Source organism: Equus przewalskii, chromosome X (genome assembly GCF_037783145.1).
Source record: "Equus przewalskii isolate Varuska chromosome X, EquPr2, whole genome shotgun sequence".
Classification (NCBI taxonomy): Eukaryota; Metazoa; Chordata; class Mammalia; order Perissodactyla; family Equidae; genus Equus; species Equus przewalskii.
This window is the reverse complement of record NC_091863.1, coordinates 122,912,137-123,047,891: the sequence shown is the minus strand read 5'-3', so window position 1 is coordinate 123,047,891 and position 135,755 is coordinate 122,912,137. Positions and strand designations below refer to the sequence as shown.

At 55.2% G+C, this 135,755-nt stretch overlaps 6 protein-coding genes across 31 annotated transcripts in view; 3 read left to right on the top strand and 3 right to left on the bottom strand.

Moving 5' to 3' along the window:
• The window catches only part of L1CAM (L1 cell adhesion molecule), a 25,674-nt gene extending 1,884 nt beyond the window's left edge, over positions 1-23,790 (top strand). For 2 of the 8 annotated variants that reach the window (XM_070606629.1, XM_070606630.1), the window contains 27 exons: positions 8,333-8,522; positions 11,961-12,066; positions 12,308-12,510; positions 13,557-13,679; positions 13,783-13,953; positions 14,260-14,371; positions 14,501-14,685; positions 14,860-14,991; positions 15,130-15,273; positions 15,940-16,051; positions 16,172-16,338; positions 16,450-16,606; positions 16,822-16,946; positions 17,108-17,218; positions 17,452-17,649; positions 17,884-17,954; positions 18,145-18,367; positions 18,778-18,893; positions 19,121-19,322; positions 19,417-19,539; positions 19,653-19,826; positions 19,925-20,044; positions 20,173-20,328; positions 20,858-20,992; positions 21,374-21,446; positions 21,556-21,567; positions 22,365-23,790. In XM_070606629.1, the coding sequence (XP_070462730.1) occupies positions 8,447-8,522; positions 11,961-12,066; positions 12,308-12,510; positions 13,557-13,679; positions 13,783-13,953; positions 14,260-14,371; positions 14,501-14,685; positions 14,860-14,991; positions 15,130-15,273; positions 15,940-16,051; positions 16,172-16,338; positions 16,450-16,606; positions 16,822-16,946; positions 17,108-17,218; positions 17,452-17,649; positions 17,884-17,954; positions 18,145-18,367; positions 18,778-18,893; positions 19,121-19,322; positions 19,417-19,539; positions 19,653-19,826; positions 19,925-20,044; positions 20,173-20,328; positions 20,858-20,992; positions 21,374-21,446; positions 21,556-21,567; positions 22,365-22,596 (3,759 nt within the window). In that variant the 5' untranslated portion in view covers positions 8,333-8,446 and the 3' untranslated portion in view covers positions 22,597-23,790. Of the gene's footprint in view, positions 1-126; positions 217-8,332; positions 8,523-11,324; positions 11,340-11,960; positions 12,067-12,307; positions 12,511-13,556; positions 13,680-13,782; positions 13,954-14,259; positions 14,372-14,500; positions 14,686-14,859; positions 14,992-15,129; positions 15,274-15,939; positions 16,052-16,171; positions 16,339-16,449; positions 16,607-16,821; positions 16,947-17,107; positions 17,219-17,451; positions 17,650-17,883; positions 17,955-18,144; positions 18,368-18,777; positions 18,894-19,120; positions 19,323-19,416; positions 19,540-19,652; positions 19,827-19,924; positions 20,045-20,172; positions 20,329-20,857; positions 20,993-21,373; positions 21,458-21,555; positions 21,568-22,364 lie in introns of all 8 variants that reach the window. The other 6 variants (XM_070606627.1, XM_070606628.1, XM_070606632.1 and 3 more) reach the window with 6 other exon arrangements.
• Positions 23,791-55,315: 31,525 nt separating this feature from the next.
• Positions 55,316-87,920, top strand: PDZD4 (PDZ domain containing 4). Of its 7 annotated transcripts, none has more exons than XM_070604562.1 (9): positions 55,316-55,744; positions 80,824-81,077; positions 81,364-81,609; positions 82,168-82,258; positions 82,738-82,836; positions 83,671-83,733; positions 84,149-84,250; positions 84,838-84,948; positions 85,116-87,920. In XM_070604562.1, the coding sequence occupies exons 3-9, from the start codon at positions 81,602-81,604 to the stop codon at positions 86,658-86,660; spliced, it is 2,019 nt and encodes a 672-aa protein (XP_070460663.1). In that variant the 5' UTR covers positions 55,316-55,744; positions 80,824-81,077; positions 81,364-81,601; the 3' UTR covers positions 86,661-87,920. The 7 variants fall into 7 exon arrangements, with proteins under 7 accessions (XP_070460663.1, XP_070460666.1, XP_070460660.1 ...); XM_070604563.1 differs by having other exon boundaries at positions 55,546-55,744; positions 80,824-81,059; XM_070604564.1 differs by lacking the exon at positions 55,316-55,744 and adding an exon at positions 55,967-56,558.
• Positions 87,921-91,012: 3,092 nt separating this feature from the next.
• On the bottom strand, positions 91,013-95,263 carry SSR4 (signal sequence receptor subunit 4). The gene is made up of 6 exons (XM_070604558.1): positions 94,895-95,263; positions 92,939-93,057; positions 92,000-92,074; positions 91,738-91,827; positions 91,370-91,435; positions 91,013-91,169 (listed from the first exon to the last, which is right to left on the bottom strand). Exons 1-6 carry the CDS (start codon positions 94,959-94,961, stop codon positions 91,065-91,067), a joined length of 522 nt encoding a protein of 173 aa, XP_070460659.1. The 5' UTR covers positions 94,962-95,263; the 3' UTR covers positions 91,013-91,064.
• IDH3G (isocitrate dehydrogenase (NAD(+)) 3 non-catalytic subunit gamma) lies at positions 95,243-103,620 on the top strand. 4 transcript variants are annotated; one of them, XM_070604554.1, is made up of 13 exons: positions 95,243-95,399; positions 98,778-98,816; positions 99,170-99,181; positions 99,445-99,542; positions 99,951-100,063; positions 101,339-101,399; positions 101,501-101,633; positions 101,795-101,928; positions 102,253-102,355; positions 102,447-102,593; positions 102,923-103,017; positions 103,096-103,156; positions 103,449-103,620. In XM_070604554.1, the coding sequence occupies exons 1-13, from the start codon at positions 95,319-95,321 to the stop codon at positions 103,548-103,550; spliced, it is 1,179 nt and encodes a 392-aa protein (XP_070460655.1). In that variant the 5' UTR covers positions 95,243-95,318; the 3' UTR covers positions 103,551-103,620. The 4 variants fall into 4 exon arrangements, with proteins under 4 accessions (XP_070460655.1, XP_070460656.1, XP_070460657.1 ...); XM_070604556.1 differs by having other exon boundaries at positions 95,255-95,399; positions 99,170-99,300; XM_070604555.1 differs by lacking the exon at positions 99,170-99,181.
• A 16-nt stretch (positions 103,621-103,636) lies between these two features.
• Positions 103,637-108,458, bottom strand: SRPK3 (SRSF protein kinase 3). Its single transcript, XM_070604553.1, has 15 exons — positions 108,303-108,458; positions 108,101-108,231; positions 107,812-107,920; positions 107,594-107,681; positions 107,211-107,298; positions 106,538-106,644; positions 106,290-106,455; positions 106,164-106,189; positions 105,554-105,683; positions 105,223-105,462; positions 105,032-105,132; positions 104,559-104,666; positions 104,421-104,490; positions 104,250-104,342; positions 103,637-104,124 (listed from the first exon to the last, which is right to left on the bottom strand). The coding sequence occupies exons 1-15, from the start codon at positions 108,419-108,421 to the stop codon at positions 103,940-103,942; spliced, it is 1,761 nt and encodes a 586-aa protein (XP_070460654.1). The 5' UTR covers positions 108,422-108,458; the 3' UTR covers positions 103,637-103,939.
• Positions 108,459-109,896: 1,438 nt separating this feature from the next.
• Positions 109,897-126,512, bottom strand: PLXNB3 (plexin B3). Of its 10 annotated transcripts, none has more exons than XR_011535959.1 (36): positions 126,394-126,512; positions 124,841-124,964; positions 122,059-123,525; positions 121,362-121,541; positions 120,715-120,843; positions 120,533-120,633; positions 119,926-120,058; positions 119,614-119,770; positions 119,417-119,525; positions 119,223-119,337; positions 118,951-119,076; positions 118,752-118,868; positions 118,414-118,507; positions 118,161-118,330; positions 117,842-117,993; positions 117,199-117,304; positions 116,283-116,413; positions 115,874-116,050; positions 115,572-115,767; positions 115,193-115,432; positions 114,949-115,110; positions 114,718-114,869; positions 114,457-114,557; positions 114,154-114,377; positions 113,845-114,023; positions 113,502-113,568; positions 112,909-113,236; positions 112,677-112,780; positions 112,452-112,592; positions 111,941-112,119; positions 111,578-111,738; positions 111,193-111,340; positions 110,904-110,968; positions 110,763-110,838; positions 110,573-110,647; positions 109,897-110,330 (listed from the first exon to the last, which is right to left on the bottom strand). XR_011535959.1 is itself a non-coding variant. In XM_070604543.1 (36 exons), the coding sequence occupies exons 2-36, from the start codon at positions 124,898-124,900 to the stop codon at positions 110,226-110,228; spliced, it is 6,180 nt and encodes a 2,059-aa protein (XP_070460644.1). In that variant the 5' UTR covers positions 124,901-124,964; positions 126,394-126,512; the 3' UTR covers positions 109,897-110,225. The 10 variants fall into 10 exon arrangements, 9 of the variants coding, with proteins under 9 accessions (XP_070460644.1, XP_070460645.1, XP_070460651.1 ...); XM_070604543.1 differs by having other exon boundaries at positions 112,499-112,592; XM_070604544.1 differs by having other exon boundaries at positions 111,578-111,702; positions 112,499-112,592.
• Positions 126,513-135,755: the final 9,243 nt, after the last annotated feature.

The following is a 135,755-nucleotide window of genomic DNA, read 5'->3' as shown; positions in this document are numbered from 1 at the left end:
CCCCCCTCCCTGGTTCCTGGCCATTTCTCATTACTGCATCTTAGTCTCTCTTTCTCCGTACTCATTTATGTCTATGTTTGTGCCATCCCCAAAGTAATACATCTTATTGTGGTACACTTGAAATAGATGGAAAAGAACAAAAGAAATTAAGGCTCGCTCGTGATCTGATCACCACGGGAGAAACGCGCTCAGCACACCCCAGCCTCAGTCTCCCAGGTTTGCAACAGCCTCTCCCAAGAAGCTCTGCCCCGGTGCCCAGCCCCAGGCCCCTGCAGAGCTCTGAGTGGGTGCGAAGCACCCTGAAGTGGCAGGGTCCCTCCCTGCGCAGTACTGAGCTGCTCCCTGCCCCGGAGCCCGGGCTTGCGGGCGGGTGGTTATTCACTGGGCAGCTGCTCCCTGCCAGGGGCCTGCTTTGGCCAGGCTCAGGGCTGCCCCTGGAAAAGCCAGTGACAAACCGGACCAATGCTGTCTTTGTCCTCAGGGGGTGCGGATTGGTTTTCTTTTTTCCTTTGTGACTATCTGAAGGGAAAAGGGAGGCAAGGAGTGAGGAAGGGCCTTGTCTGAGGCCAACTCCGGCGGGCAGGGGTGCTCCAGCTGCACCCCATCAGCCTCTTTCGGCCGCAGGCACAGGTGCCTTCCATGGCACGCACTTGAGCCAGACCAGCTGTGATGGAGGAAGCAGCACCGTGTGCCATACCTGCTATTCCCCAGCCCAGTGACTTGAGACCCTCAGTCTCTCCCCTGCTTTGAGTCTCAGCCCTCTTGGCTATCACATGAGGGCACGGATTCCTTCATCTCCAAGGTCCCTTTCAAGGCAAACAGTCCGTGGTGCCACTCTAAATGGCCGCAACTGGAAAGAATGTCTCAGGGCACTCTTCGGGGCAGTGAGAGCCATGTGGCCTTGCAGAGTGGCCCAGCCAGGCCACGCCAGTAATGGCCTGCAGCTCCTGGCCAGCCTCCAGGAGAGCCAGGGTGAAGGTGTGATGGAAGCTTTTCCCGGACCCCCTTTGTGGGCAAAAGGTTTCAAGGGCTCTGGGGTGAGGAGGGGAATGGGTTCCCAGGGTGCCCTGGGGGAGAATGGAGTAGAGGTGGGGTCCTATGCATACGTTGGCCAAGATGGGCACCCCAGCCAACACCCTGCTCCCCTGGCCCCTCTGTGATTCAGACAATGGGGGAGGCGGGGGGCTGAATTCCCTTTCTAGAGTCCCAAGCCACCTGTTGTCTTTGCCCTGCTCCTTCCTCCCATGATGAGAAGGCTGGGTGTAGGTCCCTGGGTGGGGCCATCTGGAATGGGCCCTCAGCAGGCCCTGCCCCCTAGTTTTTCTCTCTCTTGCTTCCTCTGCCCTGCTCCTTGTCAGCCGTCCACCTCTCCGTGCCCCTCCATGCCATTACCTTTCCCCTCTCTGCTCACTTGGAGTCTCACTGTGGGGATGCCCCACTCCCTTCCTGCCTCTACCTGCCCCACCCCTCCCTGTAGGTGCCCTGGGGTCCGTCTCTCTGCTTTTGTCTATCTTCTCTCCCTGCTCCTCTCCCCTCCCATCCTCCCACCTCTCCCCTGCCCCAATCTTCACTGCCCTGAGCTTGGCCCTGAGCTCAGCATGGGGGCGACCACTCTGCTGCCCTGAGTGGCAGCCACCCAGCACATGTCCACTGGGTTCCACCCAGACCTCCTGTGGGGGCCTTGTCTGACCTGGGGGGTGGACAGGGGGCACCTAGTGGCCACCAGCCAGAGGACTGGGAGGCGGGCAGTTAGCAAGGCCAGCTGCCTTCTTCCTAGATATCCACAGGCTCTTTCTGGCTCCCTAAGGCTGTGGGCACTGTGGGCTGAGAGGGAGGAGCGAGGCGGGGTGGGGAGTTCCTCTGCAGGGGGAGGGGCTGGGCTGCTGGGCTTTCCAGAAGCTTTTCTTTGTCCAGTGCCCCCCAAGGCCTCAGGAGCTTGCCTTTGCAACCCCAGGTCACGAAGCTGCAGAGGGAGCACCCAGCCAGTCCTGCCACTTGGCAGCTCATGCCCATCTCTGGCCCTAAACCCGCAGGGACAGCTGTGTTGGCCTCGGATTGGGTGGAGCAGGAGGGCGGCCTTCCGAGCCTGTCCATCTTGATGTCAGTCTGAGGATGGAGCTTGAAGAGAGGGGATGGTCCCCAAAAGCTCCCTCCCCTCAGCTCTCCATCTAGAGCATTCAGAGCTAGGCAGATTGGGAGAGGGCAGCTAGGTCTGGAGGTTTGCATGGGGCGGCTTTGGGCCTGTGGGTGTGCGTGGCTTCCAGTATGCCTCTTTGCATGTGTGGGGACCATATATCTGGTTGTGTGTGTGCATCTGTGTGTGTGTGTGTGTGTGTGTGTGTGCGCGCGTGTGCGCACGCGCACATGAGAGAGCATGCACACACATCCTCCTGTGCCCACCTGGGTCCCCTCGTATGCCCCGACTGGGCTTGTGCTGGGAAAGGGCGGGGCTGATGGTGGTGGCCTCAGAGGCTGGCACTCTTCGCTGCGTGACCTGGGGCTTCCCGTTGAGGGGGTGCCCTCTGGCCCCTCCCCTGGCCGCCTGTGTTCATGCCTTAGGAATGCTGAGGTCCTGGGGACGACAGAGCCTCCATTGTCTGCCCCCGGGCTTCCTGTGCCCCCTCTGCCCTTTAACCTTTTGGGAGTGGAGAGCTCCAAGGGGACTGGAGGGGCCTGGCAGTGTCTGAGCCGTTTCCAGGCGCCCTTGCCCACCCCCGCCTTGGGCCAGGTGTCCCGGGCCTGAGGGGTCTGAGCAGCAAGCTCCGAGGCGTGGAGCCAGCACCTCTTGCTGCAGGCCAGGCCCCTCTCACCTCTCCCTTTGCTTGGTACCTTCCCTGCACTGCCTGCCTGCTTTGCAGCCTCCTCTCGCCTCGGGGCCCGGAGGCAGGCCCTGCTAGCCCATAAGAACAGGATGTATGTTGCCCCCTCTGGCCTGGCCCCGAAATCCCCCTCTAACACCGGGTTCATTTCTCAGGTCGGGGGTTTCTGAGAATCCTGTCCAGAGCTGGAGGGAGGACTCTGAGGGCGTGGAGGGGGATGTAGCCTTTAGACCATGGCCATCGGTTTCCCCCACTGTGTGTGGGAAACTTGGCTGTAGCACTGGCATTTTAGTGGGCTGGGAGGCCTGAGTCTTGGCCCCTGCTCCACTGTACCTCAGTTTCCCCTTCTGCACGGGAAGGGAGGCAGCACTGTCCCTGAGCCTTGACTGGAGAGAGGGACCCTCCAGGTAGCAGAGGCCTCTTTGTGAGGCGCCCTGGGGCCTTTGGCTTCAAGAAGGGGGTCAGAGCAGCCCGAGGCTCTGGATAGCAGAGGAGGTGACCAAGAAACCCAGGTTGTCCATCAGCTGAACAGGGAAAGGAACATACCTTTTCTTGGATGGAGGCCTTGGATGGGGGTTTGTGTAAAGCCCAGGGCTGAGGGAGGGGATCGCTCCTGCTCTCTGCTGAGGTGTCATATGGGTCACACCCTACTTCCGTGTGGCCTCCTCCCAAGATTGCCCTCCCTGCTCCCTGCATTTGCCTGCCATCTGCCTAGCAAATAGGCCCTTCTCCAGGGGGAGGACGGCTTGGAAACCATCTTTGTCCAGGACCCTGGCCCCAGGAACACGAACAGGCATGTATGTTGGGGTGCCTGAGTCCCTGAGAGGTGAGCTGACCCGTAGAATAATCTTTGGAGGCTTTGGGAGCCTCCGCCCCATCTAGAACCCCACCCCTGCTGAGCGTCAGTGCCAGCTCTGTGACCTTGGACATGGTGCTGTGGTTCTCTGAGCCTCAGTTTCCTCATCTGTAAAATGAGGATAATGATAGTGCCTCCTTCCCCGGGGTTATTTTAAGGATTAAATAAGTGATGTGTGTAAAACTGCTTAGAAGAGCCCCTGGCATGTGCTAAGTGCTATCCGTGAATTTATTTAATAACGTGGGGAAGCTGACTGAGACGGGGGAGAGGGGGAGATGGGGGTGGGGGAGAAAGACTGTCTGTCCCGGCTGGTGAGAGCCCCCTTTCGTCCCTGGTGGAGACCGTTCTCCCACAAAGGGTAAACCTCTGTCCCACCCCTTCCTCCTCCTCTAAGGAGAATGGTCTATTACAGGTGAGCTGTCGTTGCCGTGGAGACCGCAGCCTTGAGGGGGCTGAGGGCGCACTCTTAGGGGGGCCCTTAGGGAGGGGTGAGGTGGGGATGAAGCGGCAGTCCTTTAAGACTTCCCGGCCCCCAGGTCCCTGTGGGGGCTCCCACCCAGCAGCCTCCTTTATGTATTATCTAAATAACCCATTAGGCTGCGGCAAGCTTTCCTCTTGGCTTCCCCCATCTCTGCCAGCGGAGGGAGCCGGGCTCCATCTCCATGGAAACCCGCCAGCCACAGCCTGCGGGGGAGGGCCACGAGGAGCCTTAAAGAACACAGTGCATGGGATGTAGGTGACACCCATACCCTCATATACACACCGACAGGCCCAAAGGCCCCCACCAGCCCTGCTGAGGAGGCAGCCCAGGCATGGGAGCCCCTATGTACCCCCTAGGACTATAAGTCCGCGCACCCGGCACCCACAATGACCATCTCACACAGCTGGGGCACTGAGCTGCCATCCTTGCCCCTGCTTGGGCCTCCCAGGGCATGGGGCGCTGCCCTGCTGTTACTTCTCCCTCTGGCAGGTGCATCTCTATCAGACAGTAGGGGCAGAGACGACCCCAGGCAGGACCTGAGAGCTGGCCTGGCATGTGTGCCATGAACAAATTCAGGGCACCCTTGGAGGTTCCCAGAGTGTGCATGTGTGTCTGTATGTGTGTATGTGTTCAGAGAGGAAAGCAGCCACCCCAGGACTCAGCCTGACTCCATGACCACCCAAGCCCCAGAGAGCAGAAGGGAGGACTCCCCAGGGGACTCGGGCACAGTGGGGCCAGGGTGTGCTCGGAGGCGGGGCTCCTCTGGGGTCCCATGGAGCCCCTCCCCGCAGGCTCCAGTGGGCCTTACCTGGTCCACCTTGGTGCCTGCCACACCCTTTCTCCCTGCCTGCCCAGCGTGCTGTGTGAGGCCCCAGGGGAGGAGCAGCCTGCCTTTGTTGTGCACACCCCCAGCACAGCGGTGGGTGTGCTCAGTCAGTGCCCGTGTGCCCGTGCACACAGACATTCACTGTTGTTCCTGTGGATGCATGGGCACCTCCCCGCAGCCAGCCGGCTGCTCACTCCACGGTACCAGCAATCTTGGAAGGATCTACTGGGGTCTTCTAGGTGCTTCTCCTTCCCCTGCCCGTGGGGGCTCCCACCTGCTCCCTGAGGGCCAGCTAGCGGTGGCTCATTCATCTTGTCTTACAACTACCCCCTTGGCCCCATGCCACAAGTGGCCAGAGACCTGCCGCTCTGTCTCTTGTCACTGTCCTGTGTTTTGTTTGTCTTTCTGGTCCTGTCGCACAGCTTCTCCTCTCTCTGTGTTTCTCTCTGCCCCGCCTCTCAGTCCAGCCTGACCTCCGAGCCCAAGAAGCCCCCTCCTCTGACTCAGGCCCATCTCCCCTCCTCCTTCCCCGCCTCTTGCCTGGCACACCCCCAAGGGACAAGGACTCTGCAGAGGCACTGCTAGGCCTGTACGCATGCCTGTGCATGTGCACACACACACCCTCACTCTTTTCGCTTTTTTGGCCATTTCTTATCGGTGCTCTCTGCGGCTGTGTCTCACCCTTTGTACTCCTCTTTCCTCTCCTCTTCCTTTCCCCACTGCCTGAGTCTCTGTTTCTAGATTTCTCTGTCTTGGTTACCGTGGCGGTCCAGTGTCTGTCTTTGTCTCCCGTTCCCTGCCCCACTTCTCAGCCTCTCCTGCTCCCTCCTACCTCTTTCTCACCCTGTCTGTCACCCTTCACTCTTTCCCAGCCTGCCCCGCCTTCGCAGACGTGGCCTTGGCTCCATCTGTACACCAGCTTGTGGAGCACTCCCCCCTTCCCCTGCCCCTGGAGGTGCTGATGGGCCGGGGCGGGGTGGGGGGGGGGCTGGGGGGTGCCTGCTGCGCTGACAACCTGAGCTGCTTGCTCTGTAATTGCCTGAGGAACGGTGAGAGATCAGAGACTCAGCGGCACTGGGAGAGGGGGAGGCAGAGCCCCCTCCCAGCTGTCAGGGGCCTCTCAACCTTCTGGCTCCTGCCTGTCTCTAAGTGCCCGGGAAAGTGGTGAGCTGGGTGGCAAATACCCAGGAGACTAAACGAGGCCGGATGTGAGACTGTGGGGCATTGAGATGGGCCAGAGTGTGGGAACCAGTGGGCTGGAGCTATCGTAGTTCCCCTGCGTTTACACGTGGGGTACACATGCCAAACCCCATTCTGGGAGCCTAGATTTGGAGGACAAATGGAGGAGCTGGCATGACAGCCGTCACCGTTCCGGCAAATGGAGCACTCGGGCTTCCTGGCATACAGGAAGGTTCTTTGAGCTTCTCCTTGCTCGTTTCTCTCCCCTCCCCCTCCTAAGACCAGAGCTCTCAAAGCTCCCAAGGCTGCTGTTTGATTGCCTGCCCTCTGATCTGAGTCTCATACTGCTTCCTACAGGCCTTGAAGTTGAGGCCAAGGCCACCTAGAGCCCACCCCGCTTGCGCTGGCTTTGTAGGGGAAGGTGGGGGTGGGACAGGTCTGCTGTTGCTCCTCCCTTCTGGGCCCCAGCTCAGCTCTTGCAAGTTGGAGGTTGGCCATGTGTTCTCCACTTCCTACCCTATGGGTCGTTCTCTTGGCCTTCAGCCCATCCACATTGACCCACTTTGGTGCTTCTCCACCTCCCCCTCCAGCTTTGAGTGAGGGAGTTTGAGAGCTCCAAGCTGACTGCTATTTGCTTGTCACTTGCCGTCCATTTTCCCTGCCCAGTCCCCAGGCAATCTGCCACATTCACCACTCTTCTCAGGTCACCTTACACAAAACCACTTTGTGGCTCCTGGTTGCCTCCTGACAGAGTCGAGATGCCTTAGCACGGCCTTCCAGGCCTCCCCAACCACCCCTCCAGCATTCTCGATGAGGCTTAGTCCCTTCTGATAAGGTCCTGTCTGGGCCCAGGATGCCCGGTACAGACTTGGTGAGGGCATCCTGACCAGGACTCCAGCCTCTAAGCTCAGTCACCCAGCAGCCTGCTCTTGCCTCTCCTGCACTTTCACCACTAGCCTCTTTCTCACACCCCTTCCTGTTTGGAGTCAAAGCTGTCTGTCTTCTTCAGAGTCTGTTTCCTCTTCTAGTCATTGGCAGAGAAGCCTCCAGTCTTCAGGGCTCCTTGCATACAGGTGGAATATGGGCATGGCTGGTGTCGCTTGAGCTTGGGGTGGACACATCTAGCAGTTAAGCCCTGAAGACTTAAAAAAAGACCCAGAAGCCGGGTCTGCCAGACACTCGAGAGGTGTCAGAAACACTGTCCCAGAGCTTTCCCTGACCCTGGCCTGGAGCATCTGGAAGGGGGAAGGCCACAGTTGCCACTATTGCCCCCTGGGGGCCTGAGAGACAGCAGAAAGGTGCTTTCCTCCTTCCCTCCCGCCAGCCACTTCTTGAGGACAGGCTTCCTTCCCCCTTCTTTCTTCTTTTTCCTCAACCTGTTCTGTGAAATGTAGCCTTCTTGGGCCCTTTTCCTCCCATCCCTGTTCCCACTTCCCAAGGCCCCATGCCCTCCGCCAGCATTTTAGGCCTGAACAGCACCCAGGGATCAGTGTTGGCTCTGAAACTCACAGCAGCAAGACTGCAACAAGAGTTCTCTACATATGTGTGTATGCCTGCTTGTGTGTGCACACAGACAGCAAACATGAGGATTCATCCCCCACAGATACAGACAGACACACAAGAAGAGGCACAGAGTCCTGTGTGCATACACGGCCAGCAGACCCATGTATTGATTCCCCAGACACACCCACGCATGAGTGCACGTCCCTCGCAGAGAAGACACACAAATGAGCTGCATGCACACACAGAGTCATATAAATACTGATGTGCTTATTTGGCTACATGCAGATCTAAATCCACATTCATGCCCACAGGCACCTGCTTGTTGGCACATCAAATCACACATGGGGATGGCATGCACGGAGCGGCCTGTAGCATGCCCAGGGGAGCTGATTGGGGCAACAAGTTGATGCTGGAGAGGCAGCTGGTGGGGAAGGCACAGACAGAGTAGGAAGGGAATGAAAGCATCCTGGAGGCCCAGCTAGTGCAAAGTGTCTTCCAGGTTTCTCCCTCCAAGGTGGGGGGAGGGAAGGATGGGGGAGCGGGCCAGCTGGGGGTGCGGCTGGGGGCGGGGCCAGGAGCCCGGGCTCTCCCAGATGTTAGTCACTAACATCGGTCCGTTCTCTATTCTCTCTTCCCACACCCTTCCCTTCCCTCCTCCCCTCTCCTAGTGCCCCCACCCCTGACTCCTGCCCCAAGCAGCCCACCAGCCCCCTTCCCTCCGGTGATAGCCTGAGCCAACCCGGCCGGCTGTGCCGCGCCGAGCTGCCGGCACCGCCGGGAAGATGGCCATGGCGCTACGGTACTTGTGGCCTCTCCTCCTGTGCAGCCCCTGCCTGCTCATCCAGATCCCCGAGGAATGTGAGTAGCTGGAAGGAGCCTCAGCACCTCCCTCCACCGCCGCGCTGGGCTCCTCTTTATCTTCTGCCTTCTCATCTCCCGGTTCCGGACACTCACCCCTTCACGCCTCCTTCCCTGGGTGCAGAGTGAGCAGGAGGTACCCAGGACGTTGGGTACCTCTGAAGAGAAAGACGGGGTGGAAGAGATGGGGTGTGTCAGCACCACGGACAGGGAAAAGAGGCGTGGGCGGGCTCGTGCGATTTCAGCACCACGGACAGTGGGCGTGACGCTGGTCCGACCTCTGTCCTCTCCCTCGGCCCGCCCCCGCCCCCTTCCTCCCGCAGGGGTGTGGCGAGCAGGAGAATGGGGCAGTCCCCAGTCCTCAGCTAGCTTGTGCAAAGGCCTGGACTCAATTCTTTCTCCCACTTTTGACCTGCATAATCCCACCTTAGGCCCTTGGTAGTCCTATCTGTGAACTGAGACAGGAAAAGACACCTTGCAGAGACCTAGCAGCCTTCTGGATCCTTATGATTTGATGTGTAGTTATTTGGTGGGGCTGGAGGGGTGGAGCTGCTGGAGCATTATGTTTGTAGGGGGTCACGGGTAGGTGTGTGGGTGTTGGGGAGTGTGGCTGGAGGGTTGTGACTGAACATGAGCATTTGTGTTTGCTTGTGAGTTGGACAAACTGTATATTTGTGTGTGTGGTTGTGATTGACTGAGTGGGTATTCCTGAGTGATTTTGATTTCCCGTGTGGATAAGTTTGTGAGTCACTGTAGTTGTTACTTAGTGGTCAGGTTTGTGGAGGTCCCCGACTGAGTATTTGGTTATAATGAGTAGTGTGTGCATATGAGTGGGGCCACATGTGAGTACCTGTTTGTGTGGGGGTGGGGGTGTTACTGTGATAGTGTTTTCTCCTGAGTGTGAGCAGGAGATATAAACACACTACTGTAAGTGGCTGTTGAGCTTGTGTCCGGGACATTTCATAGGGTAGCATTTGTGTATCTTGAGCCTGCTCCTTGGTAGCTCCAATCTCTTCCCCCCTCACCTTGCCACCATTGTCCCTGAGCCTAGATCTGGAAGAAGCCAGTGTCATTGAGAGACCAGCTGGGGGCTGGGGATGGGGAAGACTGTTCATGCCAGGAATGGGACAGGGACTGAGGGAGGCGGGCTTGGAAGGCACCTGGCATTGGGAGGGCAGTGAGCGTTTGGAGGAGGCGGAGAGGGGCTGATGGGACAAAAGTTGGGGTCGCCCTGTAGATGTGCACACTGAGGTCCATGCAGTCATGCCTACACAGACTCCCTCAACTACAGATGTACGTGGATGTGCGTATGGGTAGATGCAGATAAGCCACCTGTATCCATCCAAGCACAGAAATACATAAGGGGCAGAGATCCCAAGGGGACATACAGGAGGCACACAGACACACACAAGTGAGGGGTTTAGACACAAAGGAACACAGTGAGCCACACAGATACGGAGGTGGGTATACAATACAAAATTATACACTGAATGCAAGCATGCACACATACAGCCTTCAGATGTATTCTGGCAAGGCATACCCGTATGCAGACATGCTGGCAGACACTCACAGGCATACTCCAGTGTCCCCCGTGGCACCCACACACATGCCCGGACTCACACACGTGTGCTTGTCCTCCTTCCCCCTCTGTCTCCTCTCAGTTGCTTTTCAGGTCTCACCCTGGGCATCAGCCTGCCCTGATACCACACAGGCTGGGCCGTCTGGCCAGGTGTGTCTGTGTGGAGGGCCAGGGAGACTAGGAGAAAGGCAGGAGTGAGGAGAAAGGAGCTGGCTGCCCTGGGCACTGGCTGACCCTTTTATCAATCCAGTACAACATGGCGGGTGGCCTAGTGCCTCCCTGGTGCAACCTGTCCTCCTGCTCGGGCTCTCTCCCTTTCTGGCCACTCCAGGCCCCTTTGTCTCTTTTGCTTTCTCTACCCAGTCGATTTTCCCCATCCTGTCATCCCTGTCGCTGTCTCTTGCTCTTGGGCTGCCTGTACTGGCCCCTCCCCAGCTCAGGGCTCCCTCTGCAGTGTCCCCAGGGAGCCCCCTCCTCTCTCCTGGGGACCCTTACACTGAGGTCTTCTGCAGAGGCAGAGCTTTCAGAGGCAATCCACTGCTCGCCTCCCCTTCTTCTCTCCCCTCCTCACGGCCACCCTGGCCGGTGCCAGGCTGAGTCCTGCGGCAGGGGCAGTGGCTCTGGGAGGAAGGAAGGGGAGAAAATGAAGGCTGGCGCCAGCCCTGCAAGCAATGAGAACGCAGATGCAGTGAGGCCTTTGGGAGGGTTTTGCAGGGAGGGGGCAGCTGGGCTCTGAAGGCTGGGCCTAGGTAATTGAAAACACTGAGCTCTGCTAATTGGATTAGGAGGGAAGCAGGCTGAAGCAGGGGAGGGTGCCCTGGCTGCGGGCTGTCTGCCTCCTAGCCTTCTGAGGCATCCTGGGTGAGGTGGGGGGCAGTTCTGCAGGCCCTGCCAGGTGGGTGCCAGAGTGTGTCCAAAAGGCACTCCTTGTTAAAGGCATGGATTTCTCTCTCCCTGCCAACTAGAGCCGTGGCCTGGCTCCCCTGGACATTGCCCCAGCCTGGGATGGGTGATCCAGGCTCTGTCTTGTCCTTCTGGGTCTTGACCTGCCACAACTCCAGCCTGGCATGTGCCCCCGTGTTACCCGGCCATAGCCTCCTCTCCCGCATTCCCCTTTCCCAGGGGTCTGCACACGCTTACTTCTTCCCATGCATCAGGCCCCCTGCTGGGGCTTCGTGTCAGCATTTCTCTCCACTCTCTCCCTTGCTGCCTGGATTTCTCAGATGAAGGACACCATGGTAAGTTAGGGGGCGAAGGGAGTGTTTCCCAGAAGGCCCGAGGGAGAGGGAAAGAGGGGTGCTCAGCTTCCCTGTGTGCCGTGTGCCCTACGTGGGTTGTCGTCTTTTCTGGCTCTTGGGTCCTTGTCCCGCCGTCACAGCCTGTCCCTCTCTCACGCCTGTGTGGGCCATCTTTGTTCTATCTCTGCCCTGGCCTGGCTTGTCTCACTCTTTTCGCCGTTTCTCTCTGATGCTCTGTCCTCTCTGGGCCCCTCTCCCTCTGAGGAGTTTGTTGTTCCTGGTTTCCGTGCCTTTGGCTTTTGTTGTCTCTCATTTCTTTGTCTCTCTCTTTGGCTTCATTTCTCTCTGGTAGGCATCTTTCTTGGTAACTTTTGTTGCTGTCTTCTCTCTGTTCTCTTTCTACATTTGTGCCATGTCCCTCTCTCTCCCTCTTTTCACGTCCCACATGCCTGTGGCTGAGCTAGTTGGTCTTTCCAGCTTGTTCTTCCTCTTCCCCCATCCCCATGGCCAGGGGACCTCTAAGGGCTCTAGACCCTGCTTCCTTCATGATGGGACAGGGGTTGAGGCCATAAGACCAGCTAGACACCATCCTTACCACCACTCTCCCCATCCTGTCCCCAGTGATGGAGCCACCTGTCATCACGGAACAGTCTCCACGGCGCCTGGTTGTCTTCCCCACAGACGACATCAGCCTCAAGTGTGAGGCCAGTGGCAAACCCGAAGTGGAGTGAGTGACCTTCACCCTCTAAGCCCTGTTGTTGACAGCTGACCTCGGCCACCAGCCCTCATGCCTCCTAGGGCCTCCCAACTTCTGAACCCAGATGCCCCAGATCCCCCCCATCACCCTTGGTCCTGGCCCTGTCCCAGCCTGTCCCAGCCTGTCCCCGGGGGCCCCTTGTCTCCGGCCTGTTCCAGCCCCTGTCCCGAGTTCCAGGGACTCCGGCCTCTGAGCCCTTTCCTGCCCACAGGTTCCGCTGGACTCATGATGGCGTTCACTTCAAACCCAAGGAGGAACTGGGTGTGACCGTGCACCAGGAGCCCCACTCTGGCTCCTTCACCATCACGGGCAACAACAGCAACTTTGCCCAGAGGTTCCAGGGCACCTATCGCTGCTTTGCCAGCAATAAGCTTGGCACCGCCATGTCCCACGAGATCCAGCTCATGGCCGAGGGTGCGAGGCACTGCAGGGACCAGGGAGGGCCTGGGGCACATGAGAGGGTCCCTGAAGAGGTCTCAGGGAGCTCATGTGGGAGTTCAGGCTGGGAGCCACGCTCTCTCAGCTGGTTGTTTAGAGTGCCGAGGGGACAGGGTGCCCTGCCAGCCTTCAGCCACCTTCCCCCTACCCTGTTTCTTTCCCCACTGTGTTTCTGCTCGTCTTATCTCCCCTTCTGTGTCTTCTTCTCTGTGCTTTGCGCCCCCTTGGCCTCGGAGCCTGCCACATGGTGGATGCTTGTGGGCTCCGGCATGTTGACCAACAAGGCTGGAGGATTGATTCTCTGCCTGCTTTGCCTCTCCCTCTGGCCTGCCCTGTCTCTGTCTGAGTCATTGCCTGGGCTTGGGCTTCTATCTCCTCTCCATCTCCGCATTGCCATTTCCTTCTCCACCACTTTTGGGGCATCTCTCTCCACCTCCCCCATGGCTGTGTTTCCTCTTCCCTCTGCTTTCTCCTCTTCCCTCCTGCTTCCATACCTCCACCTCTGACCTGGCCTCTCCAGCTCCCTCCTTCCTGCTCTCCAGCTCTGTCTCTGTTTTTATCTGTGTCGCCCTTTCCCTGGGGTTTTCCCTCTGCATTCCATCCTCCCTGAGCTTTCTGCCTCCCGAGCACGCTCCTCTCCCCTCTCCGCCCCTCCGGTTACCTTGGGAACCGTTGCCATGGTTTCTGTGTCAGGATGATGGAAGGGTCTGTGACTCCCGCATCCCTCTACAGCTCCCCTCCCCCACTGCTGCACCTCAGCCTTCCCCCCACCCTTCTTCATCCCGTCCTCAGGGGTGGGAGCTGAGAATTGTGGTGGATTAACCCTCCACAGTCATCTCACCTCCTCCCCGTCCTCTCCTCTGTGTGGAGTGCCCGTCTCCACCTTGAGCCCAGAAAGGACCCAGAGTCTCTTCCTCCCTTTATGTGAACTACCTCATGGCCTGGACATCCCTCCTCCTTTTCCCTGCCTTGGCCTGTAGGAGACTTGGGACTCACTGTGCCAGCCTCTCTGTCCGTTCTAGGTGCCCCAAAGTGGCCAAAGGAAACAGTGAAACCTGTTGAGGTGGAGGAAGGGGAGTCGGTGATTCTGCCTTGCCACCCTCCACCCAGTGCAGAGCCTCTTCGGATCTACTGGATGAACAGCAGTGGGTGCCCGCGCGGGGCTGCTGCCTGGTGTAGGGGTGTCAGTGGGTGTGTCTTCCTGGATGGGGGTCCTGACCTCTGCCTCCTTGCACCCCACCCCCACAGAGATCTTGCACATCAAACAGGATGAGCGGGTAACAATGGGCCAGAACGGCAACCTCTACTTTGCCAATGTGCTCACCTCGGACAACCACTCAGACTACATCTGCAATGCCCACTTCCCTGGCACCCGGACCATCATTCAAAAGGAACCCATTGACCTCCGAGTCAAGGCCAGTGAGTCCCAAAGGCTCTGATACACCCCGCCAAACACACACACACTCCTCTCTCACCCTCAGGCATCACACATGGCCCATCTCATAGCTCAGACAACCTTGGTCTTCCTCGAGGACAGCTTGGCTCCCACATCAACCCTGCCCAGATCCTTTCCCAGGTGTCAAGAGCAGAGATGGGGCCCTCCCTTTGACAGAGAAGGAAACTGAGGCCCCAGGGGCTCTCTGGTGTGTCCAGAGTCGCCCAGCCTGGTAGCGTCCTGGGTGGAGGGAGGAGTGGACCGCGCACCCACCCCCATTCTCCTCACAGCCAACAGCATGATCAGCAGGAAGCCGCGCCTGCTCTTCCCCACCAACTCCAGCAGCCACCTGGTGGCCTTGCAGGGACAGCCACTGATCCTGGAGTGCATTGCCGAGGGCTTGTGAGTCTGGGCGCCCTAGGTGGGGCCGGGATGGGGCGGGGCCTCTGCCGTGGAGCAGGGCTGAGCGGCCTTGTCCTCTCTCCCCTCTTCTCTCCTCCCTTATCCTTCCTGCACCGTGGCCCCGGGCAGTCCCACGCCCACCATCAAGTGGCTGCGCCCAAGTGGCCCCATGCCATCCGACCGAGTCACCTACCAGAACCACAACAAGACCCTGCAGCTGCTGAATGTGGGAGAGGAGGATGACGGCGAGTATCGCTGCCTGGCTGAGAACTCGCTGGGCAGTGACCGGCATGCCTACTATGTCACTGTGGAGGGTATGGTGCCCCTGCCTGGCATGACCCCCCCATGCCATTGCCTCAGCTCCCCAGAATGACCTCTGGGGATGGTGGTCTGTGATGCCCACTGTCACAGGGGCGGGTGGGCTCTGGCCCAGGGACAAGAGCTGGCTGCAGGCTGCGGGCTCAGGGCAGCTCTCCCCTTCCTTGCAGCTGCCCCGTACTGGCTGCAAAAGCCCCAGAGCCATTTGTATGGGCCAGGAGAGACCGTCCGCCTGGACTGCCAGGTGCAGGGCAGGCCCCAACCAGAGGTCACCTGGAGAATCAATGGGATCCCCGTGGAGGGTGAGAGGGCCTTGGGCAGGGGCAGGGAGCATGGGGGGCCCTGGAGACTGTGGGAGATGGAGAGAAGTATGAGGAGGGGCCTTGGCGAGCCTCACTGCCCTGCCCCGGGCCCGTGGGGCCCACCTGCTGCACACACAGAGCTGGCCAAGGACCAGAAGTACCGGATCCAGCGTGGAGCCCTGATCCTGAGCAACGTACAGCCCAGTGACACGATGGTGACCCAGTGTGAAGCCCGCAACCGGCACGGGGTCCTGCTGGCCAATGCCTACATCTATGTCGTCCGTGAGTGCCAGCCAGCTTGGCCTGCCTGCCATCCCCTTCTTGCCTCGTAGCCCCGGGTCTGTCCCTGTAGTCCTTCAGGCAAGGCCACCAGACCAACTCAGCCAGCAGCTGGTTTGTCTGCCGCGGCTGTCCTTCTCCTTGCTGGGGCCCTGCACCCAACTCTCGCCTATCCTCACAACAGTGGGGCTCAGGGGTGGGCGTGGAGGAAGGGCAGGGTCTTGTCACCACTTACAGATGAAGAAGCAGCCTCAGAGAGTGGTCGGGCCCAGCACATGTCACTGAATGGAGGCTCACCCTGGAGCCTTGGGAAAGACGGGCTGGGCCAGAAGGGCTTCTGGGAAGAGGTAGACTGTCAGTGGGGCCTCGAATAATTAGTAAAACTTGAGTGGCTGGGACGGGAGGCACATTGGAGGCAGAGGGGACACTGTGGCTGAAGGCAGAGAGAGGCTCAGCCTGGGCGGGGCCAGAGCTGGTCACGAGGAAGCAAGATGGACAGGGCTCTTGGGGGCCTGAAAATGCCCGGTGCAGTCAGTGGCAGCTTCCAAAGTCTGTGCGCCCTCCTGGGAGAGGCTGCTCTGCCGAGCCCTGCGTCTGCCCCCCAATGCCCCATGGGCTCTCTCCTGGCCCTGAGTCCTGCCCTGTCGCCCATGACTACTCCTCCCCCAGAGCTACCAGCCAAGATCCTGACCCCAGACAACGAGACGTACATGGCAGTTGAGGGCAGCACTGCCTACCTTCTGTGCAAGGCCTTTGGAGCACCTGTGCCCAGCGTCCAGTGGTGAGTGCCCCCTGCCCCAGCAGGGGGCAACCTGTAAGCCATCTTCTGGCCCAGGGAGCTGGGGAGGGCAGGGGAGCCCAGCCTGCGGGGATCTGAGGCAGGCCACCCTGCTCGCACTAGGCTGGACAAGGAAGGGAAGACCGTGCTGCAGGACGAGCGCTTCTTCCCTTACACCGACGGGACCCTGGGCATCCGAGACCTCCAAGCCAACGACACTGGACACTACTTCTGCCAGGCTGCCAATGACCAAAATAACGTGACCATTGTGGCTAACCTGCAGGTCAAAGGTCAGATGAATCCCTTACTCCCACTGATGTAATCAGCAGTGCCTCCAGGCTGGGGAGTCAGGGTCTCTGGAGGACACCAGAGTGACCCTCCCTTCCCATCGTTGCCCTCAGATGCCACTCAGATCACGCAGGGGCCCCGGAGTGCAATCGAGAAGAAAGGTTCAAGAGTGACATTCACGTGCCAGGCCTCCTTTGACCCCTCCTTGGAGCACAGCATCACCTGGCGTGGGGATGGTCACAACCTCCAGGAGCTTGGTGACAGTGACAAGTGCGGCCCCAGCCCCAACCTGGGTTTGGTGGAAGGGGGCAGAGTGGGAAAAGCAGAATGTCCAGACCTCCTAGCCTCATCCATGGAGGAGCCCCCCTACTTTGAGAGGGAATGTTCTGGCAGGAGAGGAAAAGGAGGAGAGCAGAGCGCAGATGGCAGGAAGTGGTGCATGTGCTGGGAGCAGAAGGACAAACATGCCCCCCCGCCCCCTCCAGGTACATCATAGAGGATGGGCGCCTGGTCATCCACAGCCTGGACTACAGTGACCAGGGCAACTACAGCTGTGTGGCTGGCACCAAGCTGGATGTGGTGGAGAGCAGGGCAGAGCTCCTGGTGGTGGGTGAGTCCTAGGATGGTATCGGGCTCAAGGCCTGAAGGTATGGGCGGCACAGGCCTCCGGGCACAGGAGCCCAGGCTCACGCTGCAGGGTCCTTTCGAGCTGGAGGTGGGGGGTGGCCAGCTCGAGAGTGGGCCAGAGAATCCCCCCTCCATGGCCCTCAGGGAGCCCCGGGCCGGTGCCGCAGCTGGAGCTGTCTGATCATCACTTGCTGAAGCAGAGCCAGGTGCGCCTGTCTTGGAGCCCCGCCGATGACCACAACGCCCCCATCGAGAGTAAGAGGCCTGAACGTGGCACACCCACCTCCTCCACCGCCACCCCTGCTAGTCCTCCCTCCCGCGGGTCTGCCTCTGCCCAGGGCCGGGGCTCCGTGGCCGCCCACCTCACCTGGGCATGCACCTGTGTTCTTGGGCTCACGGTTCCTCCAGGAGAGCAGACCTGTACCCCCATTGCCCCTCCCTGACATGCCACACACTGGTGACTCCATTGCCGGTGCACTCCTTTGCAGAGTATGACATTGAATTTGAGGACAAGGAGATGGCGCCTGAGAAATGGTACAGTCTGGGCAAGGTGCCAGGGAACCAGACCTCCACCACCCTCAAGCTGTCACCCTATGTCCACTACACCTTTAGAGTCACTGCCATCAACAAATACGGCCCTGGGGAGCCCAGCCCGGCCTCTGAGACTGTGGTCACACCTGAGGCAGGTGAGCCACCTGGGAGGGGGCCTCAGACACCAGGGCCCCAGGCTGTGCAAGGAGGGCCTGAAGGGGTGACCGTGCCCAGCTCCTCTGCTTCCAGGTTATAGCAGAAGAGAGTTCCCTCAGGGCTGCTGGCTCCTGGCTTCCAGGGCCAGAATGGGCCATTCCTTCCTTGGTGCTCAGCCTTCATCGCCTCAGCAGGAGCCCACAGTGTTGATGTGTTGACACATTACTTTCCAGCCCCGGAAAAGAACCCTGTGGACGTGAAGGGGGAAGGGAACGAGACCAACAACATGGTCGTCACTTGGAAGGTGAGGGGCCCAGGGCTGAGCTTGCCCCTGGACATCAGGCCAGGAACCAGGGGCTCACTGCTCCCCCTGGCTGTGCTAGGGACCAGAGGGTGACTGGGGACGTAAGGCTGGTCGGGGCTGGGCTAGGCAGCTGGTCACAGGAGGGGGGTGCTCTTGGCTGACCAGTGTCTCTTCTGCTCACCCCCTCCAGCCGCTCAAGTGGATGGACTGGAATGCCCCCCAGGTTCAGTACCGCGTGCAGTGGCGCCCTCAGGGGACGCGGGGGACCTGGCAGGAACAGATCGTGAGCGACCCCTTCCTGGTAGTGTCCAACACGTCCACTTTTGTGCCCTATGAGATCAAGGTCCAGGCCGTCAACAGCCAGGGCAAGGGCCCTGAGCCTCCGATCACCATTGGCTACTCTGGGGAAGACTGTGAGTGTGTGGAGCCCCTGAACGCCCAGCCCCGCCCTCTCAGTGCATTTCCTTACATAACCAAAGTGCCATTATGAAAGTCCAGAAACTTACCATTGAAACAATACATTTATCTAGTCGGCAGCCAATATTCAGTTATATCAAAGGAAAGAAGCGGGACAATAAGACCCATGCCAGGTCTTTCCTTTCCTTGAATCTGGAACGTTAGCAGATGTTAATTTTGATCACCTGGTCAAGGTCTTTGCCGGTTCCTCCTCCGTGTAGTTACTATTTTCTCCCTTGCAACTAATAAACAGTCTGCAGGGAGAGACCCTGAGACCAGGCAGCCGCCCTGCTCATCAGACTGCCTGCCCCCATCTGGGCTGGCCTGAGTGCCGCAGGCCCTCACCCATGTCACCTGCTATTTGCAGACCCCCAGGCAAGCCCTGAGCTGGAAGGCATCAAGATCCTCAACTCAAGCACTGTGCTGGTCAGGTGGTGGCCTGTGGACCCAGCCCTGGTCAAGGGCCACCTCCGAGGATACAATGTAAGGGTCCAAGGCATAGGGGCTGGGTGGGAGGGTGTCGCTGAAGTGAGGTGTGAGGTCACCAGGAGTGACAGGATTGGGAGTGGGCCTCTGCCACCTGCTAGCCGCTCTCCCAGAAGTCCTTGGGTTGGGAGGAAAGGGTCGCCGTTGAGGGCAGTGGGGAACATGCACCCAGGGGTCACTGCTGGACGCCTTCTGCCCCTACTGGGTCTCCTGTACCCCTGCAGGTGACGTACTGGTGGGAGGGCAGTCAGAGGAAGCACAGCAAGAGGCACGTCCACAAAGGCCACATGGTGGTGCCCGCCAACGCCACCAGTGCCATCCTGGGGGGCCTGCGGCCTTACAGCTTCTACCATCTGGAGGTCCAGGCCTTTAATGGCCGAGGTCTGGGGCCTGCGAGCGAGATGACCTTCCACACCCCAGAAGGAGGTGAGCCTTGCATCCCGTGCTGCTTTCCTCTGCCTTCCTCCCCACCCCAGGGGTGGGCCAGGGCGAGGACCTGCTGCTCGTCTCTGCCCCACAGTGCCCGGCCACCCTGAAGCGCTGCACCTGGAGTGCCAGTCAAACACCAGCCTGCTGCTGCACTGGCAGCCCCCACTCAGCCACAACGGCGTGCTCACTGGCTACGTGCTCTCCTACCACCCTCGTACGTGTATCCTGGGCCCAGAGTGCCAGCCCAGCCCAGCCAGGAGGTGGAGGGGAGCAGGGTGGGGTGGGCAGAGCCGGCGACCAAAGCCAACTCCCCACCTGCCCTCGCAGTGGACAATGGGGGCAAGGAGCAGTTGTCCTTTGACCTTCCGGACCCTGAGCTGCGTTCGCACAACCTGAGCAACCTCAGCCCCCAACTGCGGTACCGCTTCCAGCTGCAGGCCACCACGAAGGAGGGCCCTGGCGAGGCCATCGTGCGGGAAGGAGGCACCATGGCCCTAGCTGGTGAGCTGGGGGATGTTAGAGGCCTCGTCAGGCAGGCAGGCCCAGGAGGGTAGGCCTCGGGCTGCCTCGAGGTCCCACACCCTCCTCTTGCTCCCCAGGAAACCGAAGTTTTGGCAACATCTCGGCCATGGCTGGCGAGAATTATAGCGTGGTCTCCTGGGTGCCCAGGGAGGGCCGATGCAACTTCGGGTTCCAGATCTGGTTCAAAGCCTTGGGGGGTGAGCACAAAAGAGGCCCCTGGGGCAGGGGGAAGGGGGGCTCTGGGCCCAGAGGGGCTGGGGGTGGCGTGGAACCAGGGTGCTTCCTGGCACCCCCCGCTCAGGCCTGCTGCCCCTCACGCCCACAGATGAGAAGATGGGCGCTCGTCTCACACCGCAGTCCGTCAGCTACAACCAGAGCTCCTACACACAGTGGGACCTGCAGCCCGACACCCACTACGAGATCCACCTGCTCAAGGAGACAGTGCTCCTGCACCAGATGGCTGTGAAGACCAATGGCACCAGTGAGGCCCTGGGGGCCCACTCTTGGCTACCAGGGAGCCATAAGCACCGCCCAGTTAGCTGCCCCTGGTCCCCGGCATGGCCACCACCGCCCCAGGCCCTATGCCACAGCTCCTCTCTCCACTTCCCAGAATTTGGGTGCCCTTCGGCCCATGATGGGGAAGTCCAGGCCCTAGAAATGGCCCCTTCCGGTATCCTTCTGTTTTAACTGTTTCCAGTCCAGTCATTTTCGCACGAGGCCCTTCTTCCTGCCCCTGCCCCCCAGGGGGTCCCCCCGTGTCAATTACAAGCATTGCCTCAGCCCCAGATCATTACTCCCCCCGGGCCCTCTAGTGTCTGCGGGGCTGGCCCTCACCCTGCCCCTGCCCAGTCTCAGGGGACAGAGGGCTTGTGAAAGGATGAAGCCAGCGGCTCTGAGTGAGGCCCGTACACAAGGCCGTGAGCCTGGGGCATGGGCTTTGGTTGGGTGCTGTGGCCCCCAGGGGCCCTTGAGTCTCACCCAGGCTCTGTCTTCTCTGGTCTCCCGCTCAGGCCATGTGAGACTCCCTCCTGCCGGCTTCACCACCGAGGGCTGGTTCATCGGCTTCGTGAGCGCTGCTGTCCTCCTGCTCCTCGTCTTGCTCATCCTCTGCTTCATCAAGCGCAGCAAGGGTGGCAAGTATTCAGGTAACCCCAACCCCAGGGCTCAGGTGCAGGGGCAGAACTGAGGGGAGAGGGGAGCCCAGGGCCACTCTTCATCCCTTCTACGTGTCCTCCTCAGTACCCGAGCCCCTGGCAGGATGGCATGGGCATGTTGGGGACAGGCAGGGGGCCCAGAGGGAGCTTCTGTGCAGACCGGCGGCAAACGGCAGCCAGGCCCATGTTGGGGGAATGGTATACCCTTGAAGGCATCTTGGCTTCTGAGAGCTGCCGAGGCCGAGAGCTAGGGGCGCTTGGAGCACAGAGGGAGAGCCACCCCCAGGTCCCCCACCTGGGGATGGGCCCAAGTGTCCAGGGACAGGCTGAGGGGGCAGGAGAGGAAGCTGGGCCCTCTTTGTGTGTCTCCAGTGAAGGATAAAGAGGACACCCAGGTGGACTCTGAAGCCCGGCCAATGAAGGACGAGACCTTTGGCGAGTACAGGTGAGCTGGGGGTAGGAGCGGTGCAGGCGGCCGCCTAGCACCAGCCTCGCTGTCTGTCATGTCTGACCCTGTCTCTCTCTCTCTCCTCTGTGCTGCCGGTTGATATCAGGTCCTTGGAGAGGTAAGGCAGGGTTGGTGGGAAGATAGTATCAGACCCCAATGGCCGGGACCCTCCTGTGGACAGTGTGTGCCTGGGAGTGCCATAGGTCCCCACTTACCAGGGCTCCTTGCTTCCCCAGCTCCCTGGCCTGACAGCTCCCTGTTTTACTTATTCATTACTTTTTTTTTTCTGGTGAGGAAGATTGGTCCTGAGCCAACATCTGTGCCAATCTTCCTCTATTTTGTATGTGGGACGCCACCACAGCATGGCATGATGAGTGGTGTGTAGGTCCACGCTTGGGATCTGAACCTGCAAACCCTGGGCCGCTGAAGTGGAGTGCATGAACTTAACCACTACACCACTGGGTGGCCCCATCAGCTCCCTGTTTTAGGGAGAAGCTAACACACCCCAACTCGCCCTTCCTTCATTGACACTCACCTTCTGGGCCTGCCTGTCACCTTCTCAGCTCCTCCCCTCTGGGCTCTGCTCTTGTCCAGCTCACCTATAAGCGAGGAGCCAGGCCCCTTGAGCCCCCCCAGGCTGAGTGCCCACTTGCTCCCTCACATCCCCCAGGATCCTAGGCATGCCCAAGCCTTTCTCCCCAGTGGTATGCCTGCTCCCTGCCCTCCCAGGTGTGTGTCAAGGATGAGGACCTCTTCCCCAAAGCATTCAGAGCACATGGAAGGCAGGTGGAACTTGGTGCTGGGGCTCTGCCCTGCCCCACCCCCCAGCCACGCCTCCTCCTTCAGGCCAGCACCTCCCAGCTCCTGGGCTCTGCTGGGCAGCCTCCCACTCCCTCCCACCCTCTGTCCCTGCAGTGACAATGAGGAAAAGGCCTTTGGCAGCAGCCAGCCATCCCTCAACGGAGACATCAAGCCGCTGGGTAGTGACGACAGCCTAGCCGACTACGGGGGCAGCGTGGATGTCCAGTTCAATGAGGACGGCTCCTTTATTGGCCAGTACAGCGGCAAGAAGGAGAAGGAGGCGACAGGAGGCAATGACAGCTCAGGGGCCGCCTCCCCCATCAACCCCGCAGGGACCTTGGAGTAGCAGGATCCAGCCAGGCAAGGCCAGGCAGGGTGCAGCCCGGGCCGGGCCGCAGGGCAGTCAGGCCAAGACCCCCAAGGCTGAAGCCTGTGCTGGGTCCCTGACCTTGGGACTGAGGCTCCCCTCTCTCTCCACCAGGCCACAGCCTTGTCCTCTGGTCCTGGGCCCATGGGAAGCTTGAGTCGGGGGCCAGAGGAAAGGAGCTCACTGCCTCAGATTCCCTTCTGATTCCCCTGTCCTCACTTTATTGCCAAAACCCAGCTGCACCCCTTCTTGGGCACACACTGCTTTGCTCCAGCTCGGGGGCCAATCACCTACACATCAGGAGCCTTCAGGTGCTGCCTTGCCAGCCTTTGGGCAGAGAGAGGCCATGGTCAGGGGAGAGGAAATGCAGATGGCCCTAGAGGGGTCTCCCAGGTGCTGCCTGGTCAGGCTCCTCAGAACCAGGGTTGGCACCTCCATCCGCAGCCTGGCTGGGACTGGGGACAGAACTCGGTGTCCCCACCATCTGCTCCCTTTTCTTTGCCATCTCTGCTCCAACTGGGTGCAGAGGAGGCCATCTGGAGAGCCCAGAGTCCCCACCCGCCAGTATCACCCTCCATCAGCGCCACTCCTCCCGCTGGCCACCCTACCCTGCGGCCACCTTTCAGGAGCTCCATACACATGCTGCCTTCGGTACCCGCCAGACAACATCCAGGTGGCCTCTGTCACTGCCGAGTGTAGGGCAGGCACATTTCCTCCCCACCGCGCGGGCCAGCCTCTCTCCTGGCCGCCACCATACCCCAGGACCCCTTAGCAACCCGCCCACCCCCAGTCTCACCAGTTCCCTTCCTCAGCCTCCCCTGCCCCCACCTAGGAATGTAAATACACCTTGACTTTGAGAGTTTGTCCCCGTGCCCTCTCCCTGTGTGCCGCTAGCGTGTAGGCAGATGTCTGAGTCTCTAGGTGGTTTCTAGGTTTTATAGCAATTAGCTTTGATGATCCCATCCCAGGAAAAATAAAAACAGACGAAAAAAAAAAGGAAAAAGGAAAGATTGGTTTTCCCATCTCTGCTGTGCTCCTGCCTGGCAGCCCCGGTCTCCCTGTACACCTTTGCTTGGTCTGTGGATGAGCCCTTTACAAAAAACAAAAATATATATATATGTACATAAATATCAGATTATAACAGGCAAATAAAAACCTGGAAACGAAGAGAAACTTGTCATTTTCCCGAACATGACTTCCCTGGCCATGTCCCACACTGCAGTAGGTGCCGGGGCCAACTTTCGAGGGAAGCCTTGGACCTCTCACTGGCCCTTCGCAGGCCTGCTTCCCGGCACCCGAATCAGGAGTTGCACTCACCCTGCCAGGCCTCGCCCTCCACCCCCGTGCGCCTCGCTGCCCGCCCCTCTTGGAGACAGCTCTGGGCTCTCACCCTGGCTGGGCCCCTCATTCCCACAGCGGGGCACATGAGAGGGCGTTGTGTGGCCGGGACCTACAAGTCCCAGAGCCCTTGGCCCAAAGTTTACTGGCCAGCACCCAGGAGCCTCTTCCCTGTCCCATGTGGCAAGCGGCCCGCAAGAGCCCGCCGGGCCCCCTGCTTCCATGCGCTGGTGGACTCATCTTCCCTGGGGTGCTCAGCCCTCGAAACCAGGAAAGCACACTTTACATGAATGACCACAAACCTCAAGTGGACCCCCAGGGATAGCCGCCCTGCCTTGGGAATTTCCCTGGTGAGGGTCCCGCACCCTTCCCCAGCCCCTGGCCATCACTGTCAGTGTGGCCTTTATTTCATCTTTGTGCCAGTAGAAAGCAGTAGAAGAGAATTTCTTCCCTGAGTTCCTGCCGTCAAATCCCTGCCGCCAGCCCCAGCCCCGAGCCCTCTGCCTGGCCCCGACCCCTGGGGGTGAGCCGCGGTCCATTGAAGTCAGCCCCTTTCCCCAGGCACCGGGTCCCGCTCCTATGAGCCATGTGAGCCGTTCTGCTGCGTCTTCTTTCTCTTTTCTGTAGCTCTGATTTTCCTGTCCCTGTTGACGGGTCCTGTCAGCAGGCAAACGTGCTGTAACAGCTTCCATCCTTAAAACACTCACTCCTAACGCCACACACCCCTCCAGCTCTTGCCCCATTTATTTCTCTGCTCCGATTGACAATAACCCCCTCAAGACTTGTCTACACTGGTCTTCCTCGCTTAACCACCTATAGCGGTGGCTGCTTATTGTCCCCAGTAGCTGTCTTGTTCTTACATAACAATAGAATTTTGCTCCGCTGAAGATACATTTCCCATCCTTTGCACCTACATGGGGCCAGTGGACTGTGAGTGAAGGGGCAATGTCTGGGCTGTGCCCTTAAAGAAGCAGAGTGTGCCTTTCTCTGCCCTGCTCTATCTGCTCACCAGCAGGAACACAAGTGCCACGCTGGCCCGGGAGGGGCCATCATGGAATGGAATGGAAGCTGGCTGTTGAGGTTGGTAGAGCTGCAACACAAAAGGAGCCTGGAGTCCTGATGATATGGAGCTGCCACATCTGCCCTGGGCTACCTCCCTGGATGTTAAGAAAATTAATAGACTGTGGTTTTTTTAGAGTAATTATAGGTTTACTGAAAAATTGAGCAGGGAGTAGAGTTCCCATATAGAGTCGCTCACTCAGTGCCCTCAGCAGTTTTCCCTGTTAACATCTTGCATTGCTGTGTGACATTTGTTACAACAGATAAGCCAATAGTGATGCATTATCATTACCTAGAGTCCACAGCTTACATCACGGTTCACTCTTAGTGTATGTTCTATGGATTTGGACAAATGCGTAATGGTGCGGATCCACCTGCACAGCATCATACCAAGTAATTTCACTGCCCTAAAAATCCCCTAAAAAGGTCTTTGTTGAGGGTTGGCGTAAACCCAGGTGTGGAGTAAAATGCACACCTGAATTGTTTACCTGCGAATCCACCACTCAGATCCAGCTCTGGAACGTCTGCATCACTGCGGAAAGACACTGCTGCGCTGCTCCGGAGACGACTCCTCTTGGGACGCCCCCACAAGGCTGTCTGTGCCACTTCTTCCCGCCTGCTCGTTGCTGAGGGGTATCCGTTGTCTGGCTGCACCACCATTTACTTAGCCATTTTCCTGTTGGTGGACATTTGGGTTGTTTCCAGTTCAGGCTATTGTGAGTGAAGGGGGCCTATGCCATTCTCCCTCGGGGCTGTGTGCCCCAGAGGGGAGCTGCTGGGCTACCAGGTGGTGCACCAGCAAAGGAGTGAAGTTGTAGGGCCCTCGTGGAAGCTCTCTGATGCCTCACAACGGGACACCCACTCTCCCCAACACCCACTGCAAGCACCCCCTGTTGCCAACCCCTAACTAGAGTCCAGTCTCAGGGGGCCAGGCACACACTAAGGCCCAGGAGGAAACAGCTTATACACCAAAAGAATAACAGATTTTTGCTAGTGAATACTGGCAGAAACCTGAGAGAATATGTGTGGGAGTGGATTCTAAAGATGTTATACCAAGGAGGATGGAAAGTAACGTTGAGTGGGACCTAATTTATTGAGCTGGTGCATTTACCAGAGATTCGATACTTAATGTTAGCCCATGCAGCTGGAAGGGACTCTAAGAGTCTGCTTGGTTGGTTGACTTCAACTTGAACTTGACTGTGGCCTGAATTCAATGGTATCAGGAAGCCAGAACAACCCTGGCTTGATGTGGGGGAAGGAGCCCAAAGGAGTAATTCCCAGGGGAACTGCAGAGGCTAGTACCTCCAACTCGAAAGTCGTAGTTGTGACACCAGCTCCTGCAGCACGGCCTCCGCTCCCTCCACCTGTCCGCGCCTCCTGGAATGTCTGAGGCCCAGCTGACTGACAAGGAAGTGACAGGAGCCTGATTTACGGATGGCTTTGGGCACAGGGGCAAAGGAAAATTCTCCAACCAAGCAGAACCTGAGTAGCACAGCTAATTGTCCACTCTTTTGTCACAAATGTTCACCAACTTTTATTGAGATATAATTGATAGGGGCCGGCCCCGTGGCCGAGTGGTTAAGTTCGCGTGCTCCGCTTCGGCGGCCCAGGGTTTCGCTGGTTCAGATCCTGGGCACGGACATGGCACCGCTCATCAGGCCATGTTGAGGCGGCATCCCACGTGCCACAACTAGAAGGACCCACAACTAAAATATACAACTATGTACTGGGGGGATTTGGGGAGAAAAAGCAGAAAAAAAAAAGAAGATTGGCAACAGTTGTTAGCTCAGGTGCCGATCTTTTAAAACAAAAAGAGATATAATTGATAGACACCATTGGGCAAGTTTAAGGTGCACAACGTGGCGACTCGGCCCATGTGTATGTTGGGAAATGTTGCCCACCATGAGGTTAGTCACTGCCTCCTTCACCTCACACAACTATCATTTTTTTGTTGTTATGGTGAGAATATTTAGAATCTACTCTTTTGGCAACTTTCAAGTACACAATACAGTCTCGTTAACTATAGTCACCATGCTGTGCATGAGACCCCCAGAACATACTCATCTTGTAACTGGAAGTTTGGACACTTTGACCAACATCTCCCCATTCCCCCACCACTCAACCTCTGGTAACCACCTTTCTATGCTCTGTTTCTGTAAGTTTGAGGTTTTTTTGCTTATCTTCCACATAAAAGTGAAATCATACAGTATTTGTCTTTCTCTATCAGACTTATTTCACTAAGCATAATGCCCTCAAGGTCCATCCATGTTGTTGCAAATGGCAAGATTTCCTTCTTTTTTATGACTGAGTATTCCATTGTGTATACAGGTGCTAAAGGTTCCTGGACCCAGTTCCAACGTGGGCGTGCGGAGGCTTCCCCACACCAACAAGCAGTTCTCCGACACCAGCTGGGTGTCTGAGAATTCAGCCCGGTTCTGACGCTATCTACCCAGAGATGGAATCAGATCCCACAGGTCAGGGGCTAGTCCCGCAAGACCACCCTCCCCTTCAGAGGCCAGCTGCAAGTCCAGGTTGTCACCGTGCTCCTGACCGACTGGCTATAAATCAGAGGTTCCCATAACCCCCTCTGCGGGCTCGATTAATTTGCGAGAACTGCTCACAGAACTCAGAAACATTTGACTTGCTAATCACTGGTTTCTTATAAAAGGCTATACCTGAGGAACAGCCAGATGGAGGAGATGCACAGGGCGAGGCATGGGGAAAGGGGTGGAGCTTCCACGCCCTCTCCAGGCGCCACTCTCCCTGCACCTCCATGTTCACCAACCTGGAAGCTCTCTGGAAAAGGACAGACAAGCTGTCCTTTTTGAGTTTTTATGGAGGCTTCAAAACGTAATTGTGATTGACTAAGTCATTGGTCATTGGCAATTAATTCAACCTCAAGCCCCTCCGCCTAAATCAGGGTGTGGGGCAGAAAGTTCCATTCTGATCACATGGCTGATTCTCCTGGCACCAGCACCCACCCTTGAGTTCAGTCCAAAAGTCACCTTCAGGGCCTGGCCCCGTGGCCGAGTGGTTAAGTTCACGCGCTCTGCTGCAGGCGGCCCAGTGTTTCGTTGGTTCGAATCCTGGGCGCGGACATGGCACTGCTCATCAAACCACGCTGAGGCAGCGTCCCACATGCCACAACTAGAAGGACCCACAACGAAGAATATACAACTATGTACTGGGGGGCTTTGGGGAGAAAAAGGAAAAAAATAAAATCTTTAAAAAAAATTAAAAAATAAAAAATAGAAAAATAAAAATCAATTTTGGGGGGGCCAGCCTCGTGGCCGAGTGGTTAAGTTCGTGCACTCTGCATTGGCGGCCCGGGGTTTGCCGGTTCAGATCCTGGGCACCGACATCTCATGGCCCATCAGGTCACGCTGAGGCAGCGTCCCACATGGCACAGCCAGAGGGATCTACAGGCAGAATACACAACTACGTACTGGGGGGCTTTGAGGAGAAGAAAACAAAAAAAAGTTTGGCAACAGATGTTAGCTCAGGTGCCAATCTTTTAAAAAAAATCAGTTTTGGACTCCTGACTGGCTATAGAAATAAGTGTTACAGCTGTGTATAATTTCTTCCTTAATTATATTAGTTGATTATATATAGAAAATATATATAGTAATTTCTTTTCTACTTCCTCTCCTTTCCCCTTATTATTTTATATAACAATCTTTTCGACAGGCGACTTTACAATTTAGTCTCTGGGTCACAGACTGTTCAGTGGGACTCTGACTTACTTAGAGGAGAAATTAATGTCATCGATAGTGTGGCTGTCATTCAGAGATGAGTACAAAGGCTCTTGGGACTTTGTGTCTCTCCTCTTTGGGGAGAGGGTGGGAACATATTTTTATGACGGATGCTGGCATTTTGTCAGGCAGAAACAAAGTTGTCACCATTGCTGACGGAACTTCAAATACATGCAGAAGGGTTTGCACTGATGATAAGCCGAAGGGGGCAGGAAGGGAAGAATGCCACATTCGGCTGGCTTTGTGATGCTGGTGCTGGGACTCTGCCACCACATTTCCTCCTTGTCTTTGGGTCCTCTGTTAGGTTCCCCCAGTAGGGACACGAGAGGAAGACTACAAGGCTGGAGAAGGGGGCAAGCGTCTTGCTCCTTTCTGTTTGCTTACTGCTCCTATTGCTGTCGCCTAGCCTTGGCCATCAGCCCGGCAACATCCGTTCCGTGTCCAGCTAGTTTCAGCGCTCTCAGAACCAGTCAGGGGACCCCCTCCAGAGTGTGGCCACGCCCCTAAGCCTTGGAGGACTGGCAGCAGTTCTTCAGCGCCCTCGCCTCAGAGTGTGATTCCCAGCTCTGCCGGGCGTCTCCTCCGAGCTTCGAGGTTCCTAATCCATCCTCCTCCTTCTGTCCCCCAGCCCTGAAGGTGGGGGCTGCTGGCCTCTGTGCTAGACCTCAATGCCTCCAGTGCCTGGTTAATCAAGTCTCGACATTAAATCCCCGCTGGTTTTTTTTTTTTTTTTGAGGAAGATTAGTCCTGAGATAACTACTGCCCAGTCCTCCTCTTTTTGCTGAGGAAGCCTGGCCCTGAGCTAACATCCGCGCCCATCTTCCCCCACCTTATACATGGGACGCCTACCACAGCATGGCGTTTGCCAAGCGGTGCCATGTCTGCACCTGGGATCTGAACCGGCGAACCCCGGGCCGCCGAAGCGAAACGTGTAGACTTAACCGCTGCACCACCGGGCCAGCCCCAAAACCCCACTGTTGAAATACTTTATGTAGTTTTCTGTTTTCCAGGCTGGATCCTGACTTACAGTGTTCTTTAATGGTTATATGTCAATTATACCTCAATAAAGCTGGAAAAAATATAAGTGAAAATAAGAAAAATGGGCAAAACATATGAATAGGAAGTTTACAGAAGAAAACCCCAACAGGCTAAGAAGCATAGAACAAAGATGCTCAAACCCATTGATTATCAAAGAAATGCAAATTAAAACAACAATAGTTTATACCCATTAGTTTGACAAATACGCACACACACACACACACACACCTAGAAACACAGGAGTTACCAAGAGCAGGCAGACGGGGGAGATAGGAGCCCTCGTGTCCTGCTACTGGGACTCTGGATTGGCACAGTTATTCTGGAGAACAGTATGTCGGTAACTAAATTAAGTACACATCCAGCCTAAGACCCTGTGATCCAGCTCAAAGATATACATCACAAAGGAATTCTTACAGAAGGCCTAAGGTAGCATATGTGACAAAACTCATTGCAGCTTTTTCGCGGTGACTGGGAGGTGCAGGCAATCGGTAATCCATCGTTGAGGAAACGGATAGGCCACGGGAGGCACTGTGCAGTGTTTGCAAGCAAGATTATATGCAGACCAGCAATACAAAGAGAGTCCAAAAGCATAGTGCTGAATGACTTCTGTGGCCAGCAATGCCAGAGGAAGTAATCTAAACCACAGCTCTCACTGAGAACAACCAGACAAGCTCAACAAATTGTGAAAACGATTTGCCTGAAAATATCCAAGTGATAACAGGTAGTGAAGGATTTCGGGGCCACGATATGGGAGAAAGAGGGAACTGAGAGAAAGGCGAGCTCGGCATTTAAGGTGGCTCATCCGCTAAGGCCACTTGCTGGTTCCAGAAGAGGCAGCTGAGAGTTTGAGAAGCTGAGCGCAGCTGCTGACAGACCTATGTGGCAACGGATCAAAACTTGGAGTTCAGGACCCACCAAAGTGGCACCTCATGCTTTGGGTTGAAAACCCAAAGGTCTGAGAGCAAGTGGAAAGTGGAAATAAAATAGCCCTCTAAAAGACTGTAGCCCTGTCCCCTAAGGGAATGTAATCAATGTCTGAGCCCTTTTGGGGCTGGCCCCATGGCCTAGTGGTTAAGTTCGCACGCTCCACTTCAGCGGCCTAGGGTTTCACCAGTTCAGATCCTGGGCTTGGACCTAGTAACACTCATGAAGCCATGCTGAGGCAGCGTCCCACATGCCACAACAAGAAGGACCCACAACTAGAAATATACAACTATGTACCGGGGGCTTTGGGGAGAGGAAGGAAAAGTAAAATCTTTAAAAAAAAAACAACAAGATCTGAGCCCTTTAAATCCCTGGAAACCAGACTAAGGAAACCCAGGATTTCTATTGTCTCAGCTGCCAGCCAGAAGCAAATGTAAATCTTCTCTGGAGGCAGACAGCATCATCTTTGGCCTCAAATTATTATAATTTTTGTGTGTGTGAGGAAGATTCGCCCTGAGGTAACATGTGCGCCAGTCTTCCTCCACTTTGTATGTGGGCTGCCTCCACAGCATGGCTGATGAGTGGAGTGGTCCGTACCCAGGATCCAAACCTGCAGAGCATGTGGAACCTTAACCACTCAGCCGTGGAGCTGGCCTCTGGCCTTGAATTATTATGCAGTTTTCCATATACAATGTCCAGCACTCAAAAATAACCAGGACATAGGGAGAGAAGAAAATGTAATAAAAATAAAATTAGAAAAGCAACAGATAACACAAACACAGCTACAAGGACTCCAGTAACGCAATTATCAGACACAGACTTTAAAATAATTATATTTAATACATTTAAGGAAATAAGAAACAAAGTTTAGAAATTCAGAAGACAATTTGAAACTGCAAAAGAATAAAATGAAAATCCTAGAAATATAAAATACAATAAGCAAAATTAAGAGCTCAGTGGGTGGGTTAAACTGGAGCTAAAGAGAGAATTAGTGAACTAGAAGTTAGATCAGAAGGAAATAGCTACTCACAACTAGAATATACAAGTATGCACTGGGGGGCTTTGGGGAGAAGAAGGAAAAAAACATTGGCAACAGCTGTTAGCTCAGGTGCTAATCTTAAAAAGAACAAGGGCCACCCCGGTGGCCCTAACAAGAATTAAGTTCGTGTGCTCCACTTTGGCGGCTTGGGGTTCTGCCAGTTCAAACCCCAGGTATGGATCTATGCACCACTTATCAAGCCATGCTGTGGCAGGTGTCCCACATATAAAGTAGAGGAAGATGGGCATAGATGTTAGTTTAGGGCCAGTCTTCCTCAGCAAAAAGAGGAGGATTAGCAGCGGATGTTAGCTCAGGGCTAATCTTCCTCAAAAAAAAAAAAAAAAAGCAAATGCACAATGTGGAAACATCCAAATAGCCTGCTGAGGGGCCTTGCTTTATTGACTAGGATACAGGCCAGTTGTGATGTCGTCCAACCTGTGTGGTGAATCACGTGTGGTACAAGGTATGGGTTAGACTGCATGGTAGGACCAAGTTACAAGGTGTGCCTTCACACAACTTGTGATCTGTGAAGCCTAAAGTGTATAAAATCTGAAATCAGTTTCTCTAATCGAAAGATTATTTAAATTTGACTATAACTTTACAGGATAATTTGTTGGAACTGGCTACTGATGAAAGATTGAAGAAGACTTTTGAAAATATAGCATCATTCGCTTCATTTTATATAAGAGTTTAAAATTCATATCCTGAATTTGTGAAAAGTACTTTGAAAATTCTTCTTCCATTCCTGACAATATATCATAGTTTCTTTACCATGAGATTTATTAAAATAAAACGTTAAAATAGTTGGTATATATATTATCTCCTGCAAGTAAATTGTTGTCAATCTGACATAAATTCAATAACAAGCAAGAAGCAAGATAATTTACCAAATTAAAAACTTTGCATATTAGTATATATAGTATTCATTCCATCACAGAAGGGGCAGCATTTTGTTCTTCTGGAGTAGACACCCTGGATGTGGATTTACCTTCCCTCTGTGCAATGCTTCTGCCAAAATCACCGTCCGTGGACTTACAGAATGCCTCATCCACCATGATGGCGTTCCACTCAGCACTGTTTCTGATCAAGGACCTCACTTCACAGCAAAAGAAGTGCAGCAAAGTGTCCGTGTTCACGCAATGGGTCTGTGCTCCCGGGCTTCACTGGTCTTACCATATCCACACCATCCTGAAGCAGCTGGCTTGATAGAATGCCCTTCTCAAGACTCAGTTATAGTGCCAGCTAGATGCATGGCTGAGGCAAGGTTCTCCAGAAGGCTGTATATGCTCTGAGTCAGCGTCCAACATATGGTGCTGTTTCTCCTGTAGCTGGGATTCACGGGTCCAGGAATCAAGGGGTGGAAATGGGAGTGGCACCATTCTCTATTACCCCCAGTGACCCAAGCAAAATTTTAGCTTCCTGTTCCTGTAACTTTACGCTCTGCTGGCCTAGATGTCTTAGTTCCACAGGAAGGAATGTTTTCACCAGGAGACACAACAATAATTCCATTGAACTGGAAGTTAAGGCTGCCACCTGGCCACTTTGGGCTCCTCATGCCTCTGAAACAACAGGCAAGGAACAGAGTTACTTATCTTGCTGGGGTGATTGACCCTGACTACCAAGGGGACACTGGACTGCTATCCCACAATGGAGGTAAGGCGGAGTATGTCTGGAGTACAGGAGATTATATATAAATATATACACCAGGAGATTTGTTATAAGGAATTGGTGACACTGGCTCAACACAAGGTTGACGTAAGGGAAGCCATATTGTAGAAAAGAAACCGTATTGTAACTTTGACCTCTGATTAACTAACCCGGACATGCTTTGTAGATTTTACGGCCCCTCCCAGCTGCTATAAATTGATACCTTTGTTCTTTGGAGTTCCTTAGGAATGTGATGACCTCCAGGCAGACAGTCTATGCTGATGGCCATCATCAATGACAACTGAAAGAACAGGGTACAGGGCGCTGCTGCCCCGTTCTCTAATACACATCCAGTAAAACAAAGGACTACCAGGAACTGGGACCAGATGTCTGCCCCACCTGGAGACCAGCCCCGTATATAACTGCCCTGTAGTCTTTGTCCTGTAGGATGGTTCTTTTGGACATGAGTTGGCTGTCTTCCCACTTGCTAGTAAGCTGTAATAAAGTCCTTTCTCTCCTACCACCTTGCCTCCTGACTACTGACATGTCTTGCGAGCAGAGGACCCCCGCCTTGGGCAGTAACAGTTTTAATGTTCCCTAAGTACAAGATGAGCATCTTTGCATGTGCTTATTATCCATTCATATATCTTCTTTGGTGAAATGTCTATTTAAATCTTTTGTTCATTTTATATTTTTAATTATTTATTTATTGTTTAATTGGTCCTGAGCTAACAGCTGTTGCCAATCTTCCTCTTTTTTTCTCCCCAAAGCCCCAGTGCGTAGTTGTACATCCTAGTTGAAAGTCCTTCTAGTTCTTCTATGTGGGGCGCCACCACAGCACAGCTTGATGAATGGTGTATATCCACGCCCAGGATCCGAACTGGTGAACCCTGGGCTGCCAAAGCAGAGCGCGCAAACTTAACCACTCGGCCACGGGGCTGGCTCCTGTCCATTTTTTAAATTGAACTTTTTTAGTTCAAGATAATAGTAGGTTCACATGCAGTTGTAAGAAACAATGCCAAGAGGTCTCCTGTCCCCTTTACCCAGGTTCCCCCAGTGGAAACATCTTGCAAAACTACAGTATGCTATCCCAGCCGGACACAGACCTTGACCCAGCCAAGGTGCATTTCCATCACCTTGCTCTTTTACAGTCACACCCAGTTTCCTCTGCCCCTACCCTTTCCTTACTTCCTGGTAGTCATGATCTGTTTTCCATTTCTATACTTTTGTCATTTCAAGAATGTTATATAAACGGGATCTTAGAGAACATACAGTGTATAACTTCTTGGGACTGGCCTTTTGCACTTAGCACAATTCTCTGGAGATTCACCCAGATTATTGCATGCATTAACAGTTCCTTCCTTTTTCTGAGGAGGATTCCTTGGTGTGGATGGAGCACAGTTCATTGAACTATTCACCCCCTGAAGGACATCTGAGTTGTTTGCAGTTTTTAGCTATTACCAATAAAGCTACTGGAAACATTCATGTACAGATTTTTGTGTGAACAGAAGTCTTCATTTCTCTAGGGTAAAAGCCCGGGAGTACAATTGTTACATCATATGGGAGTTGCATGATTAGTTTTATAAGAAACTGCCAAACTGTTTTCCAGAGTGGCAGTCCCATCTCACATCCCCACAGCTCTCTGCTTCCTCACCAGCAGTTGATGTTCTCATGATTTTTTATTTTAGCCGTTCCGATAGGCGTGTAGTGATATCTCATTGTGGTTTTAGTTTGCATTTCCCTAGTGGATAATGATGTTGAGCATCTTTTCATGTGCTCATTGGCCATCTGTACATGCTATTTGGTGAAATGTCTGCTCATGTCTTTTGCCCATTTTCTAGCTGAATTGTTTGTTTTTACTGTTGGGTTTGAGTTCTTTATATAGCCAAGATACTAGTCCTTTCTCAGATATGTGGTTTGTGAGTATTTTCTCCCAGTCTGTAGCTTATCTTTTCATCCTCTTACTTAACAGAGTCTTTCAGAAAGCAAGTTTTTCATTCTAATGAAGTCTAACTTATTAATGTTTCCTTGTATGAACCACACTTGTGGTGTCAAATCTAAGAACTCTTTGCCTAGGCCAAGGTTCCAAAGGTTTTCTCCTTTTTCCTAAAAGTTTGGCATTTGTGTCCACGATCCATTTTAAAGTAATTTTTGTAAGAAGTGTGGGACTGTGGATGTCCAGTTGCTCCAGGACAGGTGCTTGGAAGTCTATCCTTTCAGTGCTCCACTGAATTGCTTTTGCACCTTTGTCAAAAACCAGATGAGTGTATTTGTGTGGGTCTATTTCTGGGTTCTCTATTCTGTTCCATTGATTTACGTGTCTTTCCCCTGCCAATAACACACTATCTCAATAACTGTAGCTATATAATAAGTCTTGAAATTGGGTAGACTGATTCTTCCCACTTTATTCTTCTTTTTAAAAAAATTGCTTTAGCTATATTCCAATTCCTTTGCCTGCCTGCCTTCCTTTCTTTCTTTTTTTTAGGAAGATCAGCCCTGAGCTAACTGCTGCCAATCCTCCTCTTTTTGCTGAGGAAGGCTGGCCCTGAGCTAACATCCGTGCCCATCTTCCTCTACTTTATATGTGGGATGCCTGCCACAGCACGGCTTGCCAAGTGGTGCCATGTCAGCACCCAGGATGCGAACCGGAGAACCCGGGGCCGCCCGAAGCGGAACATGTGCACTTAACCACTGTGCCACCCGGCCGGCCCTCTGAGAGTTTTTTATGACGAGTAGGTGTTGAATGTTTTTCAATGCTTTTCCTGTATCAATTAATACCATTATGTGATTTTTCTTCTTTAGCCTGCTAATATGGTGGATTGCATTGATTGCTTTTCAAATACTGAACCAGGCTGCATTCTTGGAGTAGACTGTCCTTGCTCATGGTGTATAAGTCTTTCTATATTTTGCTGAATTCCACTCGCTAATATTTAGTTAAGGATTTTTGCATCTACATTCATGAGGAACATTGGTTTGTAGTTTTCTCTTTTTTAGCCCTCTTTGTCTGGTTTTGGTATCAGAGTAATACTAGTTTCACAAAGTGAATTGAGAAATATTTTCTCCTCTTCTATTTTCCGGAAGAGACTGTGTAGAATAGATATTAATTCTTCTTTAAATGTTTGGCTGAATTTTCCGGTGAAACCATCTGGGACTGGAAGTTTCCTTTTTTTGGAAGATTTTAAATCATCAATTCAATTTCCTTAATAGTTATAGGGTTATTCAATTATCTATTTTATATTGGATGAGTTGTGGTAGTCTGTGTTTTTGAAGAATTGGTCCATTTACACTTCGTTTTAAGTTGTCAGATCTGTGCATGGAAGTTATTGATAGAATTCCTTCTTGTCTTTTGGACGCTCGAGAGTCTGTGGCGATATCCCCTATTTCATTCCTGATATTGGTCATTTGTGTCTTCTCCCTTTTTTCTTTAGCAGTCTTCTGGAAGTTTGTCAATTTTATCAGTCTTTTCAAATGACCAGCTCTTTGTTTCATTGATTTTCTCTATTGTTTTTCTGCTTCCAGTGTCCTTGCTTTCTGGTCTTATCTTTACCATTTTCTTCCTTCTACTCGCTTTAGGTTCATTTCGCTCTTCTTTTTCTAGTTTCTTGAGTTGGGAGCTCAGGTTACTGATTTGAGACTTACCCTCTTTTCTAGTGTATGCATTTGGTGTATAAATTTCCTTTTCAGCTCTGCTTTAGCTGTGTCCCACACATTTTGCTGTGCTGTATTTTCATTTTCATTCAGTTCAGTGTATTTTTTTTTTATTTCCCTTGAGATTTCTTCTCTGACTCATAGATTGTTTAGAAGTCTGTTGTTCAGTATCCAAGCATTTGGAGATTTTCCTGTTGTCTTTCCGTTATTAACAAGGTGTTAGGCTAACGGATGTTCATACTGGAAAGGAGACCAAAGTGCCATATAATTCTACCTTTTTCTTGTCTCATCGCAAGGAAACCCAGCCCTTCCCATTTGGATGGCCAGCTTTGCCATCTCAATGGCATCAGTGAGAAGCTCCCCAGGACTCTGGGGTCATCCGCACGCTTTCCCTGTCAGCTGATCTGGCTCATTTAAAGCTTTCTTCTCCCTGTGCCCCAGAAGCTTTCAGAAGCACTTGGCACTGTGTTTTCAATCCACAGCCCTCTGCGTGGGGATGTGCACTGGCTCCTGCGTGGGACTCTGTGACCAGAAGACTTTGCTTGTTTGAGAGAGCAAGCACGTCGGGGTTGGAACACCATATCACGGGGTATGGTAGTCGGGGAAGCTAACTATCCACCCCTACCCCGTCACAAGTCTGGAAGAACTGAAGGCATTAGAGACCCATCGAGAGGAGTTGCTGACAGCCATACTTGAGGCCTTTCGGTGATGGTGAGCTGGGAGAAGCTGCAGGGTGTACTCAGAAGACAGTGAGTCCCTCATTGACTTCATTCATGGCTTGTTGAGGATTTTTATTCCTTAAAATTTATTTCCATGGATCCAAGGGTAGATCAAAATCACCCTCTGACCCTGACAAACTTTGTCTTTTTGTTTTTTGCTGAGGAAGAGTTGCCTTGAGCTTACGTCTGTGCCAGTCTTCCTCTATCTTGTATGTGGACGCCACCACAGCATGGCTGCCGACGAGTGGTGTAGGTCCATGCCCGGGAATCAATCCCGGACTGCCAAAGTGGAGTGCACTGAGCTTAATCATTAGGCCATGGACTGGCCCTGACAACTTTTGTTTTGACTCTCAAAACTCAAATTAGGGAGAAAGTGGGAGGATGGCCAGGACTGACTATTACCCAAGCTTAGCAGCAGCTACCCAGTTTTGGGGACTGTACAGAAAGGCAAAGAAGAAAAGCAGAAACTAAAAAACTGCTATGTCAGTTGCTCAGTTGGAACTCTTTCCCAAAGGGAATGATCTCTGCTCTGGCCAACCTACAAGATGGAGAAAGAAAAAAAGACACTGTATGTCGTTATTGTGAGAAGACAAGATGCTGGGAGAGGGATTGTAGAAAGAGACGAGAGGAGGCAGGAATTGCAGGGACTGGAGAATCAGGAGAGCTGAGGGAGACAAGACCCTCTGCCGGGAACCACTTGACAAAGGGCTCAAAACGCACAGACTGAGGGAATCCTAGAGGTGGGAACTGGAGAACGTGTGTGTCAATAGCGTTTCCTCAGGCTAATCCGTCCTAGGCTTTTCTGGTAGGTACTGGTGCTGCTTACTCTGCAACTTCCTGGGAAATGTCTCACTTCTCACCAATACAGGTTGCTGGTGTCTCCGGTCAGCTTTCTGTTCCTTCGCCTCTGCAGTTCCCACGCTGATGGGGTCTCTGGCAGGGAAGCATGTGTGCTTACTTTCTCCCAAGTCGTGAACCTGCTGGAGAGAGGCCTGCCTGCGACTGAGAGGCTGTTATCTTCTGCCCTCCGGAGGGCGAGCATGTCTGTGGGGCTGGGGGAGCACCTGATTTGGTGAGTTCTGAAAGAAAAAGAGGGTGGCAGGGAGTGGTGCCTCACACTGTGCTAGAAAAGCTCCCCAGGCTGAAACAAATCGCTGCGTTCTTTCGGGTCCTGGAGAATAAAGATGCTGGTTAAATTTGAGATATAGTGGCAATGAAAATAGTTTACTAAAGGAAAAGGACATAGTCATCTGTAAAACAATATCCTTTGTCAAGAGCTCAAAGAGAAGGAATAAAACCCGTTAGAAAAGAATTAGAGGGGCCGGCCCAGTGGCACAGCAGTTAAGTGTGCATGTTCTGCTTCCGCAGCCTGGGGTTTGCCAGTTCAGATCCCAGGTGCAGACATGGCACCGCGTTGCAAGCCATGCTGTGGTAGGCGTCCCACATATAAAGTAGAGGAAGATGGGCACGGATGTTAGTTCAGGGCCAGTCTTCCTCAGCAAAAAGAGGAGGATTGGCAGCAGATGTTAGCTCAGGGCTAATCTTCCTCAAAAAAAAAAAGAAAAGAAAAGAATTAGAAAAACAAGGGATATTTTTTAAAAGGGAAACTCCCATGCTTCCAATAAAGAAGAAAGCTGCTTTAGCCAGCTCAGGCTGCTAGTACAAAATCCCACACCCTGGGCGGCTTCAACAACAGACGTGTTTCTCAGCGCTAGAGGCTGGACGTCGAAGATCAAGGTGCCACAGATTCGGTTCCTGCTGAGAGCTCGCTTCCTGCAGAGAGCTGCCTTCTCTCTGGCTGTGTACTCCCACAGCAGAGCCTCAGCGCTTGGGGGTGGAAAGAACTAGATCTCTATCTTCCTCTCCTCAGAAGGGCACTAATCCCTTTTAAGGGTCCTACCCTCATAACTTCACCCAAATCTAATGACCTCCCAACCTCCTCACCTCCAAATACCACCCCAGTGGGGATTAGGGCTTCAACACAGGGATTTGCTGGGAGACACAGATGTTCAGCCCATAACAGAGGCACACTTGATGGAGGTGATCAACCACTGTCTAGATTTGCGCAAGAACTTCAAGACATTAATAAAGTGATTGTTTCATTAACCCCTGAAACTCTTCTTGATGAGGATTATTTTAGGCTGGTTACTGTTAAAAACTGCAGATGGGAAGAAGCCTCTGAGGAGTGGAATTTGCTTGCCCTTTGATGAGAGATATTTGCATTTGTGAAGGAAGTCTCCATCTGTAGGGGTGTCTCCCTCTCTGCACCAGGAGGAAGGGGGGATGACCTTATCTCTGGAAACTCTTAAGGGGGACAGCAAGGACTTAAGTCTTGTTTATTGTGCTTGTCTGGTAACCTCATGTAGCTGACTCCCCCCATCACCAACATCCTCCTTTGTCTTTAGCTGAAGATAATATTTAAGGTGGTGGCTTCTGCCATTTACTTAATCCAGTTTGATTCTTATCTAAAAGTTATAGGACCACCCAATAACCAGACCCTACTGGCACTGATACCATTTTAACAACTCTTTTTACATATTCTTTCCTTTGTCTTGTAAAGAGATAACTCACATACCTATGCCTTAAATTTAGCCCTACTCTCAACCCATGTTTGCAGCAGCAGCTCCTCCTGCCCACGGGTCCCGTCCCCGTGCTATTCCACACTATTCTCTAAATAAAAGGGCACTACTGCCACACCTTGAGAGTCCAAGAAATCTTTCTTTCGACTCTTGGGCTCGCTGACCCTGTGTCATTCTGACTTCAGGACCACTGTCTGCAAAGTGTTTCTCTGTCTCTGATCCATGTTCTGCATATTCTTTCTTTTCTTCTGTTCCTCTAGCAGATGAATCAAAATTCTTGTTTGCTTTTGCTAATGGAAAAAATCCAGTATTTACAGCAAAGAACTTCTTGGGGGTTTCACATTCTCCTGTTGTTTTCTCTAGCCGTTTACAGGAAGACTTAGAGAGGTATGTCCCACCAGAGAGCTTTATGGTGATTCAGTAGGTAGATGACTTGCTGGTGGCCTAAGAAACTGAAGAGCAATGCAAAATTGATACTTTGGCTCTCCCCAGGCAGGGACATAAGCCTTACAGGACAAACTGCAACATTGCTAAACTGAGGTCAAGGATTTAGGGCATCTGTTGTCAGTCACAGCCCATAGAGTGCCACAGTCTAAGAGTCAGCCCGTTTTGCAGATAAAACTGCCTACTACGACTGCAAAACAAGGAGCCAATCTGGGTACCAGAACAGTACCATCAACAGTGGATTCACTCCAGCTTTTGCAGAGCAGAGCAAGCCTCTGATGAGAAACTGCATGAACCTTCTCCAGGCCTCTGGTTTGTCCCTAGAATCAGAAGAGGCTTTAGAGCAACTGAAATTGGCTTCTCGTCTCTCCCGCAGCTTTAGGGGATCCAAACTGAAAAACCCGACCTGACTCATCTGCTATTCCTGCTCATGTTGCGCTTTGATGACGTTTACTTATGGCTCCTGAACTCAGGATAAAGAGGCCCGTTTAAGGCTTTCTGTCATAAAACCGTGGAGGTTTACGCTCTGTCTGCAACTGTAGGGGAGGAAGACATTTCCTCTAACCTCTCTGGGCTCCTCTGGCTGGAGAACGAATAAAATTCACATGAGACAGAATAGCAGGAGAAAATTTAACAAAGCTTTATAACATGCATACATGGGAGAGGTCAGGCAAGCTGAGCAACTCACCAAAATGGCTGAAGCCCCCACCTTAAATATCATAAAGGAGCATGTTGGGGGTGGGAGGAGTCAGTTACAGGAGGTTACCAGAAACAGGAATAAGATTATTATGCAGATTTAAGTCCTTGCATTCTGTATTGATAGGAGTTTCTAGAGATTCGGTCATCCCCCATTCTTCCTGGCACAGAGAGGGAGATATCTTTACAGATGGAGATTTCCTTTACAATGTAAATGTCTCCTAACAAAGGGCAAGTAAATTCTACTTTTCAGTTGCTTTCCTGTCTGCAAAGTAAACAGCCCTAAATCCTCATGCCAAAGAGACATATCTTGGGGTGGCCAATTCCACGCCCCCACACAACTAAGCCTGCACAAGCAGGCCAGCTAATGGCAGTGACAGAGCTGCAATTCTGGGCTCTGGACTTAAAATGAATATGGATAATATCTACATTTATACACATGTTATATATCTTATATGTAATATATAAATAATAAATATATCTTTGGCGTCTGCCATACCACAGGGTGCATTTGAAAAAATGGAGGATTTCTGAATTCCATGGGCATTAAAGTATCTCATGGAAAAATTGGTAGTTGATTTCTCAGAGACTTTCCGACTGTCTGCTCCCAGATCAGTGAGTCACCGTAAAGCTCATATGGGGCACAAGGGTGAAGCTCCCAAAGGCAAGGGTCGTCATGCCAGAGTGGCAAAAGCTGCTCCGAAGCCTGGCCGACTCTAAACAGAGCAGCTCCACTGATAACACAATCAGAAGCTTTTCTTCATTAAAAAGCAAAACAAACAAACAAACCGAAAACACTCCCCAGAAGCAAATGGGCAAACGAACTGAAAAGGGCGCCCTGGGAACTCCCTAACAAGATCGGTCCTACACCACCGTCCCTGTTTGCCTGGTTAGGGTTGTTGTGACATCAACAAAAATCATCTGAGGAAGAGAGGAATTTTAAAGGCACTAGACTCTTCCTACACCTACTGAAAAAATGAAACTATCCAAAACATGTCAAAGAGATGTGCCATTTATCAGCAGAATTCTCTACAAGCCGCTGCCAAGGTAGGTACAGGAAGTTCTCCCTGAGCCACTTCATCTGGAAGCAGGTGGTAGCTAGATTTCACAGAACCAATGCTTGTGAAAGGTAAGAGACGTGTGTGTGTGATGTCGCTGTGGCCTGAATCTTGTCCCTTCACAGGCTGTGGTAGTCTCTAACTAAATATGATTCCCACTGCGGGGATCCCAGAGCACCTGCAGCAGACAGGAAAAGTCATTTTATTTCTGCTGTCTTCCAGGATTTAACCGCTCAAACTCTACAAGACTCACTGGCCAAAATTCTGCAACCTACAGTGTTAAGACGGCCTGCGCCTCTGTCAGTCACCTTGTTCAAAACCCAGCAACCCATTTAAGCAAGTGTGGCCTAGCTCCCTTACACCTTATGTTTGGGAGGCCTATGGATTTGCGTCTGAGACCAAGTTCTGTGCCTTATTTAACTGAATCCTTTCGTGGTCATGCTCAATACCTAAAAGGGCTTCCCTCTTTCCTAGAAACCTAGAGACTTTAAGTCCGAAGGACGGGGAAGGAGCACTCCAAAGAAGTTTGCTGTCCCAATGGATTGGAAGATTTCCACTACCTATAGGCCTTCGGGGAGGGAAGGTGAGCTGTCGCTGAGCTGGGAGGGACCCTTCCAAGTGCTGCTGATCCTCCACGGAACACCAGAGTGAAGGAGAGGCCCTTCAGGAGGACAGGACTGTGGCTCCCACAAAGGACTTTTTTAGAATAACTTATGTTCACAGTGAAGTCCATGGAAAGAGGAGGTATTCTAGTGAACTCAGGCCTGCTCTCATTGTCTCCCGGGCCGCCCTATTCACAGTAATGGGTATTTGAATTACTTTAAGAACCGCATTTACTAACAAACATGTAATTGGTTAAAATTCGAAATTAGACAGCTTTAAATAGGTTAATGCTGGGAAAAATCATCCCACCAAGCTCTCTGCAGACCTCACTCGAATAGTCCAACAGTCATCAGCTGTAAAAGAGCTCTAAGGTATCATTATTAATTCAAAGTTACAGGACTGTTCATATTTAAGGAAACAATTAGGTAATAGGGCTATGACTTCAGAAAGAGATTAAACGATGGTGTAGAGAAGAAAAACATTTAATTAATGGACAAACAAAAAGCTAGCATTTACAGACAGAGACTGCAGAAGACAGGTCTACGTCGCTTGATTGACTTTAGGACACAAGCTACCCCAGTCCCGGTATGGATGGATAAATAAAGGTTGGTTGTTATTCAGAGAGATGTAACTGACCTAACGTTATAATAATATGACTATTGGTTTGGACTGATGCGAGAAAAAAATGGCCCAAAGGACAGGTTTGTCCCAAGACTAAAAACAAATATGGTCATGTACATCAAACACTGGAAGGTCGACCTGTGCTCTTGAACTGGTGCCTCATAACAAGACTTCGATGCTAGATGGTGGCCGTGGGCACATTTGTATTTCACATCTGAGGCACAGTATTCGAGAAGATGGAACAATTACCGAAGGGCCTAAAGTATCATATGAATATGATGTTAGTTACATGTTTGATGAAAACTCAGGAGAAATTTATTGGGCCTTACAAGAAAAGCTCTTAATTAAAATTTTAAATTATAAAACTCCAGAGTTAAGCTACTCTTTAGACTTGGATTGCAAAAGACTTTGTAAGTGACTTCAAAATTATACTCAAATAGTTAACCATTTGAAAGCTCAAGTAATAAAGATGTCACAACAGCCAGTAAAATTAACATATGACGAAGGAAACGTCTGCACAGTGCTTCTTACCAAGAAGCTGATTTAACCCTTCGCAGCTGGCATGGTATATTTATAGGTTATTCTCCCAAGGCAAATATTGTACTGAATTTTAAAATTCATCCTATTGTAATTCTGACTTAATTGTTTTGCTTTGCATTTTACTTGCTGGCTATTTAGGTGTCTGCAACTTGCCCAGAAAAAGGTAGAACAACAGTGGAGATAATTGAACATTGCAGTGTTACTATTTCAGAGTGACACAGGGAGGGGATTGTCAGGGCAAATACAAATTAAAAATAAGAGTCTTAATGCTTCCTGTAGAACTTATGGCAAGAGACTTCCCGCTCTCACCCTTTTCTTTCAGAATTTCTTCCTTGGTCCTTTCAAACATATGTAAATCTTTTTAATGGCGAAATAAGCCTCCGGCCACTCTTACAACTCAGGAATGTTTCCTCCCTTCAAGGACCTAGGAGCATCTTTTTGAAATGTAATCAGGGAAGATACCTCCAGTTTCCTGGGAGGAGATGGGTCTGCCTTCAGCTGACGCTGGACTCTGAATTGCAGAACCTCCCCACTGGAGGGGCGTGCGCACGCTCGGCTCTGTGTGAGAGCGAGGCTTCCCTGTGATGTGCGTCACATTCTGGTTTCACGCTTATTCAATAATACAGTTATTTAGTTTCTCTTCTGCCCTGGTGGAGGGGTGCTCTGGGTTGGGAGGAAATTCTGTGTTTAATGATATTTCCCCAACACACTTCACAGCAATGGGGAAAGAGTCACTTTTCATTCGACGGAGCTGTGTCAATTGAATATCCATATGGACAAAAAAATCTTGCACTTGAACTTTTACTTAAGTATAACATACTGACAGGAAAGGGCGAAATCATAGATGTCAGCTTGATGAATTTTCACAAAATGAACACATCCACATAACCAAGAATGAAAGTCCAAAAGCAGAAAGCCAGTGTCCAGGAAGCCCCTGAAGCAGATCAGAATATGTCACCCGCAAATTTGCCCCTTCGGCATGTTGGTTATAGCGAGGCGAAGGCCCGGCAGACTCAGCAGGTACAAGGAGGGCGCTTGGACCCTCCTTTTTCTTCCTGAAAGCAGGACCTAAAGCTCCCCCGAGAAAGCTGCCCTTCCTGTGCCCGAGGAAGGACATTCTGATCACCAGAGACAGGGAACTGGGGGCCTGGAAATCTGTGCAACCAACCTTGTTAAACTCACCCTCACCTTCGTGGTTACTTCTCCACCTCTGACTCCGCTAGCCTAAACCCCTTTGCCCTGTCAATTCTTCACAAATTCAGCATTTCTTTGTCTAAAAGGTATAAAAGTTTCCTGCTCTGGTCACTTCTTTGAGCGTTCCTTCTCTTGTGAAGCTTCCCATGTACATGTAAAAATTTAATAGAATTTGTGTGCTTCTCTTCTATTAATATGTCCTATGTTAATTTAATTCTCAGGTCCAACCAGAGACCCAAAGAAGGTAAAGGAGAATTGCCAACCCCCCAAGCCCTCTGCTCATCACCCCTTCCCAAGGGCAGATTCATTTGCAAAAGCTCTTTCCAGCAGCGCTGCGGGGAAGGTGGGTGGGAGGGGCGGAAACCAAAGACAGAAAGGTGTTAGGAGGCTGAGGCCACAGCCAAGATCTGTGTGAAGGATGGGAGGCAGAAAGGAGAGGAGGGCTCAATCCAAGAACTGTCACAGGGATAGAATCCACAACATCCCCTCCCCAGGAGCTCACAGGACGCGTTTACTCCGGGAAGCAATTGTGATCCCTAAGAATTTCCAACGGCCCACTTACAATTTAAAAGTGGCCAAGTCTCCATATGGAGAAGCAAATGCCTGACAATTTGAAAGTGTCCAGGCCCAAAAGGGTAAGCAAATTCCTCCGCCCTCAAGGGACTTGGATGTCAATGCACTTTCTTAGAGGAGTGGAGGGCTATAAAGTGAGAGAATCGAGGATATCTCCCTCCCCAGGAACTCACCGTTTGCATTTACTCTTGGAGGCAATTTCGATCTGACCCTAAGACTTTCCAAGGGCTTCCCTTAAAATGAAAAGTGCCCAAGACCTGATCTGTGCCATATAGCAAATGCCACCACCCGCAAAGGGACTTGCACTGCAATGCTCTGTTCTTTCAAAGGCAGTGGGTACTTTGGTCGGTTTCCTGGCATTGTTATAAATAACCATCAAAAAACCAGCCTGAGCTTTGTAATAAGACCCTGCAGAGCCTTCCTGAGCATCTTCAGCCTGGAAGAGTCTTTTTTTCTTTTTTAAGCAAAAAAATCTGAACTACTGCCTGACACCATACACAAAAATGAAGTCCAGTTGTACTGTAAATCTACAAATAAAAGGCGGGGACTGGCCTTGTGGTGCAGTGGTTAAGTCCGGTGCGTTCCGCTTCGGTGGCCCGGTGTTCACGGGTTCGGGTCCCTGGCGCGGACCTATACCACTCGTCAAGACTACATACGAAATAGAGGAAGGTTGGCACATGTTAGCTCAGAGCTAATCCTCCTCAAGCAAAGAGAAAATATATATATATATATATATATATATATATATATATAAATAAAAGGCAAAACAACAAAGTTTGTAGAAGACAACAGGAGAACCTCCTCATGATCTCGGGGTCTGGAAAGATTTCTTTTCTTTCTTTCTTTTTTTTTTTTGAGGAAGATTAGCCCTGAGCTAACTGCAGCCAGTCCTCCTCTTTTTGCTGAGGAAGACTGGCCCTGAGCTCACATCCGTGCCCATCTTCCTCTACTTTCTATGTGGGACGCTTACCACAGCATGGCTTGCCAAGCGGTGCCATGTCCGCACCGGGATCTGGACCGCAGAACCCCAGGCCGCCGAGAAGCGGAACGTGCGCACTTAACCGCTGCGCCACTGGGCCAGGCCCTGGAAAGATTTCTTAAACGGGACACAAAAAGCACTAACGGCAGGGAAAATATCGACAAATTGTTGTCTTCTGAGCTCTGCCAGCACTAGGCCATTCGCTATTCTTCCCCTGTCTTTAAGGCCCCCGCCCCCGCAGAGGAGCTTCCGCTCCGGCTTCCTTCTCTCCACCACAGATCCCCAAGCTCCTGTTTTATGCAAGGCATGTTGGAGTCCCACTTCAGGATGAGCCCTTACCTACAGAAGAGTACTTTGTTTCTGGTGTTTTCTGGCTGCTCTGCTATGCTCTTTGCCTTTTAATTGCACATATCCCCTACATGGCTTCTGTTCCTCCAGGTCCTACAGCTCTCGCTGTATGCAAGGGGTACAGGACCACCTCTTCAGAGCACCCCCACCCCATACTTCCACAAAGTACGCTGGCCTTATCTGGGCTGTGCCAGCGTGGGCCCAGCTCACTTTGTACCTGCAGGCCTGTCCCCTGCGGCTTCCATGCAAATGCTAACTGCCTTGGGAAGCCCTTAGACTGTGCTTGGGGCTGTGGATGTCTGTTTCCTAGCTTTGCTGGAAATAGACTTGGTAGGGATTTCCACGCACCTCATTGGTTTTGTGAACTAGATCTCCGGAAGAGTCAAAGCGCTCTCTCCCCACCAGGCTCGTGTGTAAGTACCTTTCTTGAAAGAAATGAATGTTGAATTTTATCAAATGCCTTCTCAGCATCTACTGATATGATCAAGCTGTTTCCTCTAATTTGCTGGGTAATGACTTCTGTGAAGATTTCCTGATGTTGAACCACCCCTGTATTTCCAAACTAGACCTTGCTTGGTCATAGATAATATCGTATTCTTTTGCTGTATTGCTGGAGTCCACTCGCCTACTTTTCTTTAGACTTTTTGCACTGGTATTCAAAAGCGAGGGCTGTCCGTGGGCTTTGTTCTGTCCTCTCTTTTGTAGGTGTAGTCATTAGGTTTATTGTTGGCTTTACTGACGAGCGAAGGTCAAGATTAAGTACTACACCCCTGAAGAAGATGAATGAGTGGGGGTTCACCTAGCAAATAACAAGACTTTATAAAGCTATAATATTTAACAAAGCCTGACATTAGCACGAGGGTGGACAAACTGGCCAGTGGGACAAAGCAGAGAGCCCTAAACAGACCCCCCACAAAGATGGACTTTTAATGTGCGACACAGGTGGCAAAGCAGTTAATTGAGGAAAAAGGGGCTGATTCAACAAATGGAGAAGGCAATCTAGGGCAGACTGAAACTGGAGCTGCCTGTCACACCTCGCACAAAAGCCATCTCCAGGTGGATTAAGGATTTAAATGTCACAAAGGAAACTTTAGGGGCTGGCCCTGTGGCCTAACGGTTAAGTTCGCGCGCTGCACTTTGGCAGCCCAGGGTTTCGCTGGTTCGGATCCTGGGCGTGGACACGGCACCACTCCTCAGGTCATGCTGAGGCGGCGTCCCACATAGCACAGCCAGAAGGGCCTACAACTAGAATATACAACTGTGTATATTGTGTGTATATTCTGGCGGGCTTTGGGGAGAAGAAGAAGAAGAAAGGAAAAAAAAAAGAAGAAGAAGAATGGCAATAGATGTTAGCTCAGGTGCCAATCTTTGGGAAAAAAAAAAGGAAACGTTAAAATTCTTAGAGGAAAATGTAAGAGAGCATCTTTCCGACCTTGGGGTAGGGAAGTTTCTCAAACCAGACATAAAAAGCATTAATCCTAAAAAAAATTCGTAGATTTAACTACATTAGAATTGGGAACTTCCAGGGGCTGGCCTGGTGGCTCAGTGGTTAAGTTTGCACCCTCCGCTTTGGCAGCCCAGGGATTTGCCGGTTCGAATCCTGGGTGTGGACATGGCACCGCTCATCAAGCCACGCTGAGGGGGCATCCCACATGCCACAACTGGAAGGACCTACAACTAAAAATATACAACTACGTGCTGGGGTGCTTTGGGGAGAAAAAAGGAAAAATAAAATATTAAAAAAAAAAGAATTAGGAACTTCTGTTTACCAAAGATGTCTTAAAGAAAATCAAAAGATAAGCCACAAACTGAAAGAAAATATTTACATGGGGCCAGCCCTGTGGCCGAGTGGTTAAGTTGGTGCGCTCTGCTTCGGCAGCCCAGGGTCTCGCTGGTTTGTATCCTGAGCGCGGACATGGCACCGCTCATCAGGCCATGCTGAGGTGGCATCCCACATGCCACAACTAGGAGAACCCACAACTAAGAATATACAACTATGTACTGGGGGCTTTGGGGAGAAAAAGGAAATAAATAAAAAAAATCTTTAAAAAAAAATAAAAGAAAGAAAATATTTACAATACATGTAACTGACAAAGGATTAGCATCCAGAACATAGAAACAGTTCCTGTAAATCAATAAGTAAAAGGAAAAAGAAAACAATGCAAAAACAAGCAAAACATCAAGCCAAGCGTAACACAGAAGAGAAAATGCATGTGGCCAAGAGAGAAGTGAGGAAAAGACCTGCCTTACCAGTAATCAGGACACGAAAGATCGCAGCGAGAGACTATTTCTACCCACTCGCGGGGCAGAAATGAAGATGTCTGAAAATACTAAGAAGATGTAGATCCCAAAGGATCTTTGATATATTGCTAGCTGCAGCATGAATTGGTAGGACCACTTTGAGAACAATAAGGCCTCACCTGTCAAGTTAAACATGTGCACATCTTCCCCTCCTGGCATGTATGCAGGAGAAACTCCTATATGTTGCTCTAGGAGACATGCACATAAATTCCCATGGCAGCGCTGGTGCAATAGCAGCAAGCTGAAAACAAGTGAAACGCCCTCCAACAAGAAAATGGGCAAAGCAACGATGGAATATTACATAACCATGAAAAGGAGTGAACTACAATTACAAACAACCTCATGGAAACAAAGCTTAGTTATAGGATGTTGAGGCAGGAAAAGCAAGGCCCAGAAGATTACAAACAGTCTACTGTTTGCATAAAGTTCAAAAATAAACTAAACTATGATGGATGGCAACAGACTTTTGGTGGTAAACAGGACGCAGTCTATACAGAAGCCAAAATATAATGATGTACATCTGAAATTTAGACAATGTTATAAACCAATGTGACCTTAATAAAAAAGAATTATGATATATAGGATAGATATCGTATGTCATGTTTAGATAAGTAAAATGGTTTTAAATACAGTCATGTATATATAAAGAGAGAGATTACATCATTAAAACAATATTATTGGGGCCGGCCTGGTGGTGTAGTGATTAAGTTTGCACACTCTGCTTCAGCGGCTTGGGTTTGCAGGTTCGGATTCCAGGCATGGACCTACACACGGCTCATCAAGCCATGGTGGCATCCTGCATACAAAACAGAGGAAGACTGGCACAGATGTTAGCTCAGCAACAATCTTCCTCACCAAACAAACAAAAAAACAAATAAATAATATTACTACCAAAGTAAGAGAAACTGAAAACATATAATTTTAGGCATACATAACTATATGATGAAGCTAAACTTAAAAAACAACAACAAGGAGAAGCAACCCAAGTGTCCATTGACAGATGAACGGATAAACCAAATGTGGTCCATCCACACACTAGAATGTTCTTTGGCCATAAAAAGGAAGGACATTCTGGCCCGTGCTACAACATGGATGGACCTTGAGGACATTATGCTAAAGGAACTAAGCCAGATACAAAAGGACAAATATTATGCAATTCCACTTTTATGAAATATCTAGAATGAGTAAATTCCTGCAGACAGAAAGTAGACAGAGGTTACCAGGGGCAGGGAGAAGGGAGAATGGGAAGTTATTACTTAATGGGTGCAAAGTTTCTGTTCTGAGTGATTAAAGGGTTTTGGAAATACTGGTGATAAACATTATGAATGTAATGAATGCCCCTGAATTATACTTAAAAATGGTTAAGGGGCCTATCCTACAATTCAACTCACTTCTGACGCTATCCACCTGGAGATAGCATCAGATCCCACAGGTTAAGGGCTCAGTCCTATAAGACTGTCTCCCCCTCCACTGTGGACTCCAGTTGCAAGCCCAGGTTGTCACCGTGCTTCTGACCTACTGGCTATAGATGGGAGGTTCCCAAGATCTCCTCCACGGGTTCAATTAATTTGCTAGAGTTGTTCATGGTACTTACCAGATCACTGGCTTATTATAAAAGGCTATAACTGACGAACAGCCGGATGGAAGGGATGCACAGGGCAAGGCATGGGGAAAGGGTGAGGAACTTCCGTGCCCTCTCCGGGCGTGACACTCTCCCCAAATCTCCACGTGTTCACCAACCTATAATCTGTCTGAACGCAGTCCTTACGGCTTTTGTGGAGGCTTCATGACACAAGCATGATTGATTAAATCATTGGCCACTGATTCAACCTCCAGGCCCTCTCCCCTCCCCAGAGGTCAGGGGGTGGCACTGAAAGTTCCAACCCTCTAATCAGGTAGTTGGCTCTCCTGGCAATCAGCTCTCGTCTTTAGGTGTGATCCAAAAGTCACCTCATTAACATAACAAAGACATCTTGATTGCTCTCATCACAGGAAATTCCTAGAGTTTTAAGAGCTCTGTGCCAAGAACTGGTAGAAAAACCAAACATATGTATTTCTTTGTTTTTCCTTCTTCTCCCCAAAGCCCCCCAGTACGTAGTTGTATATTCTAGTTGTAGGTCCCTCTGGTCTGCCCTGTGGGACGCCGCCTCAGCATGGCTTGAGGAGCAGTGCTAGGCCCAAACTCATATATTTCTTACTATAAACCACATCACCACAGTCAGAAACAAGAAGGTTTGGAGAACAGGCGTGTGGAGGTCCCTAATGGGGAATGGGGATCCTTGCATCTCCGCCAACGGCCCCTGGGCAGCGTTCGAGGCAGAGCAGGAGCTTAACCCCCAGGCAGACAGAGGGGACCATGTGGTAGAGGTCGGCCAGCTTCCCTCCAGGGTGCGTGGACCCACGAAGGCAGTGGCCGTGGTGGAAGGGCTGGAGGCTCTGCACCAACAGCAAAGGTTTCCTCTCGCCAAGGCTGGTCTCCATACTGCCACCACTGAGTGCCCAACCCATCAGCAGCAGAGACCAATGCTGAGCCCTCAATGTGACGCCTTTCTTCAAGGGGCCTGACCAGCTGTTTGGTGGCAGGTTGATTACACTAGACACCTGCCACCCTGGAGGGGCAGTAATTGGTCAGATTCCGGATTTGGACTTGCCTTCCCTGAGCACAGTGTCTCTGCCAGCAATCCATGAGGGCTTGCAGAACACCCAATCTGTCGGCATGGCGTGCCACACAACAGTGCTTCAGAGCAACGGACTCTTTTTCCACGGAAGGAGGTGTGACAATAGGTACGTGACCCTAGGAGCAGCTGACCCTGCTATATACTGTATCACCCACAAGCACCCAGAGCCTGCTGAAGGCTCAGCAACGACGCCAGCCCAAGGAAGATCCCCAGTGGGGTTGGGGAGCATTACTCTATAATGTGACAAATGCCCTGAAATAACGGTCAATACTCGGTGCTGTGAGCTAAGGAGTGGGTGTAGGATGGGCTGCTCTCGCCATCATTCCAAGTGACCCATCTGGGGAATTTGTGCTTCCTATTTCTGAAACCTTAGGCCTTCCTAGGCTAGAGGCCCCAGTTCCTGAGATGGGGATACTGCCTCCAACAGGGGTCATGGTAAGGGCTCTGCTGAACTTGAAACAAAACCTACCATCTGATCAATGTGGGCTCCTTAAGCTCATGGGCCATGCAGCCAAGAAACGATTGCTATATTGGTGGGACAACTGATTCTAAGCGCATCAGGAGCTAGTGTTGCTGCTCTCCAAGGAGAGCAAGAAGTAGGTCTGCAACTCGGATTCACTAGGGTGTCTCTTGGTATTTCTTTTTTCTTTTTTTTTTTGAGGACGATCAGCCCTGAGCTAACATCTGCCAATCCTCCTCTTTTTGCTGAGGAAGGCTGGCCCTGAGCTAGCATCCGTGCCCATCTTTCTCTACTTTATATGTGGGACGCCTACCACAGCATGGCTTGCCAAGGGGTGCCATGTCCGCACCCGGGATCTGAACAGGCAAACCCCAGACCGCCAAAGTGGAATGTGCGCACCTAACCACTGCGCCACCGGGCCAGCCCCATTTTTTAAAATTAATTTTGTTATTTTACTTCATTTATTTTATATTTATTTATTTATTTTTTGAGGAAGATTAACCCTCCCACTTCTATGCACTGTGGCTTTGTCACTCCTCCCATCAGGAGGCACAGTCTATTTCTGTAGGCCTTGACTCTGGACTTGGCTATGTGGAGTGGGGAGAATTACGTCCTCCAAAAAGTTCAAGTCCCAATCTCTGGTGCCTGTAAATGCGACCTTACTTGGAATTAGTGTTTATAGACATAATCAAGTTAAGAAGAGGTCCTGCTGAATTTGAGTGGGCGCTAATCCAATGACCCGTGTCCTTATAAGAAGAGGAAAAGTTGGACACAGACACAGAAGAGACATAAGGAGAAGAAGGCCGCGTGAAGACAGAGGCAAAAACTGGAATGATGCGGCTACAAGCTAAGGAACACAAAAGATTGCTGGAGCCACCAAGAAGCTAGGAAGAGGCAAAACAAAGGACCATCCCCTGGAGCCTTCAGAGGGAGTATGGCCCCGCCAGCACCTTGATTCTGGACTTGGAGCCTGCACAACTATGAGAGAATACATTTCTGTTGCTTTAAGCCACTTAGTCTGTGATCCTTTGTGGTATGGCAGTCCCCTCTTCGGGTCTGGGGCAGATGATTCTGAGATGCACTCTATCCAGCCGCTAGCAGGGTCAAGTCCCAGCAGCTCCCAGTGCCCACCAACTTGAGAATGCACCCTCGTATTGGCTTTCGTCCCCTGAAACCACTTTCCAACATAAGCAACCTGCACACCAGCTCTTGTCTCAAGGTCTGCTTTCTGGGATGCCCACATCCCTTCTCCAGACTCCAGGAAGGCCCGCTGTGCCTGATTTTCATCCTCGAAACCAGGAGTCAGGGAGGAGAGATGGACTTTGGAGGGGCCTTCCCCAACCGCTGCCATCTAATTAAACAGCCCTGTGTGGTTAATGATGCTGTCACTTGCCAAAGCCTGGAAATGAAGCGTGCAGCAATTTAATCAAGTGATCTTCTGCAGCCACGGGGCTTGGCCTTAGCAGCTCTCCCCAGCACCCCATGGGAACCCAGCCCTCAATCCGATGCTGCTTTCTAGGCAAAGGCCTTCTCTCTTCAGGCATGTCCAAGAAGCGAGGACAGGTTGTGGAAGAGGAGGAGATGGAGGGAACATTAAAGCGGTGTGCCTGAGCTCGGGCTGAAGCTGAAAGAGACAGGTAGGCAGAGGACCCAGGCGGGCCAGTCCTGCGAGAGCGCGAGGGCCCCGGGGCATCCCATGCCGCTTGGCGCTTGGCCAGCTCTCCTCACGACCCACCCCATCTCATGCTTTTTTCTGTTTCTTCTTTTTTAATTTTAACAAAGGTGTCGACTTCACGACAGCGAGGGAACGGCTGAGTTGAAGGAGAGAAGCAGTCATTAAAGGTAAGCCGGAGGGCGGGGTAGAGGGATTCGGGCTGCTGTGTGGAGGACCTGGGAAAGGAGCTGAAATCGCTCCCCCTTCCCGAGGCCCCGAGCTCTCTGGCGGATCGCGGGAGGCGCTCCTCCAAATAGGACCTCTGTCTCCCGGGCCGGCACCGCGCAGGCTGCACGTCCAGTGCCGCGCGTCCGGGGACCCGACGCCAGAGGTCGCCGGGAGCCAGGGACCCCCAGCCGCCTGGGTCAAGGCCCCGCCCCCGGCTTCCCGCGCCGGCTCCCGTGGCCTCCAGCCGCCCGCGCTCTCACCCAGCCCGGCTCCCCTCCTCCGCGCGCGTGCGCCCCGTCCCGGCGCCCCTCCCCCGCCGCGGGCGCGCGCGCGTGCCCGTCGTCCCGGGCGGGAGCTGGAGACGGCGGGGCCGGCTGCGGGCCGGAGAGCGGGCGCCCGGAGCGCCGGGAGCGTGTCCGCGCGAGGCGGGAGCGCGGGCGCCGACCTGGCCGCGGGCGGGAGCCGCCGTCGCGCCGCCGTCCCCCAGTCGGCGGGCCAGGCCGCGGCGCGGAGCGCGAGGGCCGGGCTCCCCGGGCCTGCGGCCATGGGCGGGAGCCGGAGGCGGCAGCCGCAGCGGCGGGCCCCGCAGGCGGGGAGGCGCGCGGCCCACGGCCCCTGACGGCCTCCAGCGGTCCGGCGCGCCCCCGCGTCTCCTGGGGGGACCGTAGCCAAGCAACGCCCGGCACGCCCGCCCATCCCCCGCCGCCCTTTTTCTCCTGGCCGGGTGCGAGGGAGCATGCCCACGCCTGGCCTCAGCCAGCTAAGAGTTAACCCCAGGGGCGTGGAGCTGCCTCCCCCTTGGGGGCGTGTCCCCCTTCCCGCTAGGCGGCCTGCCCCCCCGCGCTAGGGTATGGCCCCCGGCCCCAACCCGGGGCCCGAGGTCCCGCGCACGGGTCAGTGAAAGGCGTTTTCCCGTTCCCGCCCTCCTTCTCTCACCGGCCAGCACCATGGGATGTAATATGTGCGTGGTCCAGAAACCGGAGGAGCAGTACAAAGTGATGCTTCAGGTAGGGCGGCTGGGCCGCTGGGGTGAGGGGCGTGGGCGCCAGCAGGGGCAGAAGCCGGCCTGGGGAGAGGGCCTGGTGGAGCTGGGGCCGCAGACGTGGGAGGGCTGGAGGGCTTGAAGAGAAGGTGTGGAGCCATTCTCGCGCTCAATTTCTGGGGCTGGTGGGTGTTGGCGGTCCGTGGGAACCAGTCACAGATGGGGGGAGTTGTGTGGGGATGGGGGTGCGGGCGCATCCCTTGGGCGCCCAGACTAGATTGGAACGCGAGCCCCGGGTCCAGATCGGCACAAGTAGGGAAGTTGGGCTCGGCCCGGGTTCGGGACGCTTGCACCCCGGGCCTGGGAGTCGGGAGGCGCGGTGCTGCAGGCGCCAGAGCAGGATGGAGGTTGCATAGCAACGGGCTCCGTTCCCCGCACACGCTCGCCCAGCTGGACCCAGGGCGGGGGAGGGAGCGGGACGGCCAAATTCAGGTCCCTGCGGGCCAGAGGCGCAAGAGCGCGCGGGCGGCCCGGGGCCCCGCCGACGTCTGGCCGGGGCCGAGGTGCCTACCGCGGCACCCACTCTCCCCTCTGGCCCTGCCCAAACAGTGGTCTCCCAGGCCTTGGGTGCCTCGGGTGAGCGGCCGCCTCCAGGGTCAGCGGTGAGGGCCGTCTGCCGGCGGCGGTGCCCGGTCTGCTCTCTGCCTCGCAGGGCCTCAGGCCCTGGGCCGCGGGGAGCGTGGATCGGGCGGTGCACGGCGGGGAAGAAGGGGAGACGCCGGGCCGCGCGCTCGAAGCCGGAGCGCAGCCCCGTGGGCCGGAGCGGGGCTTCCTTGCCTGTGCGTGGCGTGACTTCGTGAGTGTGTGCCTGTGCCCCGTCTGTGTGTGCGCGGAGGCTCCTCTGGCCCCTCGTGTGTGTACTTTCTGTGTGCGCTCTGAGAGCTGTCTAGAGAAATGTCCCGGATGGCGTGGCTTGAATCGCCCCCAGGGCTAAGTGGAGGGAGTTCAAGGTCAGAGGTTGTTGGGTCCCAGGGGCACTCCGGGCGCAGACAGGTATACGCTTCAACTGCGGGTTTATTATCTGTTAGGAGTGGGGAGCAAGTGCAGGCCGGAGCGGTGTTAGCTAGGGGAAGCACCTTCCTAGCACCCCCTAGAAAAATAGGGGGAACCCCGACAGGCATCGGAGGGGGCTGGTGGAGGGGGGAGAATCAATCATCAGGTGACTGTGGATGCTGGGAGCCCAGCGTGCCTGCTGTGACTCTAGTTCCTCTGGCCACCGTTAGCGGGAGGGGCTCAGGCAGGTGGGGGAATCTTGCCCTAGCCTCGTGGTGCTCCTCATCCCCTCTCCCAGGGTGGGTCACCGGGGGCACAAGGGGCTCTCTGCTTTTCCCTTTCCCGATGGCTGCCCTCCGCCTTCTTTCTGCCATTCTCGCCCCCCACCCCCCTCCCCGACTGCTTTCTCTTGTCTCTTGTTTCTGGTGTTTGAAAATCCTGCCTGGCTATTACCATTGCCCCCTCTTGGGCTGGGTTCTGGGATGACCCAGGCCAGCACTGGGAGGCAGTGCTGTGGGAATCCCAGTGGTGGACGCTGGGGATGCCAGTGGGAGGTGGGCTGCGGTGACTGGTTGATGAGGCTATGGGATCCCATCCTCACTGCTTCCTTTCTTGGAATCATTCCATCAGATGGCAAGTTATTCCAGAGCCGTTGGCTCTTGACTTCCTTGGAGAGGGGTGGATGTAGTATTTCACTTAAGGCTGCCCATGTGTGGGTGCGTGGACAGCAGAGGGCAACCTGTGCTGCACCACAGGCTTGAAATGAGCCAAGGCTGGGGGGTGACACTGCGGTCACAAGTTGGGCTGGGACTGCCTTCAGGGAGGCTCCATGTCGGAGTGGGGCTTGAGGTAAACCTGGGCAGGAAAGCCCTGCGCCAGGCTTTCCACCTTGAGAGAGAGCCCTAAGTCCTGGGCAAGTAGGTTCTCAGGAGAAGGGCTGCTGCAGGCCGGCCGCCCACCGCTTTTTCCTGGTCTGGACTGTAGCCATCACTGACCAGTCCCTGGGGACGCTGCTCCCTTTTAAAGCTCCTGCAGAAGTTTGGACAGTATTGGAGACTAGAAGCAGCTTTAAAAGAGGAATTATCCTTTAAAATTAAGGGAAGACAAAGAGAATTGAATTTAAGAAAATCTGGAAAGTAGGGAAAACTATTAGCTACCTCGGATGATCCTGTTTCTGGGGGCTGGAGTCCCAGGCACGGCAGCAGGATCTCCTGGCCCGAGCCTCTTCTCTGAGGAGAAGGAAGTTTTTGTCCCAAAAGACCAGGCAGCTCCCAGGACCTCTTACCTGGACCAGCACTGCTTAAACATCGCTGCTCCCCCAACTTCAGTGGCACTAATCCTTGTCTCATCCATACCCGCCAGTGGCCTCTGCAGCTTACCAGACATAGTACAGCCAGAGAAATGCACAAGTGCACCTCTGCTGCTTGCTGTGTGGCTTCTTTGTGCCAAGGCTTCCGGGAGCCTCTTTCTAGATCCCCAGAGGTCTCTGAGCCCCAGGTTAAGAACACCCAAGTCTCTATCCTAGCCTTGAGTTCCAGGCCCTTTTCTCCTGATGGCTCATAGGCAGTTAAAAAAACCCTACAATTTTATTTATTTATTTATTTTTAAAGATTTCATTTTTCCTTTTTCTTCCAAAGCCCCCCGTACATAGTTGTGTATTTTTAGTTGTGGGTCCTTCTAGTTGTGGCATGTGGGAGCCCAGAATTCAAACTGGTCAAACCCTGGGCTGAACTTCACTACCCAGCCACGGGGCTGGCCCCCCTACAGCTTTATTGGGATAATTTGCATAGCCATGCGCCGCATAACGACGTTTCAGTCAACGATGGACCACATATACGACGGTGGTCTCATGAGATTAGTACCATGTAGCCTAGGTGTGTAGTAGGCTGTACCATCTTGGTTTGTGGAAGTGCACTCTATGGTGTTCGCACAACGACGAAATTACCAGAATGTATCCTGTTGTTAAGCAACACACAACTGTATATTCAGAGTGCAACCATCACCATGTCTAATTCCAGAACACTTTTGTCACCTTAGGAAACCCCATCCCCCTTAGTAGTCGAGTATCCATTTCCCGCGACACGTCCCTGCCCACCCACCCACTCATCTCCTTTCTGTCTTTGGATTTGCCTGTTCCAGACATTTCATCTAAATGGAACTATATGATATATGACCTTTTGTGTCTGGCTTTTTTTTTATTGTTTTAATTTTATTGAGGTCGTAATGGTTTAGAACATTGTGTAATTTCACGTGTACGTGATTATATATCGGTTTCTGTACAGACTGTGTCGTGTTCACCACCAATAGTCTAGTTTTTGTCAGTCACCATACGTATGTGCCCCTTTACCCCTTTCACCCTACCCCAACCCCCTTCCCCTATGGTAACCACCAGTCTGTTCTCTTTGTCCATATGTTTATCTTCCACATATGAGTGAAATCAATTTGGTGTTTGTCTTTCTCTGTCAGACTTTTTTTGCTTATCATAATACTCTCAAGGTCCATCCATGTTGTTGCAAATGGGATGATTTTGATTTTGTCTTTTTTTTAATTTTATTTTTTTTTCGAGGAAGATTAGCCCTGAGCAAACATCTGCTGCTAATCCTCTTTTTGCTGAGGAAGACTGGCCCTGAGCTAACATCCATGCCCATCTTCCTCTACTTTCTGTGTGGGATGCCTCCCACAGCATGGCTTGACAAGCGGTGCCATGTCCGCACCCGGGATCCAAACCCGTGAACCCTGGGCTGCCGAAGCAGAACATGCGAACTTAACCGCTGTGCCACTGGGCTGGCCCTGGTTTTATCTTTCTTAATCTTTTTTATGACTGAGTAGTATTCCATTGTGTGTGTGTGTGTGTGTGTGTGTGTGTGTGTGTGTGTGCGTGCATATATATATATATATATATATATGCACGCACACACGCACACTGCATCTTTATCCATTCTTCCATTGATGGGCCTTGAGTTGCTTCCATTTCTTGGCTATTGTGAATAATGCAATGAACATAGGGGTGCATACATCTCTTTGAATTGTTGATTTCAAGTTCTTTGGATAAATACCTAGTAGTGGAATAGCTAGATCAGATGGTATTTCCATTTTTAATTTTTTGAGAAATCTCCGTGTTGTTTTCCATAGTGGCTGCACCAGTTTGCACTCCCACCAGCAGTGTATGAGGGTTCCCTTTTCTCCACATCCTCTCCATCACTTAGTATTTCTCATCTTGTTAATTATAACCATTCTAACGGGCGTAAGGTGATCTCTTAGTGTAGTTTTGATTTGCATTTCCCTGATGATCAGTGATGTTGTCTTTTCATGTGCCTATTGCCCATGTGTATATCTTCTTTGGAAAAATGTCTTTTCACATCCTCTGCCCATTTTTTGATCGGGTTGTTTGTCTCTTTTGTTGTTGTGTTGTATGAGTTCTTTATATATTTTGGAAATTAACCCCTTGTCAGATATATGATTTGCAAATATTTTCTCCCAGCGGGTGGGTTGTCTTTTTGTTTTGTTCATGGTTTCGTTTGCCTTGCAGAGGCTTTTTAGTCTGATGTAGTCCCATTTGTTTATTTTTTCTTTTGTTTCCCTTGCCTGAGTTTGTATCTGCCTGAGTTTCTTCATTTATCGTAGTGTTTTCAAGAGTCATCCATATTGTAGCATGGATGAGTACTAAGTTTCTTTTTATTGCTGAGTAATATTCCATCGTATGGCTTTACCACATAATATTTATTCAGTCATCAGTCGATGGGCACTTGGGTTGCTTCCACCTTTTGGCTATTGTGAATAATGCTGCTGTGAACATGGGTGTACAAATAGCTGTTTGAGTCCCTGCTTTCAATTTTGGGGGGTATATACCCAGAAATGGAATTGCTAGATCATATGGCAATTCTCTTTAACTTTTTGAGGAGCTGCTGAGCTGTTTTCCACAGGGGCTATACCATTTTACATTTCCACCAGCAATCTAAGAGTGTTCCAATTTCTCCACATCCTCCCCAACCATGTTTTTGATTTATAGCTCTCCTGTGGGGTGTGAGGTGTTATGTCATTGTGGTTTTGATTTGCATTTCCTGATGGCTAAATGATGTAGAGCATCATTTCCTGTGTTGTTGGCCATTTGCATATCTTTTCTGGAGAAACGCCTATCTCCGTGCCCCTTCCACAGTGCTTTTACTATAGCTTTGTTAAGTAAAGTTTGAAATCAGCAAGTGTGAGTCTTCCAACTTCCATAACCTTCAAGAGTGTTGGCTGTTCTGGGTCCCGTGAGTTTCCATATCAATTTTAGGATCAGCTTGTCAATTTCTGAAAAGAAGTTAGCTGCAATTTTGTGAGAATTGCATTTAATCTGTAGGTGAATTTGGGGAAATAATTAACCATGAACATGGGATGTCTTTCCATTTGGGTCTTCACTTTCTTTCAGAGTTTTGCACTTTCGTTAAATTTATTCCTGACTATTTTATTCTTTATGGTGCTATGGTAAGTGGAATTGTTTTCTTAATCCTTTACACTGTATATAAATACAATTGCTCTTTTTTTTTTTTTTTCTGAGGAAGATTAGCCCTGAGCTAACATCCATGCCCACCTTCCTCTACTTTATACGTGGGACGCCTGCTACAGCAAAGCTTTTGCCACGCGGTGCCATGTCTGTACCTGGGATCTGAACCAGCGAACCCCGGGCCGCCGAGAAGCAGAACGTGCGAACTTAACGGCTGTGCCACCGGGTCGGCCCCTACAATTGCTTTTTGTATATTGATCCTGTATCCTGCAGCCTTACTAAACTCATTTATTAGTTTTAGTTGTTTTTTAGTGTATTCTTCAGGATTGTCTATACGTAAGATCATGTCATGGGCAGAGAGTTTTACTTCCTTCCCAATTTGGTTTTACTTCCTTTCCAATCTGGATGCTTTTTTTAAAAAAGATTTTATTTTTTCTCTTTTTCTCCCCAAAGGCTCCTGGTACATAGTTGTATATTTTTTAGTTGTGGGTCCTACTAGTTGTGGCATGTGGGACGCCACCTCAGCATGGCCTGACGAGTGGTGCCGTGGCTGTGCCCAGGATCCAAACTGCTGAAACCCTGGGCCGCCGAACTGGAGTGTGCGAACCCAACCATTTGGCCGGCCCCATCAATCTGGATGATTTTCATTTCTTTTTCTTGCCTACATGCTCTGGCTAGCACCCCCAGGACAATATTGAATAGAAGGGGCAAGAGTGGCATCCTTGCCTTGCTCCTCATCTAAGAGGGGAAAGCATCTAATCTTCACTGTTGCATATGATGTTAGCTGTGGGTTTTTCACAGATGCTCTTTATCAGGTTGTGGATGTTCCCTTCTATTCCTAGTTTGAGTGTTTTTATCATAAAGGGTGTTTGATTTTGTCAAATGCTTTTCCTGTGGCTATTGAGAGGAGCCCATGGTTTTGGCCCCTTATTCTGCTGATGTGGCGCTTTCAATGCAGCTCCATTTCTATTATCACAGTCGTGTCCTCCAAGGATCCTTAACCAGGCGTGGGCACTGGGGCCGTGGGGGACCAGCTTGAAAAATCTGGAAACGACTCTGAGTAGGGGGGTTACGCATGTTGGTTTAGGAAGACGAAGGAGCCAGGTTACAAGGGGTGGAAAGGCAGGAAGTAGCCTCACCTAGCATGGAGGCACGAAACACATTTCCTGGCACCCTTGCTTGCCTGGCCTGTGTCCTTTGCTCCGACACCCTGACCCACTTGTTGCAGATCTAATCATCCCCCACTCTCTCGAGCTTGTCTTTTTGTCTCTTTGTCTTTCCCTGCCACTCCAGTCTTCCGGATCTTGGTACTCCCTCTCTGACACACCTGGCACACAGGAGGACTCTGTGACAAAGGAAACTGCCCTGTGGCCGGCCCACTGCACCCATTCCCTACAGGGCACGGACAGACCTCTGCTCTTTCAGCCTTGAAGTTGAGTGAGTCAGGAAGGCCTGTCTTCTCTGTCCACATGAGGAGAGGCCAAAGGTCATCTCTTCACTCCTTCCGGTATCCTTCCAGGCAGTAGCTTCCCCCAGGCGGCAGCACCCCCTCCCCAAGGCGTTCTTCCCTTCAGCACCTACTTGCCGAGCCCCCACTGTGTGCAGCCATCATCCTGTGTGCTGTGGATCACCTTGGAGCACCATGGACCCCACCCCCCCACCGGGGGTCTTTGTAAAGATTTTATTTTTCCTTTTTCTCCCAAAGCCCCCCAGTACATAGTTGTGTATTTTTAGTTGTGGGTCCTTCTAGTTGTGGCACGTGGGATGCCCCCTCAGCATGGCCTGATGAAAGTTGCCATGTCCACACCCAGATTTGAACCGGCAAAACCCTGTGCCACCAAAGCAGAGCGCGCGAACTTAAGCGCTCTGACGCAGGGCTGGCCCCCTGGGGGTCTTTTTATAATGGGAGAGACTGACTATGAACAGATGGGTAACGGTGGGGGAGAGTGGGGAAGAGAGGGGCTGGTGGGGGAGAGAGGGGCCGACTGTGCTGCGCATGCCTGTCCCCTCTCCCCATGACATCTTCCTCCATCTTCCTCCATCCTCCGTGGCAGCTCTTCCCACCTCCCGCTTGGGGGGTCAGCTTCCTGTGAGCAGGGATTTGGTTCTGTCATTGTGCATTGCTGCCCCCCACCCCTAGCACTGACGCAGGCCAACCCGAAGTAGGCCCTCCGTAAATCACTGGGGAGGGCATGGATGGGGCACTGAATTCCAGTAGCCAGCGTCTGCACAGGGTTACCGTGCTTTACCGTCATCCCAAGACTTTAAAATGCCCTTCCTTACCTCAGTTTCAAGGACTATCTGAGCCATGGATAGAAAATTCTAGAAAATGCAAGCTAATCTATAGTGACAGAAAACAGATCAGCATTTGCAGGGATGGGTGGAAGGGAGGGATGACAAAGGACCATGAAGACACCAGGATGACGGAAATGGTGTGGTGGTGGTTTCACAGGTGTGGATATGTGCTGTATCAGAACTTTTCACGTTGTATGCTCTGAATATGTGCAGTTGATCATACGGCAGCTATACCTGTTAAAAACAAATACATGCCCATGCACCCCTATGTCCATTGCAGCATTATTCACAATAGCCAAGACGTGGAAGCAACCATAGTGCCCATCAACTGATGACTGGATAAAGAAGATATGGTGTATATATATATATATATATATATATATATATATATATACATACACAATGGAATACTACTCAGCTGTAAAAAAGGATAAAATTGTCCCGTTCGCAACATGGATGGACCTTGAGGGTATTATGTTGAGTGAAATAAGGCAGATAGAGAAGGACAATCTCTGTATGACTCCACTCATATGAGGAATTTAAACATGTAGACAAAGAGAACAGACTAGTGGCTACCAGGGGAAAGGGGGGGTGGGGGGTGGGGACAAAGGGTGAAGGGGTGCACCTACAACACGACTGACAGACAATAATGTACAACTGAAATTGCACAAGATTGTAAACTATCATAAACTCAATAAAAATTAACTTAAAAAAACCCACAACAAACAAATACATGTACACACACACCAAAGGACAAAAGCACGTGAGGGCGCTTAGCTCAGCACGGGCCCTAGTGCGGGTGCGTGGGCCAGGCTTTCTTTCCACTTCAGGGTCCCTGCCGGCGGGGAAGACAGTGTGCTGGCACTGTGGTGACACTGAACTGTTCCCAGGCACAGTACCTCCCTTTCTTCACCTGCTGAAAGGGAATAGAGAGTGCCTGGCTCATCTCCCAGGGTCATTGCCATGGGGAATCAACACTCGGTCCCCTGGGGTCTCATTTGGGAGGGGGGTGGAATTGCTGCCATCAGGCCATTTGGTGGGTTGTTAAGGCATGGAAATTGCATGGAGAAGGCCTTACTCATGGACATGTCACAGTTAATGTCCGGTGACAGAAGAGTGTCCAGTGTTATTCTGAGGGTTTCTCTAATATGAAGAGAGAAAAAACACAGGAAGAAGAGCCCTGGGTAGTGAAGAAGTGTAACGGGGATAAGATTGGTTAGGAGATGGACAGATACCAAAGTGGAGGCACATTTGGTCCTTCCACACGTGAGTCAAGCCACAGGAGGAGGGACTGGGAAGCTGGCGCTCGGGGCTGGCCAGTCCATGACAGGGTGTCTGCCTCTTCGCAGAGCAGTCTGCCTCTTCTGCTTGCTTTGAGCAGTGGAAACGGAAAGAACTCCATAAAGAATTTTTTTTTTATATTAAAGATTGGCCCTGAGCTGACATCTGTTGCCAATCTTCTTTTCTTCTTCTGCTCCCCAAAGTCCCCCCGGGACATAGTTGTATATTCTAGTTGTGAGTACCTCTGGTTGTGCTGTGAGGGACACCGCCTCAGCATGGCCTGATAGTGGTGTTGGGTCTGTGCTCAGGATCTGAATCGGTGAAACCCTGGGCTGCCGAAGCTGAGCGCGTGAACTTAACCACTCGGCCACGGGCCGGCCCCAAGAATATCGTTTTGATTACTGCTAGACCAGGGTCATGCCCTTGGGACAGCCAGGTTAACCCAGAGCTGGGTGGGTGGGAGGATGTTTTCAGTTGCCAGCCAGGGTACTTGGGAAGCTGAGAGCGTACACCCGCAGGTTGATCTTGATGATGACCTCAGGCATTGCTTTGCTTTTCCATACAGGCAGCGACGGGGCATCCCTCCTTCCCAGCTGCACTCTCCGAGGCAGGGCTTGGAGGTGCTGGAGAGGCCTTCTCTCCCCTGGGTGGATGGAGCAGATTTCAGCAGACTCTAGGTGGGCACCGGCCACCCACTCAGCAGCTTTGGGGAGGGAGGATGGGGGAGGGAGAAGAGACCCTTGAAGCACTTGCCTGGTGTCAGAACCCTGTTCAGGTGTGTGCAAGTTCTCCCTGGTTCCTCGAGGGGGCACACTGGGCCAACGTGACTCCGCCCTGAGGCCCTTGTTAAAATGCAGGATCTGACTGAGCAGGTCCAGGGTGGGGCCTGGGATTCCGCCTTTCTCATGAGCTCCCAGGCCATGTCCATGCTGCTGGTGCGCAGACCACACTCTGAGTAACGAGGATCTCTGGTGGGAACTTGGGATAAGTCATTGTCCAAGTGGGGCTCCCAGGGACATAATCTGTTCTTCCATGCCATGTGCAGCTAACTGAGCCTCCAACATACAGGCAGCTCCCCTAGGCACCCTGACACACACACCACCCCCACACTACTAAAACGGCCTTTGAGAGGAAGGCCTCCTGAGCTTCCTTCTCCCACTCCTGCTCCTGGGCAGAAAGGGTGGGTGCAGTGTTACTGGGGTAGATGGGGGCTTATCCAGGATCCTCGACTAGGGGCATGCCATTCACTGGGCCAGTCACATGTTGATTGAGTGTACTGCTGTGTCCCTGCTAGAATTCTTACAAATTAAGACGTTTTGCAGCCCTCAGTGCAATACCTTCCAGCCAGACTCACCCTTGGATGGTGAAACCGTTAGATGAAGGTTGCTGGGCACAGGATATGCACAGGGTCTTGAGGTATTACCCCAGTTACTCGGGCATTAGGAAGGGAACATGCAACTTTGCAATGGAGAGACCTGGCAGCCACCACCTTGACCACTGAGCCGCCCCTCCCCTACAGTGGGACAGCCTGCTCCCGAGTGCCTGCTGATGGACACAGCATCCCCTGGGCGGCACACTCATCAACACGCTTAAGCTGAATCTAACAAGGGCAAATCCAGACTCTGGGACGTTCTACAAGGCAGCTGCCCTGTACTCTTCCAAGAGGTCGATGTCATGAGAGTAAAAAGAAAAAAGTGGATAGATTGTTCTAGATTAAAGGAGACTAGAGACATAACAGTTAAACTTACTGTGTGTGGTCCTTATTGGATCCCGGATCCAAGAAAAAAAGAAGGAAGGCTATAAAGGCATTAGTGGTACGGTCAGAGAGCCGTGGAAGTGACGCTGGATCCGGAGCTAAGTCCAGGAGCATGTTAGGGGTGTGGTTTCCCGGGGAATGGGAGCATCGGGGTCAGCATCCTAGCTGTGAGAGTGTGTGTGTAGAAGGGAGGGGACAGGTGCAGAGAATGTGCTCTCTGGGGAGATCTGGCTCAAGGGCATGTCTGCTGTCAGATGTTCCAGCCTTCCTGTGGATTGACAGTTGTCAAAATCCAGAGTTGGGAAAATATGAATGAGAACTTCTGGTGGGCCATTGAAAAGGCAGGAGTGTGGAGAGCCTGCTCTTGGCTCAGGCCGCCCTTCTCTGGGCTGCTTTTTTCCCCTGCCCATACTCCATCTGTTTGGAGGTCCGGGTACATTTGTTTGGGCTCTGGAAGCTAGAGACACAGCTGCGTCCAAGGTGTCCCCTGGACACTCCTGACAGCTGGGAGCCAGCTGGTTCATCAGAACTCAGGGGCCAAGGCAGAGGGTAACTTCCAGTTTCTGTTCTTTCCTAGCCTCAGTTTCCTCATCTGCAGTCAGGTTAGAAGAGTCCTCATGTAGCAGTCGTGGGCACCCCTAGAAATTATGTAGTTAACCTCCTCCCCCTCGCCTCACCATGAGTGAAAGGGGCCTTCCCCAGGCCCGCAGCACCTCTTGTCACCCAGGCCAGGGCTCTTTTCTCAGTTCTCCCCCTCCCTCCTTCTCGCCTGCCTAGAGATTCTGGGTCTCCGAGCATTTGGGAAGTATGGCGAGCGCCTCCTACCCGGAGCCCCTAGCAGAGCTGCGCCAGGCTCCCTAGAGCAGGGCCTGGAGACCCGCCCCCACCGGGGGTTGGAGGGGGTCGCAGGAGGACTCGCATCGGACACTGGGCAGTGGCCAGCCAGCGCGGGGACAAGCGCAGGAGACTGGCTGGTCTCCTGCTGCCGCCACCGCCGCCACGCGCTCTTTGTCTGCAAGCCTGGGCCGGAGAGGGGCGGGGCGGGGACGGAGTGCTCCTGGGGCCCGCCCTCCCTCCGCTGCCCGGAGCAACGCAGCCTCGCTGTGCCTCCCCCAGTGCCCGCTCCGCCTCAGGCCCAGTTGCGACTGCCCCTGCCCGCAGAGCTTCCCGCGATGCTCTCGCCAGACCCCGTGTCCCCGTGTGTTCCCTCATTGCCCCCATGTTCCCCATGTCAGTCCCCGTGTCTCCTTCACCTGCCACTGCTGTCCCTTCTCTTGCCCCCTTTCCCCTTGCCTACCCCCCAATGCCCCCCATGCCTTCCCAAGTTCTTGGTGTCTACATTTTCCCTCACTCTCTTTGGCATATGAATTTTTTTCTCTTCTGAACCTCTCCCATCAGCATTCAGACACAGTCGGGTATCTCCCCTGGAAAAACCCAAACGCAGGGCTCTCCCACAGGCCGCATTAAATCCACTGCCCCCACCCCTCCCGCCCCCATTCTCTGCAAAAAGTCCCAAGGGCTGTGTCTACACAGGCGGGGCTCCACACCCAGCCCAGCCAGTTAGGTGTCCCCCTCCCCACCCATGCCCCTCTTCACAAATCCAGAGGGCCATTCTGCACCCAGGCTGGTCCATCCCTCCTCCCCCTCTTCCCCTCCCCTCCTCCTCCACGTGCTCTCCTCTCTGGCTGACTGGAAGCTCTGGGTCTCTCTGCACCCTTCAGTGTCTCTGAGCTGCACTTAGTCTCCAGGTGATCTCCGTCTCTTGATTTTAAATTAAGAACAATCCCTAGTTGAATTCAATAACAGTGGCCATGTGATGCTTGTTTGGTGGCTTGGGTTTGGGACACATGTAGGTGGAGTAGGGCACTGGAGATGTCTGCAGGTGTCAGGAACTTCAAATCTGAGATAAAAATTTGCATTGAATAAAACATGCCCATTTCCTGTCCTCCCCAACCCCCAGGTGCCTGCCTCAGTTGTCCTCACTTCTGTAAGGGCACCCGTGGTGTGGTCTCTGGATCTGGGCGGCAGCTTTATTTTTATTGTGGGAAAATATGTATGACATAAAATTTACCATTAGTGACGTTTAGCACATTCACAGTGTTGCACAACCATCACTGCTATCTAGTTCCAGAACATTTCGTCACCCCAAAGGAAACGGCCGTACCCATTGAGTAGGCGCTCCCCATTCTCCCTTCCTCAGCCCCCTTCCTCAGCCCGGGACAACCACTAATCTGCTTTCTGTCCCTGTAGATTTACCTGTTCTGGAATCATATCGAATGTGGCCTTTTGTGCCTGCCTTCCACCTTTGGCTGGTCTGTTTCCGTCCATGTTGTAGCAGGTGTCAAGACTTCATTCCTTTATATGGTTGAAGAATCCACTGTGGGATGGTACCACGTTATGTTGATCCATCTGTTGGTGGATGTGTAGGTTGCTTCCAAATTGGGGCGGTTGTGAATAATGCTGCGGTGAACTTTTGTGTCCAAGTTTGTGTTTGGATGCCTGTTTCCAGTTCTTGTGGGATTGCTAGATCATAGGACATGTCTAGACTGTTTTCCACATCCACTGCTCCATTTTACATTCCCACAAGCATGTGGGACTGTTCAGTTTCTCCATGTCCTCAGCAATACTCCTTTGCCAGTTTTTGACTCCAGCCATCCTAGTAGGTGTGAGGTGCTACTCATTGTGGTTTTGATTTGCGTTTCCCTGATGACTAGTGATGTCTGTTTAGCATCTTCTCTTGTGCTTGTTAGGTGTCCCTCCTCCCTCCCTGTCCTTGTCCCTAGCTAAGCAGCAGGTCCTGGCAGCCCCCATCTCCACTGCCACCCCCCAAGCCAAGCCACCACCATCTCTTGCCTGGGCCACTGCAGTTGCCTGCTGGTCGGTCTCCTGCCTCTGCTCTGTCCCCTATGTCCATTCTCATGGAGGTCAGGGTGACAGCTGGCCTCCCCTGTGCACATTCTCCAGAAGCACCAAGGCATTCCATCCTAGGGCTTAGCATTGGTGGGAACATTGTACGCAGTCCCTAGCATGGCTGGCTCCTTGTCATCATTCAAGTCTCAGTTCAGGTATCCCCAGAGAGCCTGTCCCTGCGCACTGGATCTAAAGCAGCACCCCCTCCTGCTCCCCGCTTGCCCCGCCCCGCCGCCGGCATTTTCCACCACGGAACTCAGTGTTCCGAACTCCATGTGAAATGGCCTTATTTGCGCATTTCTTGCCCAGGATCACGTCTGTCTTGTCCGCAGCTCTCCCCCCTCAGTTCTGTCAGTGCTCAGATGAGTGTTGGCTCTGAGAGGGCAGTGGGGCTGCCATGTTCGGAAACACGTGCCCTCTTCCTTCCTCTGGTTCCCAGCGGATCAGGGATGCAAAGGATCACTTGTGCACATAACACACGTGCTGGCCTTACCTCCTGGGCACTCCACCACTGCCCTTCTGAGATGCAGCTTTGTCCCTTCCCCTCCCGCCTTCTAAGCAGGGCCCTTGGGGGAGGGAGGTATGTGCTGGCTCCCACAGCTAGAAGCAGTCTGCCTCGCAGCCTTCTAAAGGGCACCCAGGGGAGAGGGGCCCCTCCCTCCCCTGCTTCCCTGGCCTCATTCTCTGCTGTCTCCTCTGCTCCCTGGAGAAGCCGGTTGGAGACAGCACAGCATGGGCTTGTCCTAGGAATCCCTTGTTCTCAGCCACCCTCAGAGCACAGGAGCAGCAGGCAGAGGCCCAGGCACCTAGACTCCCTGGCCCTGGGTGCAGTAGCCTCTGATGCCCCACCTGCTGGGGCCCCTCACCTTTCTTGCTCACCCCAACATGTTTGATTGTTAGACAGGTCTTCCCTTGCCCACTACAACTCCCGCCCGACCCTGCTATTGAGCTTGGGTTGACTCAGGTCCCTGCCCCAGCTATGTCTTTTCTCCCTCTACCCACCCCCGCCTCCTCCCACCCTGGCCTCACTTCCTGGCTGGCCACAGTGCTGCTGGGAGGGGTCGTGCCCCAGGGGCCTGGCTTGGGTTGAGGGGCTGGGATGGGCATTCGGGTGCCAACTGGGCATAGGCTGCCTCTGAAGACAGACCTGGGGGCCTGCCAGCTCTGCCTTCCCGCATCATTGGCTGGTGCCTAGGGAGTCAGTGTCCCCTCACCTCCGTCCTCTTGTCCTCTTCTGCTCAGGCACTGGGTGGGGGGAGATTGTGGCCCATACCCTCACCGCCTACAGAACACTTCCTGCAAATGCGATCCTGAAGGGAGCCAGTGGGGCTATGATGGGGGGATAAGGGAGAGGGAGGGTGTAGGCTCAGTCCTGTTCCTGGCCTGAGGCCCAGCCCACTGAGGCTAACTGGCCAGTCCTTCTCCAGCCTTCCAGAACCAGCTTCCCAGTGCTCCCTGGAGTGGGCGTGAGACCCTCTTGTCCACCTCCCCTAGGGGGTGGTGGGCTGTGATTCACCCCCACCCAGTCCCAGAGGTCCTGAGGTGAAGGCCCTCCCCCCCCGCCTGGAGCCCACAGCTCAAGGGTCCCCTGGGGCCTCTTTCACTCACTCTGGGCCTCCAGGCTCTTCCTTTTTCAGGCCACCTGGGCAGGAGGTTGAAGGCAGTAGGGGAGAAAGCAGTGCCTCCTGAGCCTCTTCACGGTCTGGATGTGAAGTCTGATGTGACCTCTTTGCCACTGCTCTCCTTGGATCGGGCTCCCAGGGGCCTGTGCCCAGAGGCTGCAGTCCCAGCCTGGGCTGCCCAGGGGCCAGGAGTACAAACCAGCCAACCGCCACAGAGCCTGGGGCCTCGGGAAACTGAGAAAACCTCAGAACAGATCGCAGGCTAGCTTGCTTTTGCATTTTCTCTCTGATTAGAAGAGTGTTCATTGGAGAAGATGCTTGCAGCACCTAGAAATACTCTCTTCTAAGGATAACTGCTGCCAATGACGTTTCTCCGTTTTCATGAATGTCCTTCCAGTCTTTAGGGAAAGTGTTGTGTAATATTTGATACATACGCACATACCACTGAATGACGCGCATCCATGCACCATAGCTGTAAACGCCCTGGGCGCCCGCCCTCCCTGCAGGCTCGCCCCTCCCTGCCTCCCTGCCTGCCCCCATCCAGCTGCTTCCCACTCACTGAGATCTGCACACTCAGAATGGGGGTCCCACTGATTTAAACAGGTCTTTTTGCTTAATATTTTATCAGGAGAATTTTCCAGCAATGCTATTTTTTTGAAGTTTGTAACATTTTTTCAGAAAACAATATAGCCACGTTATATAAAGTTTGGAAAAAAGAAAAAAGATCTCAGATTTCCATTACCCTCACACAATGTAAATTCTTTCCCAGCCTTTTTCCGTAAACATATTTTATATGGTAATTATCATAGTTCATGTGTCTTTGTGTATATTTTTTGTGAAACAGGCTTGTTATTGGAAGACTCTAGTAAGGCAGCTGTATACACTTGAATGAGGTAGACACTTCTGCTTAAGATTGCTGTAAAGTTTTTGGCATTAGAAATAATCTGGCACCTCAGTAAGTTAAATATAGAGGGATCCTATGGCCCAGCAATTCCACTCCTAGGTACACACCCCAATGATGTGAAAACTGACACTCACACGAACACTTGTACACAAATGTTCACAGCAGCACTATTCACGACAGCCAACGGGGGAAGCACACAATGTCTATTGATGGATGAAGGGATAAACAAAATGTGGTCTGTGCACACAATGGAATATTATGGAATACAATGGAATATTATTTAGCCATAAAAGGAATGAAGTACTAATGGGCTTGCTGCAATATGGATGAACCTAGAAAACACACTAAGGAAGATGCGAGACACAGACCATGTATTGTAGGATTCTCTTCATATGAAATATCCAGATAGAAAGGAGATTGGTTGGTGCCAGGGTCTGGGGGCTGGGGTAAATGTGGAGAGAATGAGTAGGGGGTCTCCTTTTGCGGGGATTGAAAATGTCCTGGAAGAAGGTAGAGGTGATGATGGTTGCACAACAGTGTGAATGCGCTAAATGCCCCTGAATTGTACACTTTAAATGGTAAGTTTCATATTAGGTATATTTTACCACAGTGAAAAAATAACGGTGCTCTGAACATCCTTGTAATTAATGTAATACCTATTATTATTATTTTAGGATCTATTACTTAGAGCAAATTTACTGGATCAAAGGGAATGATGAATATTTTCAAAGTTCTTTATAGTTATTGACAAATTCCTCCAGAAAGTTTTCATTTTACACTCTGGGGTAGGAATCAGACTGAGAGTATGTGAGCGGGTGATGGAGTCAGCCAGGATGAGGGACACTCAGTGCCATGGGGTGTGGAGGTGGCCACTGCTCTTGAGCCCAATGGAGACTGGCTTTCAGGTGTTTCCAGGGCCCCCAGGATCCAGGGCAGTGAGTGCTCTCTTGGTGTGTAAATAGGAACCAGTTCGTCCGCAAGCAGAGTGTGAGGGCCACCTGGGACACATTTGGGCCAAGGGGCACCTCTAAGGCTCACATCCCATCCGGTGCGCCCCGCCCCTGCCCAGCAGGGCGAGGGTCCCTTTCAGCAGAGCCTGCACTGGAGTGAAGTGACTTCCAGCTCTGCTGGGATTGGGTAGGAGCTGCAGTCCCTGGGGCCGCCTGCTTGGGCCCATCCCAGCAGCAGGAAATGGATCCCTGTGGAGCCGGATGTTGGCTCCCCGAGTAGAGTGTCAGGCAAGGCAGCGCTTTAGTGGGTGCACGCTATGAAACCAACAGGACTGGCTGCCAAAAGGGAGTTTCTAGCCAAGGCAAAGACTAATGCCTGGCACATGATGGCAAGGCCACACAGCCCGCCACGGAGTGCTGGAGAAGATGAGAGCTGTTGGGAACTGGGACTAGGGAGGACGTGGGACATTCAAGTGGGCTTCAGGTTGTGAAGTGTTGGAAGATAAAGTGGGTTTCTTCTGAATTGTTCCAAAGGAGAGAGGTTTGCGCTTGGTGAAGGCAACATCTCGTAGTGAGGGTTTTCTGACAACGGGCTCCACCAGACGGATTGCTCTCCCCCAACTGGAAGGGCTCCTGCTGAGGCTGCCTCCTCACTGGGTTCCTTCTGCATGTCAGAAGTGGCCAGGCCGGGCTGGCCCCGTGGCCGAGTGGTGAAGTTCATGCGCTCCGCTGCAGGCGGCCCAGTGTTTCGTTGGTTTGAATCCTGAGTGCGGACATGGCACTGCTCATCAAACCATGTTGGCATCATCCCACATGCCACAACTAGAAGGACCCACAATGAAGAATATACAACTATGTACTGGGGGGCTTTGGGGAGAAAAAGGAAAAAATTTAAAAATCTTTAAAAAAAAAACAAAATGAAGTGGCCAGGCCCCTGCCCTCAGGCGCCCGGGCCTGGAGGTGGGCCATGGAAGCAGAGCGGAGGGTCACCTTCTCTGGGGAAGTTCTGGGAAGGCTGGCTGGGGCCCCTCGGGGCCTGGCTTCCCCTCTGAGCTGAGGACATGCTGTCTGTTCTCTGTCTCGGCCTGGGCCTCCCCATGCCCATCCAGAGCTCATGGACGTCAGTCACATGGCCATCAAGCCACGCCCACAGGTTTGGTCTCCTGCCAGTCCGGTCCGGTCAGGGGTGGGCCAGGCACTCAGCAAGCTCAGCAAAGGCCTCAGCCAGTGTGTCTGCTTCTCAGCGGGCGTCGCTCTTCCCTGAGGATGGCCGGCCTGGGCACCTGGCCTTGAGTGGGTGTAGGCGACAGGAGTGGGGGCAGGAAGTGATGAGCAAGTGCCAGGGAAGAAGGGTGTGTGAGGGGGTGGGAAGGAGTGGCAGCCGGGAGAGTTGGGGGTGGGGGAGTGGGGAAGAAGGCACTGCAGAGCCCCCGGCAAATGAATAATTTACTGGGAGGAGAATGACACAGGCTGACACTTAGTGCTTAGTGGGAGGTGGCAGGGGGAGGGAGGGGAAGAGAGACCTTCTGGAAGGAGAAGAGGGTTCAACACAGGGTCATAGACCTGCCCCTACAGCCAACAATCCCTACCCCACACTCGCACCCAGACCCCCACGTCCACTCCAGCCACAAACACCACCCCCACACTCTCTACCCACACCCCTACCGCCAGACCCCTGCACCTCAGCCAAAGCCCCACGCATGCCCCTATCTCCACCCCCATCCACCTACACTTATGTACCCTCTGCCCCCCGACATGGGTAGCCACCTCCCAAGCATCCTCATCCCCGCGCTGCCCCACACCAGGCCTGAGATGCTGGTGCTCCTCAGGGCCCTCCAGCTGCTCTGCAGAAACTCTGAACTCTGAACGGAAGGCACCTAACTGGTGAGTGCAGCCCAGCTCCTCCACTCATCAGCTGAAGGATGCTGGTTCCTCATCTGTGAAATGAAGATCCGCTTAGTGCCTGTTTCATAGGGCTGTGCAGGGCACTCAGAAGTAACCTGCGTAAAGCACTCGGAACGGAGCCTGGCAGAGTCACCCATTACTAAACCAGTAGCTATTGTTACTGGTTTGTGACTATTATTAGCAATAATAGCAATGCCACTCTTGCCAGTGTATCTACTACCCAGGCTAGAAAGCTCCATGCCCCCAAGTCCCCAAGTCTCACCCATTCCACCTCCTAATGGGTGATGACAGCAAGAGCTGCCCAGCTTGCCTCTCTCACCCTGGCTGCCCCTCCATGTTGGAGTATTGTGAAATCTTCTCGAACTTCCAGAAATGTACCGGGCATCACTTTGGCATTGCGCATGTGCTGCCACCCAACCTCGAGTTGGGCCTTGTTGGCCTCAGCATTTTTCTCTTCAAAAGGTATCAAAGGCAGGTCCCTGACCCCATTCCTCCCCTTTCCTCTCCGGAGGGATTCAGGTCTGTCATTCTGATGTGTTTTCCACTCCTTATGCTATTAGTGAGCATGGGTGTTTCCGTAAACCACATGTACGAACATGCCACGACTTCTGATCCATTCTACCAATGGTGGACTCTTGGGCTGTTTCCAGTGTTGGCTGTTAAGACAATGCTGCTCATCTCTCAGTGTCCTGAGCGGGCATCTTCTCAAGGGCTCATGGGACAGTCTGGGCTCCAGACTTGCCCAGTCTGGGAATGCCTGTTTTCCTGTTAAGTTGTTTGTATTTTCTTAGTGTTTTGTAGGAATTCTTTATATATTCTGGATAATCCCTTATCAGTTCTACACATTGTAAGGATCTTTTTTTTTTTTAAAAGATTTTATTTTTCCTTTTTCTCTCCAAAGTCCTCTGGTACATAGTTGTATATTTTTAGTTGTGGGTCCTTCTAGTTGTGGCATGTGGGACGCTGCCTCAGCATGATCTGATGAGCAGTGCCGTGTCCACACCCAGGATCTGAACCGGCGAAAGCCTGGGCCGCCGAAGTGGGGTGCACGAACTTAACCACTCGGCCACTGGGCCGGCCCTTGTAAGGATCTTTTCTTAGCCTATCTTACCTTCTCATTGTGTTGATGGTGTCTTTTGTTGTCCAGAAGTTTTAGATTTTTTTTTTAAAGATTGGCACCTGAGCTAACAATTGCTGCCAATCTTTTTTTCTTCTCCTCCTCAAAGCCCCTAGTACATAGTTGTGTATTCTAGTTGTGGGTCCTTCTAGTTGTGGCATGTGGGACGCCACCTCAGCATGACCTGACGAGCGGTGCCATGTCCTTGCCCAGGATCTGAGCCGCCAAAGCAGAGTGCCTAACTTAACCACTCAGCCACGGGGCTGGCCCCCAGAAGTTTTACATTTTAACATAGTGAAATTTATATCTTTCCTATTCTTGTCTGCCCTTTTTTTTTTTAAGGATTTTTTTATTTCGTTTTTCTCCCCAAATCCCCCCAATACATAGTTGTATATTTAAGTTGTGGGTCCTTCTAGTTGTGGCATGTGGGACGCCGCCTCAGCATGGCCTGATGAGCGGAGCCATGTCCGCGCCCAGGATCTGAACTGGCGAAAGCCTGGGCTGCCAAAGTGGAGCACATGAACTTACCCACTCGGCCACGGGGCTGGCCCCTGCCCATTTTTTATCTTAGGAAGTGCTTCTCTATCTCAACATCATAAAGACGTCATTCCCTCACTCCCAAGAGCGGTTCTGCTGTGTCCATTTAGGTCCCTCGATCCACTCTGAATTGCCTGGTGGGGGCTTGGGGTGCTGGCGGCAGGGGAGATGGTGAACTGCCGTGGGTCCTGGGTGTCTTCGTGGGGAGAGCCTCCAGTGTGTGGAGACATTTGTATGTGGCCTGAGGGGGACTCTGAGGGGAGACCGGAGCGGAGACCTTGAGCGTGCAGTCTGAAGGTCAGGGACATTTTTATGGTGGCTTTGCCAGTGCACATGTCTTCTTCTACCTCAGGACAGGACGACTGGGTGAGGGCACTGGATCCTTACTGTGTGCCTGGCCCCACGCTGCTTTGCTCCTGGCCCCATAGTTCCCCATCTTGTTGGTAGCCCTCACCCCATCTGGGAGGGGCTCATCTCCTACTTGTCATGGCCTGTCTCTGTCTTGCCCATCCTCATTAGCTCTTGAGGCCCACCATGACTGAAGAGGAGAAGGAGGGGGCTGAAGGAGCCCGTGGCGCCCGCCTGCAGGAGTGGCCCCGAGTCCAAGCCTCTGCACAAGTGCTGCATGGGCCAAAGGAGAAGGCTGCCGGGCTGTCGCAGGCATCCCTCTGATGGCCCCATCTGAGGTGCTGAGGCTGTGCCTGTGCCCATCCCCCTCTTGACTCCCAGCTCCCCCTGCACTCCCCTCCCACTGCCTGGACCAAGTTTCCATAGCAACACTGCTACTGGGTAAAGGTTCCAGCGAGACAGACATTCCTGCGTTTTTCAGTGTCACCTGAGTGTCCCATTGCACACTTGTCACCCTGGCCCGGGAGTTTCCCCCTCAGAGATCCTGAGATTAGCCCAGCCCTTCTGCTTCTTAAGGAAGTCTTTGGCTTAAGGGCAGTGGGGAGCTGGTAAATGTTCTGAAAGAATAAGCCGTCGTTTGGAGTGTTCGCTGATTTTCGTGGTGTAAATATTTCCTTGGTGTAAATACTCCCACCACAGCCACCGCTGTGATGTCCTGGGACATTGAGTTGGGAAGAGATGCGCAGTTACCCACCATTATATGGTATCTCCTCCTTCCAGACACACTAGGCATAAGTGACCCGAAGAGCACAGATAACAGGAAAGTGTAGTAAACTAATCAGAAAGCCATGGGCTTGGAGTATTTATTGCCTTTGTTTATAACTAAAAAGTTTATACCATTGAAATGTTGATAACGACATTTAGAGAAGAAAAAAAGATTGGCAACAATTGTTAGCTCAGGTGCCAATCTTTAAAAAAAAAATCTAAAACTTCTGGACAACAAAAGACACCATCAACACAATGAGAAGGTAAGATAGGCTAAGAAAAGACCCTTACAGCCCTGTGTCTGTGTACCTTCCCCCCAATTGGCTCGCAAACTTTCCTGACAGTTTCACCCATCGGCTCTGCTAAGGGCTTCAAGGCCATTTCTCACATTTCCTCTGTCAGCAGCCTTTCCTAGACTGCCCTTCCCAAATACTCCCCTGCAGCTGGCCCCGTCTTCTGGGCGCTCAGCTGCGTACCCTCTGTTCCAGCCTGCCTTTCTAACTGCAGCCTCTCTGGCTGTACCAGACCCCTCAATCTGACCACATTCTTCACACTTACCATCCGTTGGAAACAGATACCTTCTTTGCTGACAAGCTGTCCTTGATACTCTTTGATCCAATAATTCCACTTCTAGAAATTTTCTTTAACGTAACAACCGTAGGTTACACAAAGATATACATAGAAAATATGTACAGAACGTATGAAAAATGTCTTTGCAACCTTCTTTATAATAAAACAAAATTGAAAACCATTTTAGTGATGGACATTAGAGACTGAGCCAATACACACGAGCTGGTGTGCTCTGAGCCCTGGGGCCCTGGAGTTGCAAAATGATCAGCGGTGGAAAGTCTAGGAAGGAAAGTTGCCCGACACATTCCCAGCAGTCACACCCCTGAGATCCTGAGTGAGTTTTGTTTTCTTCCTTATGGTTGTCTGTACTTTTCAAATGTTCTACAATGAACCTTTGTTTCTTTTATAATTAGACAAAATTGGTTAAAAAACATCTTTTCCTGGAGCTGGCCCCATGGCCAAGTGGTTGAGTTCGCGCGCTCCACTTTGGTGGCCTTTGTTCAGATCCTGGGTGCGGACACGGCACCGCTCCTCAGGCCATCCTGAGGTGGTGTTGCACATGGCACAACCAGAGGGACCTACAACTAGAATATACAACTATGTACTGGGGGGGGTTGGGGAGAAGAATAAAAAGAAAAGAAAAAGGAAGAAGATTGGCAACAGATTTTAGCTCAGGTGCCAATCTTTAAAAAAAATCTTTTCCAACTATGGAAAGTATGGGGAGAGGGGAGACATAAAAGCTGAAATTATTATTTACAAGGACATAATCAAGTCGCAGAAAGGTAATTATTCAGGTTCCGTGGCTCAGAGGAGCCACCGGCTGGCCAGGGGTCCCCGTGGACACCCTGTGCTTTGCTGAGACAGCCCGGTCCTCCTGGGACAGCCTCCAGGAGCTGGTGGGTTACGCTGCAGCAGAGGGGATGCGATTTCCTGGTTGGATTGGGCATCTCTGTGAAGAAGCCCATCCCCCTGAGACAGCCAGGGAGGGCAGGGCCACTGTGAGGATGTGAAGACTGGGACACCCAGGGAAACAGAAAGGGCTCTCATTTTCCGCAGCCCTGTGTCTGTGTGCCTTCCCCAACTGGGGACCTTCTCACTTCATCCTGCAGAAGCTCTGTCCCTGGGCAGGTGCTGGCTCCGTGGGCCTGCACTATCCACGCTGCCTGTTGGGGACCTCGCTTCTGCCTGCAAGCCAGCCACCCTGCCTCTTCCTGGCCCCTCTCCTTGCCCTGACGAAGGCCAGGGGCCACCTGCTCAGGGAGCCTTCCCTATGCTCTTTTCTAGGTAGGGTGTAGCTGGCCCTGGGCTTCCTTAGCAGGACTCCGGAGGTCTGTTCCAGTGCTTACCCACTGGGTATAGCCATTTGGGGTGTTGCCGTTAGTGTGTGGCCTCCCCAGGCCCAGAACAGCCCTTCCCCAAGCTGCTGAGTGAATGAGAAGACCCTGCCATCCCCCCTCCTCCAGGAACCGCTTCCTGATTCTCCCTCCCTGGCCCCATGACCCATGCCTTGAATTCTGGCTGCGTTTGTTCCATCCTTAGACTACTTGCCTCCCCGCCAAGGATGACCTCAACGTCGTAGTGCATGGTGCCGGGTTCACTAGCTCAAAAGTGACCGTCCCAGGGCCCAGTGTACACAGGCTGCTGCAGAAATTAGTGGCTGGGCTGGGGCCAGCCTTCTGCCCCCAGGTGCCTTGAGGGTATGCCTTGCTCCATCAACCTGGGGCCCTGCCATGGATCTTTGCTGGCCTCTGCCTGGAAGGCCCTCCGTCCTCCACCGGCTCTCATCTTGCTCTTCCCTCAAGGCTCTTCCAGTCTGGCCTTCTCCTTGGCCTCCAGCCTGTAACGGCCTTCTCCTCCCTGACCCACACTCTGACCACTGTGCAGCCCAGCCTGGCTCATAACTTCGACTCACTCCCTTAGTCTTGTTGAGCCTTGGTATCCTCATCTGCAGGATGGATTGTTGGGGTCAGGATTTGGGGGAGATGCATCAGGTGCCCGAGAAACCAAGAAAGACGTTGGTTTTCTAAGGGCTGCTTCCTTGGCACCTCTCTTAGGCTGCCCTGCAATGCCAGCTAGCTCTGTGTGTGGCCTTTCCTCTTTGGCGAGTCCATCGCTGCCTTTGGGACAGATCCTGTCCTTCATGTCTTACTCTTCCTGACCCTCCCACCTGAACCTATTTGTTGACTGACTCCCGTGGGAGGAGGAGTCAAGGTCTTCCTCTTGCCTTGATGTCAGATGAGCACAGCAGACGTTCAGTCATTGCCAAGGCGGACTCTCCTCCATCTTCTACGCGCTAGCTCTGGCCTTAGTGCTTCCTGAAGGAGAAACAGGTCCTGGGGTGAGGAGGACAGTAGAGTGGATGGTTCCTGCTGGAGGAGGGCCGAATGATGTTCTAGGGCGAGGGCAGAGCCCCCAGATGCTGTGCACAGTCACTGGGGCTCCTCGGCCATCACAACAGACTGTGTGGGGGCAAGGCTGAGAAGTGGGATTTGCCTGGGAGTGAGGGCACCAAGGGGAAGCGGGGCCGAGGGTGGAGAGCAGATTGCTTGGTTGAGTAGACTGGGGCTCAGTGCGGCTGCTTCTCACTGGGGCGTCTCTGCCGCAGGTGAACGGGAAGGAGCTCTCCAAGCTGTCTCAAGAGCAAACCCTGGAGGCCCTGCGCTCCTCCAAGGAGCCCCTGGTGATCCAGGTGCTGAGACGCAGCCCCCGCCTCCGGGGGGACAGCTCCTGCCATGACCTGCAGCTGGTGGATAGTGGCACTCAGACCGACATCACCTTCGAGCATATCATGGCGCTGGGCAAGCTGCGCCCGCCCACCCCGCCCATGGTCATCCTGGAGCCGTACGTCCTGTCTGAGCTGTGAGTCGCCCTCAGGAGGGCCCCGGGCCCTGCCTCCAGAGAGGGCACACCACCTGGGGCAGCCATCCTCACACCACCCAGAGGCTACATTGCCACAGCTCTGGGTGTGGCAGGGAGACCTTGACTGTCCTGTCCCCTCAGGCAGGAAGCAGGCTCCTTGACCTTGAGAGATGACTGGCACCCAAGGGCTCAGAAATCTCTGGGCCTCTAGCCTCAGGCTGGACATCAGCCGGTGAAGGGGCCAGGAGAGGCTGACACACAGGCTCCCTGTTGTATCTACCCCCAGGGCCAAGGGAGGACCGTCCTGGGACCTTGCTGCTGGAAGGCTGAGGTCCTCAGCTCCTTCTCCTCCATCCTCTCTCCTCTGCCGCTCCATCGTCTTCTGCCTCACAAGCATCACTCCTTGAATCTTCTTGCATCCTTGTCTGTCCCATCCCTCTCCCTGCTCTGAACTTCCTCCATCTCTTCGGCTTCTTTCTTTGGCCCGCTTGGAAGAAGGGCTTCTCCTCCAGGCCTGGTGGCTCATGACTGTGTGAGCGCTGACTCATTCCCCTAGTCTAAACCTGGGCTGCAGGGAGGTGCTCCTGGGATCCCCTCCTCTGCAGAGAGGTAGCCCCAGGCTGCCAGCAGCCAAGCTTAGCCTCAGGGCAAGGAGGGCCATCCCTGGAGGTAGAGTGGGTCCTCCTCTGCTCCCCAGCACTCCTGGGGCCTGGATAACTCCTGGGGGCGTTGCATGAGTGGGGCCAGTGCTGGGCGGGAGGGGCACCCACAGTTTGGAGAAGTCGGTCTCTGCCGGCTGGCATGATTAGAGTCTGGGCAGGGGGATGGGGCAGGATGGAGAGGGATGGAGCAGGGAGAGTAGACCCCTGCACACTCCCATTCGAGAACCATTGCTGGTCTTTGCATGGATGCATGTAGCTCTGAAGGAGGGAGTTCTAGAAGACGGAAGATGCAGCTGAGCTGCCTCTCCCTGAGGATGTACCCAGAACAGGTCTCCATGCTAAGTGCACTGGGATGGGCCAGCCCGGGAGCTGGGGCTAGGGCACGAGAGAAACAGATGGCTAGCCTGACCCTGCCTTCTTCTGGGCAGCCCCCCCATCAGCCATGAGTACTATGACCCGGCGGAGTTCATGGAGGGCGGCCCGCAGGAGGCAGACCGTATGGAAGAGCTGGAGTATGAGGTGAGCTGGGCGGCCAGGCCAGGCCAGGCCAGGGCCCAGGAGCCAGCCCTGGGATGGCCGTCTACAGCCCAGCTCCGGCCTGGCTTCTGCTGCCCCCAGGCAGCCGGGCTTCGTGGCCCCTCCTGGTGCACAGCCTGTTAACTCAGGCTCATGGTCAAGTCAGGCTGAGTTGGGGAGGGCACGGGTAAGGTCCCGTGGTCGGTTTATGTTGGTGAGTCTGCGTCCCACGCATGTTTGTGTCCTGTGCGTCCCCTGTGTCCCATGTGTGTCTTGGGCATTTCCTGGTAGAAGAGACCACTGGACACATGCACCATTTGGGATGGTAAGAGAGATTCTCTGAGCTGGGGGCTGGAAACTCAGCTAGGTGACAGGCTGCTGGGTCTGGGACTGGACCATGGCTGCTGCCCCTGCAGCATGTGGCCTTGCTCACATGTTTCCGGGGCTTTCTTCCTCTGCTTCCTCCATCCCCCTTGTGGCAGGAGGTGGAGCTGTATAAAACCAGCCACCGGGATAAGCTGGGCCTGATGGTCTGCTACCGCACAGATGATGAGGAGGACCTGGGCATCTACGTTGGAGAGGTATGAAGGCAGGGTGTTGGGGTGGGGTCTTCTAGAAGGCAGTGGAGCCCTTTGCTACCTTCCTGTGTGCTAGGACATCAAAGCTGGACTTTGATGATGTCCATCTGTACGGCACCAGTGAGGGGGGCAGAGCGCCAAGGTGGTGGGTGCTGAGGCAGGGGCTGCCACATGGAGAGTCCCCACACCATCCTATCCCCACAGCCTCTCCACACTGCCCGGGGCTCTGAGGCTGTCCATAAGGACCCAGCTGCCAGGAATAGGGCCTGCTGAGCATCATAGGGAGGCTGCCGGCCCGTGAGGCCAGGGAAGCCAGTGGTTTCAGTGTGTCCAGCCAGGCAGTCCTCCCCAGGACACCTGTGCCCAGGGTGGGACAGCAGGCCAGGCTGAGGCAGGACGAGCTCCTAGCCAGGCTTTATTCTCGCTCCCGGGGCCTGTAACTCACAGGACTCCTTCTCCCCCAGGGCTGATTTTTTTGAGTCTGGGAAAGTATCTAGCTTCCTGCATTTGCCCAGCCTGTGACACAAAAGAATAGGCTTCCATGCAAAACTGTACAAGTGCCAGCCGGAGGCAGGGGCTTGGGGGTGGTGGGCAGGGGCTGGGGAGCTTTTGGTTGGCAAGTTGGTGGCTCATGCTGGGAAGAGGTGACTAGTCCTGGGCCCGCTGTTCTGTCCCTGCCTCCTGGAGCTTGGAGGCTGCTGGTCTGAGCTGAAGAGGGAGCAAGCAAGAAGGAGCCTTCAGTTTGCTTCCAGGGCCCCCAAAGCGAGGCTGCTCCTTCCTCCTGAAAGGGTACCTTTGTGGAGGGGGCCAAGTCCCCACGATACATGTGCCTTGCAGGTGAATCCCAACAGCATTGCAGCCAAAGATGGCCGGATCCGGGAGGGAGACCGCATCATCCAGGTGAGCGTGGGTAGGGCCGACTGGCTGCCCCGCCACACCTCCTTAGCCAATCCCAGCTCTCTCCTGCTCTGAGCCTAGCCTGATGCCAGGCACGCTGCCATGCCTGAATCCGGGCTCTCCTGCACGACTGCCCTGGCTGCTTCCTGTGTGCACATGGGCTCTGTGGGCGTTGAGGACCTGGCACCTTGCCAGCCTCTCCCTCTGTCCCCCAGATGTGCACATGTGCTTTTGTAGGCCAGGCTGTCCTCTTCCCTGGCACCTTCCACTTATTTCCGTCCTGTCAGAGCCCAAGAGCTTGTCCTAGCCTGGGGTGCTCGGCTTGAAACTCCCTGCGAGGTGGTCCCTGCAGCACAACCAGGGCTCGCCCCAGAGCCAGCCCTGGTGTCCTTGTTGATTGGCACTCGGCCTGCTGCAGATAAACGGTGTGGACGTCCAGAACCGGGAAGAGGCAGTGGCTATCCTGAGCCAGGAGGAGAACACCAACATCTCCCTTCTGGTGGCTCGGCCTGAGAGCCAGGTATGTGCCTGGATGGGTGTCCTGGGTTCCCTGACATTGAGCTTTCTGTCTTGGAAGCTGCATGACCCGTGACAAGGGCACAGACACACCAACAACCTGGCACTGATAGAGGGCGGGCTGTGCCTGGGGCCTGTTTCCCCTTCCATCCTCTGACAGCTGAGTGGGCTGGGACTGCCTCCTTTCTTGGGTTGTTAGACTTCATCGAGACCAGGAGGCTGGGTGTGGGACCTAGAGGTGACTGAAGGGGTATCTGGGGAGGTCCTTAAAGCAGTGGGGGGGCCAGCCCCTTGGTGAAGTGGTTGAGTTTGCGTGCTCTGGTTTAGCGGCCCGGGGTTTCACCAGTCCAGATCCTGGGCATGGACATGGCACCGCTCGTCAGGCCATACTGAGGTGGTGTCCCACGTGCCACAACTAGAAGGACCTACAACTAGAATATACAACCATGTACTGGGGGGCTTTGGGGAGAAGAAGAAAAAAAAGGGAGGAAGATTGGCAACAGATGTTAGCTCAGGTGCCAATCTTTAAACAAAGTTGTTTAAATTTTAAAAAAGGCAGTAGGGATAGCATGGGTGGGCCTGTCTCTGCAGCTGGCAAAGCGGTGGAAGGACAGCGACCGGGACGACTTGCTGGATGACTTTGGCTCTGAGCATGAGGGGGATCTGCGTCCGAGGAAGCCAAAATCCCCCCCTGCCCAGCAGGTGAGGAAGGAGGGAGGGTGGGTGGTCGTGAGGGCAGGCAGGAGGAAGGGGGTGGGGGGCTGGGGGTGGGAAACGGATCAGACCCCAAAGCCCTTCGGATCCCGAGCCTCCTGCAGCTGCTCTGCCTGTGGGACCCAGACTGAGTGGGGCTCGTCTTTCTGCCCCAGCTTGGGGACGAAGAGGAGAAAGGGGCCCCTGATGTGGGCCCAGGCCTGAGCAACAGCCAGGAGCTGGACAGTGGGGTGGGCCGGACCGACGAGAGCACCCGCAACGAGGAGAGCTCTGAGCACGACCTGCTGGGGGACGAGCCCCTGAGTGCCACCAACACACCTGGGACCCTGCGCAAGTTTGGCCTGCAAGGGGACGCCCTGCAGAGCCACGACTTCCACTTCAGCATGGACTCCCTGCTGGCTGAGGGGGCGGGGCTGGGGGGGGTTGACCTCCCAGGCCTCACCGATGAGGAATATGAGCGCTACCGCGAGCTGCTGGAGATCAAGTGCCACCTGGAGAATGGCAACCAGCTGGGCCTCCTCTTTCCCCGGGCCGCCAGCAGCAACAGTGGCCTGGATGTCAATCGCAACGAGAGCCTGGGCCATGAGATGGCCATGCTGGAGGAGGAGCTGCGGCACCTGGAGTTCAAGTGTCGCAACATCCTGCGGGCGCAGAAGATGCAGCAGCTGCGGGAGCGCTGCATGAAGGCCTGGTTGCTGGAGGAGGAGAGCCTCTATGACCTGGGGGCCGGTGAGCCCAAGAAGCATGAGCTGTCTGACATCTCTGAGCTGCCTGAGAAGTCGGACAAGGACAGCACCAGCGCCTACAACACGGGTGAGAGCTGCCGCAGCACCCCACTGCTTGCAGAGCCCCTGCAGGAGAGCCCCCTGAGGCGGGCTGCTGCTGGCAACTCCAACTTGAACCGGACCCCCTCCGGCCCCCCTGTCGCCACCCACCCCAAGGCCGCTCCTCCACAGGGGAGCCCCTCCAAGTTCCGGTCCCTATCCCGGGATCCTGAGGTGGGCCGGAGACAGCACTCGGAGGAACGAGTCCGCCGCAGCCCCAAGACAGGGGTGACCCTGGAGTGCATGGGCCCTGAAGGCAGCCCCTACCTCTCGCGGCGCCACCGTGGTCAGGGCCAGGAGAGCGAGCACTACCATAGCTGTGTGCAGCTGGCCCCGCCGCGCGGCCTGGAGGAGCTGGGCCACAGCCCCTTGAGTTTGGCTAGCAGTCCTCGGGTAGGCGGGGCGGCGGTGGCCACGGAAGCGCCACGCATGGAGTGGAAGGTCAAGGTGCGCAGTGATGGGACCCGCTATGTGGCTAAGCGGCCAGTGCGCGATCGCCTCCTAAAAGCCCGGGCCCTGAAGATCCGGGAGGAGCGCAGCGGCATGACCACCGACGATGATGCAGTGAGCGAGATGAAGATGGGCCGGTACTGGAGCAAGGAGGAACGGAAGCAGCACCTGATCCGGGCCCGAGAGCAGCGGAAGCGACGTGAGTTTATGATGCAGAGCAGGCTGGAGTGCCTGAGGGAGCAGCAGAATGGCGACAGTAAGGCGGAGCTCAACATCATCGCCTTGAGCCACCGCAAGACCATGAAGAAGAGGAACAAGAAGATCCTAGACAACTGGATCACTATCCAGGAGATGCTGGCCCATGGCACACGCTCAGCCGACGGCAAGCGGGTCTACAACCCGCTGCTCTCGGTCACCACAGTCTGAGCTGCCCAGATGGGAGCCCAGCTGCGCTCCAGGGCGGGCCCTCTGCCTCGGCCCAAGTCCAGTGAGTCTCCTGGGACCCCATCCCGTCCCTACTCTCCCTTAGAATCTAGTGTGTGTCTGTGTGTGCCACACCTATCTTTATGTGTGTGCACAGGACTCTGTTATCAGAGAGAAGCCCTGAGAAGGGACACTTCTCTGCATCACCTACTTTCTTCTCCCCAAGTACAGAGACTATGTCGACCACTGGCATTGGGGACAGACCTGTGATGGATATCCCTTCCGCTGTGTGCATGTGTGTGTGCGACATGGAGCTCAGGCACCTGCGCACGCATGCGCGTGCATACCCCTCCAGAGCTCTCTCTGCGTGGGTACTTGGGGGCGGGGAAGTTGAGCTGACAAGGAGAGGTGAGAGGACTGTTGTAAGCACGAGAACGTCTGGCTTCAACCTGAGCACAGCCTCTCTCCCTGCTGGCAGCCTCTGTTGTTTATAGACAAAGGCAACCCTGATTTTTGTGGTTTTTCTCCCTTTCTGTGCTTGCCAGTTGTCGTTTTTCTGTTTTGTGGACCTGCTCTAGGGGCTGGCAGCTCCTTCAGGTAACCTGACAAGGTGGAATCCCAAGTGATGGCTGGGAAGGAGGTGGGGGGGAGGAAAAACGGGAGGGCTGGGGGGGGAAGGGATGGGGTGGGAAAGAAGGGAAGAATAGGAAGCAGCTTTCTGCTAGCCTCCACTCTGAGATGTGTGGACTGGAAGCCTCTGATGTGGCTTGTGAGGATTGCCCTGGGAGCCACCTGCTTCCCCAGTGACTGAGGGATATCCGAGGCTGCGGGGACTGAGGGGGCAGTGTCCATCCAAGAAGAAATCGCCAAGCCCGGGGCTGTGCCTCATGCTGTCAGGAGTGCAGCGTCTCTTCTGTGTGGGCTTGAGGGGTGCGCTTAGACAGTGAGGGGTCCAGAAGCCAAGCCCCATGAGTAGCAGCAGAAGACCTTGGCAACAAGACCCACATGGAGCTGAGGGAGGGGCCCGGACCCAAGTGAAAGGCTTGCCCGGCCAGCTGGGCTGACTGGGAAGAAGATGCCCGGCACCCCACTTTGCAAGTGTGGACTGGGCAGCCCTCAGGGACCTGTGCATTTTAGTGAGAGCTGGCCTCAGGCCCCCTGGGCTCTCCAGCTCAGAGAGCCTCAGATCGGAGGCAGACAGGCTGCCCGCCCCTGTCCCCCATCGGCATCATGTGAATAAAGCAAGCTGCCTTTTTACTGTGACTCCTGGCCTCCCTGTGTTCACTCTCATCATGCTGGGAGAAGAGGTGTCAATGTCAGTTTGGGGCAGGGTAGGGACGTGTCGGGGTGGGATGGGGTCAATTGAAAGCTGTGACTCAGCTCTTTCTTGATGTGTCACTGAGGAACAGCAAGGTCTTCTGAAGTCAGTGTCCTGTACCCTGGCAGGAGACATGACAGAGTCACATGAATCATTTCAGAGATGTGACATGGTACTCATGTAGGAAGGATGGCAGAGGCCTGGTTCAGGACTGGCTGCGGGGGCCTGCCACTGGCACGTGGATGAGGCCAACACCCCTGCTTTGGTGGAACCCGAGAGAAATGGGTTACCCCGTCCCACTCCCCCTCCTCCCTCCAGCTCAGGAAGAGCCCTGGCAGGGGCAAGGAACTGGGAGCTTCTGAAAGGCAGAAGCTACTCTGTATTTGGGGAACACCCCCCCCCCCCCAGTGCCTAGCACGGAGAAGATGCTTAGAAATATCTTGGCCAGGTGGATGAACACTGCTGGCCGCAGAGGGCCCTTCCATTTCTGGAACTCCCAGAGGGGCAGGCAAATGCTTGCAGTTCCATTCAGTGCAGCAAACCATCAAGCATCTCTTACGTGCTAGGAACCATGCTAAATGCTGGGTAGGGGCCAGGGCCCCAAAGACAGCAAGTCCAGGGGCACTATGGGCATGGCCTATCATGTGCATGGCGCCCCCTGCAGTGGGCAGTGCAGCCGAGGAGCTCAGTCTCCCGGACAAACATGGGACACTGCCCCCAGCTGAAGTGGGAGAGGATGTATTAAAATTCTGAAACAGTAATGCAGACCTCTTGTTAATTAGGCTAATTTGCAGAGATGGGCATGAGCGAGAAATCAGAAGCTGGGTGCCAGTCAGAAGCTGGGTGCCCTGCTGGGAAGGCTGGCCCCTGAGGGTGCTGGCTGCATCTCTCGGCCACACAGCAGGTCACACAGCAGGCCAGGGAAAAAGCAGCGGGAGGGAAGGGCTTGTTGGTGAAAAGGGGTGAAGGGGAGACGCCAGCTTCCTTAGGCCTCCAAGGCCTCTAGAGCTGAGGGCTAGCCCCGTTGACTCTTGTGACCAGCTTCCTCTTTTCTGGAAGGGACACTTGGGCTCCATATAGGCCCCTGTGGAGGAGGATGGGGCTCCAAGGGCCTGGCCTTTGTCACAGAAAACTGGATGGAGTTGGGAATCAGGGCCAACTGTTCCAGGGCATCCCTCTCCAGCTGCTGGGCGACTCACTGTGATGACTCTAGAGTGACTCCATTCTTGCTCTGGGGGGTGGGAGTGGAGTGCTGAAGGCCCAGTGCTCCTGGGATGTGGGCCAGGACAAACCCAGAACCTGGAGGCCCTTGGCCTTTGGAAGCCAGCACTGGGGCTCAGCTCTCACTGGCTCTGGGAGAGGTGGTGCCAGGAGGGCTAGCAGCTGTTGGCTACTGATGCCCTGGAACACTGACTTCACATTCACATCCCACCACCATTGGGCAGGGTGGTGGAGCCAAGATCAAAAAGAGCCACTGGGTGGCTGACAGCTGCCACTGTCCACCCTGCCTGCCTCACCTCCCGCCTGGCCAGGCCCTGAGAACCTGCCCTGCAGACTGTTGGCAGAAGGTGAGGACCTGTCTCCCTGCACTCCTTAGCAATAAGGCGGAGTGGTGATCACTGCCAGCAGGCACCCCTTGAGCTCCCACTGCTGGTCTTTCTGGAATGTAGAAACCCCATCAGCCAGCGGCCTAACCTGGCCTGGTCCTGGCCGGACTCTCAGCCCCAACCCTCCTGCTGTACTCCCACTTTTGGGGCAAGGACCCAGCTCTTTCCTGGAGCCTCCCCATTCCTCCCAGTTGCCCTCATCCCGACCCACTGCCCGAGGACTGAGGGTGAAGGGAGAGGCTGGCGACCCCTTATCTGGAGGTCCCCAGGCAGTCCTGGGTCACAAGCCACCCTCACCCTCCACATTCCTGGCCCCTCCCACCACCTCAGAAGACAGAACCCAGGTACTGAGGAGGGCCCCCTCCCAGGTAGGTTTTGGGTCTACCCTCCTTTTCAAATGCAGCCTACCTGGCGTCTTCCACCGCAGTTACTCAGACTGTTTCTCTTTGGTAACAGCCGGCTAGCAGCCGTTGTGCTGGTTAACTAGCCTAGCTAGCCGTTGTGATCGAGCACCAGGCTGCCAGGGGCTTTGCCAGCTGGTCCCAGTGATTCCTCACAGACATCCCAGAGGAAGCAGTCACTGCGTCACAGCTGAGCAAACTGACTAGGACCACAGCTGGGAATGGCTTCCCTGGGATTTGCACCCTGAGCACTCACCAGCTCTCCAGCCATCAGTGGCACTAGGGAAAGGCTAGTAGTGAGTGGGCTCCTCAGAGATGTGGGCTCCAGGTCATGTCTTCCTGTGCCTTCTATGTGTCCCACCTGACACCATGAAGTGGCGCATACTAGGAGGCAATGTGGAGGGGTGGGGGTGTAGGCTTGGAATGACCCCCACCCCCGAGCTGCCAGGTGTGTCAGCTTCAACCCCATCAGCAAGATGGGGCGCTCACAGCGCTCCATGGGAAAAGCAAGGAAAGCTTGTCAGTGTGTGGCTTGGGGCCAGGGCTCCAAACACGGGAGCTGTTCTGAAGGTCAGGCAGGGCTGTGCCTACATGTGTTGCTGACTGCTGGATTTTGGAGAAGCTGGGAAGGGCCCCCCCACTTTCCCTGGGCAGCTGCCCTCGCAAAGGCAGGTGGTCAGAAGGCCCTTCCCTGAGTGGACCACTAGAAGACCCACACCCAGCAGGCCAGACAAACAAACAGCTCTGCCAGGGAGCTGGGTGAGGGCAGGAGAGAACAAGGCAGTCCTCTCTGCCAGAAGGCATGAGTGGGGGGAGGTGTAACCCCATGCCCCACTCAAAACCATGCAGGCAACTGGGAGGGGCAGAAGGTGGACACTGGGCACTGGGAACACCAGGCAGGGCAGGCCTAACTGGGGGCTGAGGAAGGAGAGCACGCAATGGCAGAGAGCGGAGCAAACGCAAGAGAGCCAAGAGGGAGGGGACTGGGGACACTGGCTCTGCCTGGGGGTCGAAGCACAGCAACTCAAGTGAGGAGCCAGTGACTGTTTATTCAAAGAAGCAGGGGGCAGGGGCGCCACCCTCAGGCCTGGATGTGGCTCTTGGCGCTGAAAGCCAGATAGTAGATGACTAGGCCAATGGCTGCGGCCAGCACCTCAGTGGAGACCCAGGGCCCATTCCAGGTGCCCTGCAAGAAAGGAGACCAAAGCCAGCTTAGGGGAAGGACAGGCGAGGGGGCCAGCCAGCCCCAGTCACCCTCGTTCTGTGGCAGGAAGACCCACTGGCCAACTACGGCCCAGCCCTCACCCCCCACCCCCCAAAAGGGTGAGGCTTGTTGTGTCCTCCCTGCTTCCCCTGAGACCAGGTCAGCTTCTTCAGCCCACTCACCCGATGGTCCACACTGACTGTGAACAGGGGCGGGATGATAGAAATGTCCTCATTATTTCTCTGAGCCTGCAAGGGAGGTGCTGGGGTCAGGGGGCCCTGCCAGGTGGGATGGGGTGGGGAGGGGAGGGGTAGGAGAGGCAGGAACACTGGCCTGAGCATGGAAAACAGGAGAGAGGAACTCGGAAGGCACAGGGACCGGTGGGGTGGTTAGGCGGGCAGGAAGGCGCCCATCTGGCCATCCTGCTCCCCATAAGCAAGGTCTCTCGTGGCCAGAGCCTTAGGAAGAGGGGCCTGTGGGGTGGACATGGCTGTGGAAGCCGGGGTGCCGTCCCTTCTGCAGGCCGGGCCACGCTCCTGGCGACGCTCACCTTCCTCAGGAGGCTATAGGACTCCTCGTCGAAGAATCTGACCTCATAGGTGCCTGCATGGGCGCTCTTGTGGTCTAGGCTCCAGGATACCTGGATTGGGGGTTCAGCAGGGGGTGAGCGCAGTAGAGACATCAGGGCCACCCTGCCAGCGCTGACACAGCACGACTAGCAGAGGCCTGAGTCAAAGAACCCCAGGCCACCTTCAAGTCACACCTGTGAGCAAGTGGCTTCCCCCCAAAATGACGACTGCAGCATCCCTTACCTGATAACGCCCCACATCCTGGCCCCGGGTGACAGGAAATTGTTTTCCACTGACGTCAGCATAAAGAGCCATGTTCTGGGGTAGGGGACAAAGGGAGAGTCACCTCCTTCCCTCTCTGGTCATCAGCAGAGGCCCCACCGTGCTGCCCACAGCAGTGCCTATGCCCTGCGGGCAGGAAGGCTGGGCACAGTTGGCGGCTGCAGTGTGTCTGGCAGGAGGTACCATGTGAGAACCATGGAGGTCGGCTTGCCACGACCCAGAGCTGTGCCAGGGAACCAACAGGCACCAATGCTGTCACTGCCTTTCTGCGTGTCTCCCCTATGGGGCGGGCACATCCCCCCTACAGCCTGGCCTCCCTAACCCGCAGCAAGCCTGTTAACTGTGAACAGTGGTGAGATGATCGAAGTGTCCTCGTTATTTCTGAACCTGGAAGGGGGTGCTGGGGTCAGAGCGTGCCCAATCAAGAACTGTTCTACCCCAAAAGGCCCCACTTCTTTCTTCAGGCCTTTGGGATACAGGTTAAGGTCAGGGGCCGAGGCCAGGGCTGCTCAGTCTGGAAATTACAGGACACCCATGTGGACATACACCTTGGCAAAGAGCAATCAGAAAAAGGATGCAGGAGCCTGGGGGCTGACCCCTAGCTGTTTCTCACTTCCCACATTCACTCTTTCAAGACACAGCAAGGTGTCTACCTATGGTACTTCACCCAGGCAAAGCAGACCAGGCAGGTTAGGAGAATGTTCTTTAAACACCTGCCAGAATCTGGCCTAGCAGTGCCCTGATCTCTCCTACGCCTGTGAATCAAGATTTTTCTTCTCCTGTCCACATGGGTTCCCAGGTCTGACCCCATCAGCTGCCAGTGAAGAGCTGATCAAGGTCCCAGGCTCACTGCCTGCCTCTCACCCCAGCACCCTCCTGGCTGAACCTCCACTGCCTCACCTGCACCCTGTTCTTGCATGTCAGGGAGATCTCCACAATGAAGACGGTCTCAGTGGAAATGACGGCATCCGAGGTGGTGTAATAGGAAGGGGTGATCTGGGGCTCCACGCAGGCCTCTGCTGCAGGGAGGAGGTGGAGAGATGCCTGGGCTGAGGGGCAGAAGGGACCACTCTGACCCCGCCTCCCAGACCTTGTCAACTGAAGACACGCAGGGCCCTTTGAACCCTGCCAGATGGGGTGTGGGAGACAGATCCAAACGAGTCAGAAGTGCAGTGGCAAGGAGGGTCGGATGGCCTTGAAGAAAGGAGGGGAGGATAGGAGGCTTTGTACAGGTGGAACCTCAGTGCAAGGGCAAAAGAGCAGGCAAGTGTGTGGTCATGGGACTGGATGGATTCACTGCACAACTCGCATCTGTGCCTGGACCTGTGGACAGGGAAGCCATGTACTGGTTGGGGGCTGCAGGCTACCCTGGCCTGGAGCACCCCCAGAAGCCAAGGGGGCCAGGCTGACCTCAATTGAGAGCCACGCACAGCTCTGGACTGTTTACCAAAGGCATCCTCCGCAGATGCCAAGCATGGTGCTGCCGGCCACGCCCGGGGGCTTTAGAGCCACAGCTGACAGAAGGCCAAGGCTGGCCCTAGAGTTTCCCAAGGGAAGAAAATGGGAGAGGCTCTAGATCCAGAAGCACGACTTGTCCCCTTGAACAGGGCTGCCCTTAGAAAGGATGCTGCCTTAGCCAGCTCCACACTGCTAGAGGCAACAAGGAAGGAAGGGTGCCACCCAAATGCTACCAGTGGGAAAGTTCTCAGCCAACTGCTCTCGGATGTGGTGTCCCAGCAGAGCCATGCCTTCGGCTGAGGCAGAGAGAAGGCTTTGGGTCTGGACAGCGGGAGGAAGATGCCTGGGAACATCAGTGGGGGGCAGTTCTCTGTTCTCAGGAGCCGCATCCCACAGATCCTGCTGTGCCCTGCTAAGCTTGACCTATTTCCTATGGACACTAGAGCACTGAAGGGTTTTACAGCCAGGTTTGTTCTTTGCAGACATTACTGGCTACAGCGTGAGGAGTTGCTGAGGGGCAGGTGAGAAGAGTGCAGGCAGGGCGGCCTTAAAATTAAGCTGGTGAAACACTCTAGGCACCAATGGTGCTGGCCTGAAGTAGGGCAGGTAAAGTGAATGTGCAGAGAGTGGCCCGGACCCTGTCCAGACCCTCAGACCTGGTGCTGGCTCCTGCAAGGTCCTCTTCCTAAATACACTCCTGGACTCCAGTCTGAGCTCATCTTGGCCACTAGGTGTTAAGAACCTCTCAAGAAGCTAAACTGATCTGACCGTGGCTCAGCTCTGCTGAAAAGCCCTTTAAGGATACACCAGGCCCTCAGGGAAAAAGTCAGCAGTCTGGCCTGGCATTCACGGTCCCCGCTTACCTTTCCCTCTTCAGCTCCTATCTAACTCGCCCACCCTCACGGCCCCTCTACCCTGACGGTCCCCTCTTCCTCCTCTCTTCACTTGGAGCTCCCTTCCTGGGGAGGCCTCGCCCCACTGCACCGGGTCAAGTGGCTTCTCTCCACCAACCCCGTTTCTCGCCCTGACCACCCTGCGCTGTAAGCTTTGCTCCTGTCCGACCCCCTCCGGAACCGGGAGCTCCGGGAGAGGGAGCAGGGACGTGTGTCACTTTCCCTGCAGGACCTGGCGGCCGGGCACACGGGAGAGGCTCTGGGACTCTTCCTCGCAGGAGCAGACTGGGGAAAGATTTGGCTGTTTCTTCCAACAGCCTGGCTGCTGGGTAAACGTGTGTGGTGCAGGAGCGCGTGGTGGCCTTGGTCACCGTGCCCCGAGGCCACCTGCCTCTCGGAGGAAGAAGGCCCAGACCCCCGATTCGCCCGCACCCCTCCTCCCCCCCACGCACCACCAGTCGTGGGAGAGAGGCTCGCCAGAAACGAGCTCCGGCCAGGCCGCTACCTGAGCAGCAGGAGAGGCCGGACAGCAGGAGTAGCGCCAGGGCGCCGAGAGATGCCAGCGCCGCCATCGCCTCTTCTCTGCCGAGGGAAAAAGAGAACGACTCCCCTGAACACGAGAGGCAGACGAGGAAGGGCGACGCGTAAGCGGCCACGGCAGCCAATCAGGAGCTGGCGAGCCGGGCGGGCCTGTGAAGTCGCTAGCGGCACTGACGTGTCCCCTCCCAAGACCGGGAGCCCCGCTGGCCAACCCCCCCCAAGATGGCGGCGGCGGCGGCGCTCCCAACGCCGGAAGGGGGCGTGGGAACCGGCGCGGCCGTGCGCATGCGCACTGCTGGGTCCGCCCCTGTTCCGGGGCCTTCGCGCCCCGCCTAACTCTCGCGAGAGCGGTGTCTGCGTGTTGTGTGTGGCGGCTCTCACTTTCCGTCATGGCGCTGAAGGTGGCGACTGCTGCTGGCGGTGCTGCTAAGGCAGTACTCAGGCCGACCCTCCTCTGCCGTCCTTGGGAGGTGAGAAGGAGGAGCGGGCCCCTGGGATAGCTGCAGCGCTCGCTGGGGGTCGTCGCACCTTGCCGGGCCGGCCGGAGGGCCGCAGCTTCTGAAGCGTCGTGGAGCCCGATTGGCTACGGGCCCCGCAAGGGGCGGGGAGAGGGCTGTGCTCAGGGGTTGATTGGCCGCCTTCGCTGTCAGTGAGGGAATTGGACAAAGTTGGCCCTGGTCCGTCTTCCCCAGGGATCTGCATCTTGTGATGGGGAAGCTCTGGACAGGCGGGGAGAGTGGGCCGCTGCGGGCCGAGTGTCACCTCTTTAGTATCCTTATGGGAGCCCTCCCGAGACGGTCACATGTCGCAGCCCCCTTTCTCTTGCTGCCCTGGGAATCCCGTTCCCGGCCTCCGTTCCTCCTCGGGTCTCCCTCTTGGGGACCGCTTTGCCACCTGTCCCAATGGAGGTGGAAAATCGGACTTTACCAGTACCCCTGAGTTCACCCCCCCCCCCCGACATTCTTACAGCCCCAGATGCCTTTCCCCTGCAGGCGCCTGGAATGGGAGGGAGCTAGGGTTTCTCAGACTGGATGGGTGCGAGCCCATGGGGCTTGTTTCTGCAGTTCTCAGTTTAGGATCTTGGTTATTCAGGTCCGATTCCTCTCTCTCTCTTTTTTTTTTTTAAAAAAAAAATTGGCACCTGTGCTAACATCTGTTGCCAATCTTTTTTTTTTTCTTCTCCCCGAACCCCCCAGTACATAGTTGTATATTGTAGTTGTGAGTGCCTCTGGTTCTGCTATATGGGACGCTGCCTCAGCATGGCCTGATGAGTGGTGCCATGTCCTTGCCCAGGATCTGAACTGGGGAAACCCTGGGCTGCCAACGCGGAGCGTGGAACTTACCCACTCCACCACGGGGCCACCCCGATTCCTCTCTCTTTACAGACTTAAATAGGATAACTTAGTCCCTGGGTGGGTTGGAAGCCATCTGAAGCTTCATCCAGCCAGGACTGGCCCTAGGGGACAAGAGATATGACCTCTAGGCCCGGCTCCCTGACTAATCCACTGTGTGGCTTTAGGCCGGTCCCCCTCTTCCCTTTGGGCTCCAGTTTCCCCTCTGTCTCAAAGGATCCAGCCAACTCTGACCGTCCAGAACCCTGTGACTTTGCTGACACTCCTGAACACATCTCCTGCCATGCTTCCCCTCTCTGACCCCTGGGGAAGACTGCCCTGTAACAGTTTATGCTTTATGAAATTCTGTTTAAAATGCTACTTCTCCCACCTTGCTGATGAGAGGCTTTCCAGAGGTCCTGACGGCTCTGGCAGCTAGGCTTCCACAGCGACTTGGTGAAGACATTTTGTGTCGTCCCTGACCTCCCGTGTGTGTGCTTGTGTCCCCACTGGGTGGGGATGGGGGGCAGTGAACAGGTGGTACAGGCAGTGCCTTGACCTGAGACCGATTGTCCTGGGTATGGGAACCTTTAGAGGTGAACCCTAGATCTTTGGTCCTACTAATTGGGACCTTGTGGGAAAACAAGCAGGCACCATTGGCACTTGATCCAACAGAAACATGCCGAAGAGAGAAGCCTCGCTAAGATGTGGGATGTGGGAGCCCCCTCTCTCTTCATCCTTCCAGTAGTCGCATAAAATAGGCACTTCTGTCCGTGGAGTTCAGTGAGGGCGGGAAATGCAGTAAGATTAAGTCCTTTGCTGCCAAGAGCTGTGGACGGTGGATTTGGATCAAGGTCTCCCTAGCCCCAAAGCATACCATCTTGTCCTTCATTGGCTGATGTGCTCATTCATTCAGGAAATATTTCTTGTGTCCCAGCTCTGAGCCAGGCATTCTGCTGGGCCTTGGGTTGACAGCAGGGGACTGGACAGACATGGCTTCTACTCTCAGGGGCTTAGGGGTTGAGGAGGGAGCAAAGCAGTGACAACCAAGGGAGATTGTGGTTGTAGGGGAGGGAGTACAGAGGGCTTTGGGAGCCCAGGAGGACCGACAGCTTGACAGCTGTAGGGTATCAGGGAAGACTTCCTGGAGGAAGAGCAGTCTAAGCCGCCTTCCACAAGTTTGTATGAGAGCCTACAAATAAAATTAATCCAGACGCTGAGAAATGCTAAAAGGAAAACAGGAAAGCCCCGAGTGTGCTTGGGGTACAGATCCAGGAGCCACATGGATCAGCAGTTGTCCCTAGAGCCTCTTGTCCTCATAGTCACCTGTGTCTTAGCCCCTGGCTAGGGCAGGTCAGTGGCACACCTGTGCTGCTCAGGCTCGTGCAAGTGGAGGCTTTGTGAATACTGGCCGGGGAGATCCAGGCAGGGATGGTCAGCCTCTGCCTGAGCTTTCTGGACTTCTCGCAGAAAGGCACAGCTCTTTGGAAAATGGCCATGGTGACTCTGCCATTGGCTGGAACACTCTGCTGCTGCCCCACTAGGCGAGTGGTAGGGTATCCCCAAGTGACAAGGAGGACCTTGGCTCTGCCCTTGCCGCTTTGAATTGGGGGCTCCCCGGGTGGGGTGCAGCAGGGAGGAATGTGTGTGGGCCTGTAGCCCCCCTGCAATGGAACCTGGGACACACGGTTCTCCCTCTGGGACAGTATGGGACTCCAGATGCGTCACTTCTCAGCACCTGTCCCATTTGGCTCGGGTGGCTTTTGCTCTGAAGCTGTCGAGCGTGGCACCAAAGTGACCAAACATGGCTGCTTCTGAGTCAGGGGTTGGGGACGTTCATCCAGGGAGACCTCACAGCAGTTCTGCAGTGCTCTGTGAAAGCCTTGCGAGGGGCCAGTGTCAGCGCACTGCCTTGGGCTTCTGGTTCCGGTAGGCTGCTGCCTACGGGGTTGGTGGTGCTTGTGTCTGGGCCAAGGGGGGCTGGGTGCTGTCTTTTTCCTCTGTCTCCATGCTCTCGATCTTCTCCATGTTCTGACCATATGCTGCTTTTGCAATAAGGAAAAATGATGAAGAAACGATGAAACTATCATCATGGTGGTCCCGTGATTTGTTATAATGGCTTCCTTATTGTACCACGTTCGGTGGGCCAACACTAAGCAGGAGTAATTGGCCAAAAAAGAATCAGAAGCAACAAAAGCAGGGGTGGAGACATAAACGTTTTTTGGACACCTGACCGTGGGGCTGAGGAGGCGTGAAGGGTTGTGGTGACTCTCTGTGGTGCTCCGACAGGCTGCACCTCGGGAAATGGAGGCTCTGGAGTCATCCATGTGGACCCCTGCTGTGCGCTGTTGTTCGCCGGACAGTGGTGCGTGGGGGAGGTGGAGAGGGATGACACGCAGGGCCTGTCTAGGCATGGTGGGGACGATCCCTCTTCCCTGCCAAGAGCTCAGCTGGCCCTTGCCAGATTGACTTTCTGGGCTGGACAACAACCACTGGCATCTTTGTTCTCTTTGCCAGGTTCTAGGTGCCCCCAGGGCCCCCCGGAGGAGCTTCTCAGTAAGTACCTGCCCAGGTGTGTGCATGCACATATATGTGTGTGCTTGCACATGTATATGTTTGTGTTTGTGTGTGCGTGTACCTGTTGTGTGTGCGCGTGCAGAGGCGTTTGTGTACGGGTGCATGCACGTATATTTGTGTGTGCGTGTGTGTGCACACGTGTGTGCATGTGCTCATGTGTATGCCGTGCCTCTTTGCTCCCTGGCCCCCTGTGTCCTTCCCTCTGAGGCACAGACTCCTTACCTGAACTGTGCTAGACAGCGTCCCCAGGAACAAGGCCCCATTCCCCGGGCCCAGCCTTATTCCTCCGACCTTGGCTGATCCGTGTCTTTTTCCTTCCTGTCCCCCTCTAGCAACGTACAATTGTGAGTATTTTCCTCATCTGCCTGTTAGGTTTGGGGCTTTTAGTTGCTTTGGGATTGACCCAAGTCCAGGCGGGGGCGGGAACTGCTTCTGCTGCCATCCTTCTGACCAAGGAGCCCCCGTAAGCAGCCCTGTCTGGGATGGCATGGGGTGGGGTGTGGGGGTAAGGTACCCTGAGCTGGCACCTCGCAATTGGCCAGCCCACTGGGTCAGTGCTGGTGGGAGAAAGGGAACTGAAGGGCCGCCTTCACCCCCCCCCTTCCAGCCACCGTCAGCTAAGTATGGTGGGCGGCACACGGTGACCATGATCCCAGGGGACGGCATTGGGCCAGAGCTCATGTTGCACGTCAAGTCTGTATTCAGGTACAGAGTCTCTGGGCGCACCTCCCCTTGACCTGTATCCGTAGGGAAGGTTGTGCCTTGGGCCCAGCCGTGGGGGGGTTGGGGGGGTCCTGAGAACTTTGTGCCAAGAGGGCCAGTGAACCTGGACAGGGGGGCTGTATGCCCAGGCTTTCCTCCTGGTGCCTGTGGTCCCGCCATGCTGGCCTGGGTGTGGGAGAGGTGATGACACCTGTCCTGTTAGCTATGTCATGGAATGCGAGTGTGTCCCCCTTACTTGGCGCCGGTGGGCCCAGTCTCCTCTCAGCCAGAGCCAGGTCAGGGTGGGCAGTGGCAGGGGAGAGGCCTCTGTACCCAATGGTCCAGGCAGGCTTCCTGGAGGAGGTGTAGGGGAGGACCGGAGCCAGCCACCCTGACTCAGCTCTGCCTTAGGCACGCGTGTGTGCCAGTGGACTTTGAGGAGGTGCATGTGAGCTCCAGCGCTGATGAAGAGGACATCCGAAATGCCATCATGGCCATCCGTCGGAACCGTGTGGCCCTGAAGGGTGAGCTCCGGGGCCGGATTGGGGCGCTGTGCCGGAACGGGGTGCTGTGCACAATTCCTTTCACCTCGGAGCTGATGCTTGTCCCTGGGGCTCTATGGCTCTGACTTCAGGGCTTTTCTGGCTTGAGAGGATCCTTGTGCTTGGAGAGTGGACAGAAGCTTCTGGAAGCCCGTGTGTGCTATGATTCTGAGAGTTTGGTGGCACTAGGCTGTGTGAGACCCTATCCAGTGATGGGCTCCCTCACACTCCCTTCTTGCCTCCTGAGGCAGCCCTCTCTGCAGAGGGCAGCTTTGACCCTCAGAGCTTCCTTCACAAACCAAATGTCACAGAGACGCAGTTCCAACCCTCTGCCTGCTGCCTGGACTCCGGCCAGCACAGCTGTGGATGTTACAGGCAGGAATTCTAGTTCCTCCCGAATTTGACTTGCTTTGGTCCATGTTAAACTGTTTCCATCACTCATTCTGCGAACTTTAGCCCATCCCTGGCTCTCTGTGAGGAGCATGTGAGCAATGATGAACTTGGGTAGAGCCCCAGGCCCTGGCAGTCAAGTGGAGGGGTTGCCATGCCAACCACAGGGTACCCACAGCCGTCTGGGGGAAGGCAGTCCCAGTGGGGTGTGACTTGGGGGGGCCAGCAGCCCCGGTGGGCCTTGAGAAAGGCCTCCTCTGCTCGGCACCCTCTGACCGCCTTCTCCCAGAGGCTTCTAGCTCCCTGATGCCCTTGCTCTGGTTGCCCTGGATCCAGCCAAGGCCAAGCCGTGGTCTTTTTCAGGCAGCCCTGGTCTGCCCCTGAGGTGGGGCTCGTGTGGCACCTCAGTGTGGGGCCTGGCGGTAATCCTGGCCAAGGTCACCTTGCTGGCGCCAGCCTGGCCAGCCAGCTTGTTAATAAGCAGAAGTGGTCACTCTCTATCCACTTGCTATTCCCTGCCCAGGGTCTGGCCAGATCTTCTGGCCAGCTGCTAACCCTTGTTTATTCATTTCTTAGTTCATTCATTCATTCATTTACTATTTATTGAGTGACTGCTATCTTTCAGGTGCTCTTCTAGGTCCCCAGAACCCATCCATGAACCAAATGCCCCCATCCCCCGCCCTGGAGGGGCGTACATTGGAGTTACACTCTGGTGTTCTGTGACGTATTTCTGCTGCCAGAAGCTGTCTTCTCCTCTGGTTGGAGCTGCTTTTGGCTCGCGTTCCCTAGGTTAGGAGGGGGAATATGGTGGCTCGGTTGAGCCTGGGGGCTGCCCTCCAGCCTGTCTGTCTTGTTTCTGTCCCGCAGGCAATATTGAAACAAACCATAACCTGCCACCGTCCCACAAGTCCCGAAACAACATCCTCCGGTGAGAGCCCTGTGCACAGGATGAAGGCTTGCTGGGTGTGGGGTGGGGTATGCCAGCAGAGTTGTGGCACTGGCCAGCTGCCTCTCTCTCTCTGCCCCCAGCACCAGTCTGGATCTCTATGCCAACGTCATCCACTGTAAGAGCTTGCCAGGAGTGGTGACCCGGCACAGAGACATAGACATCCTTATCGTCCGTGAAAACACGGAGGGCGAGTACAGCAGCCTCGAGCACGAGGTGGGTGAGGCCCGGGCCGCCCACTCACCCTCTCGGGTCATGGGGGCTGGGGATGAGCCCAGCCAGGGTCAGCGGTAAGGAAGCCATGCCCCAGGAGAAGCTGGTGCTAAAGGGCAGGCTTGGACAGGACATAGGTCTCTTCTCCCTTGTCCCCTTGTCAGAGCGTGGCAGGCGTGGTGGAGAGCCTGAAGATCATCACCAAGGCCAAGTCCCTGCGCATTGCTGAATACGCCTTCAAATTGGCCCAGGAGTGTGGGCGCAAGAAAGTGACAGCCGTGCACAAGGCCAACATCATGTATGCTCCTCGCCCCTGCCATGCTCTTGCTCATTCCGCAAGCCACTCAATCAGGCAGCCTGCTCGGGCCTGCTCTCAGGGACTTGGGGCCCTGGACCCCAGCCACCCACCAAGGGGCCATGCCCAGGGGTGTGCCCTGTTACCTGTTTCCCAGCCGAGCCTTGCCAGAGTGCACACGTGAGGGAGGTGGAATGGGATTATGCCCGTTTTGCTGACGGGGGACTGGCTAGAGGATTAGAATGCAGCCTTCTGTGGCCGTCTGTACACCCCGTCCCTCCGGCTGACCATTACAACGGCCAAGCTGGTGTCCTGTGTCACCCCTAGGAAACTGGGCGACGGGCTCTTCCTCCAGTGTTGCAAGGAGGTGGCAGCCGGCTACCCCCAGATCACCTTTGAGAATATGATCGTGGACAACACCACTATGCAGGTAGTTAAGCTGTGGGGCTTTGTGGCCTCCCACCCTGGGTGTCCTGGGCTTCTTGTGCTCCAACTCCTCTCTGCCCTTCCTCACCCCGCAGCTGGTGTCCCGGCCCCAGCAGTTCGATGTCATGGTGATGCCCAATCTCTACGGCAACATTGTCAACAATGTCTGTGCAGGGCTGGTCGGGGGCCCTGGCCTTGTGGCTGGGGCCAACTATGGCCACGTGTATGCCGTGTTTGAGACGGTGAGTGCCGCTGGGGGTGCAAGGGCTGCTGGCCTTTTTGAATAGACCTTACATACCATCCAATTCACCCATTAAAAGTGGACAACTCGGTGGGGTTTAGAATATTCAGAGCTGTGCACCCCTCACCACTATAATTCCAGGACATTGTCCTCATCCAAAAGAAACCCTGCACTTGTTAGCCCACTCCCCATCCCCCTCCCCTGAGCCCCTGGCACCCACTCATCTGCCTTCTGCCTCTGTGGATTTGCCTGTTCCTGACACTTCACGTGAATGGAATCATGCACCCTCCATCCTTACATTCGCCACCCCCTCCATCTTGCTTGTTCTAGGCTACGAGGAACACAGGCAAGAGCATCGCCAATAAGAATGTCGCCAACCCCACGGCCACACTGCTGGCAAGCTGCATGATGCTCGACCACCTCAAGTAAGCACTTCTCCCTTCCCAGCCAGGGCCCCCAGGCCCCCAGGCCCTGAGGACTGAAGGCTTGCTTTCTCACCTTAGGCTCCACTCCTATGCCACCTCCATCCGCAAGGCCGTCTTGGCATCCATGGACAATGAAAACGTGAGGCCCCCCCTCTCCCCTGCCCTGCTTCACTGCCCCCCACCACCCCGTTCCCCTCCTTCAGCCCCAGCTGAGCTGGTGTAATGCCTGAGGGGCTGGAGATGCAGACCCCAAGGGGAGGGTGTTACCAGGTCGGGTAGGGCTTCTGGGTCTTAGTTAATACCACTGCCCTCCTGGGGGCAGTTCCAGCCCCTGCAGGCCACGGAAACAGTGGGCAGCCCTGGAATGCGTGCAGGATAGGGGTTGGGTGCTGGGGCCCAAGTGTGTGCCCAGACTTGCCCATCTCCTGCAGATGCACACCCCAGACATCGGGGGCCAGGGCACGACGTCGGAAGCCATCCAGGACATCATCCGCCACATCCGCATTATCAACGGCCGGGCTGTGGAGGCGTAGGCTGTCCCCTCCCACCCCAGCACCCCAGCTGGCTCGGCAGGCAGGCTCAGAATAAACCAGCTTCTGCCCAGCCCTCGGCCATGTGCTGCCGTCTCCATTTCACACTTTATTAGGAAAAGAAACACACACACTTCCCACTAGAGGGCCCTCTGTGAGGATTGGGGGCAGCATAAATTCTGAAAGGTGGCCTTGGCCCCAGCATCTGTCTGCCCTGCCGTGGTGGGGGGGGGGGGGGGGGGGGCGTCACAAAGCTTGCACCCGGCACGGTGGGAGAGGGCAGCTCCCGTGGGGTGGCAGGAGTCGTCCCGCTTTCCCTGAAGGCACTGGGAGCCAAGGGGCTTGGAGGGGCAGCCAGGCCTGCCCCAAGCTGCCCCAGGTGCCAGCGCGGCCTAGGGGTTGAGCCAAGGGTGCTGGAGGCAGTCGGCTGCGCTGGCCCGCTTTTCCGGGATGTACTCCATCATGGGTAGCAGGAAGGCGCTGAACTGCGTGGCCTGCTCCAGGGGCCACTCGTACTTCTCCATGAGTACCTCGTACAGGCCCCAGTGCTTGAGGTTGTGGATGTGCCGCAGCTCTCCTGGGGGCCAGCCAGTGGGCCTTAGCTTAGGCCCTGCCACGAAGACCCAGGGCTCCCCCTGTTTCAGCACCCAAGGGCCCTGCCCCATCCCTACATCCACGTGGCCTGAGCCCAATCAGCCCTACCTCGCCGGTTGAAGAACTCCCGAGAGTAGCGGCCTGATAGGGCGAAGGCCGGGGGGATGTCTCCCAGAAGCTCCACAATGTGGGCGATGTGGTCTGTGGACAGAGAGGAGGCTGGGAGGCAGCCTGGAGGCCAAGAAGCCCTGAGGCTGAGCCAGGCCCTGCCTGCCCTACCCTCATCACGACTGTAGTCTTCTCCAGAGTGAGGCTCAAACAGGTAGTCGCCGGTGGCCAACTCGAAGGCCTGAAAGGGGGAGAAGGTGAGGCTGCCGGCCTGTGGGCTGGCCCTGTGCGGGGGCACCCTGGGCATACCATGCATGCTGTGCTCCAGATGTCAGCCGGGGGCCCGTACTCGGCGCCGATCAGCACCTCCACGGCCCGGTACTGCCGCGTCTGGATGTCCTCGGTGAAGTGCTTGTGCTGGAGGCAAGGGGAGCCCTGGGGAGGAGCTGGGGCCCCAGCTGGCCTGCCCCCACTGGCCCCCTACTCATCTCCCTCCTCCTCTGGGCTGTGCACCCAAGGAGCTTCGTGAGACTCACATGGGCCCCGGGGTCCCCAGATGTCCCGAGAGGGAGTGGCCAGGTGATTTGAGGTGAGGCTGGCCCCTTCCCAGTGGTCCCCACCCCTTGCTATGGGCCCAGTTCTGCTGACTGGGATCAATGCTGGGGTTTGGTCATGTGGATTGTGGGGTGACCCGCTGAACAAAGCAGCGTGTGCACCGCAGGCCCAGGTCAGGGCCCCCTCATGGCAGGGTGCCCAGCTCTGCTCTCTAAGGCCCCTCATACCACCCAGCAGGCATTGCCCAGGTCTGCAATCTTGATCTTGATCTTGTCTGCGTTTTGGGGCTCTAGGGGGTTCACCAGGAGGTTTGAGGCACCAAACGGTGCTGGAGAAGGAAGAGAGGGGAGAGAGACTGAGCTGGCTGGGCCCCTCCTGGCCCTGCCTGCCCACCACCCGCTGGCCCGGCCCAACTTACTGCTGGGTGACAGGAGGCCCCCGGTCTCTCGCTGGTTGGAGGAGCCTGAGAGGATGGAGCACGAGGCAGCGGAGAAAAGCGAGCCCGAGAAGCCTGAGGTCTGGGAGCCAGGGCTGAGGCTGCGGTCGCCCCCGGGGGCTGGGGAGGAGGAGGCTGGGGAGGGGCCGGCCCTGGCCCCCCCGGGGTGGCAGCCAGAAGAAGACGTGGAGCCGCTGCCCCCCTCAAGTCTTGAGCCAGAGTCTGGGGAGCCGGGCAGAGGTGGTGCATGAGCAGATGCCCCTGTGGGCCGTGCTCTGTGCTCGGCAGCCCAGCACCCCTTCTGGTTCCTCACCCTCTGCCTGGGCCGCCGCCTCCATGGCCTCCAGCCTCTGCAGGTCCCGCAGCCGCTCTTCCAGCAGCCGCTTCTGCTGTTTCCGTTTGCGCCTCATTTTCTTCCTCTTGTTTTTCGACAGCTTACCAGTCTGCCATTCGAGTCAGGGTCACTCCTAGGGTTTCCGTTGCCCATCCCCTGACCAGCCCGAGCCTCTGCCCATGGCCTGCAGGCGCCATGGCACCACCCCCCTCTAGCCCCACCCCTTGGCAGCAGCCCCTCATCTACCTCCTGTCTCCCCTCCTGCCCTCCACTCCCCAAAGCTCGAGGTTGGGAAGGAGCTGCTGGGCCTGCATCCCACTGGGCGCCCACCTCCCCTAGGGGCAGCCCTGGCCCCTCCCAGGCCTAGAGGCAGTGTCCATCCACTAAGGCAGTGGTAAGCCCTGTGGCCGCCAAGGGCAGCTTGGGGCATGTGACCCACCCTGTGTATCACCCTCTTTCGGGCCACCCAGCCTTTCGTAAGTGCCACTGCAGGAATGCTGGGAAGGGAGTGGAACCAGAGAGGCTGAGGAGGTGAGCTCTGAGGAGATGGGGAGATGAGGTGCAGGAAAAGAGGGGCATCCCAACTTACCAAGACCTCCTGGGGGGCAGTGCTGACTGAGGGAACAGGCGAGGCGCAGGGGGAGAGACGAACAGAGACTCAGGCAGGAGCTGAGGCCCGCAGGCCCCACCCTGGCCCCACGCAAGCTCCTGGTACCTGTGGAGCGGGACGGGGGCGGTGCCCCTGACTGCTGCCACTCTGTGGCCTCGGCAGCCAGGCGCCTGATGTAGGCGTCCCCCACACACAGCAGGATGTTCTCAGGTTTGATGTCCGTGTGGATGATCTTGCATTTGGTGTGGAGGTAGTCCAGGCCGTGCAGCACCTGGGGAGAGCCACTCCTGAGCTCCACCAGTCTTGGCCAGGCTGCCTCACAGTGCTCTTCGCACAGGGCCTGGAATGCTCACCTGCCTCACAATGCTCTTCACGCAGGGCACGGGCAGGCCCTGGTAGTTAGACTTGATGATCCACTTGAGGAGCTGGTGGCCCAGGACCTCCAGCACCATGCATACATCTGGGGCCGGGAGTGAAGGGCAGCCAGCGGAAACAGCTGGGGCGCAGGCCCCACCCACCCTAAGCTGTGGTGGGGGAGCAGTGAGGCTTGGGCAGTGCAGAGCTGGGCCTGGGTGGTCCTGGTGGTCACCACTGTCCTGGTGTCGTTATAGTGGCCCTATCACTCTCAGGTATGCCAGTTGGGATGGTACATTCTGTGCTCATCCTAGGGAGAGGGCACTGGCGGAGCATACCCGGAGGCCTCTCAGGTCAGCCCCACTCCTGTGCCCAGCTATGCCAGAGAGCCTCTGGGCAGCCCCATCGAGGGAAGGCACTGCCACAGAGGCGGCACCTGCGGTTTGAGGGTAACTCAGCAACGCCACAGATAGCCAGTGCCAACATGATTATCCACTCCCCCCGCCACATAAACACGCCCCCAAAGTGGTGGGGGTGTTTCGTAGACTAGTGTCACTGGAAAGGATAAACCCCATTGTGCAGATAAGCAAACTGAGGTCCTAGTAGCTGGGAAGGCACGAGGGGAGGGCCCCCTACGCTGCCACATGGCTTTGCCCAGGCTACAAAGGATACGGACTCCATTAACTCCTGAGATCCTGAAGTCATCGATAAGCTGGACAATGGTCTCTCTTTTGGGGTCGCTGGGGTCGCTGTCTCGGACCTGGAGCAAAAGCCAAGGGGCCACAGATGGCTTCAACCTGCTCCTCACAAATTGCGCCCCTCAGCGGTCCCTCTGGCCCCTCTGGCCCCTCTCTCCCTGTCCAGCTGGGGCCCCCTGGAAGAAAGACCGCCAGCCCCACCCTTGCCTGCTCCTCCTCCCACTGGGGCAGAGCCAGTTGGAGCTGGCCCCTCTGGGAGCCCCGCCCCAGGAGCCCCGGCAGGCAGGCCTTGCACCCACATGGCCAGGCCCTGGGCAGCTACCGGGGAGCTGGGAGCGGGTAGGGGAGGCGCCTCACACATTTCAGGAGCTTGATCTCATCCACAGCTGTCTCTGTGTAATGCCCTGCGCTCTTCACCACTTTCAGGGCCACGAAGCGCTTGCGCCTGCAACACCGAGACCAGCGTCGGCTGCTGGTCCCAGCTAGACCAATGGGGGCATGGTGGTGGCCCCAGCCAAGTCCAGGGGCAGGATCCTAGCTGGCACTGGGACCCCGGGGGTGGAGAGGGCACTCACTGGATGTCCCAGCAGAGCCAGACGGTGGAGAAGTGGCCCCAGCCCAGCTTGCGCACCACGTGGTACCGCCCATTGAACAGGTCGCCAATCTTCACGGGGTAGTAGCCGCCTGGGGAAGGAAGCCAATAGAGCATGATGGGGGGCGTTACCTTCCCCTATGCCCCCTGGACAGCCCGCCCCTGCTGGCTCCCTGGCCTGCGTGGGCTGGCTCCGGCACCCTCCTCCGCCCTGGCTGTCCCGTGCCCCTGTGGTGGCTGCCTGGCCGCCTGCGCCTGAGGCCAGGCCTCACCCTTGCAGTAGTCCTTGGGGTCCTCCTGCTCCTCGTCATCGGAGCCCAGCAGCCCCTGCAGCATCCGTGGTGCTGGTGTGGCGGGGGCTAGTTCGGAGCCCGAGGACTCGGGCCCGCAGGAGGCCTGCGAGCTGCGGGTGGGGTGGGCGGGCAATGAGCTCGCGAGGCGCCAGGGGCCCCTGGCGCCCAGGCCGAGCCCTACCTGCTGCTGCTGCCGCTGTCCCCGCCGCCGCCCGCGCTGGCGCTCATCCCGGCTGCGCGGCCCGCAGCTCTGGCGCCCCGGGCGGCTGCTCCTGTGGGGCCTGGCCGCGGCCCGCGCATTTATAGTCTCGGCCGCTGATCTCACCCGCCTTTATAAATAGCCTCCCAGCTGCTCAGCTGTGGGCAAGGTATGCAGCGGGGAGGGGGCGGTGTGGCAATGGCGGCCCTGGAGAGCCCGGCCCCCAGGATGAGCCCCCCGCCCTCCCCCCAAGGCTGGCAGAGGGGGCTACCGCTGGGACACGACACGACCCAGCCACCATGCTGAGCTCCGCCCCCTCACCCCCTAGGACCAAGGAGGACACTCACGTGGGGACGTGGCGACCCGATCCCCAGGCTGCACTCCTGTGCCCCAGGACTGGCAGAGGGGGCCACTGAGTGCAGATGTGGCAGTGACCTGGTCCCCAGGCTGAGTCCCCAAACCCCAGAGCTTGCCAAGGGGGACAGCCACGCAAGGATGTGGTGGACATGACAACCCAGTACTCAGGCTGAGCAGCACCCCACCCCCCCATGTGCCGTGGAGCACCAAGTGACACTTTTGGAACATTGGCTTCCCACTTGGCCCTTGTGGGAGCCTTCCCAGAGGCGACTCCTCTCATTCTCATGGGTACCCCATTCCCTGCCCACTCTCGGGTTCCCACTTTTCCTGAGTCTCATTGACCCCTAAGATGGGCGGGATCCTGGTGCCCTCTTCTCCCTGAATGTGGTGTCACTGGGGGCTCTGACCAGGCAAGGGTCAGGGGCATGAGCTCCAGGCAACTTGTTCCTCCTATCAGAGGTGCCAGGCCCAAGTGGAAGCCTGGGAACCTGCCCGCCCGGGGCTCCCACGGTGAGTCTGTGAGCTCTCCCTCACCACTCCCTCTCTGCCCCGGGCCTGCCTTGCTCGCTGTCTCCACCAACATGTGCCCTCAGTAGTCCTCTTTTAGTGGGGAGCAAACAAGCCCACAGCTCGAGTGAGCTGTGACAGAGGGACGTCCAGGTCAGGGAGAGCCCTCCAGAGCCTGTGACCTTGGGGCTGCACCCAAAAGACCGGGAAGAATTGGGTCCCCAGAAAGGGAGTGGGTGGGTAAGCGGCAGCAGGGTGGGCTGGAGACTTTGTGGGAGACGGAGGGGAGGCCTCGGGCAGCCAAGGGGCCCACCCGGAGCCTGTGGGCTCTGGTGTGGGGTTCTAGCAGAAGCTGCCGGGGGCTTTTGCTCTTTAGAAGGATCACTTCGACTGCTCCCAGGAGGGAATAGAGGGGCCACGAGTGGAGCCAGGAGGCCAGCTGGGGGCTGCTGGGCAGTGACTTTGGTTAGTCCAAGATAGGAGACACTTGGGCCCTGTGTCCTGTGCCAGGACAGAACTGGTAAGGTGTGGTGGGCATAGATGGGCGTGGGAGGGCTGGGGCCAGGGGAGGCGAGGGGAGGGAGGAGAGCAAGGCGGCCTAGGGGTGCCTGCTGACCCCTCTTTTCCTCAGGCAACAGAAGCCACAGCCATGGGGCCGAGGGGAAGGTCGTGCAAGGGAGCACCAAGTAGACTCGCAGGGGAAGGTGGGGGCTTTTTCTGAAAAGGCGGATTTCTATTTTATTTCCAGATGTGATTCTCCAGCAAGCAAATAAATACAGTGGGGGAGGGGGAAGAGGTCAGGATGGCTATAAATTAGAAAGAAGCCCAGGTGGGGGAAGGAAGGGCGGGGGGCGGGGGTAGAGGCAGCAGGGAGCCCCCTGGCGGGCACAGCACCTGGCTGTGCCCCTTGGCCCCCCCCCCCCCCGCCCCCGCTGGCCCCTCCTCAGCGCTGGCGCGATCCAGGGATCATAAGGCACTGCGGTGGTGGGTCCTGCTTGCTGCTCTCCCAGCTGGCCCTCAGGCACCTGTTGTGGCCTGAGCTCACAGGTCGGTCACCTTGTTCTCCACCAGGGCGGCGATCTGCTGCAGGCGGCAGGCCAGCTGCGTCTTCTGGCCTACAGGGTCTCCCTCCAGGGCGCTGATGATCTGCCAGGGTGGAGGAAGGCACCCTGCCTGAGGCCCTAGCCCTGTGCTCACTGGCCCAGGGTCGCCCAGCTCTTCCTCCATCTCAGCATTGGCCTGGGGATCCAGGGGGGGCTGCCCCGGGCCTCCGTGAGGACTGTGCAAAGAAGCCAAGCCCCTTCCCTCCTGCCCCCAGGGAGCTTCCTGGGGCCTCCCTCTGGGCTCTCGGGGTCTGCCCCTCCCCCCTGTAGTGCCCTGGGCCTCACCTGGTCGTAATACCTGTGGATGTGTTTGTAGAGCTCTCTCAGAGCTTCCAGGCAGTGCGGAGCAGAGGCGTAGTTCTGGGGGCAGCACACGGGGAGGTGGGGCCCCAGCCTGGGCCTCAAGCCCCAGGCCTCCCTCCCCCACTCTGCCCCCCTAGCTGTGGAGGGGTGTGTCCCCTGGGCTGTGCCTTACCCCAGAGAGCTCAGCCAGAGCTGAGTTCATCTCCTGGTAGCTTGCCGGAGAGCTCTGGCGAATGTCGGAGTAGTATCTGGAGAGGGAGACAGAGTTAGGGCGGGCAGCTGCCACCCCCGGCCATGACGCCCCGATACCTACCTCTCCACCATCTGCTTGTAGCGGGGGATCTCCCGGGCGTAGAGCAGTTTGTTCACCGGGGAATCCTGCTCCGGGGGTGGTGGGTGTCAGCGAGGAGGCAGTGGAGCTCCAGCCCTGTCACCCTGACTGTGCCACCAGGGCCCCCTCCCCCTGGCCTCCTGAACCTCGTTATATGCCATCCCTCAGCCCCACCCAGGACCCTGCACCGAGCCCCCATGGCTTCCTCCCAGCAGCCTTTCCTCCTCAATCCCCTGGCTGCTGCTGGCCGGCTGGCCGGCTCTGCCCTCACCCGGCCCACTTTATGCTCTGAGACAGTGCAAGAGTCAATGAAGGTCTGGGCGATGACGGCGAGGATGGCATCCACGTTGTCCGACACCCGCACGTCAAATATGAGCTGTGGGTTCTTCAGGGTATTCACCCAGAACCGCAACAGCAGGCTGAGGACACAGGCCGACCATGGGCGTAAGGCATCACGGCATCAGCCTGGGCCCCAGCCCTGAGTTCCACGGGGAGCTGTCCTGTGAGTCCATGCTGGGGGCGGCCAGAAATCCAGGGTGGATGCCGCGAAGCCTGGGATCTTGTCCTGGTCCTGCCACCCCCACCCTGGCAATGTCCTTGTCCCTCTGCGACTCTATGTCCCATCTGCCCGGGGGCAAGGGCAGCAAGCAAGGCACCTGTTAGTCTTCCAGATGTGCAAGGTCTCCGGGTCCTCGATGCCGTGCTTCTCTGCCAGCTCATCCAGGAAGTCAAACAGGTACTTGACAGCGATGGGCACGGGCCGGTTCACGCTGAGGATGGCCTGGAAGGTGTCATCCACAAACTTCTGTAGTGTGCCCTGGAAGGTAGGGGAGGGGGGCTGTGTGGGGGGCAGGGTGTGGGGCCCTCGAGGCCATGGCCAACCCCACACTCTGTCGGCAGATGGGGCTGCCTCGCTGCGTCTTAGGGCCATGCCCTCTCCCCAGCTCAGTCGGGGCCCCCTTGATAAGCCTTCCCCGCCACCTGGCTCCCCTAGGGCCCAGCTCCCCGGCCACACTGACCTTCATGGAGAGCAGGCGGGTGAGGTAGATTTCTGGAATGGCCTTGGCCCGCGCCCGCTCCCGTTCCCGCTCCCGCAGGCTGCCGCGCCGCACCTTGGCCCCTTCTGGCTCCTCGGTGGCTTTCACCAGGTGCCAGAGGCGGACCCCACCCTCCTCACCGTCCTCTGCCATTGGGATGTCTGAAGGCACAGAAGCTCACCTCAGTCCTATGCCTCTGTCCCCCACCCCACGCCACTGGCCTGGGATGCCCAGCCCACTCATCTGGTGGGGTGGACCAGGGTGGGGGGAGCCAAGGAAAGTAGGGGAGGAGAGATGCAGAGAGGAGGATGGCAGCCCAGGGACTTGCTCAGCCCAACACCCCATTGCCCCGGAGCTCCCTGACCAGGACATGCTGCTGCCCTCATCCACCCCAGGCCTTTGGCTCAGCCTGGAGCTTTGGCTTGCCCGCTGGCGAGGTGTGGGGGAGAACCAGGCAAGGCAGATGGCATGCCCAGCACTCCTGCCTGCTCGCCTCAAGCTCCCAGGGACAGATGAGTGCGTCTGGGCTGCGGGACTCACTCTCCCGCGAGGGGCAGCTCTGGGCCAAGCTCTGGGAGACGGCGCCTCCATTGTGCAACTGGGGGATGAGCCCCACTGTGGCTCCGTCTGGGACCTAGCGGGGAGGGGAAGAGAGGCTGGGGTCCTTGCCTGACTGATCAGAGGTGGGGCCTGCCCCCAGCCCCTGCCCGCCCGGCACCTTGTAGTGCTGCAAGGTGTTGAGTCTCTTCCAGTGGTTCTGGGTCACCGAGGTCAGGTCCTCGTCTGACAGGGTTAGGTGACCAGCCAGGCCTGACCGCCACTCTGGGGGGACCCAGGGAAACCAGTCAGCCCAGAGTCTGTTCCCCAGGTCCGCCATTTGGAGCAAGGCAGAGCTGAGCCTAGATAGGTGGGAACAGGCCCGGGCGGGGAGGGTGGGTGGGCTCTCTCACCAAGATCTAGGGCATGCACTGAGGGCCTCTGGGAGAACGGGGTGCCTTTGTAGACTTGGTCCAACACCTTCTCCTTGACCTGGGTGATGGTGTCTGTGTCGAGGACTCGGGCTGGCACGCGCTGTGCCGTGCTGCCCCCTGGGGCCCCACTGGCCCCGGGGCCCACCAGCACCATCAGCGTCAGGGGCCGGAACTCCACGTCCTCCCGCAGCAGGCGGCTGTTGTTCAGGGTCCGTTTCGCTTTGCCTGTCACGGCATCCACAGGCCCCTTGTCCACCTGGTACTGAATAGCCCGGAGGAGCATGTACAGCGGCTCACCAGCCACCTCCTGCAACCATCAGGATGGGCCAGCGTCAACCAGGAGATCGGCAGGCTGTGCAAGACTCAGAGGGTGCCATGGGGGCAGGGAGGGGTGGCCGGCTGCACAGAGTGATGGCGGACAATGGCAGTAGCCTCTGCCTCACATCCAGCCCCTGCACCATGCCCTCATGCCCCAAGGCCCCTGGGGGAATTTGGGCACAGGTTTGCGAGGCCACAGGCAGCAGCCCCCAAAAGGAGCGAGGGGAGCAGGTGCCACAGAGGGCGCCCCTCACCCTCAGGAAGGCGTAGAGACAGATGGACAGCCAGTTGGTGAGCAGCTTCTCCACCATGGTCTCCGTCCTGTAGGGAGCAGGCCTAGGTCAGAACCTGGGTGCTGCAGGGCCACGCTGTCCCTGGGCTGAGTGGGCAGCGGAGGGAAGGCAGAGCTCTTCTGCCTGTGAGCCCTCTGTGCCCGGGTCCCCGGTGAGGATGCCTGTCTACTTCCCGACTGTGGCTTCTGTTCTAGCCCACCTCCTGGGGGTTCCTGGCCTGCCCACCCTGGGACAGGGTTGGGGGGTCAGCTCAGCGGAGAGCCACCACCCCTGCTGCCAGGACCGCAGTCAGGCCAAGGCCAACCTGCGCAGCATGAGCTTTGGGTTCTTGTGCACGTAATGGGTGGCCAGGTCGCCGAGCAGCGTCCTCATGATGTCGGTCAGGTACTCAAGCTTACTGTGCAGCGCCAGGGACAGCAGTGAAGCCACGTGGCAGCGGTCCCGCTGAGAGAAGCTGGGCTGCTCCTCCAGGGTGTGGATGAGCTAGGCGGGGGGGCTGGCACTTACTCCAGGAAGCCCCACTCCCCACGTGTCCTCCCCCCTTTGGCCCAGCCGGTGTCCAGCCCCACCTCCTTGCCCTCTAGGGCACCCTGACCACCCGTGTGGCCCTCACTGTGAGGAGGAAGAGCTTGCTGTTGAGCAGGTTGGAGAGCTGTGTGAGGCCCTGGCGCATGGGGGCACGGTGGCTCTCTTCCCCGGGCCCCTCAAGCATGGGCTGCAGTGGGCAGCCGCCATGCCCAGGAAAGAAGACACGCTCGGCATATGTGCGGTAGTCCAGGAAGGGGATCCCGCTGGCCTCCAGGTCGCTGCTGAGGTCGGTCATCTCGGTCATCAGGTCTGCAGGCCGGGAACCACTGAAGCGTGGGCTCAGGCCCGGGTGGGCCCTCTGCCCCCCTCCCTATCACCCTCTCCCCACCTGTGAACTCCTTGCGGCACTGGTCACCCACGCCAATCTCCAGGTTCTCCAGCTGCACCAGAACCTTCTGGTAGTCCCGCAGAGCCTGCTTGCTCTTGTGCCTGCAGCCCGGGGACCAGGTGTTAGCAACAGGCCCAGGCCTGCCTGGGCTGAGGCCATCAAGCCAGGATGGCTCCCTGGTCCGAGGCCTGCCATGGGGCGCCCTTTCCAAAAGTGGAGAGGGAACTTTGCGCAGGTAGGTGTCGGGGGAGGGCCCCTCACCTGTACATGAGGGTGAGGAGGAGCACAGCGGCGGTCAGCACGGCAGCGCCCACGCCAAGGCCCACCTGAGCCTCCACGGGGAAGGCAGACAGTGCAGGCTCGGCCTCGTACCGGACAGGGCCCAGGGCCAGCCGCACGTTGCCCATCTGCACCTGAGAGGGCAGGGCTCCTGAGCGTGGCCCTCAGTGCTCGGCCTGTCAGCCCACACACCCACCCAGGGCACAGCCTTACCACGAACTGTGGCAGGGTGCTGGAGCTGTTGGCAGGCTGTGGGGCCCGCGGTGGTGGCTCGCAGTACAGGTGGGTGAGTGTGAGCGTCTTCACCAGGCACTCGCTGTCGCCGATGTACACGCGCACCTCTTCCTTGCTGATCCCCAGGTTGAGGCCCTCACCCTGGGAGATAGACCAGGGCCTTAGCCAAGTCCCAGCCCGTGCCTGCAGCCCCTGCACAGAGCCGGCCGGCTAAAGCCCTCACCTCCACGTCCAGGACATTGCCCGGCTTGAGGCGGTAGGGGCGGGTGGGCCCCTCGCGACTGAGGGGGGCCAGGCGGGGGTTGGGCTGGTACACAAAGTCCTGGCCCCCGTTGGCGCTGGCGAAGTCCACATGCACATTGTCTAGGGTGAAGAAGACCCGCCGGGGGTGTGCCCCATCCGGCACGGCGGGGCTCCAGCACAGAAGGAGACTGGACGAGTTGGCGGAGCAGACGGTGGAGCACTGCAAGGCAGCCAAGGCCGGGGCGAGCTGGGTGAGCTGGGGCTCCCCTCCGTGATCCCAGGGACACAGCAGTCCGCCCCGTCCCCCTCACTGGGCATGTCTCAGGGGCAGCCCTGCCGCCTGCTGGTGGGGGGCTCACCTGCAGCAAGCCCCCCTCGAGCTGGATACAAGCCTGGGGGGCTGCAGCAGAGGCCCCGCAGCTCCTCCTTGGTGTCAGGTCCCAGGGCTGGGCCCCTGCAGCCTGCACCTCCGCCACGGTCTCCAGCCACACGGACAGCAGGGGCTGCTGCACCACGTTCAGGCCTGTGCCCCTTACTCGGATGAGCCGCCCGCCCCTGGGCCAGGAGAGTAGTCAGCAGGGTTGGGGGCGGCAGGCGGCCCAGTCCAGCCCCACCTCCCCAGCAGAGTGCACAGGCTGCCCTGGGGGGACTGGCTCCTCACCCCCGGAAGCTGACGCTGGGCTCTGCCCCCAAGAGCTGGGGGTTGGCAGTGTAGCGGAAGGGGCTGGTGAGCAGCGTGCGCTGGGCATGGCCGAAGACCACGCGTACCACAGCTTCTCCTGGGCTGGCCTGGGGCGCAGTGTGGCACACAATGGCCTCAGGACAAACTGGCTCCTGGCTGCAGAGGGGGGAGAGTTCTGGCATCTTGGGCTCTAGCCCGGGTCCAGCCACCCCACAAGAGGCCCATTTTGCCTCCCTCAACAAGGGCAGAGACTACCAGGGGTGGGTGCGGTGGCCATTTCTCTTGGCCTTTGATGGGGGCCTTAGATAGCCCTGAGTCCACCGCTCCTGCTGTACACAAGGGGACACTGAGGCCTGTAGGGAGGGACCAGGAGGAGAGAGATACTCACATAGGACAGGGCTGGCCTCCCACAAAGGCGCTGACATTGCCTCCTGTCTGGAGGTGCTGTCCGTGGATGGTGAGCTGGGTGCCCCCAGCCTGGGGGCCCCACTGGGGATTCAGGCTCAGCAGGACAGGGTCCTGGAAGACAGGGCAGACTGGGGCAGGCATGACAGCCTGGCCTGGCGTTTTCTCACCTCGGCTCCAGTCCCCAAGGCCCTTGGGCTGCAAGATGCAGGCCCACTTCTCGGCTTTGTCTCCTGGGCCACAGCTGACTACACCCTCCTTCCGGAAGCCCTGTGCCTGGATTCTGCAGCCCCTCAGCTCTCCTTCCAGCTGCCCTGCCCCACTAGGGACGGGGTCTTCTCTCCTCACCGTGTCTCTGCCCCTCAGGATGGCTTCCTCCCCTGCCATGGTTTGCACCTCCCAGGCCCCGCAAGCTCCAAACCTCGAGATCCAATTACCTCCTTGGGGTGCTGCATGTGCCAAGCAGAACTCCTGATGCTAACCTGCCCCTGCCCCTCACTGCTCCGGCCCTCAGCCTCCTGGCCCCAAAAATGACCCTGGCAGGGACCGAGGGCTCAGGCTGGTGCCTCTGCCACATCCCGGTGCCTGCTAAGCGTGGCCTGCAGCAAGCCCCAACAGCTCCACATCCCAGACTGGCCCGCCCACCACACCTGCTGCTTCCACTGCCCGCCACCCTCCTGGACAGCTGCCAGCAACAGTGTCCTCCCTGTCCTGCTGCCGCCCCAGCCTGCCCTCCCCTTGGGGCATGAGGGATGGCTCGGATCTTGTGGCTTTCCTCCTGGACATGCGGACTTCCTGCTACCCTTAGGTCAAGTTCGAAATCATCTAGGTGTTCCTGCCCTCCCGTCCCTCCCTCATACTAACCACTTCCTGGGGACCACCACAGGGTGGGCACTGACCTGGTAGGTGAAGTGCTGGGTTGAGATGCCTGGTGGCCGACTCTTAATGGCCACTTGGATTGGCCCCACAGTGCCGTCGGGGGCGGGAGATGTCACACACACAATCCTGGGGAGTGAAGGCTCAGTAGCTGCTTAGGGCTCCTGTGGGCTGGGCCCTTCCCTGATGTCCAGCTATGGGTCCCCTGCAAGTCACTGCCCAGAGCCCACCCCCTCTACCCCCGTCCCTGCCAGCTCCCCTCCTCTCCCCTCCCCTGGCTCATCTTCCTTTGGCACATCTGACCCGGACCTACATTTTTTTTTTTTTTGAGGAAGATTAGCCCTGAGCTGACATCTGCTGCCAATCCTCCTCTTTTTGCTGAGGAAGACTGGCCCTGAGCTAACATCCGTGCCCATCTCCTCTACTTTATATGTGGGACGCCTACCACAGCATGGCGTGCCAAGCGGTGCCATGTCCACACCCGGGATCCAAACTGACGAACCCCGGGCCGTTGAAGCGGAACGTGTGCACTTAACCGCTGTGCCACCGGGCTGGCCCCAAGAGCCCACATTTCTTGGCTGCAAGCCTCCCTTCTCTCTGGGTGGCCAGTCTCTAAGGGCCTCCCTAGGAGGTGGGCCCTCCACCCCAGCCTCCAGGATGCCTCACCGGGCAGAGGTGCGGTAGAGAGAGGGGTTGGGGCTGCAGGGCCGGCCAGCCACGCTCACGGCATCCTGTACATCTGCAAAGTCCCGGCCCAGGTTGGAGCCCAGGATGGTGAGGGCCAAGCCACCCTCAGGGGGGCCAGTCAGGGGCTCAATCTGTGGCAGGGAAGGATGGCGATGAGATTCCCCCAAACCCACACCCACTCTGCAGCAGGGGTATCCAGCCAGCCAACCAGCCTGAGGTGGGACAGAGCTGCTAGGGTGAGGCTGGTACATGGGGGAGGGGGAGGGGGCAGAGACTGGCATGGGTGCTGGGGGCTCACCATGTCAATGCTGGGCGTGGGACACAGCAGCTCCACAGCCTCAGGTGGGCACAGTGGCCCGTAGCGACAGGTGGGCTGGCCATGGCTGCACCATAAGCAGCCCAGGCTTCCGTTGGCTGCCTGGCAGTGGCTACAGTCGGGGTGGCCCACAGCGCAGTCATACAGGGTCACTAGAGAAGGTCAGGCAGCACACTGAGGCCCCTCCCCTCTGCCGTGCACCCTGCCCCGCCTGCCCTCCGGCCCCCCGCCTCACCATGAAGAGTGCGGGCATTGTCCAGCCGCTGGCCTTCACCCCGGGTGACATAGATGGGCACCGGGAGCTCCCGCTGGGCCATGGAGGGGTGAAACTGTGGGTGGGGGGGGCGGGGGGTCAGGCCACTCCTCCCAGAATGGGCGTCCTTGTTCGTTGCCCACATCTCCCACCAGACTGCAAGCTCAGGGCCTGCACAGAGGCCTCGTGGGTGACAACAGGATGAGGAGGGTGAGCCCCTGAGTGCCTGGGACAAGCTGGGAGGCAAGGGGCATGTGGGGGGCATCTGAGGGCTGCAGAAGGCATCCAGTGGCAGGTGAGGCCGTGGAGCGGTGGCCCACCTGCTGGGCCTGGCAGTAGATGAGGCCCGCATCTCCAGGCATCTCTTCCAGGGAGGCTGGCAGCCTCTGCAGTTCTCCTGGTAGTTCCAGCCAGCAGTGGTAGGAGGCAGGCAGGCCCTGGGGGTGGACACTGTCAGGATCCTGGACACTGTCAGCCACCCTTCTGCTAACCCCGTCCTCTGCCCACCGGACTGCTCACTCGGAAGTGTTGAAGGTTCCACACACGCAGGGCCAAACGGCTCTCCCAACCCACAGGCACCAGGAGGGGACCTGCTAGGCCTTCGACCCAGGGACAAGCCCCTGGGCCACGCACCTGGACGTCCACCTGGGGAAAGGAGACCCCTTAGCCCTTCAGAAGTTGAGGGGCCTGGGCAGGACATACGGGGGGCCAGGTCTGCAGTGGCAGTGAAGGTGCTGGACTGGCTGCTGGGCGAGCAGTGGGGGGCCCAGCAGTGGAGGGAGCCCACCCACCTCCTGGGCACTGTAGATGGTCCTCTCACCCTCCGGGCAGTGCTCCCCGTGCACACAGCGGCTGCTCTGGGGGCACCAGTGGCACCGCCAGAGGCTGCTCACACAAGCACGACACCTAGAGGGGCAGGGGGCTGCTCAGGCTGGGCACCATCTGGTGTCACCACCCCTACCCAGCAGCCAGGCCTGGCACTCACGGGGCAGCCACCTCCAAGGCCTGCACGGCACTGCAGTCGTAGAAGGAGAAGTTGGTGACAGCTACGGCCACATCCTCAAACATCAGGGCCAGGGGCAAGGTGACATGGTCTGGGAGGGGATGGTGGTGGCAAGGAAGGTCATGTAGCTCCTGCTTCTCCAGTTCCTGCCCCAGCCCCCGACCTCAGGGGTCCCTTACCTGTGCCTGGAGGGTTAAGCGGCAGCTGGTCTTGGGGAGGGGTGACACAGGCCACGTGGGGCCCTTCCACATGAGCCAAGCTATCATAGTCCCCAAAGGCACAATGGAAGTATTCATCCATGGTCAGGGTGGGCAGCCGGGGGACAGACAAGGTGACCTGGGAGATGGGCGAGGAAAACGGAGTAGGCAGGGGCTTCTCAGGGGGCCCACCTCTCCAAGGGAGGTGGAGCCAGGGCAGATGGGGTGGGAGCAGAGGCATTGCGAGAGGAGGATGGGGGCAGCCCCACAGCCAGGCCGTGGCAGGCACCTCACCTGGCCCTGCTCTTGGCGGGGGTGGTGGGCCGGCAGCAGGCTCTGGACGTGCAGGCAGTGGCTGTCCTCCTCATAGCTCCACAGCCACTGGTTTGGCTGGGATGCCCGCCCGCATTGGCCCTTGCGGGTACACCTGCGGGGCAGGGGCCCATCAGGTCAGCACATGGGTCTCAGGCTCCCCAGGGTGACTGGCAGCAAGGGGGTTGATTGGGAGGATGACCCAGCTGGAGTGCAATCAGCAGGAAGGGGCCAAGCACACAGGGCTTCGCCGCAAATGCACGGGCTTTGGTCTTGACTGTGACCGAGTGTGGCGCTGCTGCTGCGGATCTGACTTAGGGTTGCCATAAGGGATTCCTGGGGCTGCCATGTGGAGCCTTGCCTGGAGGGGAGCTGGAGCAGGCCAGGGGACAGCTGGGAGAAGTGACAGAGGCCTGGCCCAGGGTAGGGTTGGGGGAATGAGAAGTATTGGGAAAGGGGTGCCGACCAGATTCCTGGTTTGGCAGGCTGGGGCAGGATGGGGGCACTCAGCAATGGCCCACGTCTCCACCTCAGGGAGCCAAGCTGGCCTCCTGGCATGCCTGGAGCTGCTTTGGGGTCCTGCGCTCACCTGCCCTGGAGGGTGCACCAGCCGCACAGCGGGTCCCGGGCTTGGAGGCAGCTGGTGCAGTCAGGGAACTGGGGGCAGGCTGCCACTGATACCCGGTCCACCTGGACAGGGAGCACAGGAGAGAGGTGGTAGAGGCCAGGACTCGGGCTTTGTGGGCCTGGCCTCCCTGGGACAGTCCTCACCTGCTGGGCGGTGAGGACATAGAGGTGGCTGCCGCTGCTGTCCACCAGCAGGTCCGGGCTGATGGCTGAGCCTGGAGGCCCCACTTGCTGGGAGTGGTACACCTGGCCTTGAGAGCCATTGAGAAAGACCTGGGGGGATGACAAGGACAGAGCTGGGCTCTCAAGACAGCCACAGGCTGACAGTGCAGGCACATGCTCTCTTCTTGGCTGGGGCTTCCAGGGAACACCCTATCTCCCAGAGCCAGCTCCCCTGCCTTCCAGACCAGGGAGGCAGGAAGTGTGGAGGAAGGAGTTTGCCCCGGAGAGACTTCTGGGGCCAGGCTGGCTCTGAGGACCAGGTACTGCCCGCCCCACCCCCACCTTGACTGTCGGGCTCTATCGGCTGGAGAAGTTGGGGCTGCTCAGGAGGCTCTTGGGCAGTCATCCTAAGCCATGCATCTGGGAGTCAGACCAGGAAGGGGCACCCAGCCAGCTATCAGTGTGTGGCATGGCCTTCTGACCTGCCAGCAGGACACAGGCCGAGAGGCAGAAGGCACCTGGGGCTTCCCTGAGCAGGGCTGGGGCACACCCAATCAGGCCTCGCAGTGTAGTGGCTGTGGGGCCAGGGGGCCGGTGGTAGGGTAGCCCCTTCTTTGTCAGGCCCTCACCTTATGCAGCTGGCCTTGGGTGTCCCCCAGGAAGGCTATCGTATGCCCATCCGCCTGGAGGGCTGTGACGGCGCTGACGGGCTGCCCGAGCTGCAGCAGAGGCTCAGCCTCCAGGGGCTGGCGGCCAGCGATGGGGCTGGGGGTGTGCTCATCGCCACAGGGGTACGACTCGGGGGAGTCCTGGGCGGGCAGGGAAGGGAGATCAGTTCCCAGAAGAGGCAGGAGGTACTTTCCTGGGGCCCAGAGCGACAGTCGGAGGAGGAAGGCCGGGGAGCCAGTAAGAAGAGAGCAAGGCAGGCTGAAGGGCAGGGCCAGGGAGCTCTGGGGACCTGGGGCAGAGTGATCAGGCCCTGATCCCCGTGACAGGGCAAGCCCACAGCGCGGAGAGGGAGAAAGATTAAAAGAAACAGGCCAAGAGCGGCTAGGAGGCTTGAAGACTGTGCTGGCCCCTCCTTGACCTCCTCTAACCAAGAGGTGGCGGGCAACTGTTATGGGAGAGCGTCCAGCCACCTACACCCCAGGACCACATGTGGCAGCCCCCGTCCTGGGCTGAGAGATGTCACAGGTCCCCGGAGGGACAGGGATGGAGAAGCAGGCCAGGCAAGACGAGGCAGCGAGAGAAGGCCAGAGCCGCCGCCAGGAAGTGGTGCACAAGGGCCGAGAGGGCAGGTATGCAGCCTGGGGCCCAGCCACTCACAGGGGGCAGGGTGACGCAGCGCGATGTGACTCCGTACTCCACGGTGGCTTCCTCCGTGCCGCTGGGGCCCCGGCCACCGGCCGTGTAGCAGAGGCGCCGGGCCTGCTCCATGCTCCCGTCCAGCTCTGCCAGGGGAAAGGCGCACAGGGCCGCCTGGGCCCCCCTCGGGCCCGCGGCAAAGGCCCCTAGCAAGGTGCCCGGGGCAAGGAAGGCAGCCTGGACGAGGCCCTGGCCCCGGCAGGCGAGGGGTACCTCCACATAGGAGTAAAGGTTGACATCCCCAAGACAGACTCGGGCCACGTAGGAGCGGTACTCGGCCTGCGCCCGGGCCCCGCGGCGGCGGAAGACGAAGTAGGCGGAGTGGCCATCGGCGAAGGCGCCCACGTAGCTGTTGTTGTAGTCAGAGAAGTCGCCCACCACGAGGCGGCCCAGGCCCTCGCTGGAGAAGGGCTGCGGCCCGGCCAGCTGGCGCACGGTCAGGGGCGGCACCCCTCCCGACAGCTTTCCTGCCAGGCCTCTGGCCACCAGCAGGAGGTCCCGGCCTGGTGTGGGCACCACCAGGCCCACCGTGGCCACCCCCAGGGCATTGGCGGCCACGAACTGCCCGTCGCCGGGGTCCTCGGCCTGGTACAGCACCTCGGCCACGTCCCCGAGGCGCCGCTTCTCGCACACGCCCTGCCGCACCTGCCCGCAGGCCACCAGTTCCTGCGCCCTGCTGCTCACCAGCAGCAGCTGGTTGGCGTTGTCCGTGAGCCGGGCCTGCGGGCATTCGGCCGGGTCACGGAAAGGCACGCAGTCGGGACTGTCGAAGACAGGGCCGGTGACAGCCACTGCCTCGAGCTGCAGCACGGGGCTGAGCTGGAAGAGGCGGTTCACGGCACCCACGTAGAGCGTGCCGCGGCCCGGTGCCAGCGCCAGGCGGTTGAAGGTGGTGTTGGGCGCAGAGAAGCGATGGGCCTGAGTGGGGTGCGGTGGGCACAGCAGCAGCAGCAGCAGCAGCACGAGCAGGCGGGCGCCGGAAGGAGGCCCAGGAGCCATGGCGGGGGCCTGGGGGAAAGCCAAGCTGCCGGAGGCCTGGCGGGCAGGAGCACGGCCACCCCACCGCGCCGGGCAGAACAAGAACAGAGAGGGTGGAGAGAGAGCGCCAGAGGGAGAGAAGAATCGAGAAGACAGACATAGAAAGGGAAGGTCCCTAGAGAAGCACAGAAAGGCAGAAAGCAAGGACACAGAAAGACAGAGGCTGGAGAGAAGCAAAGACAGAGAGGGACTGAGAGGAGGGCAGGATAGGGGCGGGCCGAGGCCACAAAGGCAGGCAGGTGATGGGGAGAGGAGAGGGGTGGGGAGCCCACAGACGAAGGGGAAGGTGCAGGAGCCCAGGGACATGGGTAAGTACACGGACATGGACCAGGATGTGAGAGAAGGAAGGTCGGTGGGAGCCACGTCTGAGGAGGGCCCTGTGCCCACTACCTAGACAAGAGAAATGACATGGAAGCAAGAGAGGGAGGCCACCGTGCACCCAAGGGGGACCCCCGCAGCACAAGGAGCAGCAAGGGCAAGGAGACCCCATCAGGGAAAGAAAACTTGCCCTGGGCAGCCAGGGCCACCAGCAAAGAGCGACCCTCGCCAGCAGGGAGAGGGAGTGGTGGAGAGAAGAGAGAGAGCCAAGGAGGAACTGAGGCAGCCAGAGAACTGTAGGCCGAGACATAGCTGGCCACTGCCACGGCCTGCCTCAAAGATGGCAAGGAGCGGGTGGCCAGAACCAGGGCAGAGCAGAAGAGGGTCAGATCGCAGAGGGCTGGGAGGGCCCCAGACTAAGTTGGGGCCAGGGGGTACTCCGGCCAGAGCAGGGGTTGGGGGAGAGCTGGGAGCCAGCCAGAGTGGGGACTGGGGGAGGCTGGGGCGGGGCACCAAGAGACAACACAGGGTGCAGGGCTGGGGGGAGGCCTGCCCCCTGCCCCATGGGGAGTGTTGATGTGGAGGGGGGTGAGAGAGAAAAGAGGCGGGAGTAAGAAGAAGACAGCCAGAAAGAGAGCTTGACTGGCAGGGGGGTGGGGGACCTTGAAAGAAAATCCTAGTGGGGAGCGGGGCATGGGCGCCCCTCTGCACCCATTTGGAGCCCTTTGGAGCCCAGACTGGAGGAAGCTCTCATGGGCCTGATGGGGGCCCGGGGCTGCATCTCCCCACCCCACCTCCCAGCCAGGAGCAGTTAGCAGCAGCCCCCACCCAACAGCCTCGGGCCCCAGCTGGCTGCCTAGGTGACCAGGCAAGAGAGCCACACAAAGAGAGACACCACACCAGGCAGAGCCCCGGGGCCTTGGCAGTCCCTCACCCGTCCCTCCTCCTGACCCTGGGCACAGAGCCACATCGAAGGGGACAGAAGCCAGGTCCTAAGTTGAGCTAGGGTCCCGCATAGCTGGGCAGGTGGGCACATGTCCCCCAGAAGCAGGTCCACTGTCACTCAGCGCCCTGCAGCCTGCCAGCAGCCTGCCAGCAGAGACGTATGCCTGGGCCCCAGCGGGCGGGGGCAGAGCTCCGAGGAAGGCCCCAAGCGAGCCCCTTATCGCAGGAACACAGACAGGAAGGTTGGGCCTAGCTCTGGGACGGGGCATTTCCTCTAGACTGGGATATCGGCAGCAGCGTCTGGGGAGTGGGGGTGAGGAGTAGAGGGACCGCAGCCGGGAGCTGCAGCACCTTGGAGCCCCATGCCCAGGCTCCCATGTGCTGTTTTACCTTCCCTGTCCCTCCAGGGACGTCTCTGGGGACAAGGGACCCAGGCACTTACCACCACGAAGGGGAGCAGCAGAGGGGTCTCCTGGGCGGCGTGGCACGGAGGGAGGCACATCTCCTCAGTTCAGCTGCCCCAGGGCAGTGGTGACGGGCACAAGGCGGCTGTGGAGGGCATTGTCCTGAGTGGGAGGGAGACAGTCAAGGCTCAGCCCCATTCATGCTGGCCCCGGGCTCCACCACAGCTGGCAGCTTTGTCAATAGTGGCTGGGCCAAGGCAGCCCTGCCTCCACCCCAACAATGGCCCCTTTGTCCAAGGCCCAGGCCAGGGACCCACTATCTGGTGCTCTCACCCCAACCCGGGCTGTTCTGGACAGGGGTCTCCCTGCCACTCCCCAGCCCCAGAAAGACATCCCCTGGGATCTGGGGACAAAGGGACAGAGTTTCATCCAGCCAGAAAAATGAGACCCACACAGTCAGCACTCCCCCCTCCCTGCCCCCGTGCCAGGCAGGCTGCTCCTCCCTGTGTCCCCCCGCCCCCGTCCCTGTGAAGGGCACAGGGTAGGCCCCGGAGCCCCCATGGGAGGATCAGGATGCTGAGCCCCTGCAATGCCAGCCTTATCCTTGGTAGCCCTGGTGCCTTGGCTGAAGTGCCAGTCCTGGCCCTCAATGCCTGCCTTTGTCCAGGCTGGGGGCAGGGGAGATGCTGACAAAGGCAGCCCGTCCAGGAGACCTTCTCCCCCCCACATCCCTCACCCTCTTCGGCCTGGAATAAGACTGGCCAGAGAGCGAGCGATGGGACTGTCCCCATCTAGCCCCACCCTGGGGGACTGACAAACTCACGCCAGGTACAGCAGGGTGGTAGTGGGCAGTGCCAGCGGAGGATACTGCTGGAGGGGGCTGAGGCAAAGAGGATGCACCAGAGGAGGTGGGGGTCATGGTCCCCAGGAACCCAGCCCTTTCCCTTGGGCATGGCAACTGTTTGCCGGCTGTCCCCCTCCATCTCCCCGAGGGAAACATCATCCCAGGATGGACCTAGACTCCCTCCATGCATGGGGTGGGGTAGCGGGTGGGGAAGAGAGTGGAGGCTGGCAGCTGGCTCCCCTGTCACCCTCATAGGGCACCAGCTGCACACCTAGCTGGCAGAGCTAGAGCCCTGGCCTGTGGCAGAGTGGCAGGTACGCTCCGGTTGGGGTCCCCGCCTTCTCTACGGGGCATGGCAGAAGCAGGCTCCAGGGTGAGGTGGCAGCAGTGGGGCTTGCTGCCACCTGGCTGGGCTGGTTGGGTGGCTGTGGGGGCAGGGAGCCAGACGGGCCACCTCCCTACCTTGTGCCCTGCCTCTGGCTGGCACTAGCTCTTCCATTTTGGGGCAGAAGCCCAGGGCCCTAACGCCCAGCTCCAGGGCTACTCCATGGAGGGTCACCATGCCTCCAGGCATTAGGAGGTGTCATCTCATGGCTGGGACTGGCCCCTGAGGGACTTTGCTCCATCCAGGCTAGTCGGCCCTGAGGACCCCTGGGTTCTCCCGGGCCCCAGCACACCCTGAGGTGGCACCCCCCAACCCGGCGGCCCCCGTACCCCATGCCCTCACCAGCCTCAGCTCCTGCCTACCTGGGCAGACCGCGGCAGCAGCCAAGGAGCAGCTGGCGGTGCCAGGAGTGCGTCCCAGCAGAGTCCCGGCCTCCCTCCCCACAATGCAATCGCGCCCAGCCCGACTCATCCGGCCGGCCCAGCGGGGCAGCCCAGCCCCTCCCTGCCCCTTTGCCCAACGGCACTAGGCAGGGCGCTACTGCCCTCTGCTGGCCTTGGCAGGCACCTGGCTGGAGCAGGTGTGGGTGGGCAGGTGGGCTTTCTATAACCTTCCACCAAGCGCCTACTGGGTGCCAGGCTTGAGCCTGGCAGTGCTGCTGTTCAGAGACAAAGCCCACCGCCACCTGCCCGAAGACTCTCCTGGGTCTTAGGGGCAGAACTACCTGCCAACAGATGAGGCCCCCCTGCCAGGAGAGCCCATCTCTGGAGGGCACTGTGGGGCACCAAGGAGGGAGAATCAAGTCTAGGGGTGCTCAGGGCATCAGGGAGAGCTTCGCAGAGGAAGCGAGGGTTACGCATGCCTTGAACCACACAGTGCCACTACTGCTGCTGCTACTGCCGTCGTCCTGACACACCGGGGGCCGGTCTAAGTGCTCCGTGCATGTTAACTCGTTCAGTCCTGCGGGTGATGCGTCCGCAGGGTGTTTCCCACTGCCTGGAGCACAAGGGTGCTCAAGATGGGCCTTCAGGGTGCAGAGGGCAGCAAATCAGGGAGAACTTGGACTTACCTGGCCATGGCCTTGCAGACAGCTGTGCATTTGGATGGGGACAAACTGGTAGCCCTGGGGTGGAGAAGGTGGGGAAGCCTGGACCAGGGGTGGCCGTGGGCGTGGAGCGAGGAGGATGCATTCCAGACATGTTCTGGGGGCAGAACCCTGGAGACTTTGTGTTGGCTGGAGTGCAGACGGCAAAGGCGGGAGAACCCTGCTGGGGCGTCACTCCCCACGGGGTGGGCAGTGAAGGGGAGGACGACGGGAGGACTGACGGGCCCACAAGGCAGGAGGAGACGGCCACTGGAGCTGTTGGGGTCTTGGTGGGAAAAGCTCAGCTCGTGGTGACTTGAGCACTGGGGGTGGGGAGTGCGTCACTAGAGGGGACTTGATGGGGGGAGGCTCTCTGAACAATAGGACTGGAAGGACTTCCCTCAGCATCTGCCAGAGCCAGCCTGGCCTCTCCCCACACCCTGTCCTTCCTCCCACCCCTACTCCTAATGCACACATCTATGTCCTTAGCGGCCTTAGGAAAGACAGACATCTTCAATCTCAGCATTGGGAACATTTTTCCTACCTTTCTGCGGAAGAAAATAAATCTGCCACCAGGCAACATAATTTTTTTGGGGGGGGTTGTAGCTCTTTGTTGTTGTTGTTAAATTTTTATTGAGTTTATGATAGTTTACAATCTTGTGCAATTTCAGTTGTACATTATTGTTTGTCAGTCGTGTTGTAGGTGCACCACTTCACCCTTTGTGCCCACCCCCACCCCCCTTTTCCCCTGGTAGCCACTAAACTGTTCTCTTTGTCTACATGTTTAAATTCCTCATATGAGTGGAGTCATACAGAGATCGTCCTTCTCTGTCTGGCTTATTTCACTCAACATAATACCCTCAAGGTCTATCCATGTTGTTGTGAATGGGACGATTTTATTCTTTTTTACGGCTGAGTAGTATTCCATTGTATATATATATATATATCACATCTTCTTTATCCATTCATCAGTTGATGGGCACTTAGGTTGCTTCCACGTCTTGGCTATTGTAAATAATGCTGCAATGAACATAGGGGTGCATGGGACTTTTGGAATTGCTGACTTCAAGCTCTTTGGATAGATACCCAGTAGTGGGATGGCTGGGTCATATGGTATTTCTATTTTTAATTTTTTGAGAAATCTCCATACTGTTTTCCATAGTGGCTGCACCAGTTTGCACTCCCACCAGCAGCGTATGAGGGCTCCTTTTTCTCCACAACCTCTCCAACATTTGTCACTCTTTGTTTTGGTTATTTTTGTCATTCTAATGGGCGTAAGGTGATGTCTTAGTGTGGTTTTGATTTGCATTTCCCTCATGATCAGTGATGACGAACATCTTTTCATGTGCCTATTGGCCATCCGTATATCTTCCTTGGAGAAATGTCTGTTCATGTCCCCTTCCCATTTTTTGATCAGGTTGTTTGATTTTTTGTTGTTGAGCTGTGTGAATTCTTTATATGTTATGGATATTAAGCCTTTGTCGGATATATGACTTGCAAATATTTTTTCCCAGTTAGTAGGTTGTTTTTTGTTTCAATCCTGTTTTCCCTTGCCTTGAAGAAGCTCTTTAGTCTGATGAAGTCCCATTTGTTTATTCTTTCTATTGTTTCCCTTCTCTGAGAAGGCATGGTGTCTGAAAAGATCCTTTTAATACTGATGTCAAAGAGTGTACTGCCTACATTTTCTTCTAGAAGCCTTATGGTTTCAGGTCTTACCTTTAGGTCTTTGATCCATTTTGAGTTTATTTTTGTGAATGGTGAAAAAGAATGGTCAATTTTCATTCTTTTACATCTGGCTTTCCAGTTTTCCCGGCAACATTTGTTGAAAAGACTTTCTTTTCTCCATTGTAGGCCCTCAGCTCCTTTGTCGAAGATTAGCTGTCCATAGATGTGTGGTTTTATCTCTGGGCTTTCAATTCTGTTCCATTGATCTGTGCACCTGTTTTTGTACCAGTACCATGCTGTTTTGATCACTGTAGCTTTATAGTATGTTTTGAAATCGGGGATTGTGATGCCTCCGGCTTTGTTCTTTTTTCTCAGGATTGCTTTAGCAATTCGGGGTCTTTTGTTGCCCCATATGAATTTTAGGATTCTTTGTTCAATTTCTGTAAAGAATGTCATTGGGATTCTGATTGGGATTGCGTAGAATCTGTAGATTGCTTTAGGTAGTATGGACATTTTAACTATGTTTATTCTTCCAATGCATGTGCATGGAATGTCTTTCCATCTCTTTATGTCGTCATCAATTTCTTTCAAGAAAGTCTTGTAGTTTTCATTGTATAGATCTTTCACTTCCTTGGTTAAATTTATCCTAAGGTATTTTATTCTTTTCGTTGCAATTGTGAATGGGATTGAGTTCTTTTAGTTTCCCTTTTAAGTTTAAGTTCCAGGGAAAACTCTTTTGGGATTTTGTTTTGAAGGGGTAAATGGGGGATTTTGTTGAATTTTGAATCACTTTGGAGACTAGCCATCTCTAAAATATTGAGTTTCCCCATCTATGAGCATAGTGTATCTCCATTTATTAAGATCTTTTCAGGGGCCGGCCCCGTGGCCAAAGGGTTAAGTTCACGTGCTCCGCTATGGTGGCCCAGGGTTTCGCTGGTTTGGATCCTGGGCGGGGACATAGCACCACACATCAGGCCACGTTGAGGCGGTGTCCCACATACCACAACTAGAAGGACCCACAACTAAAATATACAACTATATACTGGGGGGATTTGGGGAGAAAAAGAAGGAAAAAAAAAAGATTGGCAAGGGGCTGGCCCCGTGGCTGAGTGGTTAAGTTCGCGTGCTCCGCTGCAGGCGGCCCAGTGTTTCGTTGGTTTGAATCCTGGGCGCGGACATGGTACTGCTCATCAGACCACGCTGAGGCAGCGTCTCACATGCCACAACTAGAAGGACCCACAACAAAGAATATACAACTATGTACCGGGGGGCTTTGGGGAGAAAAAGGAAAAAATAAAATCTTAAAAAAAAAAAAAAAAAGATTGGCAACAGTTGCTAGCTCAGGTGCCAATCTTTAAAAAAAAAAAAAAGATCTTTTCAATACATTTTTCCTAACGGACTTGCACATCATTTGTTAGATTTATTACTAGGGACTTGCTTTTTTATGCTATTATAAATGCTGTCTTCTTTTTAATTTACTTTTGATTGTGTTGCTGGTATATAGAAACACAATTGACTTTCATGTATTGATTTCATGTCAAGCAACCTTGTAAACTCTTATCTTAAGTCTAATAATTCTTTTTGGATTCCTTTTGTGGCTTCTTTTTGGTTTTCTACTTACACAATCATGTCATCTGCCAGTAATGACTGTTTTGCTTTTTCTTTTCCAGTCCTTTTAACTACAGTTTCCTTTACTCACTTTACTTCCCTGGACAGTATAGCGTTGAATGGAAGCACAGGGAATGTTCTCAATGTTTAATCATTGTTGGGTAGACACCGTTATGAAATTAAGGAAGTTCCCTTCCAGTCCTAGTGCCATAGGTTGTCTCTTCACTCTGTTGATTGTGTACTTTGATGCACAGAAGTTTGGAAGTTTCACATAGTCCATTCGTCTACTTTTGCTTTCATTGCCTGTGCTTTTGGTGTTGTTTCCAAGTCATTGCCAAGGCCAATGTCATGAAGCTTTTCCCCTGTTTTCTTGTGGAGTTTTATGGTTTTAGGTCTTACATTTAGTTATTTAATTCATTTTGAGTTGATCTTTGTGTATGGTGTAAGATAAGGGTTGAACTTCATTCTTTTGCATGTGGGTCTCCGGTTCCCAACACCGTTTGTTGAAGAGAATGTCCTTTCCCCGCTGAATGGTCTTGGCAGCTCTGTTAGAGACCAGTTGACCGTGTATGTGAGGCTCTATTTCTGGGCTCTCTGTTCTGTTCCATTGGTCTATTCGTCTGTCTTTAAGCCAGCACCACACTGTTTTGATTCCTGTAGCTTTGTGGTATGTTTTGAAATCAGGACGTGTGAGTCCTCCAAATTTATTCTTTTTCAGAATTGTTTTGGCTATTTGGGGTTCCTTGAGATTTTGTATAAATTTTAGGTTGAATTTTTCGATTTTGAGTCAGTTTTTGATAAGGAATATTTTTCTAGAAACATGCCCATTTCATCAAATTTTCAAATTTATTAGCATAAAATCTTTTGGTTTTGTTTTATCATTATGAAATTTGGTAGGTCAAAACTAGATGAAATTGCTTAATATTCAGCTATTTTTGACCTGTACAAATGGATGTTTCATCTTATTCAATCTAATACATACAAAAGGGTACATACCACTTCATTATATGAATTGTTTAGAGGATGGTGATAAAGTGCTTCCCACATGTCCCCACTGTCAGCTGGAGGACAGCATTCCCACCTACCCTCTTCCTCCCTTGACAGAGGCAACCACTATTCCCAAATATGAATGATCCCTAAATGATACATTATTTCGTTTTGTATTTTTGAGCTTCATATAAATAGAATCATACTGGATGTGTTTTTCTGTAACTTGTTGCTTGCATTCCATGTTACGTTGTGATGGACATCCAAGTTGATGCATATAACCGTAGCTTATTCATTTTTATTGCTGAATAGTTTTCCGTCCTGTGACTCTAGCATAGTTCGCTTATTCTGCTGTTAACGGACACTTGGGTTGTTCTTGGCTTTTGCCTATTATAAACAGTGCTGCTGTGCAGGACTTGTACGTGTAATCTGGTGTATTTGTGAAAGACCACCCCCACAGCGTGCCCAGGCCTGACGTGGTGGGTCATAAACACGCCCGGCTTCACGTCTGCTGGATACTGCCAAACTGTCTTCCAAAGTGCTTGTAGCGGTGCACCCGGCAGGAAAGGGGCTCTCGAGACTCTGCATCGCTTCCAGCGCTGCCAAGTATTGTCGGACTTTTGAATTTCTGCCAACTAGTGAAAATAAAAGGCTGTTTCACCGTGGCTTTCCTTTGCGTTTTCACAGACCTTTTGTTCTAAGACACCAGAGAGTAAAATCTGGTCTTCTGCACGAGGTGGGGCAAAGATGTGAGAATCTAGCAGCTTCTTTATGTAGATATTCCTGAAATATACTTGATCTAGTAGCTGCTTATAGAGACTTTCAATCGGTCCTCCTGTTCCCCACCCCCACCATGCAGACCCACACTTTTTCTCCTGAGGTATCTGCTGCCTCCACTTCTTGTGCAAACCAGCCCCTGCCGCTGGCTGCCTCCCTCTGCTGTGGGAAACGTTTGCTCTTGTCTCCTAAGTCAGTGATTACTCCTCCACCTGTTTTCCGGCCTCCAAAATTTTCTTGGTAGGTACTCCTCTCATTTTCTGTGGGGAATTCATTCCTTTTTACCTTTGTCATCCCCTTCCTGTCATTTGCGTGGTGTTTTGAGAAACCAGGGCTCCCCAGGCGCCTGGCCAGCCGGCTCCCGCGCTGTCTGCAAGGGCTCTGGTCACCATGGCTACCGCCCTCTTCTCTCTCCTTTCGTTCTTGCCAGACCCTTCAAAGAACCAACTTTGGGGTTTATCGGTCTTTCTTTTTTCCATTTCATTAATTTCTGCTGCCTGTGCTATTTCCTTCCTTCTACATTCTTCGGGTTTATTCTGCTGGGATTTTTCTCACCTCCTCAGGTGGTGCTCGTCTCTTTCGCTGTCTGGCTGTCCATTTCCTCCTGAGGACCGCAGGAGCTGCATCCCGCAAGTTTTCATATGTAGTGTTTTCATTGTTGCTCAGTTCTGTTTTTAGATTTTCGTTAGAGTTCTTCTTGGGCCAATCAATTATTTGAAAGTGTATCTTTAAATTTAAATTTGTAAATTGAAATTTCCAAACAGATGGGAGGACTTAATTTTAGTTTTATTGTTGATTTATGATTTTATTCTATAGCAGTTTGAGAACATGATCTGCACGATACCAATTCTTTTTTTTTCAAAGATTTTATTTTTCCTTTTTCTCCCCAAAGCCCCCCAGTACATAGTTGTATATTCTTTGTTGTGGGTCCTTCTAGTTGTGGCATGTGGGACGCTGCCTCAGCGTGGCCTGATGAGCGGTGCCATGTCCGTGCCCAGGATCCGAACCAGCAAAACCCTGGGCCGCCGAAGCAGAACGTGCGAACTTAACCACTTGGCCACGGGGCCGGTCCCCACGACACCAATTCTTTTGGTATTTGTTGAGATTTGTTTTGTGGCCTAGAACATGGTGAGTTTTAGTAATTCTTCAAAGTAAACTTGAGACAAATGTGTAGTCTCCAGTTTGGGGATGTCTGTTAAGCTTGTTCAATTTTTCCTATAGTCTTACTAGTTTCGTCTGCTTGAGCTACCAATTGCAGGGATAGGCAGTGTAATTTATTGTGGTGAATTTCCTAATTTATTAATTTTTCCTTTTACTGCTACTTTTTTCTTCTTCCTTTTTTTTTTTTGAGGCAGCTTAGCCCTGAGCTAGCATCTGCTGCCAATCCTCCTCTTTTTGCTGAGGGAGACTGGCCCTGAGCTAATATCCATGCCCATCTTCCTCTACTTTATATGTGGGAGGCCTGCCACAGCATGGCTTTTGCCAAGCAGTGCCATGTCCGCACCTGGGATCCGAACTGGCGAACCCCGGGACACTGAGAAGTGGAACGTGTGCACTTAACCGCTGCTCCACCGGGCTGGCCCTCTTTTCTTTTTTTTTTTTGAGGAAGATTAGCCTTGAGGTAACATCTGTTGCCAATCCTCTTTTTTTTTTTTTTTAACTTTTTATTAAGATTATGATAGTTTACAACCTTGTGAAATTTCAGTGGTACTTTATTGTTAGTCATGTTGTAGGTGCACCATTTCACCCTTTGTGCCCTCCCCCCACACCCCCTTTCCCCTGGTAACCACCAATCAGTTCTCTTTGTCTATATGTTTAACTTCCACCTATGAGTGGAGTCATACAGAGATTGTCTTTATCTTGTTTGTTTCACTTAACATAATACCCTCAATGTCCATCCATGTTGTTGTGAATGGGACGACTTTGTTCTTTTTTATGGCTGAGTAGTATTCCATTGTATATATATACCACATCTTCTTTATCCAGTCATCAGTTGATGGGCACCAAGGTTGCTTCCACATCTTGGCTATTGTGAATAATGCTGCAATGGACATAGGGGTGCATGGGACTTTTGGGATTGCTGACTTCAAGCTCTTTGGATAGATACCTGGTAGTGGGATGGCTGGGTCATATGGTATTTCTATTTTTAATTTTTTGAGAAATCTCCATACTGTTTTCCATAGTGGCTGCACCAGTTTGCACTCCCACCAGCAGTGTATGAGGGTTCCTTTTTCTCCACAACCTCTCCAACATTTGTCACTCTTGGTTTTGGATATTTTTGCCATTCTAACAGGTGTAAGGCGATACCTTAGGGTAGTTTTGATTTGCATTTCCCTGATGATTAGTGACGATGAGCATCTTTTCATTTGTCTATTGGCCATCTGTATATCTTCTTTGGAGAAATGTCTGTTCACGTCCCCTGCCCATTTTTTGATTGGGTTGTTTGATTTTTTGTTGTTGAGCTGTGTGAGTTCTTTATATATTATGGAAATTAACCCTTTGTCGGATAAATAACTTGTAAATATTTTTTCCTAGTTAGTGGGTTGTTTTTTTGTTTCAATCCTGTTTTCCCTTGCCTTCAAGAAGTTCTTTAGTCTGATGAAGCCCCATTTGTTTATTCTTTCTAATGTTTCCCTCGTCTGGGGAGTTATGGTGTCCGAAAAGATCCTTTTGATACTGATGTCAAAGAGTGCCAATCCTCCTCTTTTTGCTGAGGAAGACTGGCCCTGAGCTAACATCCGTGCCCATCTTCCTCTACTTTATATGTGAGACGCCTGCCACAGCATGGTTTGCCAAGTGGTGCCATGTCCACACCCGGGATGCTAACCGGTGAACCCTGGGCTGCCAGAGCAGAATGAGCACAGTTAACAGCTGTGCCACCGGGCTGGCCCCTACTTTTTTCTTTGATACACACTTGCTCTATCATTAGGCAGGTACACACACGTTCAGAAGGATTAACACTTCTGAAGGATCATTTCTCTAATCATCATTCAGTAATCTCTTTTATTCCAGATTTGTGGAATCATTTATAATGATTTGTGCCCTGAGGTCTACTGTGTCCAATATTAATTTCTCTCCACTAACTTCCTTTTGGACTGTATTCGCCTGGTATGTCTCTTTCCATCTAAATCAATTAGGGTTTAGTGGCAGACCACAGAACCATTCTAGCTATGTAAGTTTCAAAAAAAAAAACAAAAACAAAGGATTTATTATCAGGTAGGGACAACGTACACAACCTTGGCAAGAGATGGAGGAACAACTCCTAGCCCTTCAAACTGGCCACCTTTCCTGGGGTCAGAAACAAATCCTAATCTCAAAATTCAGAGAAATTGCAGTCTACCTCCCACCCCCGATGAGACCAAGTACCTCCTCCCCAGACTGTGCACGCACTGTCTTCCACCACCACCTGCCTCTCTGCAGCCGATGCCCCCTCGGAGGACTGCCAGCCAACAACTCTCGTCTGAGCTGCACACTTCTAGTGCCAACTGCTTACTCATCATTTTCGCTGGGCTGCAGGCCTGGGCCCAGCAAGTGCTAACTGGGCAGCACCTCCTCCCAGACCTGTCCCTCCTCCAGTGAAGGGTGTCATCACCCACCCGGCCA

What these genes read in the sequence shown, in the direction of transcription:
- PDZD4 (XM_070604559.1), top strand. Translation starts at nt 55,685, where the DNA reads ATGGGATGTAATATGTGCGTGGTCCAGAAACCGGAGGAGCAGTACAAA. An exon ending in CCGTACGTCCTGTCTGAGCT is followed by an intron (nt 81,078 to 82,167) that starts GTGAGTCGCCCT and finishes TCTTCTGGGCAG; the next exon opens with CCCCCCCATCAGCCATGAGT. An exon ending in TGGCTCGGCCTGAGAGCCAG is followed by an intron (nt 84,251 to 84,837) that starts GTATGTGCCTGG and finishes CTGTCTCTGCAG; the next exon opens with CTGGCAAAGCGGTGGAAGGA.
- SRPK3 (XM_070604553.1), bottom strand. Translation starts at nt 108,421, where the DNA reads ATGCGCGGGCCGCGGCCAGGCCCCACAGGAGCAGCCGCCCGGGGCGCC. An exon ending in AGACTACAGTCGTGATGAGG is followed by an intron (nt 104,343 to 104,420) that starts GTAGGGCAGGCA and finishes CTCTGTCCACAG; the next exon opens with ACCACATCGCCCACATTGTG. An exon ending in GGAGTTCTTCAACCGGCGAG is followed by an intron (nt 104,125 to 104,249) that starts GTAGGGCTGATT and finishes GCTGGCCCCCAG; the next exon opens with GAGAGCTGCGGCACATCCAC.
- IDH3G (XM_070604554.1), top strand. Translation starts at nt 95,319, where the DNA reads ATGGCGCTGAAGGTGGCGACTGCTGCTGGCGGTGCTGCTAAGGCAGTA. An exon ending in GTGCACAAGGCCAACATCAT is followed by an intron (nt 101,929 to 102,252) that starts GTATGCTCCTCG and finishes TGTCACCCCTAG; the next exon opens with GAAACTGGGCGACGGGCTCT. An exon ending in TGTATGCCGTGTTTGAGACG is followed by an intron (nt 102,594 to 102,922) that starts GTGAGTGCCGCT and finishes TGCTTGTTCTAG; the next exon opens with GCTACGAGGAACACAGGCAA.
- SSR4 (XM_070604558.1), bottom strand. Translation starts at nt 94,961, where the DNA reads ATGGCGGCGCTGGCATCTCTCGGCGCCCTGGCGCTACTCCTGCTGTCC. An exon ending in CGGCCTCTCCTGCTGCTCAG is followed by an intron (nt 93,058 to 94,894) that starts GTAGCGGCCTGG and finishes TCCTCCCTGCAG; the next exon opens with CAGAGGCCTGCGTGGAGCCC. An exon ending in AGGATGTGGGGCGTTATCAG is followed by an intron (nt 91,828 to 91,999) that starts GTAAGGGATGCT and finishes CCCCCAATCCAG; the next exon opens with GTATCCTGGAGCCTAGACCA.
- PLXNB3 (XM_070604543.1), bottom strand. Translation starts at nt 124,900, where the DNA reads ATGTGCCTCCCTCCGTGCCACGCCGCCCAGGAGACCCCTCTGCTGCTC. An exon ending in GCCTTGGAGGTGGCTGCCCC is followed by an intron (nt 119,338 to 119,416) that starts GTGAGTGCCAGG and finishes CTGCCCCTCTAG; the next exon opens with GTGTCGTGCTTGTGTGAGCA. An exon ending in CACATCTGGAAGACTAACAG is followed by an intron (nt 111,341 to 111,577) that starts GTGCCTTGCTTG and finishes CTGTGTCCTCAG; the next exon opens with CCTGCTGTTGCGGTTCTGGG.